This window comes from Acomys russatus, chromosome 2 (genome assembly GCF_903995435.1).
Source record: "Acomys russatus chromosome 2, mAcoRus1.1, whole genome shotgun sequence".
Lineage (NCBI taxonomy): Eukaryota > Metazoa > Chordata > Mammalia > Rodentia > Muridae > Acomys > Acomys russatus.
This window is the reverse complement of record NC_067138.1, coordinates 101,630,998-101,775,176: the sequence shown is the minus strand read 5'-3', so window position 1 is coordinate 101,775,176 and position 144,179 is coordinate 101,630,998. Positions and strand designations below refer to the sequence as shown.

The following is a 144,179-nucleotide window of genomic DNA, read 5'->3' as shown; positions in this document are numbered from 1 at the left end:
TTATGAGTTGTCGGCCAAACATAACACCACAAATAATAAAGTGCATAAAAGTTAGCGATTAAACATCATTTTTAAAAAGAGGGGACCGTTTATTGTTCACTTCCAGAGCGGAAGTGCTGTGCGCACTAGTTTTAGCCCGATGTACTGCAAGGCCACACCGAAATCTTTTGGGTATTTGGATAAATGAATAAATGAAGGTTCCTGATTTGTTTTCAGTCTATACTAATAAAAAGCCCGTATCCCTAGGATATCGTGTGTGATGATGAGGTCTCAGGAAACAACCAGTGTCTGTTCCATAGCAGCCCCTGAGTCCCGTGACCTCTGCCTCTCCTGCTTTGCATAAGTTGCTGAGCCTGGAGTCTTGTGTCATCGCTTTCTTCAAGGAAGGAGCGCTCTTTTGCCTGTGCTCTTCACGGCCACCGTTGCCAATTAGAGGATGCCTGGTAACTTCACCTGGCATTCTGCACGTCAGCATCTGGAGCCCCGCCCCTAACAAGCCCCGGGTTTCCTCTTGTATCTGCCACTGCTAAGCACCAGCTGATGACTGCCCGGACAGAAGCCATCTGCTGGTTATTAAGGAAAGTTAAATAAGCTGAGGAGCTCTAGGGAAGTTGAGCAAGAAAGAGCACCATATGCATAGGGAATTGGCAAGCGGTTAGCTCCCGCGACTCGGGGTTCATTACGGGCGATGTTAGGCTGGCTTCCCTTGGGGTTGCTCAGTTGATTGGCTCGGGGAAGCCCCCTGAAATAGGCTGCCTTTGTGCTCTTCACGGGCATAGAGGCAGCCCCACAGAAGTTCATTATGTTTCTCCGTCAGTCAATCTGTCAGAGTCTCGTTAGCTCCCAGGGTAATCCCAGAGAACGATATTTAGTTAGTTAGAAGCTGCTCAGTAGTGTGTGTGTTGTGTCTTGCAAGCCAGTGGTGAGAAAAACAGACGTGGCTTCCCTTTCCACCAGGGCATAAAGGAATGGTGAGACTCAAGGGCTGGGTGGCAGTGCAGGGGAACAGAGCAGGAGACGCAATCCAAAGTGTTTCTTATGGAATCGAGTTCTTGTACTAAGTTAACGAACAGAAGTTAACCAATGTGGACAGAGTCATGACTAAGGATATGAGAGATTCCCCGGGGGCAGTGCTACGGTGGCCAGTAAGGGCCAGGCTGATGCTCTGGATCTTTCCCTTAGTAATAATTGTATTTGCCATGGTTCACAGAGTGGGGTCAGCATGGTTTTCCCAGAAATACACTGGGGTCAGCCCACTGAGATGACTTAGAGGGTGAAAGAGCTTGCATTGAACGCCTAAAGGTTTTAGTTTGACCTGTTGATCCATGGTGGAAAGAAAAACCTTGGGAAACTTGTCCTCTGACCTGCAGACACATGATGTGGTACCCACATTCAGAAGGCTGGAGAGGATAAAGAGGAACTTAATTATTTTTAAAAAAACAGAAGTATAATTGTGGACTCACTCGTGAGTATATCAGTATATCGCAGGCCAAGGTGTTCAGGAACGTTCCACGCATAATGCAAGGGCAAAGAAGTGGGAAAGTCAGTGTGCCTCCAAGGATGCACAGTTCATCCCAGAGGCCTGAGGCCAGGTCTCAGGAACAGGAACACAATACTCAGAGGCAAGGTAGAAAGGGAGATTGTGTCAGGCTTTGAATCCTGGAGAGTTTTGTTTCTGTTCCTTGAGTCAGTAGCTTTCAAAGTAGATTTGTATTTGCACCAATGCTGTACAAGACTCTCCACTGGGATATCAGAACGCTTTTGACAACAATAGTCTTGCAAGAGTGGGGGTGTGGCTCAGGAGGTAAGGAGCATACTCCATAAACATGAAAACGTGAGTTCAAATCATCATCACCTACTTAAGAGCCAGAAGCAGTAATATGCTCCTATAATGCCGGTTTTGGCAGAACCCCTACAGCTTACTGGCCAGCTGGTTGGGCCAAATCAATCAGGTTCAGTGACAGATCCTACTGCAAAGACTTAGGTGGAAAGTAACAGAACGACTTCTGTAAACGCACCTAAATATGTACACAACATATAATAATAATAATAATAATAATAATAATAATAATAACAACAACAACAATAATGAAAAAGGACACAACAATCATTAAAGTGGGGTACCCAAACAGGCTGAAAGTAGAAGTATTGACCTACAAATTTCAAAATATCAAATACATGCAATAACTCTCCTCTCATCAAAAATATGACAAGGTCTCATTTAGATTCTTCATGAGATATGTAAGCATTGTCCCTGCACTCTATAGCATATATGGCTTATGAATATTGTAGTACAGACACCTAAATAAATAAATCTGTGTGGTAGGTGCCCGGAATCCAGCTGTTTGAAGCCACTGTGGAAAGAGAAGAACATTCCTCAGTGTGGCCCAGAGAGATTCGGTTTGGAAGTCCCAGACTAACACCTAGTCGGAAGCTGACTGAACAAGGAAAAGACAGAACTGCAATACCATGTCTAAGTACCCGGAGTGGAACGCAGGCGCCTGAGCTACCTGCTTTTTATTGTACACAATTCTTGGGAGAAACTGAATGTAAGAACATGTTAAACTCTGAGTGGTGGTACGTGCAGATAATCCCAACGCTCGGGAGGTGGACGCTGGAGTTTTGTGATTTCAGTATCGGTTTTGACCACACAGACTCTACAACACTAGACTAAACTCCGCATGAGACCCTTAAAAAAAGAGTTTTGGTTTTGGCTGGGGATATACCTCAGTAATAAAAGTGGCAGAGTGCTTTCTTAGCACGTTCAAAGTCTTGGGTTTAGTCACCACCACCCTCCACCGAAAATAATATTTTAAATGACCAAGTGTACCCGCGTTCATGAGGTCACGTCGTCTTAGGTTCTGGCAGATACAAAAGCCAAGCTAACACTGTAGGACTCTCAAATGTAGACTGTCAGTGGCGGGTGCTTTCCAGGTATAGAGATCTCCTCTAACAGTAGTGCTTGTGTAAGGCACTGGCACCACAAGTCCATAAAATCCGAAATTGGGCGAGCAGGGAACAGTTGGCTTCGTTTGGAGCATAGGACGGGAAGGAAGCGCTGGTCCAAGACCACAAAGGGCAGGGCATGCTGCACTAGCTGATGCATCTGTGCCTTATCCTGACGTCATTCATATCATGCGTTTTCAATAAATACATAGGAATGGGCGGAATCTTGCTAACTTCCATCTGGAGGAAAGAGGAAAAGCCTATTTCCAGTAACTGAGATATGGCTTTGTAGTTTCACATAATGATCACAAGAGGGCGATATGAAGCCATCTTGTGAAGCCATCAGATGCTCTCAGGCACAGCTCAAACTTTGAACTCGATTTCCCCTGAATTCTGCAAATCACTGCCCCTTGGGTGCTATTCTGTGCTGTCTGAATGCACTTTTAGAAATAATAACAATACTTTTAGAGTTCTCACTATGCCTTGATATTCTCCAGGTCTAATTCAGATGTATTCTTTTAGTTTGCACCTACACAGATAATTCACACAGATGACGTTGCCCCGGGCTCGGCAGTAGCCGCTGTCATTTGTTTCCCAGAATTCAGCACGTCAAGTAGCCTAACCCTATGCCCTCTGCCTTACAGATAAGAAAAATAATTGCCAAGAAGTAGCGTGGCCAGAGGGAACACAGTTGTGAAATAAAAATAGCTAGAGAGCATTGCTGTCCAAGTCCTGTCTTTGCCACTGGATGGGCAAATAACTGGACGAATGAATACCTTTGACCCCAATGACTCAGTTTGCCCGTGTCACCTTCTTTATCCCAAGTGCATTTCTAAAATTTATTTTCATATGCTGCATGACGACTAGCAATAAATAAAACCCACGTTTCAGATAGCATCATTGTAATTTTAAAGGTTAAATTTTCATAGCCAAGAATTCTTTTTGGGTTATTGGGACTATAGGGGACAATTTTGTTAATAGAGACTATTCTACTTTTACCTTAAGAGTTTTCATCTTTTAAAATATTTCCCATATTCTTTAAGTTCTTGTTTTTGTGTACTTGATTCTTAGACTGCGATTGTTTGTTTTATGGACTTGGTCAGTAAAAATGGCTCCTGAGCATTTACTGTGTCTAATCACCCCCAATACCATCACCACGGCCCAAGCAGACTGAAAGCTGTCCTTGAAGAGACCTCCTTGGGGAGCAGAGACCATTCAGAAGTGTGCCGTGCTCGGTGAAGCCTCTGAAAGGCGGGGCTGAGGTTTGTGCAGGTGACTGAAGTTGAGATGGTTTCTGAGCAAAGCCCCTGAAGAAAACGGGAGCAAAGCCACACTGCTACCCAGCTCTGAAAGCGGGGAAGGATTATGAGACAGGACAGGTATTTGGCTCCTGCCTTCGCGGAGGGAGAGAGAGCACAGGAAGTAGTCGGTAAGGTCTACAGGGTTACAAGGGCCAGCATACAGGGGCCATCCAGAACACAGAGAAGCCGGTGAACAGCAGTTTGAGCAGCTCTTTGACAAGATCTGATCTTGTATTTAATGACTTACCCTAGCAAGGAAGAGGGGAGGGTGTCAGCAGTGGAGGTGGTGAGAAGGTTCTGGGAGATGGATCTATGTTGGGAAGAGGATCATCTAGATTTGCTAATTTGCATGTGAAGTCTAAGAATTAAGAAACACACATCAGAAATTTTAGCCTGAGTATCAGAAGACTGGAGTTCTCACCCCTGAGAAGGGTGACAGGGGAGCAGACTTGGTAGTTAACTAACCAAGTCACCGTAGCAACTTCTTCTTGGCCAGGTCGTAAGATTCCCAAGTTTATAATGAAAATCACAATTAAAGAATGTTTAGGAAACATGGCCTGTAATCCTAGTGGTTAGAGGTTGAGACAAAAGAATAGCCACACAATTTAAGTTAGTCTGTTCTATATAGCAAGTTCCAGGCCAGTCAGTGCTACACAGCAACACTCTATCTCAAAAACAAACAAACAAACAAAAGAATAGCCAGAAAAATCTAAAACAAACGAAAGTGGTAGAGTGGGAAAACTAACCTTAAAATTTACTAACACAAATAACTACCCTTCTGTAATTTCAAAAATGTCAATATTAATACCAATAAAACCAATGGAAATTCCATATAGCCACGATAGGCCCACCTATAGACAGACAGATAGGTGAGTGATAGATAGATAGATAGATAGATAGATAGATAGATAGATAGATAGAGATAGATAGATAGATAATCTATAGACAGACAGGTAGTTGATTGAAAGACAGATATATAGATGATAGGTAGATGATAAGCAGACAGGGTGATTGATAGAATGACAGATAGGGAAAGGATGACAGACAGATAGATTATAGATAGCTATTGATTATAGATATATAGATGATAAATAGAAAAGAGAAAGAGAGGGAAACTTTACTTTCTGTACGAAATAACACGAATGTCCTTTTCAAAGGTGTGCCTTCACTCCAGGGCCTGCTGGTCTACCTAGCTGCTGACCCACTTGGCTGAGCTACTCCTCCATCACCCAAAGCAGAAGTTTAGAGTAGAAAGTTCCTACCAGCCACGCCTTCCTGAAAAGTCATGTGTCAGATGAGCTTTCTAATAAACAGGATGTAAGGTGTGGAGAAGAGCTCATAGGGGCGTTTTGGAAAGGGACAGAGAGGAAGGTAGGACTAGGTGAGGCTTTGCTTTCCTGATTACTCAGGCAATGAGGAAATGGCGGAAGGTCTGTCTGTGTGTCCAGGGCTATAAAGATAGTTCCCTGAACTCAGTGCTCCTGCTATTTTGAGCTGGCACTGAACTTGGCAAAGTCATAAAACCAAGTGTCTGGCTTTCACTACTCTGAGTCTCCCGAGCTCTTATTATGAAGTGAGGATCTTTGTTTCTCACACTTTCTGAAAGAAGAGAGCATTCAAAAACCAGTGGGTAGAAAACTGTCAAGTGCCACGTCCCCTGGATGGGGAGACCTGGTGACACTCAGAGGAAGGATAGCAGGCTACCAAGAAGAGACTTGATACCCTATGAGCATATACAGGGGGAGGAGGTCCCCCTCAGTCACAGTCATAGGGGAGGGGAGTAAGGGGAAAATGGGAGGGAGGGAGGAATGGGAAGATACAAGGGATGGGATAACCATTGAGATGTAATATGAATAAATTAATAAAATTTAAAAATTAAATTAAATAAAAAAAGAAAGAAAGAAAACCGTCAAGTGGATAGCAATGGGGAGGGGTTATACCTCCACCTACTTTTTACAGCAAACTTAACAGATGGTCAAAGACAAAGTAAAACTTAATCCAGGAAATAAAATTTAAATGTGGGAGAGTTACATTCTACTTTTGAAGTAGGAATATTATGTCTGAGCATGACACAAGGCTCTGAAGCCCTGCCGAAAAGAGATTGAGAAGTTTGGAAACATTAAAAATAACAACAACAACAATAAACATGTCTTTGCAATAGCAATACTGCATGTAACTTGACCGAGGCAATTGTTTGAGAAATATTAACATAAAATAATTGATAAATACTAGTTCCACTGATACATGCTACCACGTATGTCTTAGTTACTTCTCTATTGCTGTGCTGACACATCATGGGCAAGTTGTCTCATGGAAGAATGCATTTATTTGGCTTGAAACTTTAGAAGGTGAGTCCACGTCCATCATGACAGGGAGCATGGCTGCCAGTGGGCAAGCTTAGCACTGGAGCAGTATCTGACAGCATAGATTCCGACCCACAGACACGAGAGACACATAGGAAGAGCTAACAGGGCAGGGCATGGATTCAAGCCCACAGTGGCACACATTCCTTAATGAGGTTACACCTTTTGTTGGTTGTTTTTTGTTTTGTTTTGTTTTGTTTTGTTGAGACAGCATTTTTCTGAGCAGCCTGGTTGTCCTGGAACTCTACCCATAGATCAAGATGGCCTCAAACTCGTTGGGGTCCACATGCCTCTGCCTCCTGAGTACTGGGATTAAAGGCATGCACCGCCACAAGCCAGCTGAGGATACACCTTCTAATTCTTCCCAAAAGGTTTCAGCAGGCATCAAATACATGAGCGTTCAGACGCCATTCTCCTGCAAACCATCTTATGATACAAATCAGTGAGAAAAGAATCAGCTGCCCAGAAGAAGAAACCTAGATAGATAGATTGACGAGACCTTTTTAAATGAACAGTAAATAAATAATTGCAAGTAGCTTTTTTGAAAAAAAAAGGGGGGGGTTGTAACACTGTGGAGTTTTTAAAAAACATAAAATGATAACAAAAATTAAAATCAGTGCAATCATTTTTTTAAAATTCACTCAGGAAATAACCACAAGGTCTGAACTGACAGCAGAGAAAGAAGACATCTTTGTAGATGGTGGTAGAGACTCTAGCTTAGGGATGAGGTTATATTTATCAACACTTAAGTATATATACTCTCTCACCTAATTGTCCTACCTCTGTGAATTTGTCCTAGATAAGTAAGAATTTTTTAATAAAATTTAGATACAAATGCTGTTGTGGCTTAGATCTACAAAATTTCCACAAAGTTTATTCCTGCACTGAAGGGTTATTCCCCAACTGACTTCACTATTAGGAGGTAGGGGAGTATTTGGAAGGTGCACTCTTGTTGGAGGAGGTAGGGTACTGGGAATACAACCCTTGAAAGATATGGTTCCCTGGTATATTTTATCTCTCTGCTTTCTGATCAAAACAAAATGAGAAATCTCCTCCAGCACCTGACTACCACAGTATGTTCAACAGCCTTTTTGGAATCAGACACCAACACCTCAGAGGCCACAAGCCAACACCTATATCCCACCTTCTAAGTTGTCACTGCTATTTAATCGCAGCAAGACAAAAGTGATTAGGATGGAATATTTTTAATCAAGAAGTGGGGCAGTTGCTGTGACCATATCGACTGCATGATTCTGAAGGCTTTAGAACTGAGCTATAGAAGGAGTTTGGAAAAGTTTAAAAGCTCAGAATGATGTAAGTGGTGCCTAGTGGGCAATCCTTTTAGAAACTCAGGAAGTCAGACTGCTGATGGGAATGTGGGCAGCAAAGACTGTGCTCAAGAGGGTCCAGGTAGAAGGAAAGTTAATGGAAACTGGACCAGAGGCCAACATGGTGTGCAGAGAGTGTCTTTCTGTTGTTCCCATGCTGTCTCTGAGGGGGGCTGTGTTCACAAGCTGTGGGATAACGGGTTAGATGGAGGAGAACGTCAAGGCAGCACAGCACCATGCTTCAGCCTGGGTGCTTCTAGACACTTTATCGAGATGCAGAGGATGACTAAGGACCAAAATTATGAGAAAACTTAAGGTGGGGCTGAAGAAGAGATAAACCTGTTTTTTACGATCCCAAGTGTGGGATCAGAATGGTCTTGTGAGAGAACAAGTGAGGTTAATCCAGGAGAAGACCAACCACCTCATGTGGGAGCTTGATTGTTGTCAGCTGAAAAGATCCTGTGAACAGACTCTGGGAGGAGATATATAAATGAGCCCAGAACTGGAGGAGGTGCTTTTGGAGACTTCAGATAGTTTTGGCTGTCCATCGCTGCACTTTGAGATGCTCCTGGAGAGAACTGCTCGAGCGAAGGCTTCGGGGCTCCGCCTCCTGCTGAGGTTCCAGGTTCTGGTTACTCCAGGTTCCAGCAGAAGAAATCCTGCTGATTATGCCAGGAGAATCGCTCCTCAGAATTGATATCCTTACAGTTTTATTAGAGTGTTCCTTAATCCTCTTTTCCCATTGTTTTGGTTAGTCAGGTTATAAGTGATGTACATTCGGTTAATAAGTTGTAACAAAATATATTGGTTAAGGAAATTGAGACTATAGAGGGCAAGAAAGCTGTGGTAGCTAGAAGGATTTGTGCCACTAAAAAGAAGCGACGTTCTTTTCTGTGAGACATTAGGGGCAATGCCTTGAAGTCATGCAGGACTCAGCAAAAACTTATTTTTCACGGGATCAATGGTGTAATCACAGATGTTCAGAAGATTTTTGTTTGGAAAAACGAACATATAGTGCTGCACCAGCTTGCTTGACCAAGGGTTCCAAAGGGGATTCATTTCCTTGTGTTTATCTGCCCAAGCCCTCAGAAGCTCCTGCGCCACACACCATGCGCCACGTGCCAAGGGAGCCCAACATTTGTTCCCATCACAACGACCCTCTTCCCGTGTCTCCTGTGTGGCGCTGCTTTTGCAAGTAGGCAGAATGCCAGAACTTTCCAACCATGGAGGCTTCTGCTGAGTTTTCAAACACTGAGCATAAGGCAGTGTCGTAACCAGGAAGCAGGCCCTGGAGGGCAGTGCATGGACCTGCATTAGCAAAGCCAAACCTACACAGGAAACTCAAGAAAGTTTGAGATGCCAGGAGAGGGGAGGCCCCTGCCATTGAAATCTGTAGGCATTAATGAGATCCAAGGCAAAACGCTGGCCAGGGGGCCTGCAGTTGACATAGCCAGAAGTCGGGCATCCCAATTCCCTTAGATACCATAGAAGGCCATTCTGTGACCAAGATGTGAGACATGGAAATAAGGGGATAATTCATGTCCTACTAGATTCCGGTCGGTGTTGCTTTGGGTATTTTCCTCTTCTTTTCATTTGCCATGAGAATGCTTCATCTATTTCACTGTGTCTTGGAAGTATGTACTCCTTTTTTTTTTTTTTTTGTATGGGCTCGTAGCTAAGTTAGCCTTGACTGTCAGAGGAGACCTTAGATTTGAGTTTGTGAGTGAAGCTGAGGATGTTCAAACTATGGAAAGTATTGAAGACACACTGAATCCATTTTGTACTGAGAATTCAGTGGTTAACGGTTAACCAAATCCTCTGGAGCTGTGATGCAAAGTAAATATTTTCTTCTTAGAAACTGTTCATCTCCTGTGCTTTTTTCCAGTGGCATAGAGCTGCCAGACACACCTACACCGCTTTACCCAGGTGAATATGCCACAGTTCTATACTGCCTAGCTATCTTGCAAGGAATCTGTTTTCTTCTCTAAAATGCAGCTGGGATTTCTGGTTCCCTAACATTCAAATGTGAATTGCAGTTCTTGGTCAGAAAGACCTGTCTTGGCCACCAAACCTCCAGAGGTCATCAGAAGCATTTGTTTGTTGAAACTTGCTTTAATTTTTCTCAACATATCAAGGTTATATAACTTTCATGTACCATTTATTAGTTTATTATGAGCTTCCTCCAATGCAGACATAAGTTTGATAAGAGCCAGGACTGTGTTCTCTTCCCTGTGGTATCTACAGCCAAGAGCACAAGGGTAAGGCAGCCCCACCCTTAATAAAAGGCTCGATAAATGCCTGTGAAAGAGGAAAACAACATCCTTATCAACCACAATGAACCTTTTTATGTTCTTGCCACTGACAGTGATCTATGGCAAAGTTAAAATAGCCTACACACCTGGTCACAGGGGCTGTCCACGGGTGACTGGCTGTAAGAGCTGCTGCAACAACCCTTTATTGAGCCAAACTGTTATAGTCTTTATCTTCTTACCTTTATAGGACAGCACTGAGGTAAGTCACAAGGCCTGCTGCTAGCCTTCCCCATATGCTCACCCACTAGCCTGATTCCTAGGATCTCCATTCCTTTTCCACAGATCTTATCAGCTGTAAGCTAGAGTATATGTGCATAAATTATGTGTATGTACATAGAAGTATATATGCGTGTGTGCTCATGGAAATTTGTGTATATATATGTGTGTGTGTGTGTGTGTGTGTGTATGTGTGTGTGTGTGTGTAAGTATATATACATGCATCTTTCATATATTTACACACATATATAACATGCTGTATGTGATATCATGAATATATCTACACACATACACACATATACATATAGATACCATTTAGTCTCTTTCTTTTTTCATCTCCTAACAGCACCTTAGCTTTATTGAGAAGTTGCACATTTTCCACCATGCAACGTGTTGATGAGGTAATAAATCAGGACATCTGTAATGGGTTGTTCTAACAGTCAGCTGAACACAGTTAGGAATCACCTGGGAAGAGCACCTCAGTGATGAGGTGTGTAAGTTTGGTTGGCTTGGGTGATGCTGTCTTTGGGTGACGACTTTGATTGTGCTAATTGCAGAGGGAAGGTCTGGCCCTCTGAGCGACACCATTTCCTAGGAAGGAGATTCTCAATTAGTGAAAAAGTATGAAGAACTCATGCAGATCACCAGCCTGCATGTCTTAATTCACCGCTCCCTGCGGCTGTAAGGTAACAAGTTGTTTCAAGTTCTTGCTGCCTTGAATTTCCAGAAATGATTGACTGTGCCCTGAAGTTGTAATTCACAGAAGCCATTTCTCCATAAATTTGTTTTTATCCAGATAGTTTATCACAATTACAGAAAAAAACTAACTAACTAACTAAAACACCATCGGCATCTCCTGGTGGAGAAGCAACACATGACCTATCCAGGTCAGCGAGACTCTCCCTCCTCTCCTTTGTGTCAGCTTCTGATACCTGGAAACATTTTCCACCTTGGACTCCAGGTTGCCACGCTGGGCTGACACTCAGAGAGGCAGCTTTTACAACTCTGCTGTCCTCCAATATGACCTCACCTGCCTCACAGCCCCATACAAGCCCTGTAGCAACCTGCTTGCTCGCACTCATCCTCCCTCCCAGCTTTGCTCTCTGCCAAGGCTCTCAACTCTCCCTTCTAGCTCATCCCCATGACTTCTATCAGTCTCCAGTCCTAGAAACAGTGCCTACCCGAGGGCCCCAGTGGGCACACCAGGATGTAAGAGTGATTGTTAGGCTCTTTTCTGCCTCCCTTATGATCTCTCATGTCCCACGCAGTCCTGCGGTGGCCTAGCGAAGCTTCCTCTCCTCCCACTTCAATTCCATTCACTATTGAGACGCATTCTCTGTCTCACCACAACCAACTCGCAGGAGCCTCTCTTACCGAATCTCCTACTCCTTAGGGATCTAGCCTGTTGCTGTAGACAAGATCGCCTTAGTTCCTTCCCGCAGCCTCACCAGCCTCCCCTCCTAGTCCATCTTTCTTCCTCTTTGCTACCCACCAACCTGTGGAAGCACTGTCTAACCAGAGAGCCAACAGCTACCAGTCTACTAAGATGTAGAAAGAGCAACAGAAAACAAAGAATGGAACACCCATTGAAGTATGCATTCATGGTCAATTTTGGAATAAGATTTAACTTCATAGTTTAAACAAAGTTGTGAAAAGCAACTTTAGAGTTGGCACGTGCTGATACCTCAGGAGAACTCACACAGGAGCACGGAGCTTGCATGCCATCATGTTAATGGATTTGTTTGCACAGATTTGATTCTCTTCTTTATGTTTTCATTTTGAGATATTTTTATAGTGACTATGTATTACTTGAGAATGGAGGGATGATCCAGTGATGCATATTGCGAGGTGGTGGTATCAACTCTGCAAGGCACTCGATACAGGCCAAAAGAGTCGAAGTAAATGCTGTGTTAGGGAAGGTGACAGTCAAGGCCCAGAGAGACATTGGAGTAGGACCAGAGTTTACATGTGTCTTAGTCACTGTTCCATTTCTGCGAAGAGAAGCCATGGTCCATGGTCACTGCAGATCTTATAAAGAAAATAATTTAGTTGGGGTTGGCTTACAGTTTCAGAAGTTTTTTCCATTATCATCATGGTGAGAAACACAGCATGAGTCAGCCTGGTGCTGGCGAAGTAGCTGAGAGCTGCACAACTGGATCTGAAGGCAGCAGGAAGATAAAAAATCAACTTGGAATGTGCTTTTTGAAGCTTCAAAGCCCACCACAGTCTCCAAGTTCCTCCAGAAAGGCCACACCTCCTTATTCTTTCAAATGGTGCCAGTCTCTGGTGACTAAGTAATTATTGGTAAAACTATGAGCCGATGGAGGGCATTCTTTTTCAAACCACCACAGCATGTATGAACACAGAAACATAGAGGTCCATGCATGTCACCAAAGTCATCTCAGCTGAAGGAGGATACAAGCCTAGATGTTGAGGTGTTGATGCCAAGATCTACACACTCTTTAGGACAGCAGTGTTGCAAGGCAAAAGCATTCATTTCCACCAGGCCAACTTGTTCTCCACAGGAGGAGGAGGAGTAAAGTGGCATCTAAGCTGCAACAGAGGTGTTCTTATATGGGTCCTCCATGGCCCTTGCAAGCAAGGAAAGCTTAAGAAAAGCATAACTTTTGTGATAAGCATTTATCATAAACACATTGTTACAAGTTTTCAATGTCATTGTAATCAGCCAGTTTCAGAAAGCCTTGTATTTCAAGTCAAGTCGACCCAGTTTCCTGATGGTCTTTGTGGTCTGTTTGTTTGAAAATCAATCTGCACAGTAAGAATATAAATCTCATTTTACCTAAGAAGTACAAGTACAAATATCAAGACCCCGGAAGTCTGGAAACTAAGCAATAGAAAGAATGGATGCGCTGTTATTATCTAAAGTCTATATGGAAACCAAAACTGGAGGAGTCTGCTTCTAACACAGGCAACAGACAACATTCTCACTAGGAACCAGCTCTGACACACTTTCTTACATTTTCTTCTCAAACATGGAAAAGTATCCCAACATGTTGCTTCTCCACCATCATTCCTTGTACCCTGTATTGCCAGCTGTGTGAGCTTGGAAAGTCCTTAGTCAACACACACTACTTCTAAGTCAGCCACGGCCTCACACTTCTATTGTGCTACACTTCTCTGACCAATAGTTGCCTATCTCTGGAGGACACCGACTTGTGATCCTTAACATCTACATTTGTGCTCTGAGGAACCAAGGCAAATCCCAAATATAGATAAACAGCTGGACACAAATCCCCGGGCCAGCGCAGGCTTGAAGGAGGTAGTTAGGACACCCCCTTCCCTGGAGGCATCATTATCAACTGAGAAAACAGCTTCTGCTTCATCTCATAGGAAAGCAAACTTGCTCCAGAGAACAACTGTCTAGGTCTGAGTTAATCATTTTATTTCAGTGTCCTTGTGCATTTATACATTTAAAAAGATAATTTATCTTCAAGGACATATCAAAGAACTGACATGTGCTCTTAAGTCAATGGGACTGCTCACATGGGGGAGGACAGGATGAAAATGACTGATGAAATATGGCAGGCTGGCATCCACTAGGGAGGGGATAACAATCGGGATGTAATCTGAATAAACTATAATGAATTAAATAAATTAATTAAATAAAAAGACTTCTCTACATACACACACAGAGAGAGAGAGGATAGGATGGAGATGAAGGAAATTGAATATAGTTCCTAGGCAACTATTATCTCCTTGCTGTCTCTGGGCAAATTACTGATGTTCTCAGTAACATGTCTTCTAAAGACTGCAAAGAATGCTGAAAACATTAGGATGGAGCCCCCAGAGACAAGTACATAGTTTTCATTTCACATCTTGAAGGCGTATTTAAACCTGTAAGCCTCTGTTTTCTTCTAAAATGTAGCACTTTTGATACCACAATTCTCAGTCAAGAGCAAGACAAATGTTGCTCTATTCCAAACCTACCTGTCCCATGACTTTCCTAGAGAACTACAAGAAATGCCTCTATCTATACACCCTAGATAGACTGAGTACTGGCAAGGCATAGAATTTCCAACTCAGTGCATCTATAAATTCATTAGGGCTACTTACAGGAGCATGTATGACCCAGTGATGGCCTTACCATCAAGCAGTCCTCTGGTTCATTAGAGGCAGCTATACAGCAGCTAAACAGTATCTTCCTCAGTCCCATCACCCACTGATTGGTTGGACTTTTATCTGTTTTTCTTATTTTCCTTTAAAATATTAAACTTAAATCCAATTATATCACATCCCTCCCATTCTCTTTCCTCCCTCCAATCTCTCCTATATTACTTCCCTTCGTTCTCTCTCGTGTTCTGCCTCCTCTCTCTATAATTGATGACTTCTTTTCCTGTGATTATTAGTATCACACACGGATACAGATACATACACACACACACACATATGTTCATATGTACATACACATACACACACATACATATAGGTATGTATGGGAGTCTCTGTATTATGACTAGTCGTGGTTTTATACAATGATCTCAATTTTCTGTAAAGAGATGCTTCCTTGATGAGGTGTGAGTGCTATGCTCATCTGTGGGTACAAAGATAATTTTTAGAACGAAGTTGGAAATTACACTGATCTATTAAAGTTGAAGGAGTAGGTCCTCTTCTAAGACTCATGGCCTCACTATCCCCAAGCATTTGCCTTGATTTCCAATACCAGACACGGTTTTTCTTCTATTTAGTAGGCATTAAGTACAATTAGACAGATGTTGGTTATCACTAAGGTATGAGAGTCACTATTAGACCTTTAAAGATATCTTGTCATGCAGATCATTGGTATAGCTCATATGTGTCACAACTACATAGGACTATTGATTGCTTCCCCCCTTGGCAACCTACACAGTACATTCTGGTTCTATGAAAGCTTGACCACAGGAAGAAACCTTTCAGGTTAGATCCATCTAGATCAAGTCATCGAAGGCCTATGTCTGAAGTGTGTAGTTTTTTTTTTTTAAACAATAGAAACTCATCTTCAACCTCAGGCAACCAAGGGCAATAGTAACAGTCTATATGGCTTTGGGTGTCATTCGACTACCCTGACCAACAACTCAAAATGGTTTGCCAAGCCTATTCCTAAGGATTTTGTTAGATAGTCTGTGGCTTTTGTGAGGAGCACTGCCATTCCAAGTGCCATAAGTTCATTTAATTTATGTCAATGGAGAGAACAGAGACAGAGACAGAAACAGGAACAGGAAGAGAAGGGAAGAGTAAGAGGGAAGGATGAGGTAGGACTGTCCTTTTATATAGCCGAGGGCAGGGCCACACCCCTGTGGCAGGTAGGCAATGACATCACAGGTAGGCAGACTGATGCAGAATCCTAACTACCTAAAACAGGAGCTAGTCAGTTTCATCTGTAGATTCCAGAAACAGCAGAAAACAACCTCTGTGACTTATTGCTCCAAAACCTCTCAGGATTTAAGGAAAAAGTACCAAGAGACTAGTAACAAAAGAAAAACTTGCCATGCGTAGCCCCTAAAGCTTGACTTGGTTTTATTGATTATAAAACCTCTAATTGGAAAGTCACAGGTGACAAAACTGTACTTCAAACTTTGGGTCAGATTTCTACTCTAAGTATTTGCTAAGAATTTAAGACATTGTCTGACACTGGCGCTATAAGATTGATCACCCCAGTTTACCTCATCTCTCCTCTTCTTTCAAGGCTGAAATCACAAAGATATGAGTGGCCAAGATATGTACATGGGTTCCTGAGCCTGATGACAGAAACCTGTCTCCTCAGCTCCTAGGAGCCTGTGACAGGAAGAACGTGAGTCCAAGGCTTGCATGGGCTACAAAATGAGTTCAGGGGTATCCCAGGCAGCCAAGCAAGAATCTTCCACCAAGACAGCAGGGTGAGGATTAGATTCAGGATTTCACAGTAGGTCATTTCCCTAGTTTGTGCAAGCTTCCAGGTTTCAATTCCAACTTGACATTGAAAGAAAAAGAAAATACAGGGGAATCATGACCTATGGACTAACAAATATCAGATTTCATAACATTCTGCTCCAGGACACTATCAGAAGTTTCCACATTCAATCCTTGCCTAACCTAGGCCCCTGCTTCACTACACCTTCCTTCTGGATATAGAAAAACAAACAAACCAACCAACCAACCAAAGATAGGGGTCAGGCTCTCTGAAGCTAGGCTTTTTGAAATGCTCCTGTTTTACTTAGTCCCTGCTTTTCAAAATACTTCTTTCAGTTTCCTCAACAGTTGGTCCTTAACTCCTGGCCTTTTCAAGCAGTGAGCAGGTGAACTTAAGTTCACTATCTGTGCTTAAATTAAGGCTGAACTTCATTTCCCTGAGCACTTTTTCATAGATGTTTTTTATGGTCTTTATCACACTGTCTTATAAAATAGATTAAGGTTAAAACCACAAAAATTGATATTTTTACTTTCCCAAACATAGAAAAATATTACTGTATTTCTCCAAGCTTTTCTCATTTCAGTCATATGCTGTATCATCATTTTATACTAAAAAGAGTTTCATAAATTCTTTGAGAATTACATGTAAGCTGTTTTCACCAAATTTACCCCTTTCTAACCTCCTAGTCACACATCTTCTTTTCATATCTACTCCACTTTGTGTCTTTTTTTTTTTTAAATATCAAATCAAATTTGTACTGCTTAAGTAAACTTGGGTATGAAGTCATACACTACAGGATGGTTAAACAAAAACATGCCATACCCTTAAAGAAAACTCTGTGTGTGTGTGTGTGTGTGTGTGTGTGTGTGGGTGTGTGTGTGTCAGAAGCTATCAATTGGGAATAACTCTTCAGAGTTAGGACATTATATCCGCCTTCTGTCTGTATGTTGGAAAATTGAATGGCATGAGTTTGTACAGGTTGGCACATGTTGTCACACCTGTAAGTTTGTATGTCCAGCTACCATGCTGTATACAGAAGACTATACAGAAGACTAGATTGCATCTGGCTCTGACCCTTTTCCACAAAGATCCCTGAGCTTTGCAAGGCATGGGGCTATGATATAGGTGTCTAATTAGCGAGCACTCTGCAGTCTCTTGCTCTCCATATTCTGTCTTTATCTCCCCTCCCTAGAAAGCCACCCCCAAGTCCCTGGCAACCATGACCTTTTATGTGTTAAAGTGACCTTTGTAACTCCTGTGGGTGTATCTAAAGATCCAAAGGTGTCTAACCTGCACTTCTCGTTTACTCAAGACAATTAAGTTTTATTCCTTCTCAAGGCTCTCATGGGGTTGAAGACCAGATAGTTCAGTCTTACAATTAAGCTTAGTTGTTTAGGGGTTAAGATATTTTCATGTCTGGATAGATGTTTTAAGTTGATAGAGATGAGATATGATAGATATTGATTTTCATTCAGAATTTTAGACTCACCAAGATAGGAAAGATATTTTCTTCAAGTTTGTCAAATACAAATAGCCAAAATACTATGAATGTAACATTTATATAATTCCTGATTGTTTTGTGATTCTTCCTGCTATATGTAGTTTACTTTATTTATGTGTAATAATATAAATATATATGTAAAAAAGAAATATAATTTTAAAATTAAAAAATATATACATTTAAATACATTCTAGGAGCTTTCATTATGATACTAGTTTTGTGAATTTTGTTTTGGTTTTATTCTTTGTATATTCTAGGTAAAAACCTTTTGTAGAGCTAGTAAAGACTTTTTTCCTATTCTATAAGCTGCCTCCTCACTTGACTGATAATATTCTTGGTTTTACTGAAGTTGTTTGTTTTCACATGATGTCATTTATCATTTGTTGTTCTTACTGTCTGCCTTACTGTTCTTATTACCAGGGTCCAGTTCAGAAATTCCTTTTCTGTGAGTTCAAATATAGCGTCTGCTTCATCAGATTCAGGGCAGCAGGTACTCTGTTATAATCTTTAATCAATTCAGAACTCAGCCGTGTTCAGCACGAGAGACAAGGCTCTCACTTTGTTCTTCTGTAGGTACCTGTCCTGTTTGACAAGCAAAATCTGTGAAAATGTTGACTTTCTTCCAAAGTGTATTGTTAGCCTCTTTGTCAAAACTCACCTGGCTGTAGTTGTGTGGACTTACATATAGGCCCTCAGTTGTATTCCATTTATCAATGTGTCTGTTTTTATGTCAGTGTCATAATCAGTTTTTTATTACGGGTCTGTAGTATAAGTTGAAATCTGACTTGCCGAATGAATTTTTTTTAGTTTACTCAACAATTAACCCTCAACCCTTGGCTTTTTCTGTCAGTGAGTAGATGAACTTGGGGTGATTAATAGGTGTGTTTACCTGCTTTGTATTCCCTTGGTTCTCTTTTGATAATAATGTGTATTTGGGTGCATGTACCGCACTTTTATGTACATGCATGTAAAAGCCAGAAGTGGTCATCCAGTGTCTTCCTCTATTCCTGTACACATTATTTATTGAGACGTAGTCTTTCTCTGAGACTGGAAGTCACTGATCAGCTGGCCTGACTGGCCAATACCCTTCAGGGATCCCCATGTCTGCTCCACACCCCCTAGGCCTAGACTTCTGGACGTTTAGGTGTGTGTCTCTATGCCTGTGTTTTCTATCAACACCTGGGAGACAAACTCAGGTCCTGACCATGCATAACAATCTGTCTGGGTCTCCGTTCCCATAATTCTTTATACTTACTTCTCTTTTATTGGGGAAGGGTCTCTTCAATGTCCAGCAATCTTGCTTCAAGTTCACTGAGTCCTTTCCATTTAAACCTTGTTTAGTTTTCATGATTCTTCTTTTTCAGTTTTATATACTTTCAACTCTGAATGCCAATAGGTTAATTTTTATCTTTATAGTCTCCTTCTGATACTCTGATAACCTTTTGAAGCAGTTTCTTTATACGTATTTCAGATTAAATGAATTTTCTTTGACTGCCAAGTGTGACAAGTCTTGGTTGCTTTTACTTCTTTGCTTTTAGCTCTTTATTGTTTCTTTTTGTGTTGTATAATTTTATTCAAGAATAAACATTTTAGGAAGCCTATTACTTCAGGGATTCTTGTATTATTTAGGAAATTGGCTAGTAAATTGGTTATTCTTAACTTGATTGTGCAGTCTCCTCTAAGAGATGTGCCTCTGAGCTTCCCTGTGAAATTTTCAAATAACAAATTTAATCAATAAGAAAAAATCTCTGTCTGTGTGTTTATCATTGAATCCATTTTCGTCTTCAGATCTTGAACTGATTTTTTTATTTCTTTCATCTGGTTGTTTGCATTTTCTCAGAAAACTGAGAATAGGGCTTCCTCAAGACCCAGCTATTCCACTCCTTGGAATATACCCAGAAGATGCTCCAGCATACAACAAGAAAATTTGCTCAACCATGTTCATAGCAGCCTTATTCATAATAGCCAGAACATGGAAACAGCCTGTGTCCCTCAGTAGAAGAATGGATAAAGAAACTGTGGTACATATACACTATGGAATACTACTCAGCTATTAAAAACAAAGAATTCCTGAAATTTGTGGATAAATGGATTGAGCTAGAATTTATCATAATGAGTGAGTTAACCCAGAAGCAGAAAGACTCAAATGGTACATACTCACTTATATCTGCATACTAGCCCAAGGGGCATGTCCCATGAAAGCCTTCACTTACCAGGAAACTGGGACAGAGGAGAGGACATCCTATTGGGACTCTAGATGAGAGAAGCATGGGAGGATAACAAAGTAGAAGGATCCAGAGGGTCCTAGAAATCTACAAGTAGAACATTATGATAGGCAGATTTGGGCCCAGGGGTCCCGCTCAAACTAAGGCACCAGCCAAGGACAATACAGGCGGTAAACTTTAAACCCCTACCCAGATCTAGCCAATGGTCAGAACATTCTCCACAGTTGAGTGGAGAGTGGGATATGACTTTCTCATGTACTCTGGTGCCTCACATTTGACCATGTCCCCTGGAGGGGGAGACCTGGTGGCACTCAGAGGAAGGACAGCAGGTTACCAAGAAGAGACTTGATACCCTATGAGCATATACAGGGGGAGGTAATCCCCCTCAGGAACAGTCATAGGGGAGGGGAATAAGGGGAAAAGGGGAGGGAAGAAAGAATGAGAGGACACAAGGGATGGGATAACCATTGAGATGTAATAAGAATAAATTAATAATAAAAAATTTTTAAAAAATCTCCTGCATAACTTACACAATCTTTGTAAGCCTGAAATATTCAGAGGTTACGTAAAAATGAATGCCCTGGAAAACTCAGCAGTAATGTCTGTTTATCTAGAAGGTTAAGATCACAGGGTGAAAGGCTGACTGGAGAACATCAGGTCAATGACTGGGGTCTGAACACAGAAATCATAAACCTAGGAGTCTCCATGCCATCCCAAACAGTTCTTTCTAAGGAGGTAAGCAATTGCCCTCAGCTTACTTCTTTTAGAACTGCACATGTATTGTTTCTAGAAATACATACAGGCCTTGACTGGCAGGAGCCGGAGGGGTGAGGAAGACCCTGGGAATGCCCACCTTAGCCCTGCTCTAGAAGGCCAACCGTTCCCTGATGTTTTCCACAGAGGAGCCTTCTAGCGTCCAAACCATGATCGCCTCTGTGGGATCCCTGGTGGTCTCCTTCTGGGCAGGACTCTGTGGTGTCTGCTATCACCTTCCTGTTCCTGATTGACTTCCTCAAAAGCCGGTGCGCCAAGATCTACCCTCCAGGGCAAAGGTGCCGGGTCTTCGTGGGCAGCTTCTTACAAATAGACTTTCATCAAACACACTTGGCGCTTCAGTTGATAAGACAGGGAGAGGGTGCTTCTCTCTGTCTTGACCCTAATACTAAACTGCAGGATTGAAGACATTCCAAGGGCGCAGACAGGAGGACAGGGGCCACGGGACTCTAAGGTCTGTTCTGTGAACCCACTAAACTCTCTTTAGCTTTGGTTCCATCTATCCAGGCAGTAAACTCCATCCTCCTGCTCTTTCCAATTTAGACACACTGAAATAACTGGTTGTTTTGTAAACCTGTTCCACTGTGTTGGGATGGTAGAGTTCTCTCTCTCTCTTCTCTGTCTCTCTCCCTCCCCTTTCTCTGTCTCCCTCCCTCCCTCTCTCTGTCTCTGTCTCTCTGTCTCTCTGTGTGTGTGTGTGTGTGTGTGTGTGTGTGTGTGTGTGTGTGTGTGTGTGTGTGCAAGATGTTAGATACAGAGGCCAAAGATCAACTTTGGATTTCATTCCTTGGGAAAAGAACTATCTATCTTCTTGAGAACTAGGCTAGGCTGGCCTGCCTATCTCATCCTCACCAGAACTAGGATTGGAAACCAGCACCATCATATCTGATTTTTTACAGGGGTCCTGAATATCATACACTGGTCTTCATGCTTGCATTTGTCAACTGAGTTATCTGCCCAGACCCAAGGGAACATCTGCTTGTAATCAATCCCTTTTTCTCCTCTCACTATGAACTTTGAATGTTTTATTGTTAGCACTCACATGGCTGCTAAACACATTGAGCTATAAAATTTCTGTTTCCATGGTTTTATCTTCTTTTTACAACTATAGCTTCAAACCATTCATCTTTTTCCATATGTTGTTATTTTTATTTTTAAGTCTTGGGAACTAAGTGGTTTGGGGTCACTGTTATTTTCATGACTTGTGCTTTCTAATGTTGTTAATGGCACACAGGATAGTAAATGGTACTGGTGTGTTCACCATTATGAAATCATCTTACATGTCTTTTCATTTCATCAATTATGGACACAGTGTATTCCACAATTTTCACACTGACGTTTTAAGATGCCCTCTTACATGTCAGTGTTTACTCAGTTATATTATAATGGCTTTTTGACCGGGTTCTATAGAACTAGGAATATATGCATGGGCAGGAAGCCAGTAAGATGGACTGTGATGTTCATTCCAGGAAGAAGTATTATAATGCTAAATCCCACCAAAGCACAACCAGATGCCTAAGGTTGTACAAGTTGACAACTGTCACTTAATATAACATCTTCAACTGACCTAGCAATACCTTTACCAAATATTCTAAATAACTCAGAAAATTGCTCTTAAGATCAAAACTACTCATCTAAGAATTCATCAAAATGAAATTTGCTTCATTTGTATGCAGCTATCACTGTTATCCCTTAGAGGAAAAGGCATACACATTGGCTGTGCCCTTATGAGCAAGACAGAGAAGACTGTGCTACAATGGATAAAGTTAACGGAGGACACTGGATCAAGAACAAAGGAAGTATTGAGTCTAGGTTCTACCTGTAAGGTAAGTCTAAGATTCTTGGAGAAGACCAAATCATTATATCTGTTCTAACAGTGTTTCCATAGGCCAGAGCTGTGGTCACTGTGGGAGGGAACAAGTGTGTTGAAATAGAAGTGGAGCTAAGCACCATAGATATCTGAAGGAATGGAGCCCTTGTGTTTAATGACACTGTGACAGCTGGGCATGTCCCAGACAAAATGTAGAGATAAGCTCTTCACAGTGCTGGCCCTACAACACATGTTGACACTGATCATACACTGTCATTTTTCTGCATATTTTTTTCTTTTTTTTATTAATTTATTCTTGTTACATCTCAATGTTTATCCCATCCCTTGTATCCTCCCATTCCTCCCCACCCCCACCCATTTTCCCATTATTCCCCTCCCCTATGACTGTTCCTGAGGGGGATTACGTCCCCCTGTATATTCTCATAGGGTATCAAGTCTCTTCTTGGCTACCTGCTGTCCTTCCTCTGAGTGCCACCAGGTCTCCCCCTCCAGGGGACATGGTCAAATGTGAGGCACCAGAGTACGTGAGAAAGTCATATCACACTCTCCACTCAACTGTGGGGAATATTCTGACCATTGGCTAGATCTGAGAAGGGGTTTAAAGTTTACCTCCTGTATTGTCCTTGGCTGGTGCCTTAGTTTGAGCGGGACCCTTGGGCCCAAATCTGCCTATCATATTGTTCTACTTGTAGATTTCTAGGACCCTCTGTATCCTTTTATTTTGCTATTCTCCCATGCGTCTCTCATTTAGAGTCCCAATAGGATGCCTTCCCCTCTGTCCCAGTTTCCTGGTAAGTGAAGGCTTTTGTGGGACATGCCCCTTGGGCTAGTATGCAGATATAAGTGAGTATATACCATTTGATTCTTTCTGCTTCTGGGTTAACTCACTCATTATGATAATTTCTGGCTCAATCCATTTATCCACAAATTTCGGGAATTCCTTGTTTTTAATAGCTGAGTAGTATTCCATAGTGTATATGTACCACAGTTTCTTTATCCACTCTTCTACTGAGGGTCACTTAGGCTGTTTCCATGTTCTGGCGATTATGAATAAGGCTGCTATGAACATGGTTGAGCAAATTTTCTTGTTGTGTGCCGGAGCATCTTCTGGGTATATTCCAAGGAGTGGAATAGCTGGGTCTTGAGGAAGCCCTATTCCCATTTTTCTGAGATAGCACCAGATAGATTTCCAAAGTGGCTGTACTAGTTTGCATTCCCACCAGCAATGAAGGAGTGTTCCTCTCTCCCGACATCCTCGCCAGCATGTGGTGTCGCTTGAATTTTTGATCTTAGCCATTCTGATGGGTGTAAGATGGAATCTCAGAGTTGTTTTGATTTGCATTTCCCTGGTGACTAAGGAGGCTGAGCATTTCTTTAAGTGTTTCTCAGCCATAAGCCTTCTATCAAATATTTATCTTTTACTTCTAAAATAGTTTACATCAAGTCAGAAATTTTATAAAGCTATTAGCAGGAATAATGAGATCATTAGTTCATCTGAACAGCAGTGTGTCTTTATAAAGAGCCTGTAGGATATTTTTTGAGAGTGGGCAAGTACCCAGAAAGTGAAGATTTACGCCATGCCAGAGCTTTGGGAGGTGCAGCAGTGCAGAAAGCAAGGGGTGACAGGACTGAAAGCAATTCTGGGGGTGAATCATGGTACAGACCTTGCAAAATACCAGACTAACTTTCAGAAAGCCCACATGCCTACTGAACTCCCCTAAGACAATGTCTCTGGGTAGCTGCGTGTCTCAGCATCCATTTGCTGCTAGGTGGAACCTCTCAGAGGACAGTAAAAGCCATCTGAGGAACATGAGGCAACACCAGAGTGAGGCTCGTGTTTCTAACTTCCCCGTGGGCAGATTCCAGATTTTACTTACACCCTAAAATAGCACAAAAGCCATTCTAATGCAAAATATTAATTATAAGAAAGAGAGGGAGGGAACGATATCTATTAAACGATCATGGCGGGCTGTAGATTTTTATCTCTTTTACAACCTCTTCCTAGTTTTTCAGAGGAACCATGAATGACCGTTTTCTAGATTGGAAAGTTGAGTCTTAGGAAAACTGAGTTTGTATAAGAGTCCTCCTCTATAAACTAACAAGAGATAGGATCCGATCCAAACCTGTTCTGAGGATCCATGCTGCCCCATGATCCCCCACGGTACTTACTGTATTTGACAGTAACGTATCTCATTTCCGTTTTGATCCATATGGTCCTGTCTATAGCCACAGACTGGACGCTGATGATACAGCCGCACACCTGTCCCGGCCACTGGTGTTCCCTCTCTACAACACAGAGCTGAAGCTCCCGTTCTTGCTGCCCACTATCCATGCCCTGAGAGTCTAGATTAATTATCTGAGACCCTAGAATGTATCTTCTTGGAGAGACTCTCCAGCATCAGACCCAGAAGAGCTCATTCACTCATCACTGCACAGACACCTTCTCTTTAGAATCACAGGAGCAGCTGCTTTATTTATTGCTCCCTTTGTACTGAAAACGTCTTGTCTGGAAATTGATTTCTGGATTACCCAGGTGCTGTTGGCATTTTTTCCTATACATTTACCTAACTCTAGCCATCCAGTGAAACTCCACCCACAGGTTTTGTTTGTTTTTTTTTTTTTTTTTTTTTTTTTTTTTTTTTTTTTTTACATCAGCTCTAACTCCTGGCCTGGGGATTGAAAAATCAAAATGGTTGTGTGCAAGAGATGCTAAATGTTATGGCTTTGACAGCAGGTAGGCCTGATTCCAACGATGACGTCTGAAGCTATGTGAGCAAATTACATAGCCATTTATAGCTGCAGTTTCTTCACTCCAGCCACTTCATAGGATCCAAATGAAGATAAAATAAAACTAGGTGTGCAGAGTATAATACCCAGAATTGAGATTATTTTTATAAATCAAGCCAATATTCATTAAATCCCTAAAAACCTTTAAATGGGACTGGAGGAGACAGAGAACGTAGAATACCCACTCATAATTCATGAGGACTTCCCAGAAGAAAGCACTCTGTTTCTCCATGTATTATGACAATGTGGAGCGAGGAGCGGCACAAAACTGATAGGTGATTGTCCAAGTCTTGGAGAACAGGATGGAAGATCTAAGGTGGAACTGAAAGGCTGGCAAGGAGGTAGTAGAATACAGAGAGATTTAAATGAACGGCCTGGACTTCTCAATGAAATAACACCATGAGAGAAAGGCTCATGACAGAGATGTGCGTCCCAGACAAGAATGCCTTCTGCTTAATTAACAAATCTTTGGTGGCTAGCTGAGGTGTGACTATGTATGCGCTGTCTCCTTAACACGGTGCGGAAGGGAACGGAGAAGTAGAGTAGAGACTGTGGTACCATGGACATGACTATTGTGAGCAGCAAGTCTCAATATCTTCTTCCGGTTGCTTACAGGTCATTTCCCTGTATACTAACCTCTTTCTGATAAGCAGTTGTGCTCTGTAACAGAGTAGTCTGATAGCCTGATAGAAATTCCTACGAGCCGATTGCAATCCACTACTGCAATGTATTACAGGGAAACCATGTGTGGAGAGTTCAAAGGACAGGTAAGAAATGGGTTGGTGAAAGCAAAAAAGTTCAGGATGTCAAGAGTCTCGGGGACACTGAGAGTCATTCTCACCTGAGAGTGTTCCACATATCAGTCTCTGATGCTTTGTTGCCTTCTCTGGGGAACCATGATCCTGACTAATTTGACTGCACCACACAGGGACCCCAAAGAGTGGGACACTGCAGATGTCTTCAGTCAGCAGCATTTTCTTTTGTGGATGGACAGGTTAGGAAGAGAGAGCCCTGCCTGCCATTCCCAATGGGTGAGTTGTGATGAGGAGAGGAGGGTTCCAAGCTCTGCTGCAGCTCTTCTGCCCTCTGCTCCCTGCAGTCCTCTGCTTCAGTTATATTCTCTCCATGTGGCCCTGCCTGTGAGTTCGTCTCACTCTTGCTGCTGCCCAGCATTTCCTGAACAGGGACTGCTTCCGATCACCGGTATTTCTTTCTGGTCTTATTTTCTAGAATATGGAAAAGAGATGCCGGATAACCTAACATATTTATAGAGTGTTTCAATGTCCCAAGTTATTTTAAAGGGAGTCTCTCCTACCTCTTACTCAGAAGTAGATAGGAGTACTAGTAAGGAAATTGGATGAGGCTAGGGACCACAATTTCAAACGGCGTCTGCTGAACTGGATCATGTTCTGATCTATGCACGTTTCTTTAGATGTCAACTCTTACTCTAAGCTTTGACTACACTTTTAAAATCCAGTTAACACATATGCATGGTAACAACATGAAAGGCCTCACTTGGGCTAAGTCATTTCTTAAAAATGAAATGCTATAAAATATCAGGATTCCTTCTAGTCTTTATGGTGAGGCCAGTCTCAGATTTTGTATTCCAGCACATGGTTGCAACCACACTGCTTAGCTGAACCTCCTTCTACTCGCTGGTTGTAAAATGAAATTCAGAGAAACTTCCCTGTTGTTTGCTGCAACCGTGCTGGAAGGAATCTCAGACGCTTATGCCTTTAAGTTTTTATTTATCTCCTGAGGTGAGTGGTACACACATGAGGGGCCACACATACCACAACATGAGTTTGAGATCAAAAGACAGCTTGTGAGAGTAAATTCTCTCCCTCCATCTTGTGGGTCAAATATATTAAACCTGTTTTGTCAGTTCTGGTGGCAAGTGCCTCTGTCTACCGAGCCTTCAACGTGAGTGAGAACATTTTGTGACAAGAGAATATAAGACGCTTTGTCTTCACATGTTTAAAGTCTCTTTCCTACAGGTGCTCCTCTTTCTCCTGGTATAAAAAGTCTTTGCCCCATTTTCACTAGTTCTAAGATTAAAATCATCATCATCATCATCATCATCATCATCATCATCATCATCAGTGATTCACTGGTATCTTGTTATTCAGAATTGTGTTGCAATTTTGATTACATATTTTGTAACAAGTAATTATCTTTGTTTGTTATTGCTCTGATAAAAAAAGCATTACCATAGCAACTTGGGGAATAAGAGGTTATTTCATTTAATGTTTTACACCCCTTCACAAAGAAAAATGAGGGCAAAGACTCAAGGCAGGAACCTGGATGCAGAATCTGAACAAAGACCTCAGAAGGATGCTGTTCATGGGCTTGATCTCCATTATTGCTCAGCCAGCCTTCTTAAACAGCCCAGGTCTACCTGCCCGAGGGTAGAATACTGTACCAGTCACTAATCAGAAAAATGCACTATGCTTAGGCTTGTCTACAGGCAATCTTAAGGAGATATTTCCTCAGTTGTGGTACAATCTTCTGTCAAACTAACCAAAAAACTATCCAGGATTCACATTATCTCAGGTAATCTACTTCTTATTAATGATTAAAAAGAAAATGGACTGGTATCTTCTTTCTTACTATAAGCAAATTCAAAATATTGCAGGAATGTGTGTTTTCATGACAGGGCTTAAGGCTAAGTTTTACTCTTGTACTCTGGATTTCTATTATAGCCAGATTAAAATTTCCCTTCCATTTTACAGCTCTGTTCACGGTTTCGTTGAGCTCATATGTGTAAGTCAGCATTTACCACAGGCATCAGTTCATATGTGTCACCTATTATTGTAGACTGTGTAGCAGCCAGTCTGAAACAATATTACTCACAGTTAGTGTTTTGTGGCAGACAAGTTAGCCCAGAGGCACTTCCATGTGTAGAGAACCAGCTGTCTGACTCACAGTTTATCAACACCTCTGGACCAACAGTGTCCTCTCACATTATCTGTACCCCTCCAGCAAAACAGCTGGTTCCTCATAGGGTGGTGATAAAGCCCCAATTATAAAAATGTAAACAGACAGGTCTAATGAAGTCCAGCCTGGACACTGTCATGCAATAACTTCCACTGGAAAGCCACAAGGTTAGAGCCAACCCAAGAGGAAGGAAATAACTACAGTCTTTGATTTGAATGGCATCCAATCATATTTGAATAGTGCACGTAATTGGTACCTAGGCAATGACAGCAGCCAGATCTGTTTTGTTATCATCAACTCTTTTTTTATAAAGAAGAAGAAAATTCATTTGCCCAGGCAACAGTAAAGACCAGTTTTATTGAGAAGAAGGTGGGAATAGAAAATATTCGTAGTTAGCATCACGGCAATAGATGTCTGAACTTTCTACCTTTGGATCGCAGCTACTTTCTCTACACTTTCTCTAGACTTCCTGCAAGCAACCTCCCTGGAAGAATGAAGTGCAGATATCAGATTCTTTTATCTTGACAAATATAAGCATAGATGGGTTTGCTACCTCTGAATTATCAGGACAAGCTGTAAAATAAATCTTGAACCTTGCAGTTTCTATTTATAGCCTGAAGCAAAGGACAGATTATGATAAGGCAGGCCTATCTTCCTTATTAATAGATAAAACCACTGGTTTATAGGAGCTAGGCCTGGGAAGAATGCTAAAATCTTGAGCCAGTTCTCTCATTTTAGTAGTGAGGCAATTCACAAGTGTATTTTGTGTTTTGATGATGATCCAGATGTAGATTGAATCAGGTATTTCTATCATGCAACAAAATATATGATATAAGCAGTTGAAAAGAAGAAAATAATTTGGAGCATTTAGATAATAATAATTTAGTAATTTAGATAATAACTTTGATGTTAGGAATCCCTTGTTTTGTAAATTACTTATTAAGAATATGTAACAGACATGCTAACAAGTGAAATTCGTGAGAGTATTTTCTCAGTTGAGATTTCTTCTTGTTAACTGACTCTAGATTCTATCAAATTGACATAAAGACTAGTCAGCATAGACTTGGATAACAGTGAAAGGAGTGCAGACATGTTACCCACTTATGGGACACACTAGCATAAATTATGACACAACGTTATCATGACTCACAGTTACTGGACAGCTTTGCCCATAAAAAATAATATTATTTCCTCAATGAACTAGGGAAAGTAGAGAGCAAGATGAAAGCATAAATTCATGGGAGATTCTGCAATGTTGGTTAACATGGTCAAACACAAGGGGAAACAGCTTGGAAGCTGACGTAACACGATGACTGCCAGAGCGTCCAGGGGAACCCACCGAGGCTGCACTGAGAGAACGTGTTCTTCAAAGAATAGAGGGGACTGTGGGAAATTAAGTCCGTCCTCGCTAGGAGGTCTGGGAGTTAAAGGGCCTTTTGTGAACTGGAGTGGAGTCCTCTTCCCCTACCTTAGGACTGGTCAGGTGAACAATGAATAAGTTGTCTTCTCCACAGTTTGGAGTAAAACCATCCTGTTTCTCTGACCAGGCAACACCTGGAAGTCTGAGGGGTGGCAGAGGTGTAACTAGTGGAATTGAAGGCCATCTCGACCTTTATATAAAGCTGTCAGGCCTTTGTTTCAGGTCATAAGGGTACAGAAGAAGCTAAAAGTTTGGCATCTCATCCCATACGATTGAATCTAACAGCCAAGGCGTCTATCTGCAGATAAATCAAAGGCCTGTTTTGACTGTTGCTCTGCTTGGAAGCATGAAGGACATTTTCCCTCTGTTGACCCTCATATCTGTAGAATGGACATTGGCTAGTGGTGTCTCCATGGCCTCCATGAACCAAAGCAAACCAAACAAACCAAACCAGGTGACTCTTCAACTAAGACACTGTGTACTGGCTTTCCCTTTAAAATCAAGTAAGAGATAAAGCACTTGATTTAAAAGGCCATCCTAAAATTTCTTTAAACTTTACAAGGTTATGAGTACATGAAAATTTACTTTAATGATCAAGTAATATCAAACTGACGCTGATATTTATCACTTATTATTAGCTTATTGAGGAAAGGGTCTAACTTCCTACAATAAACTTGGGGCAACCAAGTGCTGGAAAATACACGGCTGAAAATGAAGGCCAGCTACCTCAAACTGATAAACACCTTCTTCCCTATAAAGAGATCATGTTGAAAAGGAAGCTCGCTTCCTCTCTGGCAAGTGACCATTGGCAAAGAGGAATTCAGAGGTTTGATCCTTGGTCTTCGTAAACCCTCTCTTTCACCTTAAGGTCTTCTAACAAGGAGGCTTTGTGAACATGATTGGGACAATTTCTCTCACCGTTTCCTACAAGGACAATATCCCATGGGATCTTGAAACCATTGCCTCCTGGAATTAAAAAAAAATAAGGTTTTTTTTTTTGTCTGTATGTCTGAGGACCTAATCTTCCCCTAATGTTCATGAAAGCAAATAAGTAGTGACTTCAGAGAAATTTTAGAGCCAGTTTGTTACAACTCCAAAAAAGTATGAAGAATGTTAAGGAATTCTTGAGGAAGGGTCATTTCTCTTCCCACCTGCATTACCTAGCCTAGCTGGAGGACAATTCCAGCCTTTGTATCACTGGGGACTTGGTCTACTCCATCCCTAAGATAGGCCAGGCAAATAATAGCACTTATACACTCACCCATGGCTCAGGCCTATTCTGTGTCTTGATTTCCTCCTCTCAATTCACTGATCAGAGCACACTGAAGATAGAATAGCCACCAATATCAATAAAGGTGAAAGAATTCCGTGGGCATAAGAAAAAAAATGACCTTTACTTTAGGCACACTTTGCTGACACACCTGTTTGTATTTCCTTTTATGGGTTGAAAAGCGTTGATAATTTTGCCACTGAACCATGGTCTGTTGTGTCAATGATGTTTGTTAACTGAGTTTTGAAAGTTGTTGGCTTTCTCAGTCACCTTTGGACTCCCATTGGTACCATCCTATACTCTGCTCTAACCAACAACCTCCTGCTCATGAAGGCATTTGACTTGTAATTTGGGGTTTCCGTATTCTGTGTTCTCAGAAACACAGGAAGATGACAGATATAACTAAGCAGTTGAACAGAAAAGTTAGGGTAAATTCCAGACTTGAAAGAAACTTAAGATTCATAGAAACACTAACAAGAACAGTGAAAGTGACTCACCTGTTTCATCCCGCAGGAAAGAGAACTTGTCTGGGAGAACAGCTGCCCAGGTCTAAGCTGTTCACTTTCTTCTCTGCTCTTATGCAAAAAAATTTACCTTCAAGCCGCTAATCACTGCAAAGCTGAGCATGAAGTTCAGAATGGGCCTCAGGCTCTCCCAAGTCAGCCTCCAGATCTGCACTGTCCCTAGACTGTTATATCAGAGAAGCAAGGAGAAAGGAGACCTAGAAGAACTGACATGGACTCTTAAGACACTGGAGCCTGCTTACATTGGAAGGCACAGGATAAAGGTAACTGAGAAAATATAAGAGGATGAAAAGTAAAAGAAAACCTTGTATACCGTTCCTAGACAACTATTATCTCCAAGCTGTCTCTGGGCAAATCACTTATGAGCTGGGGAACATTTTATCAAAATCTAAATTTATGGAGGAGCTTATAGTTCTTAGAACAGAGAAGGTGAAATAAGACCCATAATATCCTGGTTGATATACATAGAGGCAAATATGGAAGGAACCCCATGAAAAAATAAAATCCTGTCAATCATTTTAGAAGCTTCTGGAGTTATTGATCATTCATTATAAATATGACATTTTCCCCCTGGTTCATCAAGCCAATACTTAAATGACTACTTAACTTTCATGATAAATAAACTAAAAGAGCAACATTTAAATTTTGCGGCCATGTCAATTGGGTATACTCTTCACTTCCTATCACTACTGAGGTGACTTTCAGTCAAATTCTTTAAGAAATATAATACTTGAAGAAGAATGTGCTATTGGCTTATCAAATAATGCTACTGCTAAATGGGTAGAATTAGTTCCTTACTTCTTTATCAATTACTTATCCTTCCTTTCAATCACCTACTGGAATTATATGTCAACAACATAATAATAATACAGAAATTTATCCATGTCAAATTTCTTCACAGTGACCTATAAGTACTTCTTTATAAGAAATTACAGACTTGATTATGTTGGGAAGGGCATGTCTTAGACAACTTCCTGGTAAAGAGCCTTTGGAAATAATTATACCACTAAATAAAATACAGGTGGATGATTTGTTTCACATTGACAATAATTGGCAGCTTGCATTAGCACGTTACTCAGGGTCCATAGATAAGCATTATCCAAAAATCCCCCTTTTAAGATTTTTTGAAGTTACCACATGGGTGTTGTCTAAAATTACATCTGAGAACCTCAATAGACATTGCTTTTAGTGCTTTTCCAGATGGTTCTTCAAAAGGTCAAAGAATGTATCTTCATATACAACTTCCACATGCTACAGAAAAATGATTGTACCCTCTCCTCCTTGCCAGCTCAGCAACAGTCTAAACTTGATGTATTTAATCAGCTTTTATTAGATATTTTTCAGCCATTGCATGTTTTAGCTGTTCTTGTGTATAAATTAGCACATGATGATAGAAACACATTGAGAATGGAAAGGAACAAACTTGAGAGAAAAGGAATGTTGCAGAAGGTTTGTGAGTGTCAAAGGAGTGTAATAAAAGCATGTAAACATTTGGGATGAGACCCTCAAAGATGAAATCGTTAACAGGAAGTTAGGACGGATGGGGCATGAGTAGCCTGGAGACAGAACTAGAAGGAAAAGACAGAAATGAGAAGATGGGGGACCAGGAAGAGGGAGCTCAGTGTGCGCCTTCAGTTGAGTTGCATTAGTTTTAAAAAAAGTTAATAAAAATAAATAAATCTAATCCTATTGCAACATGACAGAGATAATGAGCTGCTGGCACCTCCATATGTAGGGAACACAGCAGGAAAATCCTGCTGAGAATGAAGGCCAGGAATGCTGTGGCTGTTGCCCGTAGAAAGTAGCTATGAAGGGTTGGTACAATGAATTATCTGCTGCTGATCCTAGTCCGAGTGTACAAACATCCAGTGCTGTGTTAGCAAAATAAAAATTTTATCTCATCTTTTACATAAAAAGTATACACTATTTCATTTCAGACCTTTCAGGCACTGAGAACCCAAACCACCCAGATTCCTTTGTACTTATTATTACTAAAATTTCATTTTTAATTTATATTTTAGTATAACATAACAAAAATAACAATGTAAAATGCTTGATATGGGTTTAAGAAGGAAAATAGGAGCAAATTGAAATGCAAAGTTTGTTTAAAGTATTCTTCTGGATAATACTGTGGTCGAGGTATTGAAATGTAATTCCTTTGGAGACCAGAATAGCATTTAAATTATTGGACATTTTTGCCTCAAATTATTTTTAGTGCAGCCTGAGAATTTATTACATCAGACTGTCTGCAAAATGTAGTAAAAACCAAACACTTCCCAAAGATTCTTCTTTTGTGGAGCTGTCATGCTTTGATAAAGCTAGCATTTTGTGTTGTTTACAGGATCAGCTAGGTATGTAATTTCACACTTGCATTGGGAAACTCAATTGTTTTCTACTTCTGAATTCTCTGCGAGTATTTCTCATGAACTTCTGAATATCCTGTCACCTAATAGGAGAGTTTTCATAAGCTCAAAATTAAAATTGTCCAGAATGTTAAAGGCCCTAGATCCTAGCCTTAAGTTTAAATATTTAGAAGTTAATGAGCACTGGTAATTAAATGAATACTTTTTTTTTTGTTTTTTAGTTTTGTGCTTGATCTTAGTCTGACATAAATGATCAGACTTTGATGAAAATGACCAGAGAGAAGGCTTGTGAGAGCCCATTCTTTATAAAAGACATTATCTTACACAGCATCCCAGGCTTCTGAGGCATAATTGGAAATTAATGGACATCAGCTTGACATCTAAACTACAGCTGTGTGTCCGAGGCCGTCTCTACTATCAGGTGTGTGGAGATCTGTGCTGGAATACACTACAGGAATACAGGGCCTTGCCCTAAGTAGTCAACTGCACAGCATGGCCCCAGGCATGGCATGGCATTCTGGGATTTGCAGGAAAATACCATTTTGCCACATGTGAAAGTTGGCTTTGTCAAAAAACTCTTTATACATTTTCTTCCTAGAACTCTCATCAAAATTAAAAACGGTAATAGTCCAGCTTATACTAACAAACACAAAATACTACAGTTTATGGAGCATTATTCATGTTACTGGAATCCTGTACCATCCACAGTATTAAGCTATTGTGGAATGTCACAATCAAACACTTAAACAAAAAAATTTAAAAATAAAACTGATGTATATACACACCCACCCAAATTCCCATATACTATGCTACATGTAGCAATGCTAACTTTGTATGTTTTCACTTTAAACATTAATGCTACTGATGCTGCACAGAAAAATTGCCCTAAGGGAGACACAGACATATGTTAAGTGGAAAGAAGTAGAAACCATTCAGTGGAGGGTGGGGGGCACTGATGTTCTTTTACCATCAGGGTGAAGTTATAATTTTTCTTTCCAAACTGAGCAAAGTAGATGACTCCCATTTTGATGTGCCTGACCAGGACAGCAACTGAGAAAACAACGAGAAAAATGAAGTGTCTAAAGACAGATGACAAACCCATCAAAAAGAGACACCCGAAGATGAAGAGCAACACAATGACTTGAGTCAACATCAAGGCTCTGACTCATCAAGCTGAGAATTTGGTGAAACAGCAAGCTCATTCCCAAATGATGCTGCTGTATTTACTGACTGTATTCCATGTTAATTTCAGTTTGCAAATACAAAATCCAAATGCCTTTTGTTAGAGTGGATAAAAGGCAAATCTGTAAGAGGAGAAAATATGATGTTGCTTTGCCATAAGAAAGGTTTTTATCCACTGAAACCAGTTATCTAGAGAAAAGATGTACAAATATTTAGTCTCATAAATGGAAAATATTTCAGTTAGATTAATCTAACTGATAAGTCCAAATAAAATAAGGGTCTTAGCACAATTAAGCACTATTTAGAAACCTTCCATAGTGGAAACCATAGTTGTTTAGAGAATACTTGATATGTTGGTTACTAAAGTTCATATTATTGTGTCTTAAATGGTGCTAGCTATTGCTAATGGTTTAAAAACTAACCTCTGGCATTATTTTGCACATGGCAATAAACAAGAGCAATATTTTTGTATCAGAGGATATTCGTCTATTCCTTCACTCTTAAAAAGAATTGTATTTGGCATAGGAGTAATTCACATGAACTATGCACAAATAAAAAGGGACAAAATAAAATCTACCCCATCCATATTCATAGTGCTTCCCCTAATATTCCTGTCAATGAAGGGGTTTTTTTTTTTCATCACATTGTGTATCCTTTAAATGTGCTCAAATCTCTCCTTATTGCAATTCCACTTCTAGTCAGATCACCACCACCACCCCCTTCCCAGGAAGCTACTAACTGCCTTTGGATAGATATTTTTATTGATAGATGTTGTTTTGTTTTTGCTTTTGAGAAAATATTGTTTATATTGCCCTTCTTGTGAGTTATAAATGGTTAATTGGGATAGACTGTATTATGTTCATTTGGCTCAGGAAATCTTTGCAATTGATGAATAGAATCTCTTTCAAAATTGTGATGATTTTTGCTTCTATTGGACACTATAATGGTTGCAGCCACAATCAATAGCTCTTTTATTGCAAATACCAAGCATGATTACTGTGTCTCTTAGTTAGGGTTTCAATGCTGTGAAGAGACATCATTTCCAAGGCAACTATTATAAAGAAAACTACTTATTTGTGCTGGCTTACAATTTTAGGGGTTTGGTTCACTATCACCAAGGTGAGAAGAGTGGCGCATCCAGGCAGACACGCTTCTGAAGGAGGTGAGAGTTCCACGTGTTGATCCGAAGGCAGCAGAAGGAGACTGTGCACCACACTGGGCATGGCCTGAGCATAGGAGATCTGCAGATGTAGAGGATATGAGGGCCTTAAACTTGCAGATAAGAACTCAACAAGCCAGGAATGTTAAACATGCAGGGTTATCTCTTAAAAAAGAGAGAGAGAGAGATGTATTCTACCTAGAAGGCTGACTGTGGGTGTAGTTAATAGCCTGGTGACCTGTTTTATCTGTTCAGCCAACCCATACCTGCCTCCCCCAGACTGTTGTGTTTATCCCAGACTTTTGCTTACTAGACCTCAATCTTAAGCACTATTTCTCAGTCAAAATATCCCATCTTTATGAGAGATATCACATGTACTTCATAGCTTGATAACCTGTGTGCTATCTGTAGGACTCAGACAACACCACATCCCCTGCTAAGCCCTTGAGCTTTCAAATTCATCTATATGGAAGAAGTCACATGTACTTTGCAAAAGAGTGTCAATGTAGTCATGCCTTAAACTTTAATATGAATACCAAATTGAGTAAATTGCTACCAGAAAACCTTTCCAAAATTGTACTCTACTTAAGTATGCCTAAAACAAACTGTTCAGTGTCAGACTCTAGAAGCTTGAAACAACACTAGCTACTTAGTTGTGTTGAACCATATTTCTTTCTTGCCTCACAGGGATCATCTGCTGGCCATGGTATTGCAGACACTCCCTCCCAATTTTGGTACTAAGCATAATTTTCCTTCTATTAAGTAGTCCTTAACTCCAATTAGACACCTGTTGGTTACCACCAAATATTGAGTGCCACTACAGTATTCTACTTTTAAGGGTCTCGTGCAATGCTGGTCATTGGTATAGTTCATAGGTGTCACAACTACATAGGGCTACTGATTGCTTTTTTTCCTTGTCAGATTACATTATAATCTCTGATACTATGAAAGCTAGACCACAGGGAGGAGATTTGTTTTTTATGCTTAGATCCAACTCAAAACATTCAAGCCATGTGTCTGAAATGTGTCATGTCTTCAACAATACAGACTTACCCTCCACTGGGAGGCAACCAAGGACAGCAGCAAGAGCCTATATTGGTTTCAGAGTCATTCAAACTACCCTGTCCAACAATTCAAATAGTTTCTAATGCTTGGTACTAGGGCTTCTGATAGATACTCTTCATTTCTTTTGATGAGCATTGTTATCCAAGTGGCATGACTTCATTTAATTTATGCAGATAGAGAGGTAGATGTAGATGCACATATAGATATCAATGTAGATACAATGTACATACCTATTGTAGGTATCAATGTGCATATCTATTGTAGGTATTTCATTGTGGTAAATGTAAAATAATATAAATCGTTAAGGTTTTATTAGATATCCTTGTTGGTATTTGTCCCTTGTTCCTCTCTCTCCTTCTGTATTGACCCTCTTCCATTACAGCACCTGGCAAGGCAGTCTTCTCAGGGAGATAGGGTTGTGTGTGTGTGTCTCTCTGTGTCTGTCTGTGTGTATGTGTGTGTGTCTCTATGTGTTTGTATGTGTGTGTCTCTGTGTCTGTCTCTGTGTCTATGTGTGTGTGTCTGTGTGTGTGTGTGTGTGTATCTGTGTGTGTGTCCGTGTAACTGTGTGTGTTTGTATGTGTGTGTGTGTGTGTCTGTGTATCTGTGTACGTCTGTGTGTATTTGTATGTATTAGTCTGTGTGTGTTTGTGTGTGTATGTGTGTGTGTAAAAGTGCTAAATGAAATCCATTAAATTATATACCAACCTTTAGAGTTACTGGGAGGAAGAGAGGAAGGGAGGAAGGGAGACAGGAAGGGAGGGAGAGAGAAAACAAACTGATGACAGAAAAGTTGCTAAACATGTTCAAGGGCCAAGTTCAAGTCCCTAACACTACAAAGGGAAAAAAATCAAGTTCAGGGTGTTCCTGCCATGAATATTAAATCAGAATCTGTGGGATGAACAGTTCCAGCAAGTCTAAATAGCTACCGTACCTGGGAAAAGCTGAAGCATTCCCTGAAGAAGAAGAGAAGGACTAGAATGGTCACCAAGGCTGTAGTGTCGAAGCTGGAAGAGGAGCTCAAAGACCCTTCAGACGGACAAGGGTCAGTAGGAAGCTGTGATTCAGAGATGGACCAGTCAGATGATGGAGCTGTAAAGCTAACAGTGAGGACAATGTTGAATCCTCTGAGGAAGGAAATGAAGACGCTGCAGAACCCAGTGCTGGCACTAATTCAGGCTGGGCAGATGCCATGGCCAAAATCCTTAACAAAAAGACGCCTAAAAGCAAACTCGCCATCCTCACAAAAGCAAAGGGCTGGAGAAGGAGGAGGAGAAGGAGAAGCAGGAGACGGTGGAGAAGAGGAAGCAGCTGATAAGAAGCAGGAGAGAGAGACCACCTGCAGAGTGAGCCAGATATTGTCAAAGACAGAGGCAGAGAGGAACCTTCAGAGGACTGAGGCGAGGGGTGAGGTGCAGCTATTCAATGCTGTTCAGAAATGCCAAAGGAATTTTGGTGAAAAGGCTGAGGAGGCAGGAGGCTCCATCAGGAAGCCAGCCAAGCTGAAGTCAACCATTTCCAGTGAGGACTTCATCAGCGTTCTTCATGGTACTAATGAGGACAGTCTTGCTGGGAAGAACCCCAAAGCCAGACAGACTGAAGTGAAGTCAGAAGAGGGCCCAGGGTGGAAGACCCTGCGAGATGATTTCACCATGGGGGCCCAGGATGAAGGCCTGGGACAAGGACAGCGATGAGCCTGCTGGCTGCAGGGCGGGGTCAGCCAGTGACAGAGCAGCCAGCTCCCCTCGAGCATCACTGAGGCCATCTGCTAAATGCCATGACTTCCTGAGGACATGGGCTGCAGTGCTCCTCTGTATGTGCAGAGTGTAGCTAAGTTGTATTTTAACCCTTATGTAACTGTAAGCCATTTCCCTCAAGATATTTGTACAAAGAAATATGTGATCTTGAGCAGTAAGATGTGCATTTCTCTTTCCAGTAAGATGCGCATTTCTCTTTCCAGTAAGATGCGCATTTCTCTTTCCAGTAAGATGTGCATTTCTCTTTCCTTCAGACACATTCTGATCACGCACCACTCTTTCTGAAGTGCGGTCCCAGTTATAATGAACTGAATTTGGTGTTAAGAGCTCTCTGCTTTCCCACTCAGATCCAGAGATCTGTGGTGGGGAGGGAGGGATAGTTGGTGTCATTTGTTTGTGTTGATAAGTGTTTAAGAAAAACCTATATAATAACATTTCAAGTTGTAATTTTTTTTATTTGAATTTTAGAAACACTGATAAAGCTGTCTAGTATCCACCCAAGATTTCTATGAAACTTGGCTCAGGTTACAAAGTTTGTGAGGGACCTAGGTACTCACATGACGGGTTTTCTTTTGAGAAGGACCCATGTCTCTCCATCTTTCCATAAACTGAGCCCTGCTACTACCCATGCGCACACTTGCATCTGCCTCACCTGCCCTGTGCTGGAGCAGGATGGACGACTGGTGAGTCAGCCCCTGAGTGGAGTTTGCTCTCTCTCAGAGGGCAGAGGACCCACCCACAGTGCTGTGTGCTTATTATAGAGCAGGTCCAAAGGAGGATTTGTCTTTATCTCACTTTGCAACCGAAGTGTTGTATTAAATTACGTGGCTGCTGTTTTTGTCATTTTACTCTAAATGTCTGTGAACAAGTGTCCTCCATAGTAACACAGGAATGTCGAGTAATCGAGACACTGCTTAGCACAGGTCAGCATTTCAACAGAGTCAACACACAGCAGTGTTCTGGGGAAACCTGTACAATCTGCAAGAGTTCGACTCTCGTGAATAAAAATCAATACTTGTTGTCTTCTGTTGGCTGTTTTTGGGTCATACTAAGTGTTTCCAGTTTTCTGAAGCTCACATTTGGGGGATGGAATCGAGGGCGTGACTTCCTGTGGAGAGCAGACTGTCCTGGAGTGTGGATTGTGTTTATAGCCCTTCATTTTACGTCAGGAAGCTGAGCCCAGCTCTGAAAACACAAGGAAGGAAGAGAATGCGCACAGATTTCCATGCTCAGAAGCGATTTTATTCCATCATTAAGTCAAGCTGCCTCTGGAACAAAGTGTCACTCATGAGAGAGGTCATGACATAATTTTGCCGTGTGGACATGTCTTCTGGGTTTTAGTCATGGTGTCTTGATTACAGAATATTTAAGCAGAGCCGGTTCGTATGAGGATGGGTCTAAGGTGAGCGAGCACATCTATATTTAATTCTTGAGTCAGACCTCTGAGGTACCAGAGAGATGTGCATCATCATGCCTCAGCTTCCCAGATCTGGAGACTAGAGGTGTGCACCACCACACCCACTGCTAGGTGCATGCTGGAGATGGGTGTTGTAAATAGCCTACTTTTGTTACCTTTACTCTGTGGATTCTTAAACACATTAAAATTCTTCTGTCACAAAGAAAAAAGAAAGAAAGAAAAGAATCTGTGGGTTTACCTATTAACCATGCATAGCACTTATAAAGAGACTAGAGTGCTCCCTGGTGTACAGCACAGAAACATTGAGTGCTACTGCCTTTCTTGTTTCTGAAGATTGCAGTCAGTGGTTAAAATTTGTTTATAAAACAGGACTTCAGGTACACTTGATGTTCTCTGATCTGCATACAATTCACTGAGAACCACTGGAAAAGACTTCTTGAATGAGCTAGGCTCTTAGCCAGTCCAGACATTTTCAAATGGCTTCTTCCTGGAATCCACCCCACCACCTTCACAGGGATTGGCTCCAGAGCCTGAGGACCACACCTGTAACTTGGGAAGAGGACCTACCACCAGCATCAAGAAGACTGGGATCAGGTAACTCAGAAGAAGTCATGTCAAAGAAGGGAAAGTGAACAGGGATGGGCTGAGGAGTCTGCAGGGGCGGGAGTGGGGCGGGACCGGGGGCGGGGGAGGGCGGAGCACTGTGGGGACTAGCATGGTTTAAACAAGGGGCTGGCCGCTGCTGGGAGCTACAAGCAGTGACCTTCAGGACCTACCCCAACTCAAATTCACATTCCCCGGAAGGGCCTGCTCTGGTACCAGCCATGCTCGCCGCAGCGGACTCCCTGGTGGCCTTCATCTGGGCAGCGCTCCATCTCCGGACTCTGCTGCTGGCTGCTGTCACCTTCCTGTTCCTGGCTGATTACCTGGCAAACCGGCGCGTCAAGAACTACCCGCCAGGGCCGCCGCGCCTGCCCTTAGTGGGCTGCCTATTCCATTTGGGCTTTAAGCAGCCCCACCTAACCCTTCAGCAGGTAGGAAGAGGCAAGGGTGCCAGGCTGTGTACTTGGTCGGAATATTGCCATCGGGAACGGGGTGATCAGGCTGTGAACTGAACGCTGACAGCCTGCTAAGTTAGAGATGAGATGTTCAGATTCTAAAGAGTTTGAGATTTTCTTCTTATCTGTTGATGGAAGATTCCCAGCGTGATTTTACGGTCAGAAAACATACTGTGTCTGATTTAAATTCCTCTAAGTATGTCAAGGTGGATTTGATGACATAATAATTTATCTTCATAAAAAAATGTCTTGCTGGGCTACCAAGAAGAGACTTGATACCCTATGAGCATATACAGGGGGAGGAGGTCCCCCTCAGTCACAGTCATAGGGGAGGGGGAGTAAGGGGAAAATGGGAGGGAGGAAGGAATGGGAGGATATAAGAGATGGGATAACAATTGAGATGTAATATGAATAAATTAATAAAATATATTTTTTAAAATGTCTTGCTGGTTTAAGACATGGGGTGCCCCAGAGGTTGGTTAGAGCACCTGTCTAGTTTCTCCCCCCCCCCCCAAGGAGTGTGCTCTCTTCTTGACCTGTGTACATATTAGTTCCATTACTCGTCTTCTTGAGCCTCATTTGCTCCTTCTCCGTCCTTGCTGACTGCTCCCCTACTGACTTTTATCAACTCTAGAGAAAGATGCTCCACTGGCAGTCTGCTGCCAAAACTATTTTTTATAAAACGGTGTTTGTTTCTTTTGGCTTATTTCTTAACCGGGCTTTCACACAAATAATTGACTCTTTTATAATACGGGGCTTCACAACACAATCCAAGCAGTTTCAGTCTGTTCTGAACCCTGATCTGGCTGAGAAAATATTTTAATTTATTAATAAGTCCATGCCTGGTACAGTAGCCCTTAAAGACACATGTTCAGCCGTCGACAGTTTAGGCCCATAGTACTCCACCTTCACTGGCCTCCAGGATGCTCCCAATTAACTAGAAATGCTGACTCTTTTGAAACACTTATGCCCTTGTAACCTGGTCTAGGGACACACGAATGCTCATTCAGCTTATTGACTGAATACATGAATGAGAATTTTTGAGGAAATTCTAGCCGTATACAGAAGAAGAAGAAGAAGAAGAAGAAGAAGAAGAAGAAGAAGAAGAAGAAGAAGAAGAAGAAGAAGAAGAAGAAGGAGAAGAAACATTCCCATCACTTCAAAATGCCTTCTCCACTCACAAACACCCACACTTCTCTCACTGTTAGTAACATTCACTGCACAGGAGTATTCTGCCCCGAGCAGAAGGTGAGAGCATTATTTTCTGGATAAACAGGGATGTTTATAAAGCTACACCAAAAGCACACAGACCTTCCTTGGCCTTTGGGCTGTCATATAGACTGTTTTCTCGGCCTTCATCAGAGTTCAGGATACTTCAAGTTAGAGAATTTGCTTATTTGTTGCTACACAAATCCTCATGCCTTCCCCCTAGGGACACAGGGTAGCTGCATACCTAAAAACACTTCCTTGCAGACATCACAACATTTATCACATTGGCTGCACGCTCGCCTGCCATATCTGGACATACAGACATGGGCTCACTCAAGTGTGACTACTGACATGTTTTCCAGTTTGTGAAGAAATATGGCAATATTTTAAACCTGGATTTTGCTAACATCCCTTCAGTGGTTGTAACTGGCTTGCCCTTAATCAAAGAAGTCTTTACCCAAATGGAGCAAAACATTCTGAATCGCCCGGTTACTCCTCTCCGAGACCATCTCTTTAAGAAAAATGGTAAGTACCTTGAGAAATGTGTGGGGTGTATTTTAACTTCTGTGCTATGTTAAAGGTTCCTGTCTGTAATAACTTGTCAGCGCTCCCATAAACCAACCCCATCACGCACTGTCACCTGGAAAGGAAGCAGTGTGCCACATTTGCAAAATGAAAGCGCTCATCGGAGGACTAACAGTGCTGCCCCGCTAGACTCGGGAGAAGGCACGTGTCCTGTAAACTAACTCCTGATGTGTTAATAGTAAGTCCAGCCAGAGACACCGTGGTCTCGCTCGTGTCTTCCCACTCCAACCCTCAGTAGAATAGATGTGGGTCGGCTTCTTCTTGCGGAAGCTCATCTTGTTGTAGCTCCTCACAGCATCAGTGAAGTGATGTCACCAGGGGTCTTTGACTCTCTGGCCAACACTGTAACAGGCTGGTGTGAATATTTATTATTATCATTTCAAAAGTAGCAATCATAAAGTTGACATTGACTTCTAGTGTATTAATCAGTTTCAAGGGGATGGTGGAGGCTAAGGTTTATATGAAAACGATTTAGATGTTTTTAGGTCGAGATAGATGTTTTAAGTTGATAATGACAGGATGTGAAGATTGATTTATATTCAGCATTTTGGATATACCAAGATAGGAAAGATGTTTTCTTCAAGGCTGTCAATTACAAATAGCCAAAACAATAAGAATGTCTCATTTATATAATTCTTGATTGTGTCATGGTTCTTCTTACTAGAGGTAGGTTTTTTTGTATACATGTGTAATAATGTAAAGGTATATGTAAAAATAAAAAACATTTAATTAATAAAATAAAGATTTGAGGATTTCTCTGAAAGCTAAATAATTGACAGAAGATGGTGATGCATATGCCGTCCATGATAGTTGGTGGATGCTGAGTTCACCAGAATGCTCTTCTTGCTTGACCCTAGGTTTTCTGTGTGGGGGGCACCTTTCTACCTTCTTGAGTCATTTACTCATTCTTTACTGTATGCCTTGCCTACAACTTCTTCTCTAAACCTTTTTTTACCTTGTGTGTCTTATCTTATCCTTGATTTCGTTCCTGTTATCTGGTTTAACATGAGCTATTAGACTCCTGTGATCAGCATGTGGACTGAGGAACTGGAGAGACTGAGATGAGGGGAGAAAGTTGCTATCTACTAACCATATATGTATTTTTTATAAAGTATGCTCTATCCCTGTGTCCCAGCTTCTGCATCAGGTGGCATGGGCCTGGGATTGTTGATAAGTATGTGGAATTTCTGAAAGTACAAAATCACATACTACAGAAGGTGTGCTAACTTGCATGATGTAAGTGAGCAGTTTGGGATTGCCTTTCGAAACAGCTGCCTTATTGACCCATCTCCATCCCATCACACGTGTGCCCTTCCATTTTGTCAGGTAATTTTAGACAAAATACACAGTGCCACAATGCTGAATCTCTGCTCTCCAGGGTTGATCTTCTCCAGTGGCCAGACATGGAGGGAGCAAAGAAGGTTCGCCCTGATGACGCTGAGGAACTTTGGGTTGGGGAAGAAGGGCTTAGAGCAGTGCATACGGGAGGAAGCCCAGTACCTTGTGGAGGCCATCGCAGAGGAGGGAGGTGAGCATTTCACAGGGCGGGTGCAGGGGGCTGTGGCCCCTACATTCATTGGACAGATTCCTACTAAGTGCCTGAGTCCTTGTCCTGGGCCCTGCACTGTGCTGGACACTGGGGAGTGAACAATGAACTTATAACCCTGACTGACCTGCTCTGGGTTACGCACTGAATACTGAACAGTGAACTTATAACTCTGGCCGTGACCTAGAAGGCTGTAACACAGCAAACAAAATGAGTTATTAAACACTTTGTTGAATTTAAATCCTGGTCATCTAATCTGACTTTACAACCATTGACAGAAATCAGTTCATGTCAGCCCATTTCTGGACCAGACCCCTGTTATTTTATTATCTGCATTCTCCAATATTGGGCTGAGGCAGGGGCAGCTAGACAATTTTTTATTCTTTATAGAAAATATAAACATAAATATCTTTAAATGACCCAGCTCTCCCTGCCCCCACCTCCAGGACAGCCTTTTGACCCTCACTTCAGTATCAACAATGCAGTTTCCAATATCATTTGCTCCGTCACCTTCGGGGAGCGCTTTGAGTACCATGACAGCCGGTTTCAGGAGATGTTGAGGCTACTGGACGAGGCCATGTGCATGGAGTCAACACTTATGTGCCAGGTAAGTGCTCGACCTTCTCATGTCTTGGGGAAAGTATTAGAGTGCGACTAATTTAAACAGACAGGCCCATCCTTTTGTATTTTAGGGCTTTTGATGCTTTGATGTAGAGTTGAGTTTAACATAAATGTATTCAAATCTCTGTTAATTTCAGTGTTTTGATACTATGCAAAACTCCTCCATGAAAAAAAAGAATTTCTAGTACTTAAATGAAGTACCAACATTTTCAGGGTGCCCATGTATGTGTGACTACTGTTGTCGTTGTTGTTGAATAACTCTGTCTCCAGCTCATCTTCTTTGACATTCCCCAGTGCACTCTGTTTTTCATTAACTGAGTCTAAGGTTGGCAAAATAGGTGACCTTTTGCTAGCAATTGTTTCGTCATGGTAGGACTTCCGGCTCGGTTCCAGACTTGTGAGGTTGTTAATACCGTTGCAATGGACATTCTGGTGCAAGTGTCTATCTGAACCTAGTCACTTATCCTTTTTGAATTTGCATCTGTACATAAAAGATAACTAAAAGCTCAAAACTGGTTCCTGTTTTTAACTGCAATTAATACTTGATGCTGTGAATCTTATAATACCATAACATAAAGTTTGGTCTTCAAACTTCACCCCTAGCTGGGAAGTCTATGTCCAAATTCTCATTCCTTCAATCTTTACAGTCTCCCAAACATTTTCTACAGCTTGCTGGTATCTCAGCCATATTCCTATGTATGAAAGGTAGTTTTAAAGAAAAACTAATTCTTAGGGTTACCCACCCCTGTTTCTTAGAAGTCTTCCTGTTACTTTGGTATAAATATATGTGAGGCATTATACACATTTGTATGTATTTAGATTATGTGTTAAATGGACTATTTGTCCTGGCATCAATTATATTCCATTATTAAAATGTTTTACCTGTTTTGGTTAAGAAAAGGGAACTTTAATTTTGAAAACTGAAAGGTAACGTGACAGCAGGAAATACATAATTATGAACCACAGTGCATGGGTGACTCAGCTCCAACAAGTGTCAGCACGCACACATCCAGTCACATGTCACTTACATACATACCCTGCTACTGCTGCCTCTGACCTGGAGTCATGGAGCAAATTACAGACATTTCTATTATAACTAGGCTGGTTATAGTATCGAATGGGCTAAAATTCTTTCATCGAAATACAGACATCAAAATAGAGACTTATCTGTTGTACAATGGAGCTCTGTCCACTTATAGTTTTAAAGTGGTTTTCCTTTAGATTAACATAAATGTCAGTAAGTGTCTTCATGATGTCATCATACATGTGTCATTATAATTTTACTTGTTTCCTCTTCGAAATCCTGCAGGCTCCCGTTCTCCCTGTTTGCTTTCTTATCAAGTGTACTCCATTATAGTGATTGTATTTTCACCCCCTTAAGATCTCTTCCTCTCTTCTTTTCCTCCCTTCTGAAGATCTCCCTTCTAACTTCCTCACCTATAAACACAGGGGCCCTGCTGCCTTGAGTTTAGATATTTCTTATGTTTTTATGTTACAGGTGTTTTTTTTTAGTTGTTGGTTTAGAGCTCCTTTCTAGAATTTTTGTTTTGTTTTTGTTGGTTGGTTTTTCAAGCAGAGTTTCTTTATATAGCCTTGGCTGTCCTGCACTCAGTTGGTAGAACAGGCTGGCCTCACACTTGCAGAGATCTGCTTGCCTCTGCCTCCCTGAGTGCTGGGGTTGAAGGCATGCCCTACCACATCCAGCTTCATTTCTGGATTTTTTTTAAAAAGAGGATCTTCTAATAGAGCTGCTTAGTCTTCAAAGTTTGATCCATGGTACCCCCTCTGTGAGAAGGAAACAAACTGATTTAGCAGCAACACCTCTGTATCTTGCAAAATAGAAAAACACACATAAATTCACTTATAGCACTTAATGTATCACCAATGGCCAAAGAATTGAAACAATGTCAAAACTACTGAATATGCTCTGAAGTTTAAAAAATTATTTAATCTAGTGTTAAAATAATAAATCAATGACATACCTGAAGGAAACAGAAAAGGGGAGGGGACAAAAATAAGGAGAAATAATTTAAAGAAAAAAAAGAAAGTGAGGGAGGGAAAGAATGTTATCCACAGGGTAAAATGGGGGTAGTGGGAACAAAAAATAGATTTGAACAAAAAAGTTCAAAAGTAAATGTAAGAACAGCAATTAAAAACTTTTAATGTAAATATTATTTTAAAAAACTAATGAGATTAAACTCAAGATATAAAGAGGACATAAAGTGCAAAAAAGAAAAGAAGGAAAGAAAAAGAGAAAGAAATAAAAGAAAAATAAACCAAATAAAGGAAATTTCATTGCCAAAGATGACGGGAGGCATAAACATAATTAGATGAAAGATAATAAATAAGAACAAATAAACATACTGAGTAAAATGGTTTAGCCTATAAAAGTACCTGCAACAAAAGTTTGATCCTGAGAATTCAGACGGTGGAAGGAGAGAGCCACGACCTTCAAGTTGTCCTCTAACCTACACACATGTACCATGACAAATAAGGATAGGTGTACACACACACACACACACACACAGAAATAAATAAATATATATATAAATACATAAATAAATAAATCTAAAAAGTAAAAATGCTGCTAACTGTGTAGAGGATAATGAATCACATACAAAAGAAAAACCTACGTTGGACCACCTTTGCTTGTGTGTCCTTAAAAATCAGTGACTGTAATTTAAATGCATGGAAAAGAAGGGTAAATTAATTAATGGGCTTTTGTTTACCTTTTTGTTTGTGCTATTGCTGAGTATGTATGGGTTAATATCTTCGGAGCATAGCCATCACTTGTCTTATTTACATATTAGGAGCCTCAGCTGGCCATACTTAGTTTTGCATTCCAAGGACTGGACATAACTTTTCAACCTCCCCAAATTCCTCAGATCTTAAGCCCTGGGTGTCTCCCAAGTACATTGGGTGTTGGGGAAGAAATCACAGCACTGAGATCAGTATATGCTGTGAGATCAGTTCAAACTGCCTTTGTGGCAGGGCATCTAATTACCTGCTGGAGGAACTCACTGTGGTAGCCTATATGAGTTTGCTTGCTCACCACAGTGGAAGATAGATAGCTGAATCTGCTGACCTCAGACTTAGAGGAGCCACACATCAACATGATCTTTCTCAGCTGATGCGTTCTGTTCCTGCACATCGAGGGTAGGGAGTCTCCTTATGCTCTTCCCCGCCTGATCTGCCGTCTTGCTGTTGGCCACACTCGTGCCTGTTACTTTCAGATCCTCTTGCTGTCTCTATCTGTCTCTTGGGACCTTCTTTTATGCAGAGGCAACAGTGAGAGACAACAATGGGATTCTTTGCAGGACCAAACGGGACTCTCTGACCAAGAGCGGCACCATGGGGACTGTGGGCTCATCAGTCCTGCAGGCAAGGCTGCCAGCACCTGGCTGACCCTGTAGAAGAGGCTTGTGAGCTTACCCTTAAAAAGGAATTCCCTTGGCTAGATCTGGGTAGGGGTTTAAAGTTTACGGCCTACCCAGATCTAGCCAATGGACAGGATATTCTCCACAGTTGAGTGGAGAGTGGGGTCTGACTTTCACATGAACTCTGGTGCCCCATTTTTGACCATGTCCCCTGGATGAGGAGGCCTGGTGGCACTCCGAGGAGGGATAGCAGGCTACCAAGAAGAGACTTGATACCCTATGAGCATATACAGGGGGAGGAGGTCCCCCTCAGTTACAATCATAGGGGAGGGGAGTAAGGGAAAAATGGGAGGGAGGGAGGAATGGGAGGATACAAGGGATGGGATAACCATTGAGATGTAACAAGAATAAATTAATAAAATAAAATTAAAAAAAAAAGAAACTCCCTGGTTCAAGTGTGTCCTGCTTGCTCTTCATCATTTGCTTCATGCTTTCATTCCCTGCATGGGTTCCCAATGCTTTCTCTCTATTTATCCCTAGACTGAACCCATTTTTCTTGTCTTGGCTGTCTATGTTGCTGGCTCTCAGGAGCAATTTGTAACACACCATATTACCTGGAACTCAAACTTTGTATTTTTTACAATATACTTGGATCTGTGTAAGCGTTAATGTTCTCTCTTCCTGGTTACAAGTGTTTTTTATATGTATTTCTCTTTTCCTCTTTCAGGACTGTTTCATCTGATATGCACAGGCTGCTCTGCTTTTTCTTTTCTTTCAGTCTTCGTCCGGAAAACCGCTTTCTGTGTTCCGTTTTTAAATTCTCATGCACTTCTGTTTTAGAATTTTTCTTTAAACCAACATCAACTAGCTATAAATGCTTTGCCAAATTTGATAGTTGTTGGCTTTTTATTAGAACTTGTTTCCCTTTATTAAAGGATTAAGGTATGGGAGGCCAATTAAAACCACAGGCTGCTTTTCAGAAATCCCAAATTTGGTTCCCAGCACCCATGTTGAGTGGCCACAGCATCTGCGACTCTGGGGGTCCAATGGCTTTTGCCTCTGCAGGCACCAGAACTCATGAGTTACTTAACCCCATAAACACAATTAAGCATATAATAAAACTTTAACTGTTATAATACGAGCACTAATTTGTGATTATTTTTGTAGTTTATAACATCTGAATTTTCTCAGGTTTTAAGTTATTATTAAATGTTCTCATTTAATATCCTCAAGTATTAATTGAAAAAACTTATATTATTTTCTATTGTTTTAGTCTTTACCTTAAAATTTGATACTTGTAGAGGCTGGGGAGATGGCCTAGCAGTTATGATTGTTAATTGCTCCTATGAAGGACCAGAGTTCAGTTCTCAACATCCAATGGTGCCTCCCAACCATCATAACTCCAGTTTGAGGGGATCTAATACTCGCTTCCGGCTTCTACAGGCACCAAATGTGAAAATGATGCAAGTGCACTTATTCAGGCAAAACATTCATACACATAAAATAAAAGAGATATATCTAAACAACATTGACAGCTTTAAACAAGTATCTGGGATAAATATTTTTATCCTTCCTAAAATCATGCAAACCTTTAGCACACCATTTCTGAGTATTGTCTACTTCACTGTCCTTGTGCATTTTAGTTTGCTTCTATTTTAACAAGAATGTATACAGTTAACTTGCTTATATATTTTCTTTTAATCATTCCCTCTTGTAATTAGAGCCTCTTCTTCAATTCAGTTTAAGGTGCTAAGTCTTTCCATGGGAAGATGTAAATGTTTGTGGCTGATGGGTGTATGGAGTAAGAGTGAAACAGGAGTCAAGATGACTCTATTATCCCACTGTAAGAAACAATGGAAAAGACAAGACTGTTCTGGAATGTGGTGCCATGACTTCTGATGGTTCTTCTCCATGACTGTTCTTTTTTTTCCCCCCAATCAGTTCTACAATATCATTCCAAGGATACTTCAGTATCTTCCTGGATCACACCAGACACTTTTCAGAAATTGGGGGAAACTGAAATTGTTTGTTTCTGATATTATTGAAAATCACCGGAAGGACTGGAATCCTGATGAACCAAGAGACTTCATTGACGCTTTCCTCAAGGAAATGACAAAGGTGAGGAAGATGCCTGTTGTGTCGTTGTCTTCTCACAGAGGAAGCCATAGTCTAAAAGTTTCCAACTGATTCTTCAGTGTGTTTCCTTGAGCTTCTTGGTTTGACATAGCACAGATGTGTTCCCTCACAGTACTGTTTGATCCCTGTATGCCTGTTGGCAGGCAATCTTTGTATGGAAATAGTGAGAACTCACTACTTTGCCTGTTTTAGGTTATACTGGACATGGATACCTTAGCTATGTCTCCTTCCTTCATCCATCCTTCATGCCAAAACTGTAGCATGTATTTCTCCCTGATCAATGCTTCCATCTTTATATTTCATCTCTTTGATTCTGAACTTTATGCCAGTATGAATAATTCAGCATAATCTTTCCTTTGAAAACTAATCACAAGGTTTATTATGTAGTATCAAGCAATATACAGAGATGAATAGAATGAAATCTCTGGATCATTATTTACACACTACAGAGAGATTAAATGAAAAGGAAATAGTACTTATGAGGCATAGGATAACATTAATTCAGGATTATTAGGGTCATTTACCAGAGTGAGCGCTGGACATTATCAACCAATACCTGGATATGGGGCAAGAGACTAAGAAAAGTTAAAGATATGGGAAAAGATAGAAAGGAGATAGCAAAAGAGATAGGAAAAAAGACAAGTATTTGGGAGGACTAACAGTAAATATTGTAGCCCTGAGTTTATTTCTCTCAGAGCTTTTATACAGTATACATACATGTGAACCAGAGAATTCTTGGAACAGAAACAAAGGCTACCACTTACTTTAGTTATCTATATGCTTAGACTTCTTTCAATTTTTAGGTCAAAGAGTTACATCAAGCTCTGCATCCTGACCTGGAATGAATAATAAATGTTCTTAACCAACACAAGTATCTTTTCAAGTCCTTAAGGCTGTGTAAGAGTGCAAGCCAAGGGCATAAATTCTCTGACTTGCTTCTGTCAAGCACTCCAAAAAACGACTACTGACAATTTCCCCTTCTCTATATAAAAAAATTGAGCAGACAGACTGTGTCTGTCTTAGGTTGTCCTGTTCAGAGTATTGGTCTTACCTGTCATTGGTACATAAAGTTCATCATTCATGCCTTGTTTTAGGTTGACCCATCCTGAATGGATCTTATCCGTATTTGGCTACCAGCCTCTGCTCAAGGGAGGTCAGGTCTATTAATGATACGGTCATGGAGCTTAATATTATGCATCTCTGCAGGGAATTTTGTAAAAGAGATTAACACCTACTTCAGTAGAGTGGACAAGAGACATAGTGCCACAATTACACAGAATCCATGGCTAGTACAAGAATGGCAGGATGGCTAAAAGAGGACCAGGATGGACGAGGGCTTTTTAAGCTGTTTACAAATTGTTGTGCAGAATCAGCAGAAATTGGTCCAATATTCTTCATATGTAATATTTGTTGATGCAATGGAATTAAATCCAAAGAAGCATTAGAATTATGACAAATACCTATAAGAGGAAAACGAATCTTGCTCCACACATAATGACTGTCATTATATTTTTTGCTGTAACACAAATCCATTTATATTCTCCATGACACTCCATGTGAGAATGTAGTTTTAACTCTTGAATTTCATCACCCAAATATAAGACTATATCATATAAGATATTTAATTTTAATTCCAACTTAATATCTGCATCCCTTGAATCCCTAAAGCTAGAGAAGTATTTTTTGATAAAGCATTAACATAAGTAGCTAGCTGTCTGGACTGATTGTGGCAAAACCAAAGCAGCAGTGGCACTAACATTCTTACGTCAAAATTGAGGATAAACAGTAATATAACCTGATTAAGTTTCATATTTAACAAAACAATTAGGGATGCCTATGCCAGATCCAATATAAGTAAAGTTCATGAAATCCTGTTTTTTGGTCTTTTTAGTCCATGGAAATCCCGACAAATGAGTATTATTTATAGAAACTTTAATTTCAGGCCCTTCCATATTATTGGGTGTAACATCAGGGCACGGGGGCGGGGGGTCTGGAACCTAAGCCTTCACTCATCTTCCACAGGTCTATCAGGGATAGTAATAGGAGAGTGGCTGACATCTGCATGTCAGACAGGCTTTCAGCATCTTGTAGAAAAAATACAAACATGCCCTTGTCCTCATTTTAACTCATCCTTCCATGTTACTCTAGCATAAATGCTTTTCGTAGTTGGATGCTAAAATATGTCAGCTGCCGAATGTCTCTGAGAATCCAAATTTTTAATAATTAAGAATAAAAAGAGCATGGTGTGAACTCTTTTATTGGGAGGAGGAGTGTGACTCCCCCTTCTTTATTTTAAGTAGTTTATTTTTCAAAGTACTGTGGGCTCCCTCAATGATGCCCTGACCTTGAGGAATATAAGAAATTTTAGTTTTATAAATAATAGGAAAACTGAGAGCAAAAGTGTTATAACTTGTGCCCAATATACCCGGATCTATTATAAGTTTTATTCACTGATGACTGACCTAGAACTGTAAAATATTTTAAATAGGCAATATCGTGTTTAGAAGCCTCACCAGACTGAGCTGTGGCTAAAATAAAAGAGAGTAAGTGTCAACAGTTACATGAACATATTTTAATTTATCAAATTGTGTAATATGTGTGAAATCTGTTTGTCATAATTGATTAGGAAGAAACCCTCTAGTAGTAACTGTATAATTAGGTACAGAAAAAAAATTGTGGGCATAGATGGCACTGTTTAACAATTTGTCAGGTGGCTTCTCAAGTAACATGGAATTGTTTTTTTAAACTTTGACTATTTTGATGGTGCAAAGCATGTGAATTCTGAGCAACTCAGTTTGAGAAAGAAATATTTGCCAGGTAGCCTGGTCTGCACGTTCATGTCCTTTAGATAAAAGACCAGGTAAACCTGAGTGTGCTCTAGTGCGTCCTCTAGACAAGGACAGGTAACCCCGAGTGTGCTCTAGTGCATCCTATAGACAAGGACAGGTAACCCCGAGTGTGCTCTAGTGCGTCCTATAGACAAGGACAGGTAACCCCGAGTGTGCTCTAGTGCGTCCTATAGACAAGGACAGGTAACCCCGAGTGTGCTCTAGTGCGTCCTATAGACAAGCACAGGTAACCCCGAGTGTGCTCTAGTGCGTCCTCTAGACAAGGACAGGTAACCCCGAGTGTGCTCTAGTGCGTCCTATAGGACAAGCACAGGTAACCCCGAGTGTGCTCTAGTGCGTCCTATAGGACAAGGACAGGTAACCCCGAGTGTGCTCTAGTGCATCCTATAGACAAGGACAGGTAACCCCAGTGTGCTCTAGTGCATCCTATAGACAAGGACAGGTAACCCGAGTGTGCTCTAGTGCGTCCTATAGTGCGTCCTATAGACAAGGACAGGTAACCCCGAGTGTGCTTCTAGTGCGTCCTATAGACAAGGACAGGTAACCCCGAGTGTGCTCCTAGTGCGTCCTATAGACAAGGAAGGTAACCCCGAGTGTGCTCTAGTGCGTCCTATGACAAGGAACAGGTAACCCCGAGTGTGCTCTAGTGCGTCCTATAGACAAGGACAGGTAACCCGAGGTGTGCTCTAGTGCGTCCTATAGACAAGGACAGGTAACCCCGAGTGTGCTCTAGTGCGTCCTATAGGACAAGGACAGGTAACCCCGAGTGTGCTCTAGTGCGTCCTATAGGACAAGGACAGGTAACCCCGAGTGTGCTCTAGTGCGTCCTATAGACAAGTACAGGTAACCCCGAGTGTGCTCTAGTGCGTCCTATAGACAAGGCAGGTAACCCCGAGTGTGCTCTAGTGCGTCCTATAGACAAGGACAGGTAACCCGAGTGTGCTCTAGTGAGTCCTATAGACAAGGACAGGTAACCCCGAGTGTGCTCTAGTGCGTCCTATAGACAAGGACAGGTAACCCCGAGTGTGCTCTAGTGCGTCCTATAGACAAGGACAGGTAACCCCGAGTGTGCTCTAGTGCGTCCTATAGACAAGGACAGGTAACCCCGAGTGTGCTCTAGTGCGTCCTATAGACAAGGACAGGTAACCCCGAGTGTGCTCTAGTGCGTCCTATAGACAAGGACAGGTAACCCCGAGTGTGCTCTAGTGCGTCCTATAGACAAGGACAGGTAACCCCGAGTGTGCTCTAGTGCGTCCTATAGACAAGGACAGGTAACCCGAGTGTGCTCTAGTGCGTCCTATAGACAAGGACAGGTAACCCGAGTGTGCTCTAGTGCGTCCTCTAGAACAAGGACAGGTAACCCGAGTGTGCTCTAGTGCGTCCTATAGACAAGGACAGGTAACCCGAGTGTGCTCTAGTGCGTCCTATAGACAAGGACAGGTAAACCCGAGTGTGCTCTAGTGAGTCCTATAGACAAGGACAGGTAACCCCGAGTGTGCTCTAGTGCGTCCTATAGACAAGGACAGGTAACCCCGAGTGTGCTCTAGTGCAATCCTATAGACAAGGACAGGTAACCCCGAGTGTGCTCTAGTGCGTCTATAGACAAGGACAGGTAACCCCGAGTGTTGCTCTAGTGCGTCCTATAGGACAAGGACAGGTAACCCGAGTGTGCTCTAGTGCATCCTATAGACAAGGACAGGTAACCCCGAGTGTGCTCTAGTGCGTCCTATAGACAAGGACAGTAACCCCGAGTGTGCTCTAGTGCGTCCTATAGACAAGGACAGGTAACCCCGAGTGGTGCTCTAGTGCGTCCTATAGACAAGGACAGTAACCCCGAGTTGTGCTCTAGTGGCGTCCTATAGACAAGGACAGGTAACCCCGGTGTGCTCTAGTGCGTCCTATAGACAAGGACAGTAACCCCGAGTGTGCTCTAGTGCGTCCTATAGACAAGGACAGGTAAACCCCGAGTGTGCTCTAGTGCGTCCTATAGACAAGGACAGGTAACCCCGAGTGTGCTCTAGTGCGTCCTATAAGACAAGGACAGGTAGACCCCGAGTGTGCTCTAGTGCGTCCTATAGACAAGACAAGGACAGGTAACACCCGAGTGTGCTCTAGTGCGTCCTATAGACAAGGACAGGTAACCCCGAGTGTGCTCTAGTGCGTCCTATAGACAAGGACAGGTAACCCCGAGTGTGCTCTAGTGGTCCTATAGACAAGGACAGGTAACCCCGAGTGTGCTCTAGTGCGTCCTATAGACAAGGACAGGTAACCCCGAGTGTGCTCTAGTGCGTCCTATAGACAAGGACAGGTAACCCGAGTGTGCTCTAGTGCGTCCTATAGACAAGGACAGGTAACCCGAGTGTTGCTCTAGTGCGTCCTATAGACAAGGACAGGTAACCCCGAGTGTGCTCTAGTGCGTCCTATAGACAAGGACAGGTAACCCCGAGTGTGCTCTAGTGCGTCCTATAGACAAGGACAGGTAACCCCGAGTGTGCTCTAGTGCGTCCTATAGACAAGGACAGGTAACCCCGAGTGTGCTCTAGTGCGTCCTATAGACAAGGACAGGTAACCCCGAGTGTGCTCTAGTGCGTCCTATAGACAAGGACAGGTAACCCCGAGTGTGCTCTAGTGCGTCCTATAGACAAGGACAGGTAACCCCGAGTGTGCTCTAGTGCGTCCTATAGACAAGGACAGGTAACCCCGAGTGTGCTCTAGTGCGTCCTATAGACAAGGACAGGTAACCCGAGTGTGCTCTAGTGCGTCCTATAGACAAGGACAGGTAACCCCGAGTGTGCTCTAGTGCGTCCTATAGACAAGGACAGGTAACCCCGAGTGTGCTCTAGTGCGTCCTATAGACAAGGACAGGTAACCCCGAGTGTGCTCTAGTGCGTCCTATAGACAAGGACAGGTAACCCCGAGTGTGCTCTAGTGCGTCCTATAGACAAGGACAGGTAACCCCGAGTGTGCTCTAGTGCGTCCTATAGACAAGGACAGGTAACCCGAGTGGTAAGTGTGCTCTAGTGCGTCCTATAGACAAGGACAGGTAACCCCGAGTGTGCTCTAGTGCGTCCTATAGACAAGGACAGGTAACCCCGAGTGTGCTCTAGTGCGTCCTATAGACCAAGGACAGGTAACCCCGAGTGTGCTCTAGTGCGTCCTCTAGGACAAGGACAGGTAACCCCGAGTGTGCTCTAGTGCGTCCTATAGGACAAGGACAGGTAACCCCGAGTGTGCTCTAGTGGCGTCCTATAGACAAGGACAGGTAACCCCGAGTGTGCTCTAGTGCGTCCTATAGACAAGGACAGGTAACCCCGAGTGTGCTCTAGTGCGTCCTATAGACAAGGACAGGTAACCCCGAGTGTGCTCTAGTGCGTCCTATAGACAAGGAAGGTAACCCCGAGTGTGCTCTAGTGCGTCCTATAGACAAGGACAGGTAACCCCGAGTGTGCTCTAGTGCAGTCCTATAGACAAGGACAGGTAACCCCGAGTGTGCTCTAGTGCGTCCTATAGACAAGGACATTAGTGCGTCCTATAGACAAGACAGGTAACCCCGAGTGTGCTCTAGTGCGTCCTATAGACAAGGACAGGTAACCCCGAGTGTGCTCTAGTGCGTCCTATAGACAAGGACAGGTAACCCCGAGTGTGCTCTAGTGCGTCCTATAGACAAGCACAGGTAACCCCGAGTGTGCTCTAGTGCGTCCTATAGACAAGGACAGGTAGACCCGAGTGTGCTCTAGTGCGTCCTATAGACAAGGACAGGTAACCCCGAGTGTGCTCTAGTGCGTCCTATAGACAAGGACAGGTAACCCCGAGTGTGCTCTAGTGCGTCCTATAGACAAGGACAGGTAGACCTGAGTGTGCTCTAGTGCGTCCTATAGACAAGGACAGGTAACCCTGAGTGTGCTCTAGTGTATCTAATGTGTATCTGTATTTGAGAGGACAATAATTCAATTTGATTATTAGCTGTTTCTATATATGGCACTATTATTATTACTTGTAATGCTGGAGCCGCATATTGATTCTCTGTATACATTAAAAGAGCATTGCGCCAACACTTTAACCACAGCCACCCAAGCTCTTGAGGCTACTACTTGTGCTGAAGCAGAACACATTTTTAATGTGTATTTTTGATCTTGGATCACATATGCAGAGGTTCCATTGTATGAACCATCAGTAAAAACTACTGGAGCTTGAGGGATGGGTCTTTCCTTTACTATCTTTGGGAAAACTAAAGTATGAACATTTAAAATTTTAATAACTTATCTTTAGGGTAGTGATTATCTATTCTCTCTATGAAATAAGCCGAAGATGTCACCCATGTATCACTATTTTGAAATAACCAATCAATTTTCTGTTTAGTAAAATGGATTCCTATAACAGTAGGTTCAATACCAAAATATTTACATGATTGTTCTCTTATTAATAGAATATTAATAGAATTAAATATACAACAGATTTATAGTAAGGAATTAATACTTTAAGAGATGAATTCATAGTAAAGAAACTTTTGCTGTAAAACAACTGTAGGAGTATGTTGAATAGTGAAAACTTAGGCTTTTAAAAATAAATTATAATCAATATATTGTATTTGTTGATTTTGTCTTTTAAGTTTTATTTAAGTAATAATATATCATAGTTTCTTTTTTCAGAGTGAAGTCCTAGAGCAGAACCATAATTTTTATATAATAAAACCAAATTTTAACAAGTGTTAACAATTTAGTGTTTTTAAAACCAATACCAAGTGTACTATTTTCATGTTACAAAGTTTGGCTGCTAGCAAGAAAAGATCTTTTGTATGAACACATAGAGGTGTAGCTCTAAAACTTCATTGAAAATCATCACTTTAAGTCTTAACACATAAATCTGGTAGGACAGGAATTAAATAAAAATCTTATCTCAATTTAAAAGTACATTTGGAGACTTGTTTCTTTAGTTGGTTCATGCCACTTGTTGTTTAAAAGGGCTGTAACCTTAAATTATGAGCTTAAGTTAACTTTTTGCTACAGGTGTTACAGATTTTTAACCACGTCCAGGCTTCCTGGCTTGTCAGAGCACAGAGCACATCATTAGAGGTTCAGGCAACCCTGGGCTGGTTGCCACTTGATCTAGGCAGAGACTCTGAACGGCAAGTGCCTGGATCCAAGGGCAGAGCCAGTTCATCAGCTTTTGCTGCCTCTTTTTCTGAGAACCTTTGAAATTAATTAGAACTAACAGCCTGTAGGTGAAGTTTGACCCTTTTTCTCAGAATATAAAACATAAAACAACATTTAAACAGTTAAGTAAATTTGTACACAGAGAAACAAAATTTGACATGATGACGACCATAAAAAGACAAACAGACGGGCAAAACAAAAAGACACAATCTTGGGACTGACAATACATGGCCAAACAGACTTTAGGGAGAATTGGAAGAAGTTATGTGACTGTTATCAAGCTGTTTTCAGCTCTTTTAACTATTTATAGGGAATGAGTCTATGAGATCTCACTCTTTGACCCTGGGCATCAATGTCTTCAAAAACTGGGTGTGCCACCTGAGATCCTTGAATGTCTTTTCTTTTATCATTGGCCTTACATAAGGTGGCTTGCAGAGGAGACATAGTTTTAGGTATAATAGACAATAGCTTAGATTTCTGAGCATTTTTAATCATAGCTATCACAGGAGGAGACTTCTCAAAGAAGGAGGATCCAATCCTGTTACAATATTTGAAGATTTCTTTACCTGCAATCTAGAAAGCCATTCCGATTGATTTAAAGGTTTAATTTGTTCTTTTAAATGTTTCATCTGCACTGCTGGTGTTGAGAAGGCCACCTGAAGAGCCTGTGTATTACTATCTTATTGGCAGGCTCAGTTTACACAAGCTCGGGTGGTGGAGCAGAAGGCTTAGGTCTACTTTCCTGGAGCATTGAGGTGTCCCTCGTAAACTTGGTTTCTAACTTTTTTTCTCTCATGCCTGTGGCCTAAACACTCCCTTATAAGTGTCCAGAGACAGAAAACACCTCGTGGAACCTTGCCAGGTCCATGTACATCATAATAATCATGTAACTTTTCCCCACATTTCCATATTTACAGTCCTTCTTCCAGAAACCACAGACATACTTATTCAACAAAATCTAAAACATTACTTAACTGCTTCTGTCCTGTTTTTGCTCCTCTAACCTGGAGCATATTTTTAAAGCATATGTACAAAGAGCAAGCGACTATTTCCATTTCTCATTATGTTACCAAACTCCTGAAGATTTATTCCCACCCTTTTTAATTGATCTGAGCTTTTACTTACCGCAGTGTCCTTCATGTCCTCCGCAGTTTCTCATGTCCCCGTTTGGGCGCCGCTTGTCAGAGCCTATACTGGACATTATCGCCCAGTACCTGGATATAGGGCGAGAGGCTGAGAAAAGCTAAAAATATAGGAAAAGATAGAAAAGATATTGCAAAAGAGATAGGAAAAAAGACACATATTTGGGAGGACTAACAGTCAATACTGTAGCCCTGAGTTCATTTCTCTCAAAGCTTTTATACAGTATACATAAGTATAAACCTGAGGATTCTTGGAACAGAAACAAAATCCACCAATAACTTTAGTTATCTATATGCTTAGACGTCTTTCAAATTTTAGGTCAAAGAGTTACATCAAGCTCCACATCCTGACCTGGAATTAATAGTAAACTTTCTTAACCAACACAAGTATCTTGCCAAGTCCTCAAGACTGTGTGAGAGTCTGCAAGCCAGGGTCATAAGTTCTCTGGCCCGCTTCTGTTTAAGCACTCCAAAAAATGGCTCCTGGCAGTCATTAGAAATAGAGACTGTAGCCATTTGGCGGGAGTCCACGATAGTGCCAGATACTGTGTTTCTGTGTCTATCTCTTAGCTTTCATCCATATGTGAATGAGATGCATCACAAATGAAGCAGTGATTAAAACTTCAGAGTCCAATGTTGTTGTTGTTTGGTCTAGAGGCAGTTATTGGCTATATCTTATCCACCACTGCAAGACACGAGCAAAGTGCAGCTGAAAGCTAAAGTTTAACTTTAATGTTTATGTGAGGCCTTCCAACTCCACACAAAAACAACCCAATGACCACAAGAGGCTAGGCAGCAGCCAGCTGGATACGTTTGCTCCCAGTTACCATAAGCTTACAGAACTCAAGACAGAAAAAAGCTTCCTGAGGAAGTTAAATGGAGTTTCACTTTATATGAATCTTTTGAAAATCATATCCCAAGGTCTTCATTCAAACCATCTGAATAGATTAGTATGCACTGTCTTTTCTAGTACCCAGACAAGACTACAAGTTTCAATGAGGAAAACCTCATCTGCAGCACTCTGGACCTCTTCTTTGCTGGCACAGAGACCACGTCAACGACACTGCGCTGGGCTCTGCTCTGCATGGCCCTCTACCCAGAAGTCCAAGGTGAGCATGTGGTGAATGTACCTGGACAGTGAAGAAGCTTCTGGAATCTGTGGTTTCAGAACGGACCAAAAGAAGGCATGGAGAGTGGGAAAAAATAGAGTGTATGTGAGGTGATGTGCACTTGGGAAGGGGCACATCCTCCACTTGTACCCATCAGGACAGTGATGGTCTCATTAGTACCCACATTATAGCATCTGTGTACTCGCAGAGCACATATCCTAGAGCAAAGCGGAGAGAGGAGGTGGCACTGTGGTCAGTTCCAGCAGAGTGGCTCTACCCAAGGAGCAGCTGGAGATGCTCTCCTTCCTTTTTAGCTATACATTTCTCTTTGTTCTGGATACTGTGCAAATGCCTTAGTCTGGTTTCTGGAGTCATGTGAGATGCTCCTTTCTGCCCATCCTCAGCCCTATCCACCCTGCACAGTAAACTTTCTGTGTTTCGTGTCCTCTCTTGACTTGGTCTTTGTTCCTGTCTCTAAGTGATGACATCAGGTATTTCCTGTACCAAGTGTGTGCTGTCCCAGTTTCTGCCACATCTAGAAGGATTTTCCAAGGCACCACCTGTCTAAGGTATTAGGAATTTACTGACTGGGAAATTGCTGTCATTTTCTTTCTCCATACATGAACAATGACAATGCTCCTCTATCACTGAGCCTTGTACATTGTTTTTATGCTGCTCCACTGCCTGTTGTCCATAAGAAAGAATGACCCATCTCATACTTTCTCTCCCTCTGCATTCTACAACAGTTAGCATGTGTTGCTTAGGACCAATTTTCACATCATGAAGCTTTTTTTAAAATCAATTTGTGGCTAACACTTTATTCATTTATAAAGTCAATTTAGTACACTTAGAAAATCAAAAGGAGAAAGTTAGAGTTCCGCCTATTGGTGAAATCAGATTTGTCCATAATCTTTATTTTATCTTTGTGTGAGTGATTCTCTGCATGTATGTACATTGATGTGTGCACCTGCATGTTGAGTGAATGGCTCTCTGCATGTATGTATGTTGATTGCTTTGTGCACATGCATGTTGTGTGAGTGACTCTCTGCATGTATGTATGCTGATATGCACACATGCATGTTGAGGCCACAAACAACTTCAGACCTTCTTCCTCAAGCAGAGTTCCCTCAATTACTTGGAATTTAACAAATAACTGCTGAGCCCCAGGCGTTCCACTTGTCTTTGCATCCTTAATATACTAGAACTCCAAGCCTTTGCATTGACACCTGACTTTTAAAAAAAAAAAAAAAAAACATGGATTCTAGGGTCTAAACTTAGGTCTTCATGCTTTATTTCTTTATTAAAGTGAAATATATATTTAATATGTATCTATCTTTGCCCATATGCATCTTGAGCCACCATTTAAAATACATTTCTATCTGAATATTACATATAAGCTTTGTGTTATATTTTAAGGGGTGTGGAAGAATGTCATGATATAAGTGTGGAGGTCATAGAAATCAGTTGCCTCCTTCACCATGTAGGTCAGCAGGGACTTTGCCTTGTCAGCCATCTTGGTGTCCCAAGTCCATAGTTTTTAATTTAATATCTACTCCCTTAGGATATAGATATGACTCCTGAAGGTAAGATTCCAAATTATCAGTAGATTTAAATAATACAATTGCAATCATGTTCATTTCAAGACATGCACAGTAGTCAGGAAATGTTAAAACTAGAACACCCATGGGCCATGAATACATAAAGTGTGGAATATACGTGAGATCAAAAGAAAATTTAGTCAGAGGTGAGAATTTTTTCAAATTTTTTGATTTATTTAATGTTATGTGTATAAGTGCTTTGTGTGTGTGTGTGTGTGTGTGTGTGTGTGTGTGTGTGTGCTTTGCCTATATGTGTATGTACTGTGTGCATGTCTCCTAGTTGCAGAAGTCAAAAGAAACTATCAGAATTCCTGGAACTGGAGTTAGCAATGGCTGTGAACCACCACCAGCTGTGTGATGGGAACCAAGCTCTGGTCGTCTGCAAGAGCAACAAGTGATCTTAGCCACTAAGCCATCCTCCAGCCTCAGAACATGAATGCTGATGCTACACTAACTCAGAACACTATTCTAAGTTAAAGAAGATGATCCCAAAATTACAAATACTGCACTATCTGACTGAAATAATAGTTGAATCGAATGCAGGGAAAGGAAAAAAGTATTTTTAACATAGATATAGCCCTTTTTTTTTTTTTTTTTTTTTTTTTTTTTGCAAGATGAAGTTCCATAAATAACAAGTACAACAATATGGACATATTAAAGGCTAGTAAATTGTTCATGAAAATGGGGAGAAGGTCTGTGATTGTTGGCTCTCAGCATTAGTCTCAATACTTGATAGATATAAGACCGGTGTGTTGAAAGCTCCAGGTGACCCTGGCCTTACAGAGAGTACCCTGCCACAAAAGTCACCATGGTAATAGTGACAAAATTTATATTGTGTACATTTTATATATAAATCAATATCATTTGTAGAGTAGTAGCATGTGAAACCCTGCTTTTTAGGTTCAAAGTCTGGTACTTCCAGATAGCCTCTGAGTTTCATATACAGCAGTGAACTCTCTTTCTCAGCAGGGTTTTCTCTTCTCCTGATTTAGGGACCCTCAGATCCCTTGAGGACCAACATATAGCCCTCGGCAGAGATTACAGGTGTGACCCTTTCCTGTTAGAATGTATTCAGCAAGCACTTGGGGTTCCTGGAAATACTCTACCCTAGGCTAAGGACGCCTTCGCTTTCAGTAAATGACCTTTAATCATACTTGGAAGTTTTTCCCCCACCCACAGGATAATTAAGTAGTGTGTTCTCTGTCTTGTGATAGGATGCCATGCTGCTGCAGGTAAATGAGGTACTATACCCCTGCATGTAAATAAATATCCCTAGCACCCCTGACCCTAGAAAGCCAGACACATTCACCCTCAACCCCCTCCCAACTACCCAAGGTTTATAAATCCCTGACTCACAAAAATAAAATCTGGCTTGCTCCCTTGTGTTCATGACAATCCTCCATCATGGCTGAGACCCCATTTATTCTGGGGAATGGAGGAATACTCCCCTACCTGGAGAATTGCCTCTGGAAGCCCAAATGGTGCAGTGATGGCGGAAATACCTTGGCAGCCACTGAAGGCCCCTTGATCACAGCAAGATCAGTGCTGAGTGCCAGTGGCCACCCACATCATCTGCCCTGCTTAGCACAGCAGTTTAACCAAAGGGCTGTAACACTGCAGTGTTATCATAGGTCTTTGGAATGCCTAAGTTTCCACTGTTGTCTGGTACCTGCAATTTCGTTCTAAAAGAGCTAAACTGTAGCACCTGGTGAAAAACTCATTCCCACCCACCCCAGTGAGACCCGGGACCTCACCTAGAACATGGTCCTCACCCTGAGTCCTCTAAGACGCTCCTGAGTGAGAAACTTCCTACTGGACTCAGAAGCCAGGCCACCTCTGGATGATGAATGACAGCAGTAAAAGGCTTGGAGTTCCAAAATCATTTTACATGAAATATGTAGTCAGACAAGCAGATAAAATTAGTTCAACCTCTATTACTCTTGAGAAAGAGGAGCTATATTGGTAGACAGCTTGCAGAATCAATCATTTGTTATTGAAACAGCTTGTGTAAATCTCAATACATGCTCAGGATAAAGCAGACTTATTCTCACTAATCACAGGGGGAAATTGATCCTGATATGTATAGCCACCAGGATGTTGTCCAGCAACTCACTACTTTTCCATGGTCCACACAGATGTATCTCCTTAAAAATCAAAGTTCACAGATGTGCTGTAGTCTGCACATTTTTGTCCTCTTTGCCAAACTCATGTTCAACTCTAATTATCAATGTGATTGTGCAGAAAGCGTTCAGCCTTGTGAAGAAATTAGTGCCTTTCCAGAAGAGGTACCAAAAAGATTCCTTTCTCCTTATGGCATAAGGACACACCAAAGCTTTGGCACCTGTAACACAGAAAACAGTTGTCCACCAGGCAAGGAAACAGGTAGTGCCTTGATCTCAGGAGTTCCAGGCTCTAGAACTATGAAGAATGTATTCATGGTGTCTTTTGCCCAGTTGATGAATGGCGCATATTTGTGGGAGCCTAATTAGATACTGCTATGAGCTTCCTTGTGGTGATCTGAGATATTCAGGTCAGAATATATGGAAATTTATGATTATGTTGTAAGATCAAAGACAGTTATTGAATTGACATTCTTATAAGGCAACCATTTGAAGGGCTGAGGGAACTTTTATTTCTTTATAACCAGGATGCTAAGATGAAATAAAAGCAGGTGAGGTCTCAGAAACAGATTCTATATCATTAGAAGAAACGCTTTAGCATTTTTTAAAAAGATTTATTTATTTTTATTTTATGTGCATTGGTGTTTTGCCTGATGTGTGTCCATGTGTGGATGTTGAATCCCCTGGAATTGGAGTTACAGATGGCCACATGGGTGCTGGGAATTGAACCCAGTCCCTCTGGAAGAACAACCTGAGCCATCTTTCCAACCCAAAAGTATTAGCATTTAAAATTAATAGAATTTCCTGTTTTATTTTGTTTTCAGAAAAAGTGCAGACTGAGATTGACAGAGTGATTGGCCAAGGAAGACTGCCCAGCCTGGCCGACCGCGAGTCCATGCCCTACACCAATGCTGTCATCCATGAAGTGCAGAGGATAGGCAACATCATCCCGTTTAATGTTCCCAGGGAAGTGTCAGTTCACACCCAGTTCTCTGGATATGACCTGCCGAAGGTAACCAAGTTCCCAGCCTCAGATATTCCAGTCAGTCTTTGGCATCATCTTGGGAGTCTGAACTTAAAAGTCAACATGTATTACTGACCATTTCAATAGGAAGAGAAGTATATTTCTGCTAAAGCCCTTTATGTATCTTAGAGGATATTTAAATCTACTAAGAGGAGTCTAGAAGAGAAGATGCTTAGCTCAGACATGTTTAGGCCAAGCCTGACTTTGTCTGCTGGGTCTCTTAGCACATTTTCTGTTCTAATGGTGGCACAGGACCTTTGCTGCAGAGACAGAGAGCAGTCACTGTGTTTACTGTCCCACTTGTCACTGAGAAGCTCATGGCTTGAAGTTAGGTCTGAATTTTTCCAATGCTGTTTGCATTTTTTTTCCTGTCCACTCATCCATATTCAGACAACCAAACCAAACTCTCCCACCGACTATAATATCAACTCTGTGGGCAGTGAGAAATCTAAATAGCTACGTTCAATGGAAGCAGAGAACCATGGCCTTGAGGCAGATGGGCCTGTTACAATGCTGATTTCACTTCCTGCCACTGTACAAGCTCGTTACCCAGCCAAACGAAGCTTCAGGTTCTACACAGTACAGTCAGGGCAAGTCATCGGCTCCGTGTGGAAGTGTAAAGAGACTACATATATAACCTTATATCCACGATAGAAGTTATTATTTGTTAACCAAGAGAATGTTCCTCAAGGGCCCATGAGGTTTGAGTTGGAGTAGGGACATCTAAATAATAGGGGATCCTGCCTATAAACCCATGAGGACTGACGGAAGGAAAGCATTCTGTTTCTGTGTGACACTGACAAGCTGCGGTCCGGAGAGACAGCTGAAGGGGTCAGTGGGTCCTTCTGAAGGAAGAGATCCTGGAGCTGCAGACTGAAAGGGAGTTAGGAATTAGCTATGTGCCAAAATGGGAAGGGTTATTCCTTTCAAAACAAGAAGCATTGGAACATGGCCATGTTGAGATCACAGAGGAGGGTTACTATGGAGCCCAGTGAGGGGAACAGTGAACAACTGTGGCTCTCCTCTTCTCGTGGGCGATGATGGCCACCAGCCCACTGAGGCAAGAGGAGAGAAGACGAGACACAAGGCTTGGCAGGCCATTAGCATGGCAGAGATCAAACACTCCGGGACCCACTTCAGGAGCTCATTCAACTTTCATCAGGGAGAACAAAGGCTATATAGCCCTTGGGGAGTGGGTAGGGGGCTTCCAGGATAGGTGTTCATAACTGGTTTAAACCAAGCACTTTAAGGATGCCTGTTTTGCATTTGGCAGCACGCTCCTGTCATATGAACAGGAACACAGCACCTAATTATCCTATAGGCACAGCGAGAGGAGAGCAATCAGAGATCTGTGTCAAGGGCTGTATATAGGGGCATCTATGTCTAAAGACATTCTCCAGATGGTGTCAGGCAGAGAACCAGAGGCCCTGCTATGGAAAAGGAAGCCACACAAAGCCAAGCTCAGAATGGCTATCCAGACCAGGAGGACGGCAAAGAGCAGGGGACCTTCCAACAAATTATGACTCTAGTGGTCCACAGCATGAGTCTTTGATTTAGGAGCATGAGAAGCCTGTTCTCCAAGTCTGGATGAGCAGGTGGGCAATGTAACTAAACAGCACACTCAGCATTCAAACTGCGAAACGCAGTCATAGCTAGTGGGTGGTTTAATAATGTGTGCAGAATCAGAGGTGACGGAGATATCCTAGCATACGGCTGCTACGGTCCTAATTGCGGTGAGCAGCAGGCTCATTATGTTTCCATGGATGCTTTTGTGCCCTCTTATCAGACCTATGCTAAGCACTTTTTAGTAAATATATATATATTAAAGACATGGTCTCCATACCTTTGTAAATGGGCTAGGATATGTCAGGCAACAGAACATTAGTTGAGGAGAGTGAGAGAGTTCAGCAAGTCAAGTATCCCGGGCGTAGGAGGTTGGGTATCATCGCCTGTCTGTGTGGGGGTTTTCATTAAGTCTTTACCTTCTGCTTCTTTCTCTAGGGAACCATGCTTCTGACTAACCTAACTGCGCTGCACAGGGACCCCAAAGAGTGGGCCACTCCAGATGTCTTCAATCCAGAGCACTTTCTGGAGAATGGACAGTTTAAGAAGAGAGACTCCTTTCTGCCATTTTCAATGGGTGAGTTGTGATGAGCAGGAGACGATTCAAGGTTCCTCCCTAGCCTTTCCCTCCTCTCCTCCCTATAGTTCTGTGCTGTAGTTAGGATGTCTCCAGATGAGCATGTCCCTTGTGGCTCCATCTTTCTTTTTCCTTTTTCTCTTTTATTATTAAAATAATGTATACAATATATTATGATGACAGTGGCCTCTCTCCAATTTCCTCCCATGGCCTCTACACTTTCTCAGCTACTCTTTGTCCTGTATTTCCCTTGTTCTCTTTAAAAACAAGCAAATAGTCTCTCTCTCTCTCTCTCTCTCTCTCTCTCTCTCTCTCTCTCTCTCTCTCTCTCTCTCTCTCTCTCTTTCTCTCTCTCTCACGCACACATGCACGCACGCACACGCACACGCACACACACACACACACACACACATTCTAAAACCCCTAAAAATTGAAAACCATAACATATAATCAAAAGGTTTATACAAGCCAGAGACCAGTAAGGTTTTTTTTTAAAATGCCCAAGCAAAGCAATATGAGACAAAATGTCTACAAAAATACCATTTAGCTCTTTTTGTTTTGGCTGCCTGCTGTTGTGCATAGAACCTACCATTACATTTGATTAATGTAACCAATGAGACTCCATTGGAACAAACTAATGTTGCCTTTGAAAGAGGCTATCAATTGTAGAGAGGTTTTTGTTTAGGTCTGAGATCCTGTGTCCACTTCTCCCTCTCAATACTGGGATCCAGTCTGTTTTGAACCTGTGCAGGCCCCAAGCACGCTGCCATGGTCTCTATGAGTTCATATGTACATCAGTCCTGTCTCCTGGAGGACAATGTTTCCTTTGAGTCATCTGTCCACTCTGGCTCTTATAATGTTTGTGTCTTGCTCCTTGGCCGTGAGGTAAGGGGCTTGATGAAGGTGTCCCATTTAGGACTGAGTGTTCCAAAATCTTTTAGTCTTTGCACTTTGTCCAGCTTCTTTTATGATAGCTGAGCAAGGCACTTATCTATAGAGATAACAGAATATTATAAGAAGTCATGCTATTGCTATGTTCCTTTAGCAGAACAGTAGCATTTGCTTTCTCTTATATGGTCTCTCCAGTCTAATGTTCATGGCCACCCAAGCAGTGTCCGAGATGCATTCCATATTATGGAGTTGGTCTTACACTCACTCAGGTAGTGGTTGGTTACTACTACAACATTTATGACACTACTGCAGCAGCGTATTTTGTAGGTAAGTCACCATTGTATGTTGCAGGTTTTGTAGCTGGGTTGATGATCCTTTCTACTCAGAGTGTGTGGTCCAGTATTGCACTTTTTGAATCCCAGAATACTTGTGCCAACACATCTTCAGACTACCCCTGTTTTAGGTGGTCTCCTTTACTTATAATGAAGTTTTCTGCTTCCCTTGATATGTTTATCCCAGCACTGAGAACAGACACCCAGACTATTGCCTCTTGTTTAAAAAAAAAAAAGATAACTGCCATCTTTACTGAGTTTTCAAATATCCCAAGCTGTTTTAAAGGAGTTCCCTCTAACTTAAAAATAGACTTGAGCTTAGTAAGGACATGAGAGGACACCAGGCAAAGGAGCTATTTACTTATCAAAATGTACACGTGAGATAATAATTCCAAATGGTACCTTCTTAACTAAGTGAGATCCTGCTCTAGGCACATTCCCCGGCAAGGTCTTCTATTGTTATAATGTAAATCTGATATTCATAACCCAGTAGAGGAATTTATATGATAAAAACATAAAAGACCTCACCTGCCATTACTCACTCATAAGAACAGGTGGTATAAGGAATAGAAATTCTTCAGTATTTCCAGTTAAATAATTTCAACTTTTGCATCACAGCACAGTTTCTGGCCTGTTATTTCCATTAACAAAGCTTTCCTCATTTCTTGGTTCTGACATGAAGTTCTGTAACTGTGGCAGAAGGGACTGTAAGGCACTCATGAGCAAAGAGGGAGAAAAAGCCTGAGGCAAGAGACAGAGGATAGACTGCCTTCTTCATGGTTTAAATATCTCTTTCCCATGGGTTCTTCACTTCTCCCCAGACATAAAAATATTTTCCCAGCTTCATTATATTGAGAATAAAAAGAGCCACACAAAGTGATTCAGTGGTGCCTTGTTATTAGGAATTATTTTATACCCTCCTAATTCTGGACTTTATTAGCAAGCACACCATCTCATGCAGTTCACCCGTTCATTCATAACTGGGGAGAAAATGGATAGGCATCTTCTTTCTTCACATAGGCAAACTCAAAATATTCCAAGCATAGTATTAGCACAACTGGGTTTAAGGCTAAGTTGTGTACTTCTAGACTAATTCTCTGTTATCACTAGCTCATAATTCTCTTCCCTGGTTGCAGTTCCTTCTACTATAAGATTCACTGAGTTGATAAGTATCACTGTCTTGCTGCATAACAAGTGGCCCTAATTTACTAGATTTTAGCAATTATTCGCGAGTACACAGGATAAGTGATCTTATATGTGTGAGGGGTGAGCTGCTTAAAGAAAGGTCTACTATATCCTCACCTGAAAAAAAATTGTATTATTTCCATGTTATCTACTTCCCTTTTGCAAACCAGTTCTCTAATCACAAGGTAGTGATGATATTCCAAAGGGAGGACAGGAACACACAGGCCTGGTAAGTTTCAGGCTGCAAATGGCCACATCATGACTCCCACTGCATTCTGGTGACCTACTCAAGCCATAGGGACAGTTACAACTCAAAGGGAGAGAAACAATTACAGTCTTTGGAATAGCACCGAAGAACAAGTACACACAATATGGAACTCATGGAAGAGGGTGGTGAGATTTTTCTTGCTTTAAGCATCTCTCTCTGATAGAGGAGAATAAAATTTAATTTCCTAAGCATGCCCATACTGGCATGGCATAATGAAAACTACCTAAACTGAGCATAATGTAGAAACCTAAAACATCACTTGGGTTAGCATCGTGCCAACAGCTGTCACTGCTTTCTGCCTCACTCCTACCTTTGGCACGCAGCTACGTTTTCCACCTGTGTTCTCTTGATTTTCTATGGGCAGCCTTCCTGGATGGAGGGATTTCAGAGGTCAGCTTCTTTTCTCTTGGAAAATATGAGTAGGAATAGGGTTATTACCTCTGTAATAGTAGGACAGATGGCACAATCCTTCTTGAGTCCTCAAATCCTGCCTGTTTATAGACAAAGGACTGACAGCTTTATGCTAGTAAGTCTTTTGCTTTTGAATTCATCAAATCACTGACTTAGATGGGCTATGCTTGGGAAGAATTTTGACAGAAGCCTGGGTCATTTCTCTCCTTTTAGTACTGAGGCCAGACAACTGTATTCTGTGATGTGAGATGGCCCAAGCAGTTTTATCCAGGCAGTGGGGGTGAGCTGTCTGCCACTCCAACACAACAACTGATGAAAAAAAAATTGAAAAGAAAAAAGGTTTATTTTGACCCTTGATCTTGAACCTATTCTTTGATTTATACTAAAGCCTTCAAATTGAGTATCCACTGTTTTCATCCTTTCAAAGGCATGTTTGTTCCTGCAGGCTAATTGTGACGATGTCTAGTCATGGAGACTATGCAGGAAACAAAGTGTTTGCATGTTATTCAAGTATGAAAAACTTAGTCCTGTGAAAATGAGTGGGCTTGTCACTCACACGGTGCTGCCTGATGGAGCCTCTTCCTGAATTCCGGGTCCTGACTTTTTTTAAATTTTTGCCCCAGCAGAGGAATTTTTCTAGAAGAATCTTGAGAATTTACAACAGAGTTAATTTGGTTCTATTTTAGAAATTTACCAATCATACTCCTAACAGACATTCTTAACAGTATGAAGATGAAAGGGGCAGAGATGAGTTAGACACAACAGTGGGACACACAGGCACACACTATAACACTAGCGCTTTTATAACACACGGTTACTGAATAGTTTGGCCTGTGGCATCTGCCTCTGTCTCTTCATCAAGCTGTGAAAGGTAGAGGGAAAATCATAAGCATGAATTGGCAATCAGTTTGGTATATGACTTAGTTTCCTGAGCAAAGCAAAGTAGCAAAAGTAACTTAGAGAGCTGAGTAAGACAATAGCTGTTACGGTGTTCAGAGGAATCCCCGTGACAATGCTGACATGCAAATCATCACACTCACGGTTCTGTCTGGACTGTGCAGTTATAAATAGTCTCTGCTCTCTCCATGTTTCCTTTTTGCTGATTTTTATAGTGAGTGCACAGTACGTCAGTGCATGTTCTTCCTACTCTGGCTTTATTTTATTTTATTATTTCTTTTATTATTATTATTATTATTATTATTATTATTATTATTATTATTATTATTATTATTATTACTACCACTATTACTTTTCAATACCTGTCTCTATTCTAATGAGAGAAAGAAAGAAAGAGTACAGATTTGGGTAGATGAGTTGGTGGGGAGGAGCTGGGAGGAGCTGAAGGAGGATAAATCATAATCAGGATATATGAAAAAAATCTATTTTCAGTTAATGAACATGGAAATAAAAAGAAAAAGAAGAAGAAAGGAAGGCATTAGCAATGCACATAAGAGTGATGATGATGATGGTGACTATATAGTGCACTGCAAGAGACAGAACAGCCATAGCTTAGGCAGATAATTGAGTACCACCTAGCACCAGAGTTCCTATGTCGCCTCAAATAGTCAAAGAGCTCTGGAGGCCATCTGTTACTGAGATCACTCAAGGTGAGGGTGGACACTGGGCCTAGGTAAAAGACGACTTGTGCCTTAGGAACCCTGCTCAGATACCTTCTCACATTTTTCTCCTTCCTTTTAAAGGTTGGAAAGCATCTCATCTGCTGCCTCGCTGAGGTTGGTTAAGTGAGTGTGGGAAGCACTCATGCTAACCTCAGCGGTCCAGTCATCTCAGGCTCCTCCTCCTCTTGCCCCATGCCCTCCCTGCTCTGCTGGCACTGCCTGGTCCCTGACAACGTTTGATCTGTCATTCTGGACTCTGGCCTTCTGTGTTTGGGGGAATCAAGGCAGATGCTGAATATTTTATTTTATTTTATTTTCATCTTACAGGGAAGCGAGCTTGTCTTGGAGAACAACTGGCCAGATCTGAGCTGTTCATATTTACCACTTCTCTTATCCAAAAATTTACCTTCAAGCCCCCAGCCAATGAGAAGCTGAGCCTGGATTTCAGAATGTCTATCACCATTTCGCCAGTCAGCCACCGCATCTGTGCTATTCCTAGGTTATGATGTTGAAAAGGGGAAGCATGAAGAAGAAAGGGTCTCTGCTTGGAGCACTCTGGTGCCTGCTCACCCTTGAGGGGATAGAATTAAGGTGACTGAGGAAATAGATATAATGAGACTAAAGCAATCGAATTAGGTTATGGGCTCATTAGTGGAGAGCCATTTATGAACTCAGTGACATAGCTTTTCACCCAAGACCTATGAGAAAAAATGACTTATCCAGTAAAGAAAATGTTTGCAGGGATCCTGGTAAATGGTGGGTTAAATGGATTAAATTGATAAGGAAATCATAAAAACTTTCATAAAAGCCATTCCTTTATTTTGCTGCCTACTTTTCTCCTTTCATTAGTGTGCATTTGCTTCTAGACTGTGGGCATAGTTCAAAGTGCTACAGAGAGTAAGAATTGCAACTGTTCCAGGGTGTGAGCAGGAAGGATACCCATAAAGGCTCATTGGCCAGTTCTGCAGGTGCCTTACCTTGCTCTGCCTCTGAGTGGCCCTTTTGAAAGTCAGGAGGGCAGGCTGACTCCTAACAGCCAGGCTAAGTAGTGCTATGCAAACAGTTTCTCTGATTCACATATAGAAGTTGGACCTTGACCTTGGACCCAGGACGTGATAAGGTGTAACCACAGGAAAGCAAATCCTGCAGCCAGGTTTGGAGAACAAATAAGAAAGATTTCCTGTTTCTATAGTAACCTTTTGCCTAGAGTCCTCCATTAGACATTTATCCAGAGGCATTCTCACATACAACTTGGCTATGTTGGGGGTGAATGTCACTTGCAACTGACCTTTAAGATTAAGTGGTTCCTGTTGCCAGGCTGAACTTGTTGGTCCCTGGCAAAACATTTTTCATCAGGCCATCATTAGTGCCAGAATCTTTTGTGGGTGTCATCAGTGAGGGCAGCTAATAGTGATAAAATAGGTCTAATAACACTGACAGAAAATTTTGACCTCCTTACTATTAAAATGACAAATAAAGTTGCCCAATAAACTAGACATCACCCCCAAATATTTTGGTCCTCAAGAAGCTAGGTCCCTGGGACTTCAATAACTCAGAGACAAACAGGCCAAAGATTGGTGATTTTGTGCTGCTGTGGAAAGCCGATTCATCCAACACCTTGAGAAACAGCAGCACAAACCATGATAGCAAGGAAGCGGGACATGCCAGGGATAGCCTGAGACTGCCAAGGACAGTGTTTACAGGAAATGGCTAATGCTAATTGTGAGATCACACATTTCGCGTCACACAGCAAAATGTGTCTGTGTATGTGTCTCTGTTAGAATAATAGTAAGGGCTAAGAGGCCAAGATGTTCATTGACTTTCCAAAAGGATGGGGACGTCAAAGCTTGGGATCTGCTAGGCATGAAGGATCCCTCTATTGATATGACAACAAACCGAACAGGTCTGGGAGAGCTGAAGAAGCAATGGCTGTGGTGAGTGGGGACACTGTGAATCAAGGCCTCTGAGAGATGCTTCACAGTGGCGTCCGGCTGCAAAAAAAGAAAGGGTAAGACCACACTGAGGCAAAGCAATGGGTCCCAGGCAATTAGAGGCTGTACTTGCTTCTCCTGCCTGGTTAGGTGAGCTGAAGAGCCTGTGTGCCCTAGCAGTCACAGCAGGGGCATCTGGGCTCTTCTGCTAATAGAGGGAAGGACCCAGTTTGCAGGGAGCAAGGGATTTCCTTAGTCTAGTGGCTACTCTTGCATCAAGATCTAAACCTCAGATCCTGTCTGTTTATGCACAGTGTTGTTAAAGTAGCCTTACCTGAAACTTCTCTTTGAGCTTTTCTGTGGAACTTTCACCAAGAAAAGGAATCTCCAAGTATTATCTAGGATTGCTGGGTTCTCTGGGTATGATTTTAATACACCCATGTGCTTCTTCAAGCCAAATTCACCACAATAAATATATAGGGCGCCACACTTTCTACTCTTGGGGATAAGTCATCACTTTTCACTGCATGAGTGGTGTACTGCTGCTGTCTTTGCTTATGTCCATCCAGTGTACTGTCGTCTTCCATACTCAATGTAGAGTCAACTCTGCTTGTCTCAAAGCAAGGCACAGCCTGATAAACCACTGTTTATATGGTATGGAGTCATTTAGAGCATGGCCCAATTTACAGATTCACCTTTAAAGGCTGATTTGACACAATAACTATAAGAAAGGCAATACTACTCAGGTCTTAACCTCCCTCTACGGATGCAGTGCACATCACAAAATAATTCACTGTGACTCTTAATGAAAACTTTCACCCATGAGCTTGGTCTCTTGTTTTCCTCACTTCCCTGGAAATGATGTAAAGTATCAGTCTTCTTCCATCCAAGAACTGTGTGAGAGAAATGGTGATTGAGATCTCCAACAACCATTCTTCCTTTGTTTTGGAAGCCCCATACCCTGCCCTCTTCGTTTCTGCCCTACACCTCATATACAGGACATATACAGGTGAAGTGAGGGCACTTAACTGTAAGGGTTGTGTTTTAGATGTGCCTTCTGAGAGTGATTGCCCCACAGTCTCTGCATTGTGATCAACTGTGGATTTCTGTAATGGTATATATGAGATGCCAAAAGAAGTTTCTTTGATGATGGGTGAGAGCTACACTTATCTCTGAGCCTAAGGATAAACATGAGCAATGTAGTTTGAAAATCTATTGGTTTAGGAAAGTTGAAGCATTAGGTTTTCTTCTAGAATCCATTCCTTTACCAGCCATGGATGGCTGTAAACTAGGTTTACAGTGCCACTGAATGTGCCAGTTTGGAGGTCCCAGGTTAAACCTGGATATTGGGAGCTGACACTAAGGACTGGGGAAGGTGTGAGGGGGTCCACAGAAGGGAAGAAAGAATGGCGTCCCACTATGTTCTGCTTAGTCTCCTGGGAATGGGGGCAGAGAATGAGGAGAAGCCAGGGAAGGAAGGTCTGCTGTGGAACTGGAGATGAGACTCCAGGAGATTGAATTTGAAGGAGCAGTGGGAGACATGAAGATCTGCAAGTGTTCTGCCCCGCTGGGTGGCGTGGCTTGTGGGTTCCCTTGGGATGCCTGCTGAAGTTGGAGGGAGTCTCGGATGGAGCCAGGAGTAGTGGGAGGAATGTTAGGAGAGGAGAGCTGAGTGCAGGGCAGGGGGGAAAAAAAGGTGGCCACAGCAGGTGGTCTGCTGCAGAGCTAGGGATGAGACTGGGGGATTGGATTTGGAGGAGGCAAGGGAGAAGTGATCTGCAGTTAGCTTACCTGTTTCCCTAGTCAGAGCAGCCTTGACATTCTGTACCTAAAAACAGCTAAAGGAGAAATTATTTCCAACAGAGGCTACTATTATTTATCTCATGGTATAAAGGCGTCTAATAAATCCAGCTAACAAGTTACTCCTTCATGGAAAGGACAGAAAGAACCTTCTGTCTAAAATATCTCAGTAATAATTGCAAGATAGTTTCAACAGACTCCCTCAGTAAAAGTCTCTCAGATGAGGCAAACATGAGTTTAATAATGATTTTAATAAATAAAAACACTACATACAGCATAATTCATACAGGCTGTCATGTTTTCTATAGGATTTACCTGAAAACTTACAAGGCCTGATACAGTAACAAGATGTGCTCAGACAATATATATTCATTGCATCGCTCTATGTCATTTGGATCTGACCTTCTTTTATTATGGTGATATGGTGCAATATCTTTTAAACTGAACATTAGCCATCTTCAGCACTCCCACTGTGCCTGCTCAAAACAATTGTAGATAAACTTGTTTAGTATTAATACTCCTTCAAATAAGGAGGAAATAGACAAGGCCCTTGGTGTGCGTTCACAAGAGTATCTGTTTACTCCTCCCAGCCGGTTGTATGTGGTTACACCCCTAGTTACATGAAACCTCAAGATTTTCTGGGTATATGGGCTAAAATGGAAAGATGATCCACACATGCAGCAATAAAAATAAAAACTGCTATATATACCGAGTAAAGGCCTCATGTTGCATAACGCCCTCTTTAGAAAACTTTCATACAAGCAAGGAGTTTATTTGTTACTCTTATATTCCATAGTGTTTAATTTTTTTATAAAGGGAAATGTGAGTATAAAAGTTAAAATTACCAATAAATGTAATTGTGGGTGTTTAGCACTCTGAAAACTGCCCTCACTGTTTTGGTTCTTGTTAGTTTAATACCTACAACAACAACAAAAATGTTAGTTACAAATCCATGTAGAAGTAATGTTTGTTTGCTGCAGCATGCCATGTATAAATTCCTAAGGTTATAATGATCTACTCATGTTGACAAAAGTCTGACTTAAAGATGAATGTTTAATTACGTATGTCTTTGTCAACTTTGTTAACATTTAACTATTTGGAGAAAGTAAATCATATAAGAAACTGTGATATTTTGTAAAAATCACATGATAAAAGAATTTTAAAGTGGACTGTATCTATGGCTTACAGTTTATTTTCATACTAAAAAGAGCTTCAATTAAAAATTGTAATTTTTAAGACTCAAACTTAACAGAAATATAATTACAAAACTCTATTGTTATAAACGTTACTATGAACTGTTAATCAATGACAATCGAGATGGACAAGTTAATGATAAGTCACACTGTACGTGATCAAGGTCTTTAATGCACTCAGAACCATGTCTATAGCCATGCTAACTATAAATATAATTATTTACAGGGACAAGCTCAGAGACAGAGGCCAATTTATATATCCTATTATATAGTCTTCTTTATATGTTGTTAAAGTTAACCTGAAGCAAGTAACTCAAAACAAGTTTAAAGTAAACTTAAAGTTTGTTTAATATAAAACAATATTCAAAATCAGCTATACTAAAAAGAACTGGCTATTAAAAATTAAATGTAAAATTGGCAATATTTACAATATAATTGACAGCAAGAGATTCCCTAGGCTCAAGTAATTCTTTTGGATGGAGCATAATCCTACCAGAGTATGTTGGATGTTAGCCCCATTATAGAATAAAGATACATGGAGAAGTAAGACCCCATCCTCCCACCCCTCCCCCTCCCACCCTCCCAGAAGTCTTCTGCTCCTGTCTCTGGCTGTGTAGGTGTCACCAACTCTGGCTACATAGGCCAAGCTAGAAAACAAAAACTTCTTATCTATAGTAAAGATGAGTCACTCCTCATGTCTCACATGATGAGAGACGCCTTCTCTTTTCTTCACTTTAGTGTCTACACCCACATCCTAAACATCTCAGGCAAACAGTCATTCTGCCTTCATGTCGCCCAAAATGACAAGATAAGCACAATGTGAACAGAGGGACGTGTACCTAAGCCTACCACCCAGTTGACGTTGAACCTGCAGGCCCTTTACCCTGCCTTTCAGTTCATCCTCTTAATGAAAATTAATACCATTGTCCATACCCTGACCACCCATGTTCAATGATTAAAGGAAACATCCAGACACGGTGCCATCAAATTCACACTTTCTCATATTTACTCAGACTGTCCAAATGGTTTCTTTAAAAATTTTGCTAGTCAATTCTATAAAATGACTCAATAAGATTCTATTTCTCTTTTAAATTGCCAATTAGATGCTGGATTTAACTGACTTCTTTTACAAAGCTCCAAGGCACTTGTTCCTTATGCTGATGTCTGATGTAACAAACTGCTAATTACAGTTGCTGTATCCTTCTACACCACTCTGTTATGTGGTCTAGTCAATCGTACAATAGTTATTAACTTTACGACATAGAACTAATGCTGTTAACTTTTTCTCTTAATGTTTCTGACAAGGTTGTACCTCCTGGCTGTTGTTCTTGACCTTTCCCTTCTGTGACTTCTGTTGTGGCCCATAGTATGGACTCTCCATTGAGGCACTGTAACTGCTCCCATTTCTACATAATCTGCACCTTAAACATCTAAAAGGCATTTGCATGATTCTTGAGAAAAAAAAAAAAAGAATTGTTTTAGGTAGAGGCCAGCAGATTGTTATGAGTTCAGGGCCAGCCTGGTCTACAAAGAGAGTCCCAGGACAGCCAGGGCTATTACACAGAGAAACCCTGTCTTGAAAAATCCAAAACCAAACAAACAAAAAATAAAGCAACTGGACTGAGACCTTCTCTGCACCAATTAGCCTCTCTGTCTTACCAGCTCTCAAAAAACTTGAGAGAAACTGCAGGTCAGTTTAAGGTCCTTTAGGACCAACCCGATTCTTTGGCTGCTAAGGACTCCACAACTAGATCTTATGGATGGAATTTTTGTTCCCCTCCTTGAACGAAGCTGTTCCACACCAACTAATCCTAATTGTACCTCCTCTTAAGATGTGCCCAAAGACATGGGGACTAGATAGAAAATCAAGCATAAGTCTAGTATAGATGGACTTTTACTTCTCTCCCACTCTGGCCCCTCCCCTGAATGCTTCGTTCCCCCTTATTATTCATATACATTTTTATCCTGTCATTCCCCTCAGAACTTTCCCCTATTCCCAAACAAAGACTATGTAAGTCATTTCAATGGCTCTCAGCCTGCTACAGCCACCAGCACAACAGCTATAGGGGTCCAACAGATACAACACAACCAACCAAGCAATCATTCCAAGAAATACCTGACCTTGGTACAACAAGCATAATCTCTGTACAAAATCAAGCAGATTTTCTAGATGCAGTGGTGTCGTATTCTCTCTCTCTCTCTCTCTCTCTCTCTCTCTCTCTCTCTCTCTCTCTCTCTCTCTCTCTCTCTCTCTCTCTCTCTCTCTCTCTCTCTCTCTCTCTCTCTCTCTCTCTCTCTCTCTCTCACACACACACACACACACACACACACACCACAGAAAGGTTGAGGCCCCATGGTCTTCCAATAAAGCACTTTCAGCCTGTTGAAATCAAGTCTGTCTGCGTCTATGTTTCATTTTTATAACATGCAGTGCCCTCAGAAGGTAGAAGAGGGTATCTGATCCCTTGAGAACTGTAGTTATAGGCACTTGTGAGATGCCACATGAGTTTTAGAACTGAACCTGGTCCTCTGCAAAAGCAGCCAGTGTTCTTAATTGATGAACCTCTCTAGCTCCAGGGTCCTAGGTCTTAACTGGACCTTTTGTGTTAGAGGGGGCAGAGGAGAGAGATGGGTACAGGGAAAGAAAGGGAGGAAGAGATAAAGGGAAAGAAGCGGACAAAAGAAAGGGACAGATGGAGGAACAGAGGGAAAAAGAGGCGGAGGGAGGGAAGGAGGGAGGGAGGGAAGGAGGGAGGGAGGGAAGGAGGGAGGGAGGGAGGGAGGGAGGGAGGGAGGGACCTATGGGCCAGGCACTGGGCCCTGAGATACAGATGGGGAAGGCTTCAGGGTAAAAGTGAGTTTACAATCTAGTCTATCTTGCTCAATCCACACGGACAGGCAGCTTTCACCACTCATGGCAGCTGTACCTTTGCATCCATGCTGCTGTTTTGGTGTCACTCTTGTAGCCATCACTGCATCCATGCTCTGTTAAAACCGGAAAAATCTTATGGCCAAGTTGGACTTCGGTGGAATCAAATATGCTCACAAAATGTACTTTGGTCTATTGTTGATGTCCTATCCGGCTGTCCATTTCCTGCAAGAAAAAGTTAACATAGAAGATATGATAAATGGTGATGCAATAAACATGCAATTGCAGGCATTTCAATTGCTTTTTTAGTTTGGTTCCTTTAAGAGAACACTTAGGAATGGTATAGCTATATTTCATAAAAGCTCTATTATTCATTTTCTGAGTATCTTCTGTACTAATATCCATAGATGATGGGTTAATTTACATTCCCTCCAAAAGTGCCAAAACAATGTATAAAGATGTTGGCAGAAATTAAAATATAGTAAAGAGGAGCATGCAGCCCTCCCCACTATCACGTTCCTCCCCTTGGCTACAAAAGTCTCCCAACAGTGGCCCGTAAAGGAACTGGAATCACTCCTGGGATCTCATTCTGAGAAAAGAAGTCTGAATCAAGAGGAATGTGTCCTCCTGGGAGATGTTTCACAGTTCTGGCAACTTGTCACCACACCTTATTGAAAAGACTGGAGCTCGGACAATGATGGTGTGATGACAGGTGTGACAGGTGTGACTATACCTTGACCAGACCTACATAGTTATGCATGTCTTATCTTCTGCATGAAACTAAACCTCATGATAGGGCCCCAAGAGTGGACATGGCTGGGTCATTGGATTTCACTCCTCCTTTTCCAAATGCAGTCACATTAAATAAATATAATTTTTCTGTTTTTCATTATTACTTGTCTGTTTAATTGGCCTCTTGAAAAGACTTAGCCAACTTGGCTTGTTAGGGCTGCCAAGAGCCCAATTTCTGACCCCAGAAATTCACTAACCATTTCTTGTAGCATAGGTTGTTGTTGTTTGTTTGTTTGTTTGTTTTATAGGTTGTTGTTGTTTGTTTGTTTTAGAGGTGATAGACAGCCTAACTGGATAAAATGAGACCTCAATGTGGCTTTGATTTGCATTTCCCTAGTGCTTAAATATGTTGGATTTTTTTCATAGTAACCATTTGTACTTCTTTTAAGGCATAACTTTTCAGTTCATTTGCCCATTTATTAGTTGGATTGCACATTTGTTTGAGTCTTGCTTGTTTAGCTGGTCGTTTATTTGTTTTCTTTTGGATGAATAACTTCCAAAGATTTTCTCCTTTTCTACAGGCAGTCTTCTCTCTCCGTGATCCTTTTGCTGTACAGAGTCTTTCTAATTCCATGAAGCCTCATTTGTCAGTTTTATAATTAGGTCCTGTAAGAGCTCAGGAGATCATTGCTTTTTCCCAGATCTTCAAGTGTTTCACTGTTGCTTTCCTGTAAAGTCTTACATTAAAATCTTTCATGTATCTGGTTCTGCTTTTGGCACAGACTGAAAGCTATGTACCTAGTTTCAGTCTTTTGCATAAAGATATGTTAGTTTCTCCAGCACCACCGAAAAAATATGCTATCATTTCCCAGCATATGTTTTTGGGGTCTTAGTTGAGACTGAGACACATGTAGCTACTTGGGTTTGAGTCTGGGTCCTCTATTCCATTCCATTGTTCTGTATGTATGCTCTGTGTCGGTATCATAGTATTTTCGTCACTAGGGTTCTATAGTATAATTTGAAAGTATGTCTTGCTATTATTTAATGTCTCATGAGTATCATTGGTATTTTTAGAGTTGATTGCATTGAATCTGTAAATTAATTTGAAAATATGGCAATTTTCCACAATATTAATCGACCAAACCATGAATTTGGGGGCTCTTTCCATTTTTTTGGAGTTTTTTTTAATTTCTTTGCAACGTTCATGCTGTATGTCTATTACTATCTTGATTAAGCTTTTTCCTAAGAATTCCATTGTTTTAGTGGTTATCTTGAAGACAGTGTTTTTCTGATTTCTTTCTAGGTTGGTCCATAATTGATGTATCAAAAAGCTGATGGTTACCGAGAGCTAACCTGGTATAGGCTGTTTTCCTGGTTTGTCTTTAGGCAATAAATTTTTGATATATTCTGTAGTGTCTTCAAGTATAGGATCATATAGATTATACATATATTTAGTCTCTTTCCTTTATTCATTTTCCTTTTCTTTGTTTATCTTGTTATAGTGCTTTGGATAAATGTTCAAACAAACTACAGAATATGTGTGGTGAAAGTGGATATCTTTGCTTTGTTATTGATTTTAGGGAAAATGTTTTCTGTTTTCCACCATTTGCTATGATATTGGCTCTGGGTTTGCTGCACATAGCTTTTTTTTTTTTTTTTTTCTTTTGTTACAGAAGAATTTTAATGTGTTTAAGAATCCACAGGATAAAGGTAACAAAAGTAGGCTATTTACAACACCCATCTCCAGCATGCACCTAGCAGTGGGTGTGGTGGTGCACACCTCTAGTCCCCAGATCTGGGAAGCTGAGGCATGATGATGCACATCTCTCTGGTACCTCAGAGGTCTGACTCAAGAATTAAATATAGATGTGCTCGCTCACCTTAGACCCATCCTCATACGAACCGGCTCTGCTTAAATATTCTGTAATCAAGACACCATGACTAAAACCCAGAAGACATGTCCACACGGCAAAATTATGTCATGACCTCTCTCACGAGTGACACTTTGTTCCAGAGGCAGCTTGACTTAATGATGGAATAAAACCGCTTCTGAGCGTGGAAATCTGTGCGCATTCTCTTCCTTCCTTGTGTTTTCAGAGCTGGGCTCAGCTTCCTGACGTAAAATGAAGGGCTATAAACACAATCCACACTCCAGGACAGCCTGCTCTCCACAGGAAGTCACGCCCTCGCTTCTATCCTCCAAATGTGAGCTTCAGAAAACTGGAAACACTTAGTATGACCCAAAAACAGCCAACAGAAGACAACAAAGTATAATTTTTGTTCTCGAGAGTCAAAACTCTTGCAGATTGTACAGATTTCCCCAGAACACTGCTGTGTGTTGCACTCTGTTGAAATGCTGACCCATGCTAAGCAGTACTCAATTACAGACATTTAGGGTAAAATGACAAAAACAGCAGCCACGTAATTTAATACAACACTTCGGTTGCAAAGTGAGATAAAGACAAATCCTCCTTTGGACCTGCTCTATAATAAGCACACAGCACTGTGGGTGGGTCCTCTGCCCTCTGAGAGAGAGCAAACTCCACTCAGGGCCTGACTCACCAGTCGTCCATCCTGCTCCAGCACAGGGCAGGTGAGGCAGATGCAAGTGTGCGCATGGGTAGTAGCAGGGCTCAGTTTATGGAAAGATGGAGAGACATGGGTCCTTCTCAAAAGAAAACCCGTCATGTGAGTACCTAGGTCCCTCACAAACTTTGTAACCTGAGCCAAGTTTCATAGAAATCTTGGGTGGATACTAGACAGCTTTATCAGTGTTTCTAAAATTCAAATAAAAAAGATTACAACTTGAAATGTTATTATATAGGTTTTTCTTAAAGACTTATCAACACAAACAAATGACACCAACTATCCCTCCCTCCCCACCACAGATCTCTGGATCTGAGTGGGAAAGCAGAGAGCTCTTAACACCAAATTCAGTTCATTATAACTGGGACTGCACTTCAGAAAGAGTGGTGCGTGATCAGAATGTGTCTGAAGGAAAGAGAAATGCACATCTTACTGGAAAGAGAAATGCACATCTTACTGGAAAGAGAAATGCACATCTTACTGCTCAAGATCACATATTTCTTTGTACAAATATCTTGAGGGAAATGGCTTACAGTTACATAAGGGTTAAAAATACAACTTAGCTACAATCTGCACATACAGAGGAGCACTGCAGCCCATGTCCTCAGGAAGTCATGGCATTTAGCAGATGGCCTCAGTGATGCTCGAGGGGAGCTGGCTGCTCTGTCACTGGCTGACCCCGCCCTGCAGCCAGCAGGCTCATCGCTGTCCTTGTCCCAGGCCTTCATCCTGGGCCCCCATGGTGAAGTCATCTCGCAGGGTCTTCCACCCTGGGCCCTCTTCTGACTTCACTTCAGTCTGTCTGGCTTTGGGGTTCTTCCCAGCAAGACTGTCCTCATTAGTACCATGAAGAACGCTGATGAAGTCCTCACTGGAAATGGTCGACTTCAGCTTGGCTGGCTTCCTGATGGAGCCTCCTGCCTCCTCAGCCTTTTCACCAAAGTTCCTTTGGCATTTCTGAACAGCATTGAATAGCTGCACCTCACCCCTCGCCTCAGTCCTCTGAAGGTTCCTCTCTGCCTCTGTCTTTGACAATATCTGGCTCACTCCGCTGCTTCTTATCAGCTGCTTCCTCTTCTCCACCGTCTCCTGCTTCTCCTTCTCCTCCTCCTTCTCCAGCCCTTTGCTTTTGTGAGGATGGCGAGTTTGCTTTTAGGCGTCTTTTTGTTAAGGATTTTGGCCATGGCATCTGCCCAGCCTGAATTAATGCCAGCACTGGGTTCTGTAGCGTCTTCATTTCCTTCCTCAGAGGATTCAACATTGTCCTCACTGTTAGCTTTACAGCTCCATCATCTGACTGGTCCATCTCTGAATCACAGCTTCCTACTGACCCTTGTCCGTCTGAAGGGTCTTTGAGCTCCTCTTCCAGCTTCGACACTGCGGCCTTGGTGACCATTCTAGTCCTTTTCTTCTTCAGGGAATGCTTCAGCTTTTTCCCAAGGCTCACATGTGAGCCTTGAATGGCCAAGGCCATTTGGACTCCACAGAAGTCACCTTTTTTTTTTTAATTGAGGTGTGACCCTTGATCCTGTTTGTGTATTAAACTGACTTCTCTGCAAATGTTGAGTCATCATTGCATTCCTGGAATGAAACCAAGTTGAGGTACATGATTTTTTTAATGTGATGCTGAATTTATTTGTAAGCACTGTGTTGTTTATATGTAAGCCAAGCTGCCCCTGAACTAACAAAAATCTGCCTACCTCTGCCTCCTGAGTACTGAGATTAAAGGGGTGCACCACCACTTCCTGCCTAATTACTATTTTAAATTTTTATTAAAATGTAATTGCCTCATTTCTCCCCATTTCCTCTCCTCCCTCCAATCCTGCGCACATCTCTGCACTTAACCCCTCTCAAACTGATGGCCTCTTTTACTATATATGTACGTATATATAATCATATATAGATAGATAGATATTAAACACATGAATATAATAAATGCAACCTGCTGAGTCCGTTTTGTTGCTTCTATGCACATGGTGTCAGAGCTGGTCGCTTAGAGTCGAAACCGGCTATTTGATTCCTCTCAGCAGAAAACTAAGTCTCCTTCTCAGCAGCCCTTAGTTGCCTGTAATTATTTTTCTAGGGGTGGGGCCCTTGAGATTTCCTGGTTCCACTGGCAAATCTACTGGTGCCTTTTATAAAACCATGTTTCCTACGCATTCTCCTGGGGACACAGTGCCTGGTACCTCACTGGGCACAAAACTGCCACTACAGGAGCACTCCCAGGGCACCTGCAGGGCAGAGCACCAGCGGGCAGGGTCTGGGACGGAAAGTTGGGAAGGAAAGGGTAAAAGTTGAGGGGCGGAGCGAAGAGCTCAGAGCAGCCCCCGCGGACTGGTTCCAGCCAATAGGAAGCTACTCTCAGAAGCATTGGCACAGCAAGGGAAAAGCGGAGAGAGCCCAGCTTTAGGGAGGAAAAGGGAGGGGCACAGGGGAAAGCACAGGAAGTGATTGGGAGGGACTAACCAAAGGACCGGTTAAGTAGGAAGCCCTTCTTGCTAGTACCTGCGACTTGCTCCAGCTCAGACTCTCAGTAGAGCCAAGGCCAATCCTAGCCATGCTCGCCGCCGCGGGCTCCCTGGTCGCCACGATCTGGGCAGTGCTCCATCCCAGGACTCTGCTGCTGGCTGGATTCACCTTCCTGCTCCTGGCTGGATACTTCAAGAATCGGCGCCCCAAGAACTGCCCGCCCGGGCCATGGGGTCTGCCCTTCGTGGGCAACATATTCCAGTTGGACTTTGAGCAGCCCCACCTCTCAATTCAGCTGGTAGGAAGGGACGAGGGTGCCTAGCTGTGTCCTGACATAATCCTGAGCTACAGGAACGGGGGACTTTGCGGGACTAGGGCAGAAGACCAGCTTCAAAGGCTGGTGATAGCAACCTGCTATCCAGAACCCAAAACCTGTGTCCTCCTTTAAGAAAAACGCTGCATGATTTTCAAGTAGTTGGAGATTTTCTTACCCTTGTATGAAGGGTTTCCACTGTCATTCAGTTATGGCCAGAGAATGCACAGCGTGTGACTTTAATTCTTTAAGGCGAGGTGTGTTAAGGCTTGGTAATATAGCTAGATAAATAAGCCCTGCAAATTTCAGAAATCTGTGGAAGTTGATACCTCAAAATTGTTGGTAGAAGTGGTTGGAGAGAGCGGTGGAGGGAGGGAGAAGGGGGGAGAGGAGAGGGGACCCCTTGATTGGAGTTTTCTACAAATATCTCTCTCTTGTTGATCTTTGTTTGGTCCTTCTCCACCCTTGCTGACTGCTCACCTACTGACTTTATCAACTCCAGAGAAAGAGGCACTGACTTGTCCAACTCCACTGGGAGTCGGGCTGTTTTCGCACTTAGTTCTAGAAGCTCTCGGCTTGTATTGGAAAGACTGCTTTGTGTCCACAGTACAGGTCGTTTTGCTGAGTGACCGTCTTCCATGTGATGATCCGCTTTATCGACTGTAATTTTCTCTGCTTACATAGTGAATACTCCAGGCATGTTTGACTATCCCTGTCACGTCCAATGTCATGTGAAGATTGACTCTGTCTCATTAGTTCCTGCTATTTAAAGGGTTAAGGCCATATTTTTTCTTTCTTTTTTCACACTGATCTTCTCCCATGTTTCTAGTTCACTTTCCAAGCAAGTGCCTTTTTATTCATTTTACTCTTTTGTCACATCTCCTTCACCATTGTTGCAGCAGCTGCTCTGTGTTATGATACACGCACCCGCAGCTTAGGAGACTTAGCTAACACCATTTCCCACCTAAGAGAAGAGGCTACAAACATGGCGGACACCTGTCTCCCTCTGTGGTACAGCTGTCTCAGGTGTTGTCTGCGCTCACAGAGAACCACATCACACACTAACCTGCTCTTCACTGTCCTGCGCAGCTGGAACTCACAGGCAGAAGAGTCTGAGGCCTTCGCCCCTTACTCATCCTCCCATTGCTCTGTCTTTCTTCTGACCTCACAGGTTCAGTTTCCTTTCTGACCTCAAGTAGTTCCTTTCTCCACTCCTTCAGGGAAGGCTGCAACACATGAACACCTCTTTGGTTTGTCTGCTCCACATGCCTCTCCCCTCCACTCCTGCACTGCCTTTCCCCTCCACTCCTGCACTGTCTTTCCCCTCCACTCCTGCACTGCCTTCCCCTCCACTCCTGCACTGCCTTCCCCTCCACTCCTGCACTGCCTTCCCCTCCACTCCTGCACTGCCTTCCCCTCCACTCCTGCACTGCCTTCCCCTCCACTCCTGCACTGCCTCTCCCCTCCACTCCTGTACTGTCTTTCCCCTCCACTCCTGCACTGCCTCTCCCCTCCACTCCTGCACTGCCTTCCCCTCCACTCCTGCACTGCCTCTCCCCTCCACTCCTGCACTGCCTCTCCCCTCCACTCCTGCACTGCCTCTCCCCTCCACTCCTGTACTGTCTTTCCCCTCCACTCCTGCACTGCCTTCCCCTCCACTCCTGCACTGTCTTTCCCCTCCACTCCTGCACTGCCTTCCCCTCCACTCCTGCACTGTCTTTCCCCTCCACTCCTGCACTGTCTTCCCCTCTACTCCTGCACTGCCTTCCCCTCCACTCCTGCACTGTCTTTCCCCTCCACTCCTGCACTGCCTTCCCCTCCACTCCTGCACTGTCTTTCCCCTCCACTCTTGCACTGCCTTCCCCTCCACTCCTGCACTGCCTTCCCCCCCACTCCTGCACTGCCTCTCCCCTGACTGTGGACACTGGTTGGCAGTCTGTTGCACTTAATGTTTTTAGATCCCCCCCCCCCACTTCTGTCTTTTGTGCTTTCCCCATAGGTGCTGAACTATTTTCATTCTGCTTTCAAGAGATTTTCTGGGATTTTAGTTTCATGCAGACATTGATGGCTTTCCTTTACTTGTGGCTTCATACTGTTGGGTTCTTCATGGGAAGTTTGTGTTTCCACCATTCTTCAAGACTTTTTCTCATCTATGACTCCGATTTCCTGTTGTGGCAGACAGCTGGACACTGAGGCACAGCTGTGGTATCTCCGGTACCTTCTCTGCTGTGCAGGCTGGAGTTGCTTCTCACCTCTGCACAACCCATGGTGTTCTCACATTTCATTTTATATGGGTGTGTGCACTTTAATATTTCTGGATATGAACAGATGAGGTTAAGTGGTATAGCTTAACTACAGTAAACTTGGTCCTTGCCATTGGGAAATAATCCCCATGATCCGGTGGGTCTTCCCTCTGCTCTGTCTTCTTCATTCAGGCCGTACGATAAGTACACGTTACCTGTCATTTGCTCACGCTGTTTTCCATGGAGCAAAGACAAATAGTAATGTGACTTCCCCAAGTATTCAGTGAGTAATTGCAGTGCTTGACCCCAACATCATTCAACCGAATATTTATTCTCTTTATTTGCTGCCTTGCTCCTTTGGTGTAAGTAGAAGGCAGTTGACATTTTGTGGCGTATAAAAGGATATTTGTTCACTAACTGGGTATGTATTACACACAGAACAGGACAGTCCATGCTCAAATTGGTTGTGCTGACTTGTATCCCAAAGTGATATCACCTGAAGTCACATGGGTAACTCTGGGGATATCCCAGTAGGGATACATTACGCTGTACTTAAAGACAATCTTTAACAACTGTCTAGTAGAGTAACAGGATAAGACCTTTAAATTGAGGAAGGTAGCATGAGTTTTCACAGGATGAGGAAGATGAAGAAGCTGATTCTGTGTGTGGGAGCTGCACCTTCACCTCACCAGCTCTTCTCTAGATGTCTCAATGAACCATTAGGAACATTCTGTAAAAATAACCCATCAGACTGATTTCCCCATTAACCACACAGAAAGACTATGGTTTATTTGAATAGGCCAAACACAGTACTGGGCAATTGTTACTCCATCCTAATCTTCTAATTTAGTCTACCTTCCTCCCAGCCAAAATCCCTAATACTTGTGTTTATAATTTTCTCTGAAATCAGCACTTTGTCATCATTCCTCCTAGACCCCCCCCCCCCACTCCTTTTTGTGGCCCGAATTTCCTTCCTCTCTGCTCCCCTTGCTAGAAACGGATGTCATACCCTGTTCTCTCTAACACTCAGGTTGGCAGAGAAGGAAAGGTTGATGGTGTTTTCACAACCGTGAGACATAGACTCTTAGAATAAGCCTCACAATGCCTTGTCAGTCTGCACTGAAACCAGATAATGGGATAGGGAAATCAGCAGGTGAATAGACTCAGGTAAACTTTACACAGTGCCCAAGAGCAGTATGCCAACAGTCTAAAGGGCGCTGGGCAGCTCTGCTTCTCGTTGCAGACTTCAGTGAGCAGCTGTTTCATCCGGGAGTTGCCCCTGCTCCACGTCCTCTCACGTCCTTCCCTTCATGATATAAGTCATTGATCTGTAACAGCGATAAGAACTGTTTTCACCAGCATGCTGAGTAAAATTGCTCACTGCTTGAAGTTCAGGCATTTTGAAGTCCCTATCACTTGGCCCTGACTTTCGGCTGGGTGTTCCCTAATAAGGTCTTTCTTCTAGCGGGACTGGGTAGCTCCATGCTGCTGCACACACTCGCCCCTCAGTATTGCACGACGCCCCAATATGAGTATTTTGACTTTTACATTATGGATGTTTTGCTGGTATTCTCATCATTCAAGATTTGGCTCCAACACCATCTTCCTTTCAGTTTTTAACAGGACTAGAGCAGATGTCATCTTAGGGTGTGTATTGCACATTTTCTGCACCATTAGCTTTTCTCAGGAGATGGCCACTGAGAATAGTACTCTAAAGAGGAATTGATGTCCCCAAAGGGATGTGCACAGTTGTGCATGTATGTGCTCATGTGCACAGCATTAAAGTGAAGAACAGACATATCCTCTGAAATGTCAAGGGACACTGTGCTTACAAAGTCTAACGACCACTACAACATTTGATGATATACTGTAGCTTGGAAGATTAAACCTTTTCTTCCCAAATTGCTTTTGGCCATTGCTTTATCCCAGCAACAGAAAGCAAAGTAGGAACTGTGCATATTGAAAGAAACACTTAAAAACACAAGTTAGAAAAAGAGACAAAGAATTTTTTTTTTTTTTGCACACCAGGCCACCAACACCCATATACGTGAACCACCACACACTTACAGTTAACCACTCAGAAATAATTTCATATTACTAGTTCATCTGTGTTTTCAGATTTGATCACAATAAAAATAAAGTTATAGTGACACTGTTTATTAAAGCTGTCTGTAATAGTAGGAGGTTCTATGCATAAAAAGAAAAAAATTGGGTGTGATATATAAATATATTTAAAAGATGCAAACAAGTGACTTAAACAATACAGTAACCATAAAGATCAAAAAAGGGACAGAGCAAGAGGTCAGTTGGCAAAGTGTTCACCATGCAGCGGTGGGAATATGAGTTCATTCCTCAGAATCTACAAGAGTGTGGTGTGGTAGCCTGCCTTTATAAATCTAGGGGTAGGAGGGAGAAGACAGCCACACTCCTGAAGTTCACCTGTTAGCCAGCCTAGCCTGCTCAGTGCTCATGAAATACACTGACTCAAAATAACAAGGTGAGCAGCACCTGAAAATAAAACCTGAGGTTGACCTCTGACACACACACACACAGGCACACACACGTTGAACTCTGGCACGCACGTGCGCGCGCGTGCACACACACACACACACACACACACACACACACACACACACACACACACACAGCTCACTGCACAGAGCTCTAAGGATTCAGACTAACAGATCTTCTGGTCTTCCGCTAATGGGCGTGGGAACTGATGCTGCCCCCCTTCCCCCCCCCCTCCCTTACCCCCTCCTCCTCTGCCTTGGCTGCTGTTTCATAAGGACTTCAGTAGAGCTGTGTTACTTGTCTTAGTAGCTCATTGGTCTCGGGAATTCTTAACTCCTACCTCCTCCTTGTTCACCATATGTGTTCTGCATCATTTTGTTCTTCAGTGATTCACTTGGAGATTTACTGCTACTATTGCGTTTGCTGTCTTTCATTTCTTTTGTTAAATTTTATATCTCTTATTTTAATTCATTATTTTACACTTTAACTCTGTTTTACTCTTTTGAGCCACTTAAAAAAACAGCTTTGTTTTAATTTTTCAAATGACTTACTAAGTGTGGAGTGAAATTGTGTTCTTTCTGCCTTATGACAAATATCTTCTGTGTTCAAGAATTGTAAGGGTTAGAACTTGCCCATCTTCATTTAATTCACTACAAGATAAGACTTATTGACCCACTTCTATTGAACTAGAAACATGCCTGGACAGAGATTTGGTAAGGATGGAAAAAAAGCATTCACTTCAGTATCTACTTGCAGATGCTGGATCCTACTGGTACAAGGACAGAAGCTATGTGGTTGCTGGTTAGGAGTCACTTAAGCTAGATAACTTCTTTGGTTATATTGGAAGTTAGTCAATAAATTCTGTTTGATTGTTTGTTTGTTTTTGGTGTTTCTTTTTTTCTTAAATATTTTTTATATTTTACATATACATTTATATTATTAGCCATATATACAAATCTCATCCACTCACTGATCAAGATGAAGCTAATTTTAGTACACACCTATGTCTGACATCTTTTAAAAGAAAAGGTATGCACTTGTTGGTTCTGCCTTACAAAGCATACAAGACAGATTTGCTAAACGTTAATGAAACTAGCAGAGAGACTGGATGAAGATCAAATCACAAAGCACACCAAGTGTCCACCCAGCCAGTGTGGCTGTCAGGGACTGATGGACTCTTGTCCTGGCTCTCACCACGCATTTGTATCCCTGAGCCTTTGAACACAGAGCCCATTCATTCCTCAGAGATGCAGTGGGTGGCAGGGTGCCTGAAACTGAACAAAGCCCTTCTCACAGCACTGCTCTCGTTCTTCCCCACAGAAGCCTTCGAGGGAGGCATTGGCTGCCTTACTCTTCCATAATGGGGTCTGAGACTTGGAGTAGAACATATACCCCAAGGGTCCAGTTAGCAAACCATAGAGCATGCATGCTTGCATCCCTCTAGATCTTCAGAGCGACCTCCACTCCCAGCCTTCACCCCAGCAATGTTTGGAGAAGGCACATTATCCTATGCCTAAAGCAATACTGGATATTGCAACTAAGGATTCCATGTTTACTTTGGGCACTTGTACACCTATACCTCAATCTTTCTCTGCTTCACGGGATGACAGGACATTTCAGATTAGTGCCCTTGATGCCTGACACTTACAACCTCATGAATGAGTGCAGGGACAAATTGATGCTCATTTGATTTATGGTGGTTAGATACATGGGGGGGAAAACAGAAACATTCCCATCACACTAATATACAGAGGACACACACACACACACACACACACACACATACACACACACACACACACCTTGAAATTGGTACAGGACATACCCAGACACCAAATTCTCAGCACAAAGGTTTATTGCCCCAGAGAGGTAAGTTGTGGGTGGGGTTGCAAAGGCAGCAGCAGTTACAGCAAGCTCAGCAGCAAGCAGGTAAGCAGTAAGAAAGAGCAAGTGTTTCTGCAGGAGTGGGTGTTTTTAGGAAAAGGAGGGAAATCTGTCCTAGGGTGAGTTGGTAAATCTTGATTGGACATGTTATCAAAACAATGAATTTTGATTGGTGTTTTGTCTCAGGAATGAGTCAGTAGACAAGAAAAGAATTGCTCCTGGGATCTAGCTTTATGGATGATTTTAGCAAGAGGAGGGATAAGGGGTAGAAGAGCAAAACCTGTCTGCAATATTTATCATGCCCAGGGCCTACTAGAGCTCTTCAGCCAAGGTATCTCCTACATGCACAAGTGCACAGAGTTCCCTTTGGGCATACATGTACAGACCATGTCTAGCACCCATTGATAAGTAGGAGATATTTTTATTAAACAGACTGTTTGGTCTACTAAGAAGTCCATATAAGCTGCACCAACATCACATCCGTAGAGAATTTCCTCAGCCTTTGCCAAGTCAAATGTGTCACAAGCTCTCCGTTCATTAGACTTCAGGATGCTTGAGATCAAAGATTTTGCTGCTTTGTTGACACTTGTGTGCACCTGATTTCTTCTAGGCATGCACATAGGTTGCAAGGTCAATTCATGCAGACATATTAATGAATTTCTATAGAGTTAATAATATTCCTGACTTGTATTTGAATTTAGTGCAGTGGAAGAGAAAACATCTTCAAAACATTGCTATAGACCAACATACCCCCACACACACACCCCACTCGCAGGAACCTCTGAACATGAATCCCATTGGCTACACACATGCCTACCATCCCTGGATACATAGACACAAGCACACTAAACTGTAACTATTGATATATTTTTCAGCTTGTGAAGAAATATGGGAACATTTTTAGCCTGAATCTTGGTTACTTAACTTCAGTGGTCATAACTGGACTGCCTTTAATCAAAGAAGTCTTTACTCACATGGAACAAAACATTATGAACCGCCCTGTCACTTTGGTACAAGAACGTATCTCCAATAAAAATGGTAAGTGGATATAAGTTTATTGAGCAGGATGGAGTGTGTATTATAATGTTTATGATGTATTAAAGGGGCCTGTCTCTACCGTTCCAATATTCACATAAACCAACTCTATCATGAGTCGCCATCTTTGAAGAAAGCAGGAGGTCACATTCCCGGAATGAGAGCACCCATTGGAAGACCTGACAGTGGCATCCTTAATAGACATGGAAAGAAACCACATAGCTTCAAAAGCTTGCTGAGAAGCAGTCACAGCATCCTGCCACAGGTGGACACACTATGCTCTTATTTCCCTTTTCCCAAGCTAACCCTCTGTCCTAGGAAAATGGCTGCAAGTCCGCTTCCTCCTGCTGCTGCTTTGTTTGTTTGTTTGTTTGTTTGTTTATGGCTTGTGAATAAGCATCATTAAAGCCGTGTCCCACAGGGATCTCTAGCGTTCCACAGAGTGTTAGGCTAGAATAGTATGAATACTCAATATCATCCCTAAATTGTTACGTGCTCCAAATTTGAAGGCAGAACTTCAAGTGGATATCAAGTCATCCGTTTTAGACATTTCCTGATCACTCCTTGTGACAATGAATAATTAACTGTACGTTATTGACTACATTATCTTCTATGAGAAGCACAGCACTAGACCTAAGTGATTAATAGTGAGTGTAAATAGATAAAAATCTTCATCAATGTATACCATATGCCCCATCAAATGAAAAACCACGGATCAGTTAGCTAATTAAAAACATGCAGGGCTACAGTGGTAAGGGGGGAAGTCATTTATCAGTGGTTTCTAAGTTCTACTGGGATTCAGGGAAAGCCTCTGTAAATAACAACACTCATTTAATAACATTGGAAATGAGTCAACAGGGGCAGACTACCCACTTAAGTAACAAGAAGGACTAGGGGCCTTGCGAAACTGGAAGATGTCCAATGTGGCAAGTATAGTATCTAAAGGATGCAACTAAGTGGATAAAAACTGAGGAACCTAATTAGGAAGAGCCTAGATGTTGTTCTTCATCAGAACAGCAGGAGTTGAGTAGAGAACATCACACACCACACATTGCAGGTTCTGAGGCTTGGTTAGGCTTTCAGTGGGGAAACAGAAGGACAGCGTGAAATACCGCTGTGGGTTAGAAAAAAGGGAATTTTGAAAATCCAGTCAGGAAATGACAGCTGACTAACCTGGGATGGTGACATTGCAGACACATGGAACAAAATCACTCAAGAGAGAAACCTCATGACCTGATGAACTAGATAGATTCCAGGGGATTGAGGCTCTGTCAGAAATTGTCAGGGGCGCAGCTGCTGCGGGAATGTGATGCGAAGAGGAACAGTGGCAGGTGATTAGGTAGTTAGTGGAACTAGCCTCTGTTGGGAGTTTGAGGAATAATTTCTGCCACAGAGGTGCTGACTGTAAATGCCTGTAACTGGCAAAGGCAAGCAAGCACTCGTGTACAAGGTACCGGAGTGTCCACCTTATCTGACGGTCAGTGGAAGATATTTAAATAGAAGGAACAATGAGATTTCCTAAAGTAGAATATGCTGCAAAAAAAGAGGTGGGCTAGTCTTGAGAAATTCCAATGTTGCAAGAGTTGGGTAGAAGAAAACAAACCAGCAATGCTTGTGTCAAGTTTGTGGCAAAGAATTGGGAAGAAAATCTGGAACAGCAGGGTCCCAGGTGCCGCTAGGAAAGGGTTTCAGGCCGGAAGTATCTGAGTTACTCCTGCATGGTGAGCATTGCTATGTGCTAAACGGGCACCTGCTGATGTGCGGGGACCAGGAAGACCAAGGTTTGTGTTTAGGGAGTTGAGGATTTCTCAGAAAATTAGGAAGGAGGCTTGATCATGGTGTTGTGTGTTCCATGAAATAACTTCTGGATGCTCAACACACCAGAATGTTTTCCTCTCATTCCTTCTGTGTGGAAAACATTTGCTTTCCTATTCTACTAGGCATTTTTTTTTCATCTTTTAAAGCTTGTATTGACTAGAAACTCTCATGGTGCCTTTGGTCCATCTTGAATTTACATGTCTTGTCCTATCTTTTAGTCCATTCCATAACTCAGCTTAACAGAACTTAGTAGACTTTCATATCTGCATCGGAACCAGGAGGACATGAGTTTGAACAGCTGGTTGGCAAACAACTGTGCTCCCGTGAAAAAGCTGAATTTATGTGCAGGACTCATTTCCTTCCGCAGCAATTGGAAGGGACCTGTTGCTGGTTGGTCGTAAACAAGCAGAGTTTCTAAGAGGAAGAGATGACATAACACTCATGAAGCATCGGTGTAAGATGCAGGTCACCACAAGACGTTAGCCCTCAAGGCCTGGGCTTTGGGATTTTCTCCACACGGCCGTCAGTCCCCTTGATGGTCTTCCTCCTTTCTATTGCACATGCGCCTTTACAGTTCCTGGGGCGGTTTACACCAGAATTATAATGGCGTAACACTGAGTGTCTTCCTTCCAGGGTTGATCTTCTCCAGTGGCCAGACATGGAAGGAGCAAAGAAGGTTCGCCCTGATGACGCTGAGGAACTTTGGGTTGGGGAAGAAGAGCTTAGAGCAGCGCATACGGGAGGAAGCCCACCACCTTGTGGAGGCCATCGCAGAGGAGGGAGGTGAGCATTTCACAGGGCGGGTGCAGGGGGCTGTGGCCCCTACATTCATTGGACAGATTCCTACTAAGTGCCTGAGTCCTTGTCCTGGGCCCTGCACTGTGCTGGACACTGGGGAGTGAACAGTGAACCTCTAGCCATGACTCTGCCCAGCACTCCTGCAGCTAAGCACAAAAATGGACCACTAAACACAGTGCTGAACCTAAAGCCTGATTGTCAGTCTGACTTCCCAGACTTTAGCAAAGTCCTTGGTGCACATCAGACCACATATAGAATGCTCTGGCCACGGCCTCTTACATGTGCTCTGCAATGTGTGGTTTCCCGTCATAGGAAGTTAACTTATTATAGGAAATACAAACAAATTCATAACTTTGAAAGACTCACCTCTACCCGTCTCCACCTCCAGGTCAACCTTTTGACCCTCACTTCAGTATCAACAATGCAGCTTCCAATATCATTTGCTCCGTCACCTTCGGGGAGCGCTTTGAGTACCATGACAGCCGGTTTCAGGAGATGTTGAGGCTACTGGACGAGGCCATGTGTTTGCAGATAAGAATTATGTGCCAGGTAAGCACTTTCCTCTGCATACCTTTGAAAGGTAGGGCTTTTCTCAAGTTAATAAATAATGCTTTAAATATTGAGTTTGAACCAAATATATCTCCAGTTCAACTCTTGACTTTGAATATATACAAAACATTTATAACATGTACTTGAACTATTTTCATATTTATATTGGTCTATATACATACAGAGGAAAATGCTGGTCTCTCAGTGAATGACAATCTTGACTCTCTTTTCCCATGATGCCTCTTTTCCTGCCTCAGATTCATCATCTATGTGTGCTTTCTATTTTACCACCTTGTTTTGAGACTCCTCGTTGTGTACTGCTCTCTGTTAGATGCAGACTAGCATTACACTGTCTAAATGTGTGGTCAAATAAATGAGTTGTCCCTAGGTTTCTGGTGTTATCAATAACAGTTCCAAGTCAGTACCCATTGGCATACTCATTTGCATTATAGCTGTATCTGGAAACTAAAGATTCCCAAACCCATTGATGCTGTCAGTCTTCTAATACTGGAAAGTAGAAACCTCTGGGATTCTACTGTCACCTCCAACTGTGCCCCATTTTTACATCACTAATCCTTATAGCCTCTCAAATACTCTACAAAGTTTAATGGTCTGTCAATCACACCCATGAATATGGAAGAGCGCTGTATGGTAAAATTAACCCCAAAGTTTGGTTTTATCAGCCTGGTTTTCCTTTTGCTAGTGCCCTAACTAACTTGGTATGTACACATTTGAGGTTGTGCATGTATGTTTGTATGTTTTAAAAAATATTTTCATTATCTTTTATTAAGTGTGTGTGCATAGTTTAGTTTTCTACTGTGTGTGTTTTTACTTGGTGAGTTATTAATTTTCAAATTTTCCATTTTATTTTATCAAATCGTCAGTTTCCTTGGTGCATGCGTCTTCCAGGTTGTTGATCTTTTCAACCACATTGCTGATTTTCTCATTCATTTTGCTGATTTCTCCTTTCTGTGATTGACTTTCCACCCTGGATCCTTTATTGAACTCATACACTTCCTTATCTCCTCCAAGTCACTTATCATTTTTATAATAAAACATTTGCAACTTTTATGTAGCACTTGCTTGTTTCAGTATCTTTGCTTTTATTAGTTCAGGAGTTAATGATTTTTCAGAGGCATTCTCTTGGCTCATATTTTCATATTACAATTTATGCTCTCTTTGACATCTCTTTTGTACTGTACAGTTATCTGCACAATACGTGTTTTTGGTAATTTTCCTCAGGGGGAATATGTAATGACAGAAAATTAGAAATGGAAAAGATGCCTGTCACTTTAAGGCTAATCAGGTAAAATATTTCCAAGGAGGCTTAAACATGAAATTTCTCATGAGGTGAAAAGCAAGGTTAAGCCAATTTCAGGAGCACATTTGGGGCACACTAAGTAGAACCTACCAGGCCTAACATGGAGATGCCCTCAGTGTGATCGTAAGGTTGCTGTGGGTGGAGTGCCTAGAGAAACAGGAGCAATGACAAAGATTTATGGGGCCCCGTCTCTGTACCACTCACAGATACAAAGCACTGGATACCGTTTTGAGTCTAGGGACAGTTCTTGAATAATGAAAGTCATAGAGTCAAGCATGTGGTTACATTTACAAATATTCTTTCTGGAAGTTATGTGCAAAATAAGTTATAGCAGCATGGATAATATAATCAATGAAAGTGTTTAATGCTGTTCAAACATCCAGGTAGAAAAGTGGTGTTGTGTAGCAGGTAACAGGCAGTTGGACTATTAGGAAATGGTGTGAGGCTCAATATATTTTGCATGGAATTAGCTGAAATGTTTTTGAAGCTGACACCACAATTTGGTAGTAAGAAAGGAGCAAAAGACAGGACCATATATTGAAATATTGTAACGGGCACCATATTGTCTTATTTTTGCAAACCAGCTCTATAATGTTTTTCCATGGATAATGAAATATGTTCCTGGGTCACATCAAACAGTTTTCAGAAACTGGGAAAAACTGAAATTGTTTGTTTCTTGTATGATCGAAGATCACCGAAGAGATTGGAACCCTGATGAGCCCAGAGACTTCATTGATGCTTTCCTCAATGAAATGACAAAGGTGAGGAAGATGCTCTTGTAACTTCTTCTCAGACACAATGCAATGGCTTGATAGTTTTCAGCTAATTCTCCACCAGGATACCACACTGTTGGGTTTTAACATGGTGCATCTTTACTCTCCGACAGTTTTCCTGATCTTTTCTGCCTGTTGGCCACACAAGGTTCTTTTTTAACACACTGGAAAGTCTAAGACCCTGACTCTCCAAGCTTCTAGAGATCACTGAAATCTTTGGCTGTGATTCCTTCCTCATCTTCAATTCCCAAACTGTAGCATTTCCTTTTCTTTGATCTGGTTGGTTTTGACTCTAAAGCTAAAAGTCCCTTCTTAAATTAATGAAATCTGCAATGTGTATTTTAGTTCATCAAGTAGCATGGGAAGGTTTCAAAAATGAATATATAGACATCTTTGAAGATCACTTTCCCCGTGTTAATTAGCAGTAATATTAACTCACTGGTATCATTAGACGTCCAGGGTTCCCAGACTAGAAATGACATACCCTGCCCTTTCATGCACCTCCTTGACTTTTACCCATGTATCAAAGAATTATATACAAAGGGAAAGTAGCAATTAAACTGAAAATGAAGAAACAACATACCCAAATTTGTGGGACACATTGAAAGTGGTGCTAAGAGGAAAATTCATAGCACTAAATGCCTTTAAAAAGAAAATGGAAACATCCCACATAAGCAACCTAACGACACATCTGGAAACCCTGGGGGAAAAAAGAAGCAGAAACACCCAAAAGGAGTGAACATCTGGAAATAATCAAACTCAGAGCTGAAATCTTAAATAAGAAACAAAGAGAACAACAAAATCAAGAGCTGGTTCTTTGAGAAAAATCAACAAGATAGACAAACCATTAGCAAAACTAACTAAAAGACAGAGAGACACTATCCAAATCAACAAAATCCATAATAATAAGTGAGACATAACAACAGACACAGAAGAAATACAAAGAATCATAAGATCCTACTTTAAAGGCATGTATGCCACAAAATTTGAAAATCTAAGGGAAATGGACAATTTTCTTGATCGATTCCACTTACCAAAATTGAATCAAGATCAGATAAAGATAAACAAATTAAATAGTCCTAGTTCTCCTATAGAAATAGAAGTAATCATTGATAGTCTCCCAACCAAAAAAAAAAAAAAAAAAAGCGCAGGGCCAGATGGTTTCAGGACAGAATTCTATCAGACCTTCAAAGAAGAACTAATACCGATACTCTTCAAACTACTCCAAAAGATAGAACTGGATGGAACATACCCAAATTCTTGCTATGAGGCCAGTCAGGTTGATACCTAAACCCCACAAATACCCAACAAAAAAAGAGAATTTCAGACGAATTTCTCTTATGAGCATAGACACAAAAATGCTCAATAAAATACTCGCTAAACAAACACAAAAACATATCAAAGATATCATTCACCATGACCAGGTAGACTTCATTCCAGGCATGCAGGGATGGGTTAATATACGGAAATCCATCAATGTAATCCACCATATAAAGAAACTGAAAGGAAAAAAAAACCACATGATCATCTCCTTAGATGCAGAATAAGCATTTGACAAACTCCAACACCCATTCACGTTTAAAATTTTGGGCAGATCGGGATACAAGGCACATACTTAAACATAATAAAGGCTATATACAGCAAGCCAACATCAAATTAAATGGAGAGATATCCAATGAAATTCCACTAAAATTGGGGACCAGAGAAGGCTGCCACTTTCTCCATATCTCTTCAATATAGTTTTTGAAGTCCTAGCCAGAGCGTTAAGAAAACAAAAAGAGACTGAGGGGCTCCAAATAGGAAAGGAGGAAGTCAAATTATCCCCATTTGCAGATGATATGATTGTGTACATAGTGACCCCCAAAATTTCCCCAGAAAACTCTACAGCTGAAAACCACCTTCAGCAAATTGACTGGATACAAAATTAACTCAAAAAAGTCAGTAGCCTTCCTATGTACAAATGACAATCATGCAGAGGAAGAAATTAAGAAAACTACACCCTTCACATTAGCCACAAGCAATATAAAATATTTAGGAGTTATGCTAACCAAGCAAGTGAAGGATTTGTTTGGAAAAAACTTCAAATCTCTCAAGAAAGAGATTGAAGATGACATCACAAAATGGAAAGATCTCCCTTGTCTATGGATTGGAAAAATTAACATAATATAAATGGCCATCTTTCCAAAAGCAATTTACAGATTCAATGCAATCCCTATCAAAATACCTACACAATTTTTTTTAAAGACATTGAAAGCTCAATTCTCAACTTCATATGGAAAAAGAAAAACCCAAAATAGCTAAAACAATTCTATACTATAAAAGATCCTCAGGAGGAATCTCCATTCCTGATCTCAAGTTGTATTATAGAGCAACAGTAATTAAAACAGCATGGTACAGGCACAGCAATAGGCTGGTTAATCAACTGAATCAAATCAAAGACCCAGAAATGTATCCATATACATATGGTCATGTGATTTTTGACAAAGAAGCCAAATTCATTCAGTGAAAAAAGGATAGCATCTTCAACAAATGGTGCTGGTCTAACAGGATGTCTACATGTAGAAAAATGCAAATAGACCCATATTTGTCACCATGCACAAAACTCAAGTCCAAGTGAATCAAGGACCTCAACATAAAATCAAAGACACTAAATCAGTTAGAAAAAAAAGTGGGGAAGAGCCTGGAACACTTTGGCACAAGAGACAACTTCCTGAACAGAACACCAACAGCCCAGGCCTTAAGGTCAACAATTAACAAATGGGACCTCATGAGGCTGAGCTTCTGGAAGGCAGGAGATACTGTCAACAGAACACAGCGACAGCCTACAGATTGGAAAAAGATCTTCATCAATCCTACATCTGACAAAGGTCTAATATCCAAAATATATAAAGAACTCAAGAAATTAAACACCACCAAATCAAATAATCAAATTATAACACTGTTAATGTGGGAAAGATTAAGCTTTGTCACAGGTGGAAGCAATCTTGGCGGGATTTACCCTTGGGGTACCCCATGAATACCTTGTGACAGACTGAATGGAGCCATCCTGGGCCTGGAATTCAGGAAGCAGACCTGGGAACCCCAACTGGGCTATTGTTTTTCTAATTGACCCTCACCAGGAGAAGGAGACCACCCTTCCCATGTGACTCAGGCAGGTGGGGAGGAGAGAACAACAGGTTCAGCCCGGGCTTGGGCGCGTGTGGAGCAGCAAACAGGCCGGACCAGCACACAGGCCAGAGAGACACCTAAGGACCCGTCCCGTGGAACGGATACCGAAAGGTTCACTCTTGTCCCTTTAACCTTTTTTCCTTCTTGTGTAAGCTAGTTGGGTTGTATAATAAAGTTTAATTGTTAAAAAACAGAGCCAACAGTTAATGTTTTGGGCTGGAGAGATGGCTCAGTGGTTAAGAGCACTGCCTGCTCTTAAAAAGGTCCTGAGTTCAATTCCCAGCGCCCACATGGCAGCTCACAACTGTCTGTAACTCCAAGATCTGACACTCTCAAACCAAGGCACATAAAAATTAAAAAAAATTAAATAAAATATTAAAAAAAAAAAAAGAAGCAACAGTTAATGTTTTAATCTAAATAGGCCTTTACGAAATACACATCATTGAATCCTGTCCTATGAGCTTTGACTCATTATATTATAGATTTCTTTTCTACCCAGGGCACAAAAGTCAATTTCTTCCCTCTTTCTATCATAGTTCATCTTTCTGGCTCAGTATCAGTAGAAACAACATTTTATCCCCAGAAGAGGGGCAATATTTACTATATGAAGTGTAGGTGTAAAACCATCAACGTTACAAGCAATGTAAGCAATAATTCTTCCAGAGGAAGTTAGTAAAGATGGAATTATATACCGCCCCCCCATTGATGGAATCAGCAAGGTGTTAGCTATGAAAGATTAATGGAGAGGTCAAAGAATCAATAAATGCAGAGAATTCACCTGATTCCTTCCGGAGTAAACAAAAACACTTGCGTAGTATTTTATATGAGTCTGTTGCATCCCATAGAGTTGATGTGACATGTTAAGATGTATGTGTTCTTGTTTTATAGACTCTGACAGGTAAATGTAAAGTGAACATCTTAGTGCCGTAGCTGATACTGGATCCAGATAAGTGTGTGGGTTTATCCTGTTCTGATATCTGTTCCAAAAATATAGTTACACAAAAATAGTTATCTTGATATTCATCCACCCATGCATCAGAAGCTTTTTGTCAGCCTTCAGCACGCGGTCAGGAAAATGCTTTCCACAGAAGTCAAAGTAATATCATTTAAAATGCATCCTTCCAAACTCTTTCCCCAGGTTGCAGAATACCCCAAGTGTCATTCTCTTTGTACTTGGGGCACAATAATGCTGAAAATATAGCTACATCCTGAGGGGTCAAAGGAAATATTATCTTAGTTGAGTGCATTCAAATTTGTTACCCAGCATCAAACCCTATGTAGTGAGATAATCCAAAATTTTCAGACTAAACACTGTCTTTTCTAGTACCCAGACAAGACTACAAGTTTCAATGAGGAAAACCTCGTCTGCAGCACTCTGGACCTCTTCTTTGCTGGCACAGAGACAACATCTCACACACTGCGCTGGGCTCTGCTCTACATGGCCCTCTACCCAGAAGTGCAAGGTGAGCATGTGGTGTCTTCATCTAAACAAAGCAGAATTCTGCTTCTGGAAGTCATGGCTTAGAGAGGTCCAGAAGATAACATGGAGGCAGAAAACGTGGAACAGTTGTGAGGAGTAGCATTTGGGGATGGGCGTGTCTAATGCATGTTCTGTTAGGGCTGTGATGGGTCCTAAGGGTGCATCCTCTAATGTCCTTCTTCCCTTTTTAGTGGGTTCATCCCATTTTGCCCCACATTCTGTTAAAACCTCTCCATTATGGTATTCAACACACTAATTTCACCTTTCTTCCTCTTCAGCCTCAAACCCATCCAGCCTGTATGGTGCGCTTGCTATACTTTGTGTTCTCTCCTGGCCCTGTTCTTATTCTTCCCTCTAAGCCATGACATTGGATCTTCATTCTGCAAAAGTTTTCTGTCATAATTTTTTATTATTGTAGAATAATCTTCTTAGGTGTTACCTCCCTAGGTCATTTCAAATTGACATGAGTTTGATGACTTGAGAATTACTCTGATTCTTCTCCTCCATGACAGTGCTTGACACATTGTTTCTTTCTCCACTGACTGATGTCCATTAGGCAGAGTGGTCCATTTTATCATTTTTATTCCTTCAGATTCTAGAAATTTTTAATAATTTTAGGATAGGAACATTTTTTTCTGTTATAGAACATGGTTTTTGTTAGTGTTGTTTTAGTTTTGGTTTTTTTCTTGGTTTGGTTTGGTGTTGGTTTTGGTTGTTGTTCAGTTTGGTTGTTTTGGTTTTTTTGGGTGTTTTAAATTTTAGTTAAATAATTGATTCATATTACATCCCAATTGTTATCCTTTTACTTGTATCTTCCTGTTCCCCCCTCCCTCCCTCTTTCACCCTATTCCCTCCGCTAGGCCTGTGACAGAAGGGGGACCTCCTCCCCCATCATATGATCACAGCCTATCATGTTTCATCTGGGTAGTCTGCTTACCCTTTCTCTGAGTGCCACCAGGCCTCCCCACCAAGGGGAATTGGTCAAATAGGGGATACCAGAGTTTATACCAGAGGCAGTCTCTGCTCTCCACACAACTGTGGAGAATGCGCTGTCCGTTGGATACATATGAATAGGAGGTCTTGGTTTGAGCATAACCCCCTGGGTCCAGATCTGCCAGCCTTGATAGTCTTCTTGTAGGGTTCCTGGACCCTCTGGTCCTTCTATTTCCCCATTCTCCCTTACCTCTCTCACCTGGAGTCCCAATAGGAATTCCTAGCATCTGCATCCCTGTTGGGCTAGTGTCCAGTTATAAGCGAGTATATACCATGTGTATCTTTCTGAGTCTGGGTTATTTCACTCAGGATGATCATTTCTAGTTCCATCCATTTGCCTCCAAGTTTCAAGATTTCCTTGGTTTTAATAGCTAAGTAGTGTTCCATAGTATAAATGTTTCTTTATCCATTCTTCACCTGAGGTACATCTAGGTTATTTCCAGATTCAGGCCCTTATGAATAAGGCTGCTATGAACATGGTTGAACATATGTCCTTGTGTGGTGGAGCCTCTTCTGAGTATATTCCAAGGAGTGGAATAGCTGGGTCTTGAAGTAGCCATATTCCTAATTTTCTGAGAAAGTGCCAGATTGATTTCCAATGTGGTTGTACAAGTTTGCATTCCCACCAACAATGAAGGAGTGTTCCCCTTTCTCCACATCCTCGCCAATATGTGCTGTCCCTTGAGTTTTTTATCTTAGCCATTCTGATGGTTGTATGATGAAGTCTCAGACTCGTTTTCATTTGTAGACATTCATGTGGACATTGAGCATTTCTTTAACTATTTCTTGGCCATTCGATATTCCTCTGTTGAGAATTCTGTTTAGCTCTAAACCCAATTTCTTAATTGGGTTATTTTGTTTGGTGGTACTTAATTTCTTGAGTTCTTTATATATTTTGGATATTAGCCCTTTATCAGACATAGGGATGGTGAATATCTTTTCCCAGTCTGTAGGCTGTCACTTTGCTCTGTTGACAGTATCTTCTACCTTACAGAAGTTTCTAACCTCATGAGGTCCTACTTATTAATTGTTGACCTTAGAACCTGGGCTATTGGTGTTCTGTTCAGGTCTCTTGTGCCAATGAGTTCAATGAGTTCCAGACTCTTCCCCACTTTTTATTCTAATAGATTAAGTGTGTCTGTTTTTATGTTGAGGTCTTTAATCTACTTGGACTTGAGCTTTGTGCATAGTGATAAATATGGGTCTACTTGCATTTTTCTACATGTAGCCATCCAGTTAGACCAGCACTATTTGTTGAAGATGCTATCCTCTGATTGGCTACTTTGTCAAAAATCAAATGTCCATAGGTATATGGATTTATTTCTGAGTCTTTGATTTTATTCCATTGATCAACCAGCCTATTTCTATGTCAGTACCATTGCTGTTTTAATTACTGTTTCTCTATAGTACAGCTTGAGATCAGGTATGGAGATTCCTCCTGAGGATCTTTTATTGTACAGGATTGTTTAGCTATTCTGGGTTTTTTGTTTTTCCATATAAAGTTGAGAATTGATCTTTCAATGTCTTTTTAAAAATTGTGTAGGTATTTTGAGAGGGATTGCATTGAATCTGTAAATAGCTTTTGGTAAGATGGCCATTTATACCATGTTAATTCTTCCAACCCATGAACAGGAGATATCTTTCCATCTTCTGATGTCATCTTCTCTTTCCTTCTTCAGAGACTTGAAGTTTTTTCATACATGTCTTCACTTTCTTGGTTAGAGTTATACCTAGATACTTTATATTACTCGTGGCTATAGCGAAAGATGTAGTTTCCCTAATTTCTTTCTCAACATCATTATCATTTATATACAGGAGGGTTACTGCCTTTTTGGAGCTAATTTTTTATCCAGCCACTTTGCTGAAGCTGTTTATCAGATGTAGGAGTCTCTGGTACAATTTTGGGGGTCACTTATGTACACTATCATATCACCAGTGATAAGGGATAATTTGACTTCCTCCTTTCCCATTTGGATCCACTTGGTCTGCTTTGCTGTCTTATTTATCTAGCTAGAACTTCAAGAACAATATTGAAGAGATATGGAGAGAATGGGCAGCATTGTCAAGTCCTTGATTTTAGTGGCATTTCTTTGAGTTTCTCTCCATTTAATTTGATGTTGGCTATTAGCTTGCTGTACCTACCCTGTATTGTGTTGAGGTATGTGCTTTGTATCCCTGATCTCTCCAAGACTTTAAACATGAATGGGTGTTGGATTTTGTCAAATGCCTTTCCAGCATCTTAGGAGATGACCATGTGGGTTTTTTTTTTTCCTTTCAGTTTGTTTATATGGTTGATTACATTGATGGATTTCCATATATTGAACTATCCCTGCATGCCTGGAATGAAATCTACTTGGTCATAGTGAATGATGTCTTTGATGTGTCTTGGATTCAGTTTGCAAGTATTTTATTGAGTATTTTTGCATCAGTGTTCATAAGAGAAATTAATCTGAATTTCTTTTTTTTGTTGTTGTTGTTGGATCTTTGTGAGGTTTAGTTATCAAGCTGACTGTGGCCACATAGAATGAGTTTGGTAATGTTCCATCTGTTTCTATTTTGTGGAGTAGTTTTAGGAGTTTCAGCATTAGCTCCTCTTCGAAGGTCTGGTAGTATTCGTCACTGAAACCATCTGGCTTGGGCTTTTCTTGCTTGGGAGGCTTTTGATGACTGCTTCTATTTCTGTAGGAGTAATAGTACTATTTAATTTGTTTTCCTGATCTTGATTCAACTTTAGCACATGGAATCCATCAAGAAAATTGTCCATTTCATTTAGATTTTCAAATTTTGTGGCATATAAGCCTTTGAAGTAGGACTTAATGATTCTTTGTATTTCTTCAGTATCTGTGATTATGTCTCCCTTTTCCTTTCTGAAGATTGTTGATTTGAATAGTGTCTCTCTACCTTTTAGTTTTGCTAATCGTTTGTCTTTCTTGTCAATTTTCTCAAAGAACTAGCTCTTGGTTTTGTTGATTCTTTGAATTGCTCTCTTTGTTTTTAATTTATAGATTCAAGCCCTGAGTTTGATTATGTCCAGCCATCTACTCCTATTGGGTATTTCTTTTTTTCCTAGGGCTTCCAGATGTGTTGTTAAGTTGCTTGTATGAGATGTTTCCAATCTGTTTATGAAGGCACTTAGTATTATCAATTTTACTCTTAGCACTGCTTTCATTGGGTCCCACAAATTTGGGTAGTTTGTACCTTCATTTTCATTTAATTTTAGGAAGTCTTTAATATCTTTATTTAGTTCTTCTCTGATCCAGTTGTGATTAAGTAGAGAGTTTTTTAGTTTCCATGTGTGTGTAGGCCTTTTGTTATTTCTGTTGCTATTGAAGTCCAGCTTTAGTCCATGTTGAACTGGTAAGATACAATGAATTATTTTGTATCTGTTGAGGCTTTCTTTGTGATGTATTATATGGTCAGTTTTGGAGAAGGTTCCATGAGGTGCTGAGAAGAAGGTATAATCTTTTGTATTTGAGTAAAAAGTTCTGTAGATATCTGTTATGTCCATTTGCCTCATGATATTTGCTAGCTTCATTATTTCTCAGTTTAGTTTCTGTTCCATTGACCTATCCTTTGGTGAAAGTGGGGTGTTGAAGTCTCCCATTATTAATGTGTGGAGATCAATGCTTTGTTGATTTTTTAAACAAATGTGGGTACCCTTATATTGGGGGCATAGATGTTCAGAATTGTGATGTCATCTTGGCTGAGTTTTCCTTTGATGAGTATGAAGTGTCTTTCCTTATCTCTTTTGATTAATTTTGATTGAAAGACTTTTTATTAGATATTAAAATGACTACAGCAGCTTGTTTCTTATGTCTGTTTGCTTGGAATAACATTTTCCAGCCTTTTACACTGAGAGTAATGTCTATCAATGTGGTTGAGATGTTTCTTGAATGCAGAAGAATATTGGGTCTTGTTTATGCATCCATTCTGTTAGTCTGTGTCTTTTTATTGGAGAATTGAGACCATTGATATTGAGAGACCAGTGACAGTTAAGTCCCTTGATTTTTATGTTGGTTGCGGTAGAGTGTTTGTGTGGTTATGTTTTGCTACAGTGAAATTATGTATTTCCTGTGTCATCCTGGTTGTAGTTTGTCACTTTGGGTTGGAGTTTTCCTTCTAGTAACTTCTGTAAGGCTGGATTTGTGAATGAGTATTGTTTGAATTTGTTTTTGTCATGGAATATCTTGTTTCCTCCATCAATGGTTATTGAGAGTTTCACTGGGTATAGTAGTCTGGATTGGCATCTGTGATCTCTTAGGGTTTGCAGGGTCCTTTTTGTTTTTATTATCTCTGCTGAGAAATTGGGTATAATTCTGATAGGTTTGCCATTATATGTCACTTGACCTTTTTCCCTTGCTGCTTTTAATATTTTTTTCTTTGTTCTATACATTTTATGTTTTCATTATTATGTGGCAGGAAGATTTTCCTTTCCAGTCTATTCTATTTGGTGTTTAGTATCCTCTTGTATGTTTATATACATCTCTTTTTTAAATTGTGAAATTTTTCTTCTATGATTTTGTTGAAGATATTTTCTGGGCCTTTGAGCCTGGTGTCTTCATTTTCCTCTATTCATATTATCTTTAGGTTTCATCTTTTCAAGGTATCCTTGGTTTCTTGGATTTTTTTGTCACAAATTTTTCAGAAGTAACATTTTCTTTGATGGCTACATCAAATTCTTCTATTGTATCTTCTACCCCCTAGATGCCTACCCTCAGCTCTTTAATTCTTTTATTGGAACTTACCTCTGCATTTCCTGTTTCCTTTTCTAAGTTCTCTCTTCCTGGCTTTCCTGTGTCTGTGCAATTTCATTGCTTCCATTTTCATCTTCAATCTTGAACCATTTTATTGATTTCCTACATCTGATTGTTTGCATTTTCCTGACTTTCTTCCAGTGATTTACTCATTTCCTTTCTGTTGGCCTCTGTCAATCTTTTTGCCCACATCTTCCTGTATTTGTTTATGGATATTTTTTTTCATTTCCTCCACTATCATCTTCATTATTAAGGATTTGAGGTCATTTTCTTATGCTTCAGTTGTGTTTGAGTTGCCAGGGTTTAATTCTTAGGGATCACTGAGTCCTGGAGATGCTTTTGTTGCTTGTGTTTTTATGCTGACCTTTAGATATCTTGCTGTTTCTGAAGCTGGGAAATAGTTTCTTATGTTCTTCACTGGTAGTTTAGAGTAGTTTGTTGGTGAGTATCTATAAGTCAAGACCCCTCACTTGTGGGGATCAGGGAACCCTTCCCTGGATCAGGCAGGAACTTGGTTTCAGCTCCTGGGGTCTTTGCTCCACACCCTGAGCTCCCCACTGATCCAGCAGAGGCTGGTGCTGGTACTCTTTAGCCTAAGGCTCAGGCTGAGATAATGAAGGTACAATCTGCTGTTGGCTAGGGTTTAGAGATCCTGCCCTCAGCCACTAGGGCCTTGGGATCTAGTTCAGTCTGCCGGAGAGTGAGGGAGCTAGCCTCTGGCTTAGGCTTCTTCCTGCCCATTTTTGCTCTGGCCATGGGACCTACGTTCAGTCCAACAAAGAGAGAAGAAACTGAGCTCTGTCTGAGAATGTCTCCTCAGCTACCTGGGCCCCGCATGTGGGCCCTGAGTCCTTCTGTGGACTGGAAGGATGAACTGAAGTCAGATCCATCCCAGAACCACACTCTGCCCTCCCCTCTGGGTCAGCAGACACTGAGGTTGGTAGTCTGGAACCCACAGTTCAGCCAGAGGGTGTGCAGGTACCAAAGGATAGACTGCACTGGGATTTTGGAGACCTGGCTCTTGGCCACAGGACTGTGGGACTTTCTGTGGACTGGAGTAGTGTGATCTGGGTTCAGATCCACCCATTCTCCTCAGTTCTCTCCTAGATCCAGATGCTGGCATTTCACTGCCCACAGTTCAGTCCCAAATACAGAATCTGAGATATAAAGCACAGCTGCAGCTCGCAGTCTGGTATGCAGCCAGTCTCTAGTGACTGGGCACCTGGCCTCTGTGGGCCATTTGGATGACTGAACGACACACCCAGCTGTGCTCAGAACTGTGTGGATCCCTGTCACCTTGGACTCTCCGGATCTTGAGATCTATAGCTCACAGCCTGGTGTCTAGGCTCCATCCTGCCACCTAAGCCCCATACATAGTCAGTGCCACCATCTTGGATCTCTCCGCTTTTTGGTTTTTTGAATTGTGGGTAGCAGTTTATTCATGAGGTGTCAAGTCAATTTAGTAGCTTCAAGGTGACTGTTTTTGCTTTAAATGAGAACTGACTAGAAAAAAAAGCAGAGTCCTTCCTTCCCATGTTGTGAAGAAAAATTTGTTTATAGAACTACACCCCCATGTATCGGGTGTGTGTGTGTGTGTGTGTGTGTGTGTGTGTGTGTGTGTGTGTGTTTCTGTGCCCTGTGTAGGTCTGTGGGTATACACATGTGGAAGCCATAGCACAGCTGCAAGTACCATTCCGAGAACCTTCTGCTATTTGAGACAAGGCCTTTCGCTCACCTGGAACTTGTCAAGAAAACTACACAGTCTAGCCAGTAGGGCTACAAGATCTGTCTGTTGCCTCCTCCTGAGGGCCCTGCCATTAAAAGCGCCCATACTCAGCCTTTTTCCATGAGTTATAAGAATCAGACTCACGTCCTCCTGTTGCCTGTCAGTCACTTTGCTAGAGCCATCGTCCATGTGAAAATATTTTCTCTAATTAATGCAAAGTGCGTATATGTACCTGTATTTATGTGTATGAATCATGAGTTTCAATTAAAGTACATATTTACCTGAAGAATAAATTTCGTAGCTCACAACTAAAAATATAAGAATAATCTTTTTAAATGTTAAAGCTATGGAGTAAAAAGACAGACTTGACCTCTAGAATAGCACCTTCAAAATATGAGTAGATTTACATGAAAAAAAGTATACTGGTATTCACGTTGTAATATGTGTAATGATCAAGAGACATGATGAGTGAGACTGTTCAGTGACCACAAACAGATACATGAGCTACTGCAGCTCTTCGGCTGTAGGAAAAGAACTTCTGATGGTGGCCTAGTAATGGATGAGCTATCAGGAAACTGTGCTGAGTGAAATAACCAATCAGAAAATCATATGAACTATCCTATCCAACTCAAATGAGTTATGTTGAATTGTCAAATATCTATTCAAAGATGATTCAAAGGAGGAAGCATAAACTTACAGTTTTTCAAGATGGCAAAGTTCTGCCATTGATTATACAATAACTTATCTTGAACTGTACAGTTGGAAATACTAACAAGAATTGTGGTTGTTGGCACACAACATTAGTCAAAATACTTGGAAGAGCTTGAGGCAAGACTGCTGCAATTTGAGATTATTTGGCCACATATTAAGAACATAAATGAGAAATTGGTAATTTGACAACTTTTATGTTAAAAATATTTTATTCACAATTATTTTTTTATATAGACAGGAGTACAATTGATATACATTTATTTCTTTCTCAGGAGAAATCTCTAAGTTGGTCCTTGTAGTGGGTTTCTTGTTACAAATTCCTTTTAAATTGTTGCCAAGTTGGAACTAATATGAAGGGAAGCTCTCCGTAAGTGGGATCCCCTGACAACTCCTTTTTTTTTGGAAGGGACACTAAAATTAAATGAAAGTGGATATAGTTTCAGAGACAGCTTCTGTACCATTAGAATAAATCATTAAATTTGAAAATTAATAGACGCTCCTGTTTTCTTTCAGAAAAAGTGCAGGCTGAGATTGACAGAGTGATTGGTAAGAAGAGGCCAGCAAGCTTGGCTGACCGAGAGTCTATGCCTTACACCAATGCTGTCATCCATGAGGTGCAGAGGATGGGCAACATTGTCCCCTTGAATGTTCCCAGGGAAGTGGCAGTGGATACCAATTTGGGTGGTTTCCACCTGACAAAGGTAATTATGCACTCTCAGCAGCAGAAAGCTCAGTCCAGTATTGGCATCATACTAAGGAGATATGTATTTCTGTCTCATGACCACTTAAATGGCCAGAGAAAAAAATATTCCTGCTGAAACACCAGTTTTCCTCCATCTATCTAAACAGATATTTACAGATAGCTTGGGGAAACAAGGCTCCTTGGTCATATGTGTTTAGGCAAAAACTGGCTTTATTTGCTAATGGCATTTCAGCATCTTCCTATGCTAATGCAGGCTGATAGCAGTCAGCAGTTTGATGGAACCCAAAGTCATTGCAGAGAGAAGCTCTCAAAACTAAGGAACTACTAGGCTGGTGATAGAAAATGCTTCTGCACAATCCTTGAAATACAGAACTTAAAATGTGAATAAAATTGGAGGCTCCCGCACTACCATTATGATGACATTGGTGTTTCTAACACAGTGATGCACAAGCTTATTTCCAGTTTTAACTTACATCCAAATTACTTATTTCTCTCAGGGACACCATCCCAAATGTGGGGCGGTGCTAACCACAGTTAGGGAAGGTCTTCTGCCATTAGTTTGTTACCTCTGGAAATGTCTCCATGGGCACTGGCATAAGATGACAGAGACAATACTACAGAGTGTGTAAAGGAAATGATGACAGGTAGACTGCACTGTGGATAAGCCATGCTCCTGGCTTACTTCACTGTTAACTGGGAGCAGGAGACGTGGGTCTAAGAGAGCAAAGGGACAGCCTGCACTAAGGTGGCATTGACAAAAGTCAAAAGAAGTTGAAAGAATGGGTTACGTTATTGGAGGGGTGCATGAGTTAATATGAGGGAAAGGCACTCTCTGGAGAGGCAGAAAGTCTGTTGGAGCAGTCTACACATCAGTCGATATGTTCTTAACCCTGCCAAGAATCTGGGTTCAGATGCCCACATGTTGAGGGTTAAGAATGGAGGAGCAGACGTAAAGCACACATCATTCCCCTTCATAGGCCTGCCACCGTTTGCCGCACTGTAAAAAGTAGCTGACTTCATTTATGTGCCTTCCTGCCACATTATTCTCCTTTGGATGTGGACATGTCTTTCCCTATACCAATATAGAGAATGCTAATAGCCTGGGAAAATCCCCAGCAGACACTTGACAGTCATTGTGAAGTTATCTCAATAAAGGAGGTGGTACTGAGTGGGATGGAAGGACCCAGATCTTAAGTGGGTCATGTGTGGGAGCTTAAAAACCATCTACCTCTTTACAGGTCGGTTCCATATAGCAATCCTTGTCTCTGCTGTCATTTCTAGGGCACCATGGTTCTAACCAACCTAACTGCACTACACAGGGACCCCAAAGAGTGGGCCACCCCAGACACCTTCAATCCCGAGCACTTTTTGGAGAATGGACAGTTTAAGAAGAGAGACTCCTTTCTGCCGTTCTCAATGGGTGAGTTGTGATGAGCGGGAGAGAATTCAGAGCTCCACCCCAGCCCTTCTCTCCTCTCCTTCCCATAGTCCCATAGTACTCGGGTTTAATGAAAAGATCTCCAGATGGCCTAGTGTGGCTCCATTTCATTTTGGTTGCAATCCAGCAGTCCCTGAACTTGACAGTGCATCAGATCCACCCTAATCTTACACTCGTATGACTCTGCTGAGGATTTCTGCCTCATTCTTTTTTCCAAAATCTCTAAGAATATAGACCCCTGCTCTGTCCACTCTTCACTGAGGGATATATGTGCCATCTTCACTTTTTCAGTTTCCCAAGTTATATTTAAGTGGTGTACCACTCCAGGGAAATGGACACACTATCCAGGCTTCCTACTTATAAATAATTGATAAGGTGTGAATTATAGCACCAAATCTCAGTTCTATATTTCACTTATTCTAGCTATTCTTTTATTTTTATTGAAAGTAGATTCTTATCCTGACCATAGTTCTCCTCCCTTTATTCCTCCCAGCTCCTCTCTACTTTCCTCTCACCATGACACATTCCCCATCCTTTTCCTCTTCAGAAAAGAGCAGGCCTCCAAGAGAAGACAGACAAATGGGACAAAGCAAGATATATTATAACAGGCAAAGGCTCTCATATCAAGGCTGGACAAGGCAAACCAAATAGGAGAAAAAGAGGCCCAAGTGCAACCAAAAAAAGTAGAGATACACCACGTGGTGGAGGCTCTGTAATTCCTGCTTAGCTGATTCAGTAGGCCATATTCTCCTGCTGTTTTCCCTCCTCTCTGACTCCATACTCTTTCCTTGCCCTCTTCTACTGGATCCCAGCATCTCTGAGGGGAGGGACCCAATGGAGATCTCCAATATAGACTGTCTCTCTATGCATAATGTCTGCCTGTGGGTTTCTGCATTCACGCCCTATGCTGACAGAGAAAGCCTCTCTGATGACAATTGGACAAGGCACCAGTCTATAAGTATCATAGGAGAATATCATTGAGAATCATTTCATTGATTTTTTTTTTTTTTTGCTGGTCCCATGTGGTTCTATCCTAGGTCTCTTTCAGTTCATGAATCAGATCCCTGTAATGTGCAAAATTCTAGAAATGTGACCACTTTTGCATCCCAAATAAATGCTTTGTGTGAATATTTTGAGGCTGCCAAGAGGAGTGTAAGTAATTCCCCATCCATGGCTTCTAGGCCCATTGTTGCTAACGTACAGGCCTTCTATTCTACGAGTGCAAAATCTTCTTCCCACAGAGACTTCATGTCTCACTCAGTTTAAACTGTTCTTTCACCCACATCACCTGTGAAATCAAAGCAACAACAAAGCACTCATGGAGGAAGAGGCAGCAGATCTCTGTGAACTTGAGGCCACCCTGGTTTATAAAGTGTGAGCACGGCAGCCTAGGATATATAGCAAAACCCTGAATCAAAAAACCAAAAACCAAACAAAAAAGGAGAAGAAGAAGAAGAAGAAGAAGAAGAAGAAGAAGAAGAAGAAGAAGAAGAAGAACAAGAACAAGAAGAAGAAGAAGAAGAAGAAGAAGAAGAAGAAGAAGAAGAAACAAGACTCACAACTGAGATTTACTTCATAATTACAGACTTCATTAACAGGCAACTTATCTCACACCACCACCTTAACACTGAAATTATTAGTAATGTGAGGAAAAGAAATAATGTCTACTTTTGTCCAATATTTAAACCCAAAATAAGGGAGAGGTCTTATTTTAAACCATACACCACCCACAGAAGTGCCAGAACTGGACCCATGTTTTTACTACCAGTTGAGTTCTCACTGAACTATAAGCACATTGTAAGTGGCCTCCAAGGCCGTGGACCCTGGTCGTGTAAGATTCACTGAGTTCATAGCCTATGTGTCAGCTAGAATCCTGATGCAACAAGCATCACAAATATACCGCTTAGTAAGAACCAGTTGATGCTCACAGTTTTCCAGGAAGTTCAGTAGTTGGCTCTTCCTGGGTAGCCTTCTAGCTGCCTGCCAGTCTGTGGTGTTCTCAGTGGAGTGGCAGAGTTCTCACATTCTCTTTCACCCTCTAGTGAACCAGCTGCCCATTCACACAGTGGTAATCATATCTCAAGAGAGAGGACAGATGCACACGGACCCTGGGAGACCCAATTCTCAAACTTCCTCTGCATTCTGGTAACGTAGCTAGCATAATATAAGGAGAGGGAAACTGCGTTAGTCTTTGTTTGGGAGATCATAGGACTTGCAATGCACATAATGTGGGACCGAGGATAGAGGAAGATTGCCCCTATTTTATTGTCATAATCTCAATTTCTGATGGAGAAAAACAAAACACATTTGCCTAAGGATGCCCAATGAAAACCAGTTAAACTGAGCACAATGGACAAATCTTTGTTAACCCTAAGCTTTGTTAACTGCCTCGGTTGACAAAGCAAAGTGAACATAGGGACAGGGTTCATAAAGACTATTGACTATGGTCTAGCTCAGCCCGCTTATTTCACTCAACAGGTTTGCTTTGGTTTGTGAATGGGCAAAGGTCCACGTGCCCTCTAGCCCAGACTGTCTGTGTCAACTCATCCTCACTGAAACAATGTCTGAGATGAACAGCTGCTGAGAGGGAAGCTTTGTCTGGGTCCTAGTTTCAGAAATCTCTGTCTGTGGTCATGTGACCTGTGCCTGACATGAGACAGAGCATTTGTTAGAACTGGATGGTGAAGAGCACACTGTGGCCAGGCAACAAGGAAAGGAAGCAAACAAATGTTGACAGTTTCATCACCAGGATGGCTCAAATGACCTATCTTAGGCACATGTATTTAATTTTTTGCCCTTTCTTAGTAGGGCATCAATTGGCAACCAAGGCTGTAGGTCATAGCACCTGCTGATAAATGAACAAACAAAAACTATACTGCATGAATGCTAGTTACATGGCCTATGTGAACATTAAAGTTTTCCAGTTGAGTGACCATAGTCCCCAGGGTAACACACTCTCTCTCTCTCTCTCTCTCTCAGCATTAACAGTGCATTCTTGATGAGATATACCCTTTACTGATCTTATGAGAAATGAATTACTAAAAGGTACATCTTGTACACTCCACCATAAGAAGGTTTTGCCTTCTCAATCATTCCACTTTTCCAAAGTTCCTGAGTCTTTGAAACCTCCATCTACAGTAAATCAAGATATGTCAGGTCTCTCTACCTCACTCAGAGTAGATCACCTCTGATGCACAAGGTATATGTCTTACCAAATAATTAATCTATATATTTATTAACTCTGCACAATATAGATATTAAGCGAGTCTTGGGGAAATTAGAGAGATACTGTCTCAAGTGAAAGGTTAAAAGAAATATGGAGGTAGCTCAGTGAAGATATACTTTCTAGAATATGCAAGGCCCTGGATGGAGGGAGGGGGATAGAGAGGGATAGGAAGGTAAGAAAAGAAAAGGGAATAGGAAAGGAAAGGAAAAGAAGGAATAAAGAAAAAGAAATTCTGCTTCTCCAGAATGGACCCTTACATCAGCTTTGCCATTGCTTGGTATTGCCAAGGGACAGTCTTGACACACTGTATGTGTTACTATTACTAGTATGATTTACACAGTCACATGTCATGACAAAATGGCCTTTGACATGTTGGAGAATGGAAAGAACTGGAGGTCAATGGCAACTCATAAAAGTATTTTGCCAGGACCAGTCTATACAGCTCAATAAACTTCTATTGAGTTAGAACAGCCAATCTGAAGCCTTAGGCTTTGCCTTGGATTTTATAGTCTCTTTTCCCATGCAAAATGGGAAGAAAAGGAACAAATACTAAATAGCTTAAGGCCACTAACACAGTAGGTCAACTGTTACATTCCTCACCTTGTAAGCATAGTGTGCTGATTTGATCCCCAGACTCCACACTAGAAGCTGAGCATGCCATCAGATGCTTATACTCTTCATGTTAGATGGCCAGAAATAGGAGGGCCCTGGGGCTCTAGAGTCAGCAAACCTGGGCTAATCTGCAGAGACCCTATCTCAAAAATAAATTCATGCACAGGTACACAAACTGGATGTCACTTGGAGATCAATACCCATAGCTGGTCTCTAACATCAACATACATGTGCATATATGTTCAAAAACAAATCCACCCAAATGGGCTTAAAGATGGGGTGGAGCTGTTAGGAATGCTGCAGCACTGTGGGACACCTGGTGAGGACATTTTCTGAGTAAGAGAACACTGGAGTGCTGGGGTTGTCCTTGATATCAGAGAGCACCCCTGTGAACCTAAATATTCAACAGAGAGACTGATGGAGAAGATAGCAACAGAATTGGAAATGGACATAAATATTTGGGTCTATACATACACCTAAATAAATACACCATGTGCATGGCTGTGTGAGTGAACTTGATCAGTGGCTCCCAGAATCGTAAGAATGCCTACTCCCCAGATCTTAGCTTCCACGTATTATACAATGCAAGAAACCAGGATACCTGGGAAAATGACAATTTCCTGGCTGGCGAGTGAAAACACAAGACTAGGAAATATGACTACGCCAAAGCCAGAAAATACCACTTTGAAACAGGCTCTAATGGATAAATCAGGAAGATGCTAGACATAGTCAGCTGGACACAAACCCAGGGTCATTGCAGGATTCATAGTAGGAAGGTGGAGAAACCAGCCCCAAGATGCACCAAAGTTATCTAAGAATGTGACTCACCTTCTGTTTTTGTCCTGCAGGAAAGAGAGCTTGCCTGGGAGAACAACTGGCCAGGTCTGAGCTGTTCATTTTCTTCACTGCTCTTATGCAAAAATTTACCTTCAAGCCCCCAATCAATGAGAAGCTGAGCACAAAGTTCAGAAATGGCCTCACGCTCTCCCCAGTCAGCCATCGCATCTGTGCGGTCTCTAGACAGTGATGCTGGAGAAGGAAAGAGAAAAGAGAACTGGAAGATATGGTGTATTTGCTGAAAGCTTCTGATCCTTGTTCTCGGGAGAGAAGATGTCATAAATGAAGATGACTCAAGAGATATTGAAGAAATTGGGCTATGAAAGTTGAATCAAATTTCTGGAATGCTGGCCCCTTAGTTTGTTGACGGTCAAATCAATAGCATACATTGTTATCTAAAATTTAGAGAAGAATGGTAATTCCTCCTAAATGCATTAAATTTAATTAAAAACTAATAACAAGAATTAATTATGAATTAAAAATTGAACATCATGGGTCACATCCTAAAGATGCACCGTCACTTGCATCCTTGCTCCTCCCATACATGTGTATCTGTTCCTGGCCCATTAAAATCTTGGCCTAAAGTGAGCCAACGAGGAAAACAAGAATCAGAACTGAGTTTCTGATTGCATCCACAGAACAGGCCATGAAGATTCTCCCATATGGTAGATCTGTCCCTAATTTAGTTCTACTTCCAAGTTGTCCTGGAAGCCAAGAAAGCAGGGATGTTTCCCTACTCGCGGGCAGGCAAAGAAAGTGGTATATGATCAGTTTCCTCTCTTTTAGAAACTTTGTATTGGTTTTATGTTGAGGCCTTTAATCCACTTGTACTTTAGTTTTCTGCAGGGTCTATTTGCATTTTTCTACTCATAGACACCAGTTAGACCAGCACCATTTGTTGATAATGCTATCTTTTTTTTATGTTAAATCACTCTTAGTTCTGAAAGCAGGAAGGCCTGTAGGGCAAAGAACTATGTTCCTACAGTGAACTAGAGACTTTAGGTGTGATTGATTATGCCTCCTAATGGAAATTTCTACACATAAAACACAACCTCCTTTTTTTCCCCTTAAAGTTTCCTGCAAGTGCTATAAAATATAAGGCTTCATCCCATTCAAGAATTATACCACAGTTTTGTTAGTGCAGTTTTATATTGAGCATTTCTCATTTCTTTTGCAGTTCAATTACCCTTCCATCCTTTATTTTTTCCTGTCACCTGTTCTACAAGGCATATAACAATAAAGGAGCATGCTTACAAATAGAATCTCAGGATGCAAATCTTCTATCTTTCTCTTCCTAAGAAACATAGACACAGACATGCTGCAGTGAAGATTAAAATTAAGTAAGGAGCTTTGTGGACTTGGAACAGAGACAGAGAAGGGCACATGCAAGACTCTCAGTCTTTTTTAAAAAAGGGTGTTTGGATGGATATCTGGACAATGTGCACTATAGAGACACCCAGGAATGACAGAACTGTATTGTGGTGTAGCCTGTTAACTAAGTAGCAAAGATGGCTTCTAGTGACAGTCACAGCAGAAAACTCCGGAGCTCTGCCACTGGAGGCCAGACTTCTTCACTTGAACTCACTTAATCCCAATTGTCTAAAGTTTGTGCCGAGAATCAAAGTGTAGAGGTGAAGGATGTTATGATGAAGCACCCAGCAGCATCCACATGGGACATGTGATCTCATGGACACAGCTAAATCCATAAGCTTCTATTTCCATCCTTGACATGCAAGTTGCATGCCTCCCATGTTGAAAAGCTTTTGTATGCTGACTGTGATGAGGTGTTACTGTTCTGGCACCCAGCTCTAAAAAGGTCAGCCAATCTCCTTGAAAGTGAAGCTGCCGTGGCAGAAATGATGCCAAAGGGTAAATTGGACTAAAAGATAATGCTCTGTTTGTCAATGTAAGGACCAAGGTTAGGCGGGGAGACACATGCAAGCTGCATGTCTCCCACATTGAAAAATCTTTGTGTGCTGACTTAGTTGAGTTGTCATTGCTCTGACAGCTGGCTTACCCCTCTAAACATGAGCCACTTTCACCAGGGACAGGTAGCAGTCACTTCATATGCAAAGAGACACAGGACGTAGAGGTGACAAACTATATATAAGCCTATGTAGAGAAAGGATGAGACAAAGACACCCCACATCAAAGGTATAAACCAAGGTACAAGATGCCTAGGGTATGCATAAACTCTAAAATAAAATGGGAGTTTATATAAAGTTTAATTAAAGCATATTAATGCCTTTTCTTTTGCTCAGGGCAACCGGCATGTCTCTAAAATGGGAAGCATTCTCTTGGGAAACAGGTAGCATCCTAGCCTATACATCAGGCACCATAGAGCCTAGAGAAGGACGTTTAAAATTATGCAATCTTGTTTTGATTTCAATATGATAATGATTTATGCTCATTGATAATGGTGATGTTATACTTCCTCTGTGAAAGAGATCAAAATGAAACAGACCTGGATGAAACGTAGACTGCTAACTTAAGTCAGTCTATCCCTACATGAATTCAAACTGCAGAACAAGCAGTTAACTTATATTGCTAATTCTACTACATGGGAATAGTTCTGAGACTGGCTGAGACATGAATGTCTAGGTATAGACAATGCTTCTTGTTGGCTACAGAACCTCTATGACTTACAATTAGATGCCATTCTTCATATGGCATGAATGAAGATTTAAAGATGTCTTTCTTCTGCTCATACAAAGAGCAGAGAACTAGCCTTAATTGTTCTGTGCATCCTGCATCCTATACATTCATAGTTTTAGGACTATATAATGCTTGTGAGAAATTATATCTTTTCAGAACAAAAGAACTGGACAGTGATGGTGGGTCAGACCTGATAGGATACGTTCCTCAAGCATGCTGAGACACTGATATCCTGAATCCTTCGTGTTCCAGCACCAAATGCATCAGTTGCTGTTCCACATCAGAGCAGGACAGCTTTGAGGAAAGCTCATGATCCCAATTGGTCCAGGATTTCAGACTGTCCCACACAGGACCTATATTAAGCTTGGAATTTCTCAACATTTAGAGACTGGACCACAAATGCTATTCCTAGCTTATTTAGCCATTTTTTCCCGATTTTATTTGGGTCCCTACATAGGTATTACTCATCCTAAATCAGATGGGAAAAAAACTTAAGAAAAAGATGCCCCATTTTCCTTAAGGGGGGTTGGGTAGGTTTTGGCTGTTTTCTTGGGCTATGAATGTTTATTTTCATTGGGAGTTTGTGATAAGTTATCATTGGTCTTATTCAAAGACAAAACAAGCTTGGACTCTGAGATGTCTCTTTTTTCCTTTATCTTTCTTAGGTTGTGATAGGGATTGAGAATAAAGAAATGGGAAATACAGAAATATGTAGGGATGATAGGACACAAAGTAGATTATTGAATCTACTCCTCAACTTAAGGCCTTAATTGTTACTCACAAATAAGGTTAATTTTAATTCATTGATTTAGAATTTTGTAGGAAGGAGAGATAAGCATGTTTTTTTGTTTAGATCCCCAGTATGGGATGAGGAATAGACTTGTGAGAGAGCAGACGATGTTTATCCCCTTAGAAGTCGAACCACTTTGTGGGGGAGCTTGGCTGTTACCAGCTGAAAAGCATCCTTGAACAAATTCTGAGAGGAGATATAAACAGGAGGCATGGTCTTTGGAGACTTGGGATTGAGTGGCTGTTCATCGCTGGATTTCCAGATGCTCCTCAAGAGAACCTCTCCAGTGAAGGTGTCAGGGCTCTGGACTTCGGCTGCTGCTCCAGGCTCTGGCTGACATTCCAGGTTCCAGCAGAAGAAATCCTGCTGACAGAGACAGGAGAGTTGTTCCTGAAAACTGAATCCAAGGTTTCATTTTTTTTGTTCTTTAATCATCTTTTCCTCAAATTTATGCTAGTCGGATTATAAGGAAGATACACTCACTTAACAAGTTTATAATAAAATATAATTGTTATGAAAATGGGGCCTACATTTATATATTGATGCAAAATAAGTTTAATTTTGACACGTTGAAATAGAATTCAAATTTAATATTATTCTTCACACATTGTATTTCTACTCTAACGTGAGGTATTGTACACATACAACTCAGTTGTCTACATGGTTTGCTTCCAATACTCTGATAGATCTGTTGCAGGCTGTTTAGCATAATTAAGTAATACAAGTCCATTGCTAGTTGATGAACTCATGGTCGTGTCAAGTACGGGAATATATATCCTTGGTCTGACAGATAGGTATGACTCTACACATAGGTAAGGTGAAATAGTTTGATATGGTCTTCAAAAATCTCAGAGACCTACAGAATATGGAATTTAAAGATGTTTTTATTATTTTAAGGATTATTTGATGATAAGGCTGGTTAATTCCTGGCATCACCCAGCCTACATCAAAGAAGATGAGCATTGAAGAACCTCCTTATGGAGATGGCTTCAAATGTGGCAAACAAGCCACTGAGCAAAATGTCCTCTTTTCTACCACAGACAGTATTCTGCCTAAAAAGGGGGAATCTTGGATGCAGGCAAAGTATGCCAAGACAGGGTAAGCAAGTCCTTAATAGTTCCTGCCTCACAAATATGTCTGTCAGATATATTGGGCTAGAAGGCTGAAGATGCTGCTCCAACATTCTAGAGAGTTTTGGGTGACTATTCAGGTCAGGCAGCAAATCGTCTCTGTCATTTCTTTTTTTATTTTGGAAGCTACTAACCTGTACTTCCTGTTTACTTAGGTAATTAAATTTATTCCTTCTCAAGTCTCTGATGAGGATGAAGACCAGATCATTAGTTTTAAAATTAAGCTTATGAATTAAAATTAAGTTTAGGAGTTAAGAATACACTTTTAGGTCTAGATAGATATGTTGATAGATATGAGCTTTGGTAGATATTGATTTAGGTTCAGAACTTTAGACTCATCAACATAGAATAGATAATATTTTTTTCAATGCTGTCAAATACCTTTTGATTAGACATTATGTATGTAAGTCTTACCTATTGGTTTTGATAATTCTTCACAATTGTTCTTACTATTTATTAAAAAATGGCCCTTTTATTTAGACAGAAAAGGGGAAGTGTTGGAGGTTGGTCTGATGTATTTTGATGCTAACTATGGCTTGTTGTCTCTGCCCAACCTGTATTTTGCCTAATAGCCTAACCTGTTTGACCAATAAAAGGCCATCACACCTGAGCAGGGCAAATGGGATAGGCATGGCTAAGGTTCCAGGGCTTGGGGAGAGAGAGAGAATCTTGGGAGGAAGAGACCAGAAGAGAACAGAACAAAGAGGTTGCACCATGGGTTAGGTAGAGGAGAAGCACATGGCTGGTATGGATGGAGGCTTGGTGCAGATGATGATAATTGCCAACTATTTGGGATTGTGGATGGGAGGTAGCATGATAGAAATTATTAGAAGCAGATGGCATGGTTTGGGGGCAAGTATCCCATACCTGCCCTACTATGGGAAGTAGTTTAGGGATTAATATCTGCCCTGTACCAGGTTAACTAAGGCTTTTAAAAATATAACAGGCGTCTTTGTCTTGATTGATTGCTAGTGGGTTAGGAAATACTGTCATAATAATAATTACAGGCCTAATAATAAGCATTGTTAGGTCTTACTGGTCAATTAACCACAACATCCAGGAAACAATTTTAGTAGACCTATAACCCCTAAGAAAATAGAAGCAGTCTTTAAATGTCTTCCAAAAAAAAAAAAGACAGAAAGAAAAAGAGAAAAAAAGGAAGGAAGGAAGAAAAAGCCCAGGCCAGATAGTTTTAGTTCAGAATTTTATCAGACTTTCAAAGAAGAGCTAATACCAATATTCAAACTATTCCACAAAATAGAAACATAAAGGACATTGCCAAACTCATTCTATGAGGCAACAGTTACCTGATACTTAACCATGCAAAAACTCATCAAAGAAAGACAATTTCAGACCATTTTTCCTTATGAACATTTGCAAAATACTCAATAAAAAACTGGTACATTGAATCCAAGAACTGATCAAAAATATTATTCACCATGATCAAGTAAAGTAGGCTTCATTACAGGGATATATGAGTGGATCAATATAGAAAAACCCATCAATGTAATCCACCATAGAAGCAAAATGAAAGAAAAAACCCACATGATTATCTAATTAGATGCTGAAACCCTTTGAAAAAATTCAACACCTCTTTATGTTAAAATTCATAGAGAAATCATGGATAAAAGATACATACCTATATACAGTTAAGTCAATATACAACAAGCCAATGTACAACATCAAATTAAATGGAGAGAAACTTTAAAAAGTTCCACTAATATCAGGAGCAAGCTTCTGACTTTCTTTTTATCTATTAAATGTAGGACTTTAAGTTCCAACTAGAGCAATAAGACAATTAAAGTGTATAAAAAGTGTATAAAAAGTGTTCCAATTTCCAGTACAAATTGGAAAGGAAGATGTCAAGGTATCACTATTTGCAGATAATGTGATAATATATATAAGTAATCCCCAAAAATATACCAGGAAACTGATACAGCTGTAAAAAACATCTATAGCAAAGTGGCTGGATATAAAATTAACAAAAAGAAATCATTAGCCCTCCATTATACAAATGATAAATGGGCTGAGAAAGAAGTTAGGGAAACATCATTTTTCACAATAACCAAAAATAACATAAAATTGGTGTAACTCTAACTAGAAATTGTGATCCATACTGAGGTAACCCAGACTCAGAAAGACACATATGGCATATAGTCACTAATAAGTGCATATTAGCCATAAAGTGGGATAACAATGCTACAAGCCACAGGACCAAAGAAGCTAAGTCACAACAAGGGCCCAAGGGAGGGAGGATTCTTGAATCTAACTGACAAGGAAAAATGACATAGACATAGGAGGTGGATGGGGTTAGAAGAGGGGCAGAGAGGGGAAAAGAGGGGATCAAGTGTGAGGAAGACTGAGGGAGACAGAACTGGAAGAGAGAAAGAAATCAAAAGCGGGGAGGGAGGAGATTCTGGGAAGAGCCAGAAACCTAGGACAAGAGAAATTGTGGAGCTCAGGCAATCTTGTGGAAGAGGTGAGGAAGGATGGAAGTATCCAGAGAGGTGAAGGACACCACAAGAAAACCTACAGAGCCAACTAATCCAGGCCCATAGGGGATTCCAGAGACTGAACCACCAGCTGGAGAGCAAGCATGGGAGGACCTCGGCCCCTACACATATGTAACTGATGTGTGGCTTGGTCTTCATATTGTTCCCCTAACCACTGGAGCAGGGGCTCTCTCTGATTCTTCTGCCTTCCCTTGGAGTCCTGTCCACTAACTGCGCTGTCTTCTCTCACCTGAATAGGAGAGGATGTGCCTAGTGCCACTGCAACTTGATGTGCCAAGGCAGCCTGATACCCATGGGAGTGTTCCCCTTCACTGAGCAGAAAGAAAGAGGGGATGGGGGCACTTGAGGTGAGAGGGACTGACTGGGAGTAGATGGAGAAGGGGAAGCTGTGATCAGGATGTAAAGTAAATCAATTAATTCATCAAAAATATAAGTAGAGCTGTATGTTCAAGTCATTTTCTGTGTATGTAATGTCTGTCAGAGGATCTCTGTGTTTGTTCCTATCTTCTTTTTCAGAAAGCCTCTTTGATGATGCCAGAATAAGTCACAGATCTATGAGAGACATGAACATAAACAGGCCCCCAGCTTGTAGCAGGACCACTGACCTTAACATAGCCCTTGACAGCAGCACAACTCACAGACATCAACATGACCTCAGCTTGCATCACAGGCCAGTCATATCTGCATGGCTCCCAGAAGCAGCACTTGCCAGAGACTTCACCCTGACCCCTGGCTGCATCAGGACCACAATTCCAAACATTTAGCCAGTCCTTTTAAACCATGTTGGTGGTGATTTTCTGGCGATCACAGTGTTTTGTACCCGAGGATGGGTGACTGAGTACCTGCACATGAGCATCATGTGGGATAAGGGCCAGATTGGAGCACAGCAGGACAAGACTTAGTAGGGCAGGGGAAGGAGTAGATTGGGTAAAGGTGTAGAGAAATAGAAGCCACTGTGATTGCCTCCAGTACTGTCCAGTGATGACAATAGGGGCAGGGCACAGAGATGGGGCAGGGCCAATAGGGAAAGTGTGAAGAAAACAGAAGACGGGCTCTGGAAAGACAGAGGGTGGCTTGGTCTGCAAAGAGCAGAGTGGAAATTAACAGAAGGCTGTCAGTAGGGGATTGGCTCAGCTCAGACCCTCACCATGTTTGCAGCAGAGGGCTCCTTGATGGCTGACATCTGGGCAAGGATCCATCATCTCTGGACTCTGATGCTGCCTCCTGTCATATTCCTTCTCCTGGTTGCCCACCTCAAAAGCAGACACCCCAAGAACTACCCTCCAGGACCCTGGCACCTGCCCTTCTTGGGCAACGTGTTCCAGTTTAATTTAAACCTGTCACATTTCCATATGGAGATCCAGCCGGTAAGAAAGGGACAGGATGTCTGGCTGTGCCTTGACCCTACCCTGAGCTGCAGGAACAGGAATCCTAGCACTGGAGGAGGAAGTATCTGTCTGTAGGCTGATGATGGCTGTCTCATAACCCATCCAGTAGAGCTAGTTTCTAATCTGGGCTGTCATTCAAGAGACAACATGTTTTGATGCCAAAAAGGTCATTTTATAGTCCTTGCATGAATGATTTACACTGTTATTCCATTATGGTCTGACAACACACTATGTGTGATTCCAATTGCTTTAAGCATGTCAAGTAGATGGCTGGAAAATAGTTCATCTTGATTAATAAGTTCTGCTGCTTTAAGAAATATATAATCAAGTGCCCCTTAGTGTAGGATGTTAAGCACTCATTCAGGAAAAACTGTTCTCTTGATCAGATTTTCTATAATACCAGCGCTCTCCTATTAATGCTTGTATAGTGTTTTTCCATCCTTGCTGACTGCTCCCCTGCTGACTTTATCAATGACAGAAAAAGGTTCACTGAAGTCTCCAGGTCTACTGAGAGTTTGCCTGTTTGTCCTCATCTCTTCCTTCTTCCGTGTGTGTGCGTGTGTGCGTGTGTGTGTGTGTGTGCGTGTGTGCGTGTGTGTTTCTCTGTGTTACACATTTAACATCAGGAGGGGTTTAGGTGCAATGACTATAATGTCCCTTCTTATTTGTAGCAATTTCCTGTGTCTTGTGCCTATACACAATATACTTGGGACATTGTTTTTAATTATTATTTCTACTATTTGGTCCATTATTTATTCTTTCTGTCTCTTATCATTAGGTAAGGAGAGTATACTATTTTGTATACTTATTGAAATAAAAGGATTCTTCCTCCTTAATTTAGTTGATTTATCATGTACTTCTATTTCTTTACTCTTCGATTATCAATGCCTTGTGTGTTTCTTGGACACCTCTAAGTAGTTACCTTTTTTATTCATCTTGAATCTTTCATTACATCTTTTTATCACCCTCCCAGCAGCTGCTCTGTGTTATTCAATAATCACATGCAGCTTAGGAGACTTAACTATCACCATTTCCCACCTAAGAGAAGAGACTACAAACATGGAGGACGCCCGTCTCCCTCTGTGGTACAGCTGTCTCAGGTGTTGTCTGCGCTCACAGAGAACCACATCACACACTAACCTGCTCTTCAGTGTCCTGCGCAGCTGGAACTCACAGGCAGAAGAGTCTGAGGCCTTCACCCCTTACTCATCCTCCCATTGCTCTGTTTTTCTTCTGACCTTTCAGGTTCACTTTCCTTTCTGGCCTCAAGCAGTTCCTTTCTCCACTCCTTCAGAGATGGCTGCAGCAGAAGGACACTTTTTAGCTTTGTTGCCTCACCATGCCTCCCCAACCCCACTCCTGCACTACCTTTCCCCCCCCCACCCCTGCACTGCCTTTCCCCTCCACTCCTGTGCTGCCTTTCCCCTCCACCCCTGCATTGCCTTTCCCCTCCACTCCTGCACTGCCTTCCCCCCCACCCCTGCACTGCCTTTTCCCTCCACTCCTGCACTGCCTTCCCCCCCACCCCTGCACTGCCTTTTCCCTCCACTCCTGCACTGCCTTCCCCCCCACCCCTGCACTGCCTTTCCCCTCCACTCCTGTACTGCCTTTCCCCTCCACTCCTGCACTGCCTTCCCCCTCCACTCCTGCACTGCCTTTCCCCTCCACTCCTGCACTGCCTTTCCCCTCCACTCCTGCACTGCCTTTCCCCTCCACTCCTGCACTGCCTTTCCCCTCCACTCCTGCACTGCCTTTCCCCTCCACTCCTGTACTGCCTTTCCCCTCCACTCCTGCACTGCCTTCCCCCCCACCCCTGCACTGCCTTTCCCCTCCACTCCTGCACTGCCTTTCCCCTCCACTCCTGCACTGCCTTTCCTTTATTGTAGACACTAAGTTAACAATCTGCACTTAATGTTTTTAAGTAGCATCCCACTTCATTGTGCCCATTGTTATTTCTGCATGACTGATACATAAATTTATCCTTGCTTTCAACAGATTTTTTTGATTTTTTTTTTTAGTTTCTATATTGATTAACAAATCTTGTGGGTTGATGCTGTTGGGTTCTTTATGGCAGGTTTGTGTTTGGCACAATAGGAAGTTTCTACCACTCTTTAAGAGTTTTATTTTCTTTATTTATTTATTCATTTGTTTGTTTGTTTTTGTTTGTATGGTCAGTTGGTTTGTGTGTGTGTTGATTTTTGAGACAGGGTTTCTCCATGTAGTGATCACTGTCCTGTACTCACTCTGCAGACCAGGCTGGCCCTGAGCTCACAGACATCCACCTTCCTCTGCTTCCTGAGTGCTGGGTTAAAAGGCATGCGCCACTTCTTTCTTGTTGTGGCAGACGGCTGGACACTGAGGCACAGCTGTGGTATCTCTGGTAGTAGTACATCTTGCTGTGCACCATGTGTCTTCTCTGTGCTGTGCAGGCTGGAGCTGCTTCCTACCTCCACACAGCCCATGGTTGCTCTCAAATTTTACTCTGCTCAGCTCTTCTGTAAAAAATCTCCATTTTGATCATTGTATCTTTCTATCCTCAAACTTCCATTTGCTTCCTCTCTTTAACTTCAGGGAACCCTTATGTACTAACACAGTGGTTCTCAACATGTGGGTCATGACCACTTTGGGGTCATATATCAGGTATCTTTTATATGAAATATTCCCATTACAATGCATAACAGTAGCAAAACTACAGTCATAAAGTAGCAACAAAATAAATTTATGGTTGGGATCACCACAACATGAGGAATGGTATTACAAAGTCTCATCTAGGAAGTTTGAGAACACCTGCACTAATGGTGAAACAGGTAAGATTCTCCTTCCTACACTGATATCGAACATCCTAATAAAGCTTTCCATGCTAGCTACAACAGAGTCGTACAGAGACAGCTTAAACTCTCTGAGAGCTGATGGCCCCTGATTCTCTGCCTTCACTAGACATCAGGTTAGCAAACCTGCTTTTTAAAAAGGACTTATGTCTAGGGAAAGAAGCACAAATGCTCACTCAAAGCTTAATGGTGAATCTATGAATGGAGGTTAAAGAAGAAATTTCAAGTTCTAAAGAGAATTCGACTTTTGGTGGAATGAGGTGAGGGGAAATATTACTGAAATATTACTATTACACAGTGTGCCTTTCCACACACAGGTGCACAGGCTCTCCTCAGTGTTAGTCTCGTTATTTGCCCATGTGCGTCTCCTGTCCAGCAGAAGCTTACTAGACATCAATGTTCTCTATATAAACAGACACTGGATTTTAATGTAGTCCATGACAGTTGTACAAAACATTCGCAGACCTTCCTCAGCCCCTGTCAGGTCACATGTGTCTGAGTCTCGCTCTGTTGGACTTTAGAATGCTGCAAGTAGAAACCTGGATTATTTGTTGACACTTGCAGACTTATATCTTCTTTTAGGAGTAAATTGGTAGATGCCGACGCAATTCATATTCACCTGTATCAGTGATTTTTATGGAGTACATTTCATGTTTAATTGAATTTCACTTTAGTTCAAAGGAGAAAAAAAAACCATTGTAAGAAACACTTCCACAGAGCAAGGTGCGTCTTTCCATCGACATTATCATACAGACATCTCAACACAAGTCCATTGAACACACACATCTGCCATCCCTTGACACGCTGACATAGGCACACTCAACTCTTCCTATTGAAATGTTTTTCAGTTCGTGAAGAAGTATGGAAATACAATTAGCCTTGACTTTGGTCACCTCTCATTAGTGATCGTAAGTGGACTGCCCTTAATCAAAGAAGCTTTAATGCACTTGGAAGAATACTTCTAGAATTGCCCAGTTGTGCCTTCCAGAAAACATGTCTTTAAAAACAATGGTAAGTTTAATTGGCAGCACTTTTGACTTCAGTGGGTTATTTTAAGCAAGACATGAGTTTGATTGGAATATGGGACACATATTTGGAAAGATGCAGGGAGAGCTGGAGGGAGGGAGTGGAAAAGAGATATAACCAAGGTGCATTACACATCCATGGAATTTTCAAAAAAGAAAAAGATGAAGATAATAAATATTAAGTTTTTAGTACAATATACCGTGTGTATATGATATATTAATGGTATACCTCTGTCTGTAATCGTACATCATGTCTGCAAACCAAACCCTTCGTGAAATGTTATCTTTAAAGTCAGCTGGATGTCACATTTCCTAGATGGAAGCAACTGTCAGAGGACTGACAGTGTGTCCCTGCAAGAGGGGCTTGGAGAAAGGGTGTGTCCTGCACACTCACTCTACAGACATGGATAGGAAGTAACAGCAGCGTCTTCCACAGCCAGACCCACTGTGAGCTCCCTTCCTGTGCCCACTCCACCCGTTGGCCTTAGGAACACACTGAGAGCCAGCTTCCTCCCACTGCTGCTCTCTTGCTTATGCCTCCTTAAAGTGCATCCTTAAGGCCAGGGCACACAGGGATCTCTAGCCTTCCAGATAGTGTTAGAAGAGACCTAGCAGGAGTGTGTAAGGCGATCATTGAATCAAGTTATATGTGTGAAAGTTGGAAGCAGATTTAAACTGTATTAACCTATAAAAGCTTCACTTTTAACCATTTCCTAATTACTTCATAAAAATCAACAATTAATTGTACATCATTGACTAGATTATCTGCTAGGAGAAAACAAGTCATTGGCATAAGTGATCAATAGTGAGCAGACTCGATACAAGTCATTCTCATTGTATGACACATGGTATGTGAAGGCTGTATTTAGGTAGACATGAAAGTGCTGAGGTTGGCAAGAAAGAGCCCAGCCCTTCATTTTCATCATAACAGCCAGAGACGCTCTTGAGTGGCACTAGGTAGAGAAGATCAACCACTCCACATGTTGAGTCTGATTTAGCACGCCAGGTAGAGAACAGAAAAATGATAGCAAAGATATCATTTTAAGTTATAAAAGAAGTTTGAGCCAGGCATGGGGGTGCACACCTTTAATTCCAGCACTTACAGAGGTAGAGGCAGGGGGATCACTGTGAGTCCAAGGTAAGACTGGTCTACAGCATGAGTCCAGGATAGCCAGGACTACACAGAGAAACCTTGTTTTGAAAAACCAAAAGAAAAACAGAGGGAGTTTAAACACTCAAGGTGACAAAAAAATGGCAGTAAGTTAGACTGGAATAGTGACATTAAAACCCCATGGACTGAGGTCATTCAAAAAACGTGGCTATTTGTGTAGGGGGCCTCAGTCAAACCCATACATGGTCCTGGCTTGGTGTTTCTTCAATATCCATAAGCCATTCTGGGCCCTGGATAATTGGCTCTGTTGGTCTTCTGGTGGAGCTCCTGCCCACTTCAGATCCTTCTATTCTTCCCCACCCCCAACCTCTCCACAAGTCTCCCTAGACTTTACCTAATGCTTGGCTGCCCTTCTCTGCATCAGGTTTGATTTGCCGCTGGGTGGAAGCTCTCATAGAACAGCTATGCTATGCTAGGCTTAGGCTTCATATAGGTCTTCCTAGGAAGGGGAGCAGGGGCTGTCTCTGACATGGAGTCTGCTGTTTGCTTTTTCATCACTTTCCTCCTGGCAGGGCAGCCTTGCCAGAGGAATGGAATAGGATATTCTCAATCCTGGTATGACTTGATGTGCTGGGGTGGGTTGGTGAGGGTACTCCCATTTTCTGAGGAGTATGGGTTGTGGGAAATGCAAAATGGGGAATGGTAGGGCTAGAAGGAGAGGAGGGAGGGGGGTTTGATCAAGATGTAAAGTGAATAAGTAAACTAATTAAGAAAAGAGAGAGAGAAGCCATCATGGCACATGACTCAGAGACCAGGAAGATAGAGTTTTGGGGGGACTATCAGAGGGGTATGTGATGAAAGAGGGAACGATGATAGGAGACAACATGATGGGTGGTGTTGACTTCTACTTGGGGATTTCAGGAATACAGCAATGGTTTCTGTCACCCATGTGCTAACTGTAAATTCCTATAACTGACCAAGATTACAGTCACCTCCGTGACTCAGGAGTGTGTACCTTCGAGGACAAAACTACAGTTGTTATCAGAAGAGGTTATTTAAACTAAGGATTTCATTATATTTCCTGAAAGAAAATATAGTATAAAAGGGAGGTTTTAGATGTAGTTTAAAAGAACTCCAATGTTTCTGGATTTGATAGGGAAAAAAAGCAACAAAAGTTACAGGAAATATCTGACAAAGAAGTAAGTAGAAAATCTGCAGTGGAGGGATCAAGAATGAAAAGGAGAGTTTCAGGAAATAAATAATTGAGTTGATTCAGGTAAACATAGAAAAGAGGCCAGGAGCTAAGTTTAAAGTTTTGAACATTCTTTTGAAATGTAAGACATGGTCAGGAGCATGGATGGCATTGTATGTGCCCTGAGATGCAACGGATGTTGAGCCCATCCTTCTTAACTTCTTGAGACATTTGTCATCTTTTAAAGTCTGTGTTTTATAGAATCCCTTCTTTACTGCCTTTCTTGCCTCCATATAGAAGTATTCTTTGTCTTATCTATGAGTTCATTCTCGGTACTCATTGTGGTAAACATACTTTTATGTCTACTAACCAAAGTGGGGGGCTTTAGAACCAGAAGAATGTGAATTTGAACATTTGGATGCCTACCTACATGTTGTTCTTCTAAGTCTATTTTTCAATTTGTTATCATGCCTCAGTGTTTTACCAATTAAAACAGATATTTTCTTATTTAGTGATAAACCTAAAGGATTCCTGTCAGAGCAAATTTCATAATACATGAAGAGTACTTATTAAATTATGTGCTGTTGTGAATCACCATTACATGTTAGCCACTTGCTTTGGGATTCTCTTTACAAGCTGTGTGTTTCCATATTTGCCCTTCATCCCATCGGTCCATGTGTCTAATACAGTTTTTCAGTACTTAAATTGCAATACCATAGTACTGGATCTCTTCCTTCCAGGACTCGTCTTCTCCAGTGGACAGACATGGAAGGAGCAAAGAAAGTCCGCATTTAAGATACTCAAGAACTTTGGATTAGGAAAGAAGAGCTTAGAGCAGCGTATACAGGAGGAAGGCCACCATCTTGTGGAGGCCCTAAGAGAAGAGGGAGGTGAGCATTTCGCAGGGTGACGAAGGAGGCTCTGGCCATTTTATTCATTGAACAGATTCTTATTAATTGTCTAAAGCTCGTCCTTGTGACACAGTGTGCGGGACACTGAGGATTTAGTAGTAAACATGTACACATATCCCTGCCCCAGGTGGTATGCAGGTGAATGCACATATGGGTCATTAAACAAAATGCTGAGCTTAAAGTCTGGTTATCTATGTGACTTTCCATATTGACAAAGCCCATGAATCAAACCAGTCCCCTGTAGGTGGCTATAGCCACAGCTTTTCATATTATCCCTTACTATGCATATTTTGTATCAAGCAAAAGGTGAACTTTGTGTGCATATGTGAGAGAGAGTGGGGGGGGACCACTATCTTTGAAAGATTCCTGACCCCTCTCTCCACCTCCAGGTCAGCCTTTTTGACCCTGAATTTAAGATCGACAATGCAGTTTCCAATATCATTTGCTCCATCACCTTTGGGGAACGATTTGATTATTCTGATAATGAGTTTAAGGACCTGCTGAAGTTAGCAGAAGAGACCACCAATTTGGAGGCATCAGTAATGGTAATTATAAGCATCCTGCCTCTGCATGTTTTGAAAAGAATATTGGATTGTGACTAATGCAAAAACAGGGTTTTTGTTTTTGTTTGGGGGACACTTTGAAGTTAATATATAATATCTTGAAAGTTAAATTTTGATTCAAACCCATTTATAATAATATAAAACTTGGCATATATAGAACATTTCTAGTATTTAGATGAACTATTTTAATATTTACATTGGTATGTATAAATATTTATGGAATTTTCTACTTTTTGAAAACAAATAACCACCAATGAGACAGTGGGCCATGTACCTTGGCTGGACAGCACAGGAGAACTGATCCTGGGGGTAGCAAGGTGGTTAACTAGTGGTGTGATTCTGGGAAAGCTGTCCTCGCTCCTCAGATGCAGTGGGGTGGTGTGGGCAAGGGAGAGACTCCTTACTCCCTCCCCCTTGCTTCCTAAGCCAGGCAGGTGATCTGGCCCTGAGGTCTTGAGAATGGAAGAACTGCCTGTGCCCTCCCCCCCGCCACTGGCTGCAACGCTTGGGAGAGTAGTCCCTGGCCTTTGCAACATGGGCACAGGTGAGCTGGCCCAAGGACATGAGAGCAGAAGAGCTAAACCTGACCCACCATGGACTGCAACACTGGGTGAACTAGCCTGAAAAGTGTTGGGGAGCTTGTCCTGGTGATACAGCCTCAGGAGAGCTGGCAGGCTGACCAAATCATCTGCCTCCCAAGGCCAGATCCAGAGCTGTGAGTTGGCCCACTCCAACAACTTCCTCATCGATGAACTGCTAGAGCATGTCAAAGGCCTAGCTCTGCAGTTCTAAAGCTGCAGGATCTCCATGACACAGGGCAACAACAAGGTATCCTTGAGGGGTTCTTGTGAGGTTCTAGCGCAGATAGTGTAGTAGAAGTCAGAGGCCTCAAACCAGACCAATGACGCACTGCATGAACATTTCAAGCAAAGATATGTGCACAAAAGTATATACTGTGTAACACACTGACTCGTACACTGCAAATTCTATCTTATTTTCTTTTCTTTTCTCAAGGTGAGTTTGAAAGGTAAGAAGGTGGATACAGATTAGTATTTGACACGACCATGATTTCCATCAATATACATGACTTAGAGATACCAATGACTTAGAGATAACCTTCTTTGTGAGTAACATTAAGGCCTTGTGTTAGGGAGTAGGTTCAATCATCTACCTTTTTTTCTATCCACCCTCTATATTTCTATAGCCCCCTTTTCTTCTTTTCAGCTCCCTCTCTTCTTGCCTATGGATGGAAGATAAAGGAAAAAAGAGATGTCTCTGAGTTCAGGCTAGCTTTCTCTCTGTATTAAACCAATAATAACTTGTAACCACCTCCTAATGAAAATAACCATTTGTATACCAAGAGAGCAAACAGATACCTACCCAACCCCCCTTAGAGGGAATGGGATGTTATTCTCTTAAGGTTTCTCCAAGCTGAGTTGGGGCAAATAATACCTTAGAAAGGGCCCAAAATTGGGGAAAATGGTTAAGCATGCCAAGTATTGCATTTGTGGACCAGTTTCTAAATGTTGAGAGATTCCAGGCTTAATAAGAGTCCTGTGTGGTACAGATAGTCTGATTTAGCACAAGAATGTATATCCTAAGCCTAATAGATAGATATAATTCTACAGATATATTAGGTAATATAGTTAAATAAGGTCTTCAAAAGCCTCAGAGACCCACAGAATATGGCATTTAAAGATGTTTTTATTATTCTAAAGATTCTTTGACAGCAAGACAAGTTAACTCCTGACAACACCCAGCCAACCTCAAAGAAGATGATGAGCATCAAAGAGCCTTCTTATGGACATGGCTTCAAATGTGGCAAACCAGCCACTGAGAAAAATATCTTCAATTCTGCCACAGACAGATTTGTTTCTAAAAAATGGGCAAGCTTAGCTAGAGGCAGTCAAAAACAGAACTCTGCCAAGACAGGGTAAGCAAGTCCTCAATAGTTCCTGCCTCGCAAATAGGTCTGAGAGAGATATTGGGCTAGAAGGCCAAAGACAAGGCTCCAACACTATAAAGAGTGTTGAGTGACTGTTCAGGCAGCAAGTTGTCTCAGTCATTTTTTTTTTTCCCATTTTGGAAGCTGCTCACCTGCACTACCGGTTCACTCAGGCATTTAAGTTTTATTTCTTCTCAAGTCTCTGAGGCGTGTTGAAGACCACATAGTTTAGTTTTATAATCAAGTTTAGTTTGTTAGTGGATAAGATATTTTTAGATCAAGATAAAGGATTTAAGTTAATGAAGATGAAATATGATATTGAATTTCATTGAGAAATTTAGACCCAACAAGATAGAAAAGATGTTTATTTCAAAGATGTTGATGAACACAAATAACCAAATCACTATGAATGTAACATTTATATAACTCATGATTGTCTCAGGGTTCTCCCTGCTGTATGTAGTTGGTTTCATTCCTGTATAATAAAATAAATATATATGTTAAAAAAGAAAAAAATCAGTAATAGTGAAGTAAACGGTAGAAATCTATAAAACATATTAAAAAACAAAAGAATGTAAATACAAAGGGATGGAGAAATGTGTTAGATTAGGGGCCTGATGTGAAATTCAATAAATAATCAATAAAAAATGTTTTATAAGAAAACAAATAATGCTATTATTTACTAGAATTGCCTCCTTTTTAAAAAAGTATGTGTCATATTTTAATACTATAACATAATTATATTATTTCCACCTTTACTCTTCTTCTTTCATAGACTTCCAAGGAAGTCTCCTTGCTCTCTTTCCAACTCACAGCCTCGATTTTTATCATTATTGTTTTATTAGTGTGTGTGTGTATGTGTGTGTGTGTGTGTGTGTATAAGCATATATTTTCCTGAATACATAATATGTTTTCAAGGATGACCATTTGGTGTTGGGTAGTCAATTGACAACCTCTTCCCTGGGGAAGACTGGTTCTCTCTTTTTCAGCACTCTTTAGCTACCTGTAGCGCTTGGGATCTCTTAGGCATGTTTATTGCTGTTGCCCTTGCTCAGCTCACAGATATCTTTGATTCTTTTGTATCTGATAAGACCTCATTTGTGGTGTAGAATGTGTTCTATATCAGAGAAGGTTTTAGGTGCGTGTTTCTGTTGTAAGGCATGCCCTGTAGCTAGGTCTCAAGAGCATTTGATATACAGAGTAATTTAACTTTATTTTCTTTTGATTTTTATTGTGGAGTAGCTTTTGAAGATGAGAGCAGCTTATGTTAAACTCACCCTTTATTATTACGACAAGACTTCTCTGACATTTTACCATCGTTGTTGGTTCTGTGAAATTGGTGGCCCTGGATTTGATTTGAGTCGTATTTAGCTACAATTCTCCTGATTTCCTGAATACTCTCTTTACTAATTTTCAATACCTTTTTAAAAGTCACTTTCAACTCATTTGGATTTGAAATCTACTTTCTCAGATTCCAGAATAGTATCCCAGTGTGGTTTTAGATTTTTGTTTGTGTGTTTGTTTTGTGGGATTGGTGGATTGTGTATTTTCTCTCTAACAACTCTGTTTGTGGGTGTCCATGAGAGTAAGGTGTGTTTCTTAGAAAAATGCAATGTTAGTTTAGCTTTCTTCATCCAGTCTGGTGGGGTGTGTGTGTGTGTGTGTGTGTGTGTGTGTGTGTGTGTGTGTGTGTGTCTGTGTGTGTATTGGCATCACTGACATTTAAGATTATTGTTCAACTTTCCTACTAACTTTTATAATTTAGACAGCTTTTTCTGGTTGAATTAATATTTATTCCTTGTTTAATTCTCTATTACCACTACAGGTTAAATTGTAAAGCTTGTGGATCACAGTGGATTCCTTCATAGCTCTCAATAGTGCAGATTTTTAAAAATGAAATTTAGTCTCTCCAGTGTCCTCATAATTACATTGCTTTTGTTTTGTTCCTCTTCTTTGGATATTGTTGCTTAACACCTTCTCCATTGCTGGCTTGGTGAAGCTAAATTGCCATAGTTTCTGTTCTTCTAGAAATATTCTTGCTTTTCTTTCAGTTGAAAATTAAAAATTCATTTTATTTTATGTGTATGGGAGGTGTGCCTGGATGCAAGTTTGTACCCCACGTGTATGCAATAATGTTGGAGGCCAGAAATCGGCCTTGGATCCCCTGAAACTGAAGGTGTAGACGGCTGAAAGCCACAGATTGTTTTGGTTTTATTGTTTTTTGTTTGGTTTGGTTTGGTTTGGTTTGGTTTGGTTTGGTTTGGTTTGGTTTGGTTTTGCGAGGCAAGATATCTCTGTGTATCCTAGGCTGTCCTGGACTGGCTTTGTAGACCAAGTTGGCCTTGAACTCACAGCAATCCGCCTGTCTCTGCCTCCCATAGTCCAGGGATTACAGATGTGCACCACCGCACCGGGCTGTAAGCCACATTTTCACACTAGGAACCAAAGCCAGATCCTCTGCAACAGTGCTCAGTGCTTTCATCTGCTGAGCCATCTCCTCAGCCCCTCATCATCAATGTTAGGTGATATTTTTTTATGGATCTAGCACTCTATACAGAGAGAATTAGTTTCTTGATTTCATCCTGGAGTTTTTAGACATTGTGGTTATGTTAATTATTTTTTCTTATTGATATTTGAGTGCAAAGATTCCCCTACTCTGTCTTCTATTCCCCGTAGTCATCTATTAAATTTAGTTTATTACTGATATTTTCCATAGTGTGTTTTAATTTGACTCATCAAGCTGTTTATATCTTAATATTTGCATTTTTTGTTTTGTTTTGTCCTAAAGCTCAGTTGCTTTGCTGCATGTGTCTTCCATGTTACTGACTCTTTTCAACCTGTGTCACTGATCTTCTCACTGGTTTTCCTGGCTTTTTCTTGCACCTGAACGAGTTTGCAGTCCTGGTCCTGTTTGAATTCATTTGCATATTTGAATTCATTTGCGTATTTGAATTTATTTGCATATTTGAATGCCCTTTCAGCCCATTGATCATTTTTATAAGAAAACCCTTCAACTTTACATGTAGCACTTAACTTGTTTTCAGTATCTTTGGGTTCATTTGTTAAGATTTAATGATCTAATGATGCCTGTATGTTAATATATCTTTTATATCTGTGCTACAGTTTATGTTAACTTGAGCAACTCTTCTGGAATGTGTGGAGGTAATAGTAGTAAATATTTTAGCTTTACCGTATGCTGGGTACACAATGGATCCAGAGAGAATGAATCTGGTCCTTCATAAGTTCACTTTTTCTCATTAACACCTCTGTTTCTATGCATCACCTTCTCTGTGGTACATGCAAAAGTGGATTTATTTTCATTTATCATATTTCCACAAGCACTTTTTCCTCAAATCCAGGCATGTTCTCACTAAACACTAAGGAATTTGTTAGCATTACTTATAAGTTTGAAAAGAAGCAGAAAAAAAAATGAGATTGGTTGTTCAAATTGCCTACACTAATTTGTGTTCCTTGTTTTAACTCTCACTCATGGTAGTTCCAAGTCCAGCAGCTCCGTTGCTTTCCTCCCAGTAAACAGAGCCTAGGATGCCAGTGGAGTTCACTGAGTGCACAGCCGACTGCTAGGTGTGTGTGTGTGTCAGGGGGAATTTTGTTAGAGGGAACAAAGAATTGGAATAGAGATAAACATTCTTGGCATGGCCAATTACATTAGGAACTTTGATAGACACTGTAAAAGTAAACATCCTTAATTTTATAGTTACACTCTACATATAAAAGGATGAAACATGATGTCTGAATTCTAGTACAAAAGTATGCAAGCAACATAGATAATAGTCCACAAGACTTCTGTAGAGTGTTTTATGTCTTTAATAGCATTCAGTAGACAGATAGAGTGAAGCGTATAATATAAACATTATGTAACATTATTAATACTATTTAATATAGACATATTTAATGATATTAATAATACTAAATGTTTACATAGTTTAATGTTATTTATAGTATTGATAATAATAAATATTCACTACTCTAACGTTATTAATAATATTAAAATATTAATATTGTTGTGTTATTAAGCCAGAAGGTAGCAAAATTAACAACACACATCTGACTCGTTCTAAAAGCTGTTGATTTTATACTGTGTTATACTATCTATTTATTACATAATATTACTGGAACTTTATTCACTATCTACTTTACTTAAGTAAAGTTTTCCATCTTACTATATAAACAATAAATTGTGTTGGTGGCATCAGCATGCATCACTACCTGAACAATACATACTACTAGTAATTTCCCTGAGAGAAAAATATATCCTGTCAAAAAACTAGAAAAAAGGTGAAAAGATGCCTATCTCTTTTACTATAATCAAGTAGTAGAACTTCCAGGGTGGATTTTGATCCTTGATTTCATGAATTGAAGGATGGGGGCTCATGCTTGTTTCAGAGATACTCTCTACTCCCAATGAATACAAATACATAGAACTGGAAAAGCAATGCCCTTCATGTGATCATAGGGGCCAACATGTTTCTACTATTAAAAGAAACATGGATAATGCTGAAGATTTGCAGGATCCATCTCTGTGAGGCTTACAGGTGCAAAGCACTGTGTTCAGCTTTGAGTGTAGTGGATGGGTTTTGACGGTTGTAAATCAAGAGGTGAAGTCATGAGATCACATTGGTAAATGTTCTCCCTGAAAACTATTGACTAAATGATGTGAGAAGGCAGTAACAGTGAGATCACACACACAAAAAAAAATGATTGAAAAATAAGCCAGCATTCAGATGGGAGAGATGATGATGTAGACCATGGAGGAAGGAGCTGCAATCACTAAGAGTGGCCTATTGCTTCATATACTTTGCGTGGTACAGTGAAACACCTGTGTATTTTGTGTTGAGAGGGAATCCAGAAACCAAGATGGCCCCAAAGTTGCACTAAAGGAAACAGTGAGAAGGACAAGATTGTTTTAAAATGTGGAAAACTTACTCCATGGCTTCTCCAATATTTTCTTATTTTTCTTTATCAGTTCTACAATGTATTTCCCTCCATATTTAAATATCTTCCTGGACCACATCAAACAGTTTTCAGAAACTGAAACTGTTTGTTTACCGTATAGTGAACAGTCACAGGAAAGACTGGAATCCTGCTGAGCCAAGAGACTTCATTGATGCTTTCCTTACAGAAATGACAAAGGTGAGGAAGAAGCTGCCTGGGTCTTAGAAAAATTATGGTCGTGTAGAAGTTCTCAATTGATCTTACATCATGCTGCCATATGTTTAAAGGTATAACTCTGCACTGATTCACTAATAGATGAAGCCCTTTTCCTGTGGCCAGGTGAGCTCCTTCTGAGGATTATGGAGAGTCCATCACCATGATGCTCCAAGTTCTCAGAGGGCATTAATATCCTCTGCTATGGATCCTTCCTTGCTCTTCAGTGCCAGGCTTGTAGCATCTATCTTCTCTCATCATCTGCTTCCATCTTTATGTCTCCTTTTTCTAGTCCTGGTGCTCTGATCCAGCCCCCTCTAATACGGATAATTCATGATAATATTCATGATAATGCCAGATTGATTTCCAAAGTGGTTGTACCCGTTTGCACTCCCACAGGCAATGAAGGAGTGTTCCCCTTTCTCTACATCCTCGTTAGCATGTGCTATCTCTTGAGTTTTTGATCTTGGCCATTCTGATGGGTATAAGATGGAATCTCAGGGTCGTTTTGATTTGCATTTCTCTGATAACAAAAGATATTGAGCATTTCTTTAAGTGTTTCTCAGCCATTTGATATTCCTCTGTTGAGAATTCTGTTTAGTTCTGAGCCCTATTTCTTAATTGGGTTATTTGGTTTGGTGGTGTTTAATTTTTTGAGCTCTATATATATTTTGGATATAAGCCCTTTGTCAGATTTAGAGTTGGTGAATATCTTTTCCCAGTCTGTAGGCTGTCGCTTCGTTCTGTTGACAGTGTCTCCTGCCTCACAGAAGCTTCTCAGCCTCATGAGGTTCCCATTTATTTTTTTTTTTATTTCAATGGCATTTTATTATGTCCCATAAAAGTATGTTTTTCCATCTACTCTTCAAAAAGAATCTAGAACTCACCAGCTTTATAGGTGTTTAAAGAATTGAATATTTTTTCCAGAAAATTCTTCACGTGTGTATTCTATTTTGGATTTATTTTATTTTATTTTTTATTTATATTTATATATTATTTGTATTTCCCTGATGGCTAAGGATATTGAGCATTTCTCTCTTTTTTTTTTAAATTTATTCTTGTTACATCTCAATGTTTATCCCATCCCTTGTATCCTCCCATTCTTCCCTACCCTCCATTTTCCCATTATTCCCCTCCCCTATGACTGTTCCTGAGGGGGATTACCTCCCCCTGTATATGTTCGTAGGGTATCAAGTCTCTTCTTGGCAAACTGCTGTCCTTCCTCTGAGTGCCAAGAGGTCTCCCCCTCCAGGGGACATGGTCAAATGTGAGGCACCAGAATATGTGAGAAAGTCATATCCCACTCTCCACTCAACTGTGGAGAATGTTCTGACCGTTGGCTAGATCTGGGTAAGGGCTTAAAGTTTACCGCCTCTATTGTCCTTGGCTGGTGCCTTAGTTTGAGCGGGACCCCTGGGCCCAAATCTGCCTATCATATTGTTCTATTTGTAGGTTTCTAGGACCCTCTGGATCCTTCTACTTTGCTATTCTCCCATGCTTCTCTCATCTAGAATCCCAATAGGATGTCCTCCCCTCTGTCTCAGTTTC

At 41.4% G+C, this 144,179-nt stretch overlaps 2 protein-coding genes and 2 pseudogenes across 3 annotated transcripts; 3 read left to right on the top strand and 1 right to left on the bottom strand.

Annotated features, from left to right (window-relative positions):
- The first annotated feature begins 29,717 nt into the window (after positions 1-29,717).
- Positions 29,718-39,221, top strand: LOC127198882 (RRP15-like protein; annotated as a pseudogene).
- Positions 39,222-41,338: 2,117 nt separating this feature from the next.
- On the top strand, positions 41,339-73,463 carry LOC127205228 (cytochrome P450 2J3). The gene is made up of 9 exons (XM_051164423.1): positions 41,339-41,599; positions 43,195-43,357; positions 44,796-44,945; positions 45,410-45,570; positions 50,903-51,079; positions 61,212-61,350; positions 65,893-66,080; positions 68,094-68,232; positions 73,266-73,463. The coding sequence occupies exons 1-9, from the start codon at positions 41,390-41,392 to the stop codon at positions 73,442-73,444; spliced, it is 1,506 nt and encodes a 501-aa protein (XP_051020380.1). The 5' UTR covers positions 41,339-41,389; the 3' UTR covers positions 73,445-73,463.
- Positions 73,464-84,514: 11,051 nt separating this feature from the next.
- On the bottom strand, positions 84,515-85,523 carry LOC127205195 (RRP15-like protein; annotated as a pseudogene).
- A 1,061-nt stretch (positions 85,524-86,584) lies between these two features.
- On the top strand, positions 86,585-119,815 carry LOC127205203 (cytochrome P450 2J6). Of its 2 annotated transcripts, XM_051164395.1 has the most exons (9): positions 86,585-86,816; positions 94,345-94,507; positions 96,956-97,105; positions 97,509-97,669; positions 99,575-99,751; positions 104,256-104,394; positions 113,109-113,296; positions 114,580-114,718; positions 119,423-119,815. In XM_051164395.1, the coding sequence occupies exons 1-9, from the start codon at positions 86,607-86,609 to the stop codon at positions 119,599-119,601; spliced, it is 1,506 nt and encodes a 501-aa protein (XP_051020352.1). In that variant the 5' UTR covers positions 86,585-86,606; the 3' UTR covers positions 119,602-119,815. The 2 variants fall into 2 exon arrangements, with proteins under 2 accessions (XP_051020352.1, XP_051020359.1); XM_051164402.1 differs by lacking the exon at positions 114,580-114,718 and having other exon boundaries at positions 119,423-119,530.
- The last annotated feature ends 24,364 nt before the right edge of the window (positions 119,816-144,179 follow it).

Coding starts and splice junctions, on each gene's coding strand:
- LOC127205228 (XM_051164423.1), top strand. CDS start 41,390: ATGCTCGCCGCAGCGGACTCCCTGGTGGCCTTCATCTGGGCAGCGCTC. Junction 44,946..45,409: donor GGCCATCGCAGAGGAGGGAG/GTGAGCATTTCA, acceptor CCCCACCTCCAG/GACAGCCTTTTGACCCTCAC. Junction 51,080..61,211: donor TCCTCAAGGAAATGACAAAG/GTGAGGAAGATG, acceptor TGTCTTTTCTAG/TACCCAGACAAGACTACAAG.
- LOC127205203 (XM_051164395.1), top strand. CDS start 86,607: ATGCTCGCCGCCGCGGGCTCCCTGGTCGCCACGATCTGGGCAGTGCTC. Junction 86,817..94,344: donor CCCACCTCTCAATTCAGCTG/GTAGGAAGGGAC, acceptor TATATTTTTCAG/CTTGTGAAGAAATATGGGAA. Junction 94,508..96,955: donor ACGTATCTCCAATAAAAATG/GTAAGTGGATAT, acceptor TCTTCCTTCCAG/GGTTGATCTTCTCCAGTGGC.